Source organism: Bombina bombina, chromosome 5 (assembly GCF_027579735.1).
Source record: "Bombina bombina isolate aBomBom1 chromosome 5, aBomBom1.pri, whole genome shotgun sequence".
NCBI lineage: Eukaryota > Metazoa > Chordata > Amphibia > Anura > Bombinatoridae > Bombina > Bombina bombina.
Window position 1 is genome coordinate 15,765,925 of NC_069503.1, and position 144,179 is coordinate 15,910,103.

General features: G+C 39.1%; 1 protein-coding gene across 1 annotated transcript; it reads left to right on the plus strand.

The window, feature by feature from the left end:
* Positions 1 to 14,978: 14,978 nt before the first annotated feature.
* On the plus strand, positions 14,979 to 106,915 carry LOC128661236 (uncharacterized). The gene is made up of 3 exons (XM_053715515.1): positions 14,979 to 15,063; positions 73,213 to 73,318; positions 103,287 to 106,915. Exons 2-3 carry the CDS (start codon positions 73,216 to 73,218, stop codon positions 106,913 to 106,915), a joined length of 3,732 nt encoding a protein of 1,243 aa, XP_053571490.1. The 5' UTR covers positions 14,979 to 15,063; positions 73,213 to 73,215.
* Positions 106,916 to 144,179: the final 37,264 nt, after the last annotated feature.

Below are 144,179 nucleotides of genomic sequence, written 5' to 3' on the forward strand. Positions count from 1 at the left end.
TAAGTATTTAGATTTAAATAGGAATATTTTAGTTAATAAATGAATTAGATTAATTTAATATAAATTTAGTTAGGGGTGTTACGGTTAGATAGAGTTAATATAGTTAATATAAATACTATAGTAACTATATTAACTATATTAACCCTAATATAATTAGGGTTAATATAGTTAATATATATAATGTAATACCTATATTAACTATAATATACTTAGGGTTAATATAGATAATATAGCTGGCGGCGGGGTAGGTAGATTAAATTAGGGGTTAATCATTTTAATAGAGATGGCGGCGGTGTAAGGGGCTTACATTAGGGGTTAATAATATTAATATAGCTGGCGGCGGTATAGGGGGATTAGATTAGGGGTTAATAATTTTTATATAGGTGGCGGCGGTGTAAGGGGTCAGATTAGGGGATAGATAAGGTAGATGACAGCGGTGTAAGGGGTTCTAATTAGGGGATAGATAAGGTAGATGGCGGCGGTTTTAGGGGCTCACAGTAGGGGGTTAGTTTATGTAGATGGCGGCGGGGTCCGGGAGCGGCGGTTTAGGGGTTAATAACTTTATTAGGGATTTCGGGGGGGGGGGGGATCGCGGTTGACAGGTAGATAGACATTGCGCATGCGTTAGGTGTTAGGTTTATTTTAGCAGATCGCGGTTGACAGGGAGATAGACATTGCGCATGCGTTAGGTGTTAGGTTTATTTTAGAAGATCGCGGTTGACAGGGAGATAGACATTGCGCATGCGTTAGGTGTTAGGTTTATTTTAGCAGCCAGTTTAGGAAGTTACGGGGCTCCAATAGTCAGCGTAAGGCTTCTTACGGCTGCTTTTTGTGGCGAGGTGAAAATGGAGTAAGTTTTCTCCATTTTCGCCACGTAAGTCCTTACGCTGCATATTGGATACCAAACTGCGCGGGTTTGGTATACCTGCCTATAGCCCAAAAAACTACGGGCGACGGCAGAAATATACGCGCGTAACTTCTAGGTTACGCCGTATATGTGATACCAAACCCGCGCAAATATTGGCGTCGCCGGCTTTTGCGGGCGACGATTTTTATCGGATGGACCCCCAGATTCCTGCAGACAATGAGTTCTATCTGGTTCATATGGGTTTTTCTCTCTCTTTAGACACCCGGCAGTAATAAGATATAAACAAATACAACACTGCTATGAACAGCAAATACGAATTAGATATAGCACTTGCTCTTTACAATTCTGCTCCTTATATGTGTTTACTTATGTATTATTTAATTAGCATAAAAGTATTGCAACAGTTTGTACCTTTTCCCCTTTATAGTGACTTAGGGCCCAGTGATCTATAGGTCTCTGCTCAGGTGAGATGATCTATAGCTCTGTGCTCAGATGAGATTTTCATGAGATGCAGGACATATGCAGGACACAGCAATGATGGTACAACTCTATTTTATTGCAGAGCATAACAATACCCATCTAGTCAGGTTGATTGTACTAAACTAACTGCGACACAGACACCGGACCTAAGCCCCGCCCACAAGCTAGTGACATCACATCCTGCTCTCATCACATCTTCCCCTTTTTCAAAGGCGAAGCATACATTTGCATATAACAAATAACAAGGTACACCAACAGAGTATACAACAACATTTTTGTTATTGAACATTATATAAACAAATAGGTTAGAAAACATGAACAAATAAATTACATCCTGACTTGGACATCCGGGTAGACTACCATAGTCCACAGTGATCATGGGATTATTCTGCCCATACTTCCGGTCACTGTTCTAGCTAAAGTCAGTCCCTATATCGGGCCGGAAGTTTCACCACTCTTCCGCTTGATGTAACTTTGCATGAACTGTCCTCTGATACAGAAGATGGTGAACAAGAGTCCGCTGGAGGCAAAGATATATCCCCGTTGTGGTCTTGCTGAGGGGAAGGCACCTCTCTTAGAACAGGGGACCCCACCGGCGGTGGTACTGAGGCATCCAGTTCCAGACTCTCAGGTACAGACTGAAGATGTCTTTGGTTACGGCGTGTAACCGTCCCTCCCTCCGTAAGGACTGTATAAGACCTTGGTTCTGGAGAGCGGCCAACTACCGTAGCAGGCGTCTTCCATTTCTTCTCATCATCCAGTTTAATTCTGACACTTTGGCCCGCTTTCAGTTCCTGTAAGGGCCTGACAGAATGTCTCCTGTCGTAGAAGAAACGATAACCCTTTTTGGCCTCTTCATCCCTCCTAAGGACTTCGTCCCGAGGAACAGGGCCAGGCAGCTTGAAGACACCCACTGAGGGTAAAGTGGTGCAAATCTGGCGTCCTAGCATCAGCTGTGCCGGGCTAAACCCGGTGGCTTGAATGGGCGTCGCCCTGTATGACAAGAGGGCTAGGTACGGCTCAGATTGCTTTAGAATGAATTTTGTTGTTTGAACTGCCCTTTCAGCCATTCCGTTGGCCTGCGGATAATGTGGACTTGATGTGGAATGTACAAAATCATATTCCCTGCTGAAAGCACTGAACTCTGAAGAAGCGAACTGCATACCATTATCACTCACCAGCTCCATTGGAATGCCCCAGCGGGCGAACAAGCTCTTCAGGCGAATGATAACGGCCTGACTTGTGATATCATTCAGGGGTGCAATTTCCAAATACCTGGAATAGTAGTCGATCACAACAAGAAACTTTTTCCCGTGCAGTTCACACAAATCAGCAGCTATTTTCTGCCACGGCCCGCAGGCAGCGGAGTAGACATCAAGGGCTCCCTTCTCTGAGTAGGCCGGCGTTCCTGGCAAAAGGCACATTTAGACACGTGATTTGCAATGTTGGAGCTGATCCCAGGCCACCACACAGCTGTAGCTGCCCTTTCTCTGCACTTTGTAATGCCTAAGTGGCCATCGTGAATCCTGTTTAACATCTCTTTCCTCATGCTGACAGGAATTACAATGCGGTCTTGGAACAGCACCAACCCCTCCAGCTCCGTGAGCTGCGACCTCTCTGGCTGGTAAGCACTTAAAGACATCCAGGCTGCCCGGCTCTCGGGCCAGCCTTCTTTTATGTACCTTATAACTTCTTGCAGATCTGTGTCCAAATATGTCTCTTTCTTTATCTCTTCTAGTTTCCTTGAAGAAATGGACTTAGAGGCCAGAACTGAATCAACATACACTTTCACATCCGATTCTGTGGAGGATTCTTCAGCAGCAGCCAGCGGGAGCCTGGATAGTGTATCTGCCACAACCAGTTGTTTCCCCGGCACATGCACTGCCTGAACATTGAACCTGAGCAGTCTCATTAAAAGTCTCTGGCATCTCAAAGGTGTTTTGTCAATGTCATAAGAATTGATTAGAGGGACTAGCGGTTTGTGGTCAGTTTCCAGACTAAATTTCTCCAAACCCACTAGATAACGCTGAAAGCGCTCACAGGCCCAAACTGCAGCCAGGCACTCTTTCTCAATTTGAGCGTATTTTGACTCCGCAGCCGTCAGTGTGCGGGAACAGTAGGCGATGGGCTGTAGTTTATTCTCATTTAACTGCAGGAGTGCAGCCCCCAACCCATAACTGCTTGCATCGGCACTAACCACAGTCCTTTTTGAAGGGTCGTAGAACCCCAGCACAGGGGCAGACCCCAGCAGGGACTTGGCCTGCAGGAAAGCTTTTTCTTGTGAAGGTCCCCAGACCCAGGCAACGTCTTTCTTAAGCAAATCTGTGACAGGGTGTAAAACTGTTGATAAATCTGGAAGAAACTTGCCCACATAATTTACCAGGCCCAATATCTGTCTCAGCTCATGTACATCAGAAGGACTTTTCATCTGTTCAATGGCACAAATTTTCTCGGGGTCTGGCTTGATGCCATCCCCGTTGATGATATGCCCAAAGTAGCATAATTCAGTTTTCCTAAAATGACATTTTTCTTTATTCAGCTTCAGCCCAGACTCTTTGATAGCCTGTAGCACACAACTTAAACGCTGATCATGCTCCTCCACTGTAGACCCATACACTAGAATGTCGTCCATGACGACCGCTGTGCCCACGTGGTCACTCAGGAGAGAACTCATTTCCCTTTGAAAGATTTCAGGAGCGGAGGATATCCCAAAGGGGAGTCTGCAGAAGCAGAACCGACCTACCGGTGTGATGAAGGTAGTCAGTTTGCGGCACTTTGGATCCAGGGGGATCTGCCAAAAGCCGCTAGAAGCGTCTAATGTGGAAAAGAACTTCACCCCAGCCAACTTTGGAGCTATATCTTCTAATGTCAGCAGCACAAATCTCTCTCTCTTCACTGCCTCATTCAACCTTTTCAGGTCCACACAGATGCGCACCTTTCCGTTTTTCTTTGCAACCGGAACAATGGGGGCACACCAATCAGTCGCTTCAACAACCTCTTCAATAACCCCCATAGACTTCATGCGCATAAGCTCTTTCTCCACTTGAGGCATGAGCGGGAACGGAATTCTACGAGGAGTAGAAATACTGTAAGGGACTGCGTCACTTTTAAGTGCTATACGGACTGGTTTGCAATTCAGTAGGTCCAACTCGCCAAACATATCTTCAGAAATCTCATTCACTCTGGCCATGAGGCCCAAGTCACAGGCTGCTTTTCTGCTCAATAAATTGTTAACACACTGACCTCGAATCACATGCACCCACATGGTGAACTTTCTTTGCTTGTACTCACAGCTGGCAAGAAATTTCCCCGCACAATCAATGCGGCCACCAGGACTATGGACATTTATAGTAACCTTCGCCAGCTGGGGCTGTCGAGGCAGTTTCATAAATTCAGCAAAATACATTACAGTGATATCTGCTCCTGTGTCAATCTTAAAATCAACTTTGTCTCCCATTACAGTAAAAGTAACTTTCCAATCTTCCTCTGAGCTTGGCCGTTCCACAACGGACCCCACAAAAGATACTTCCTGACCCTCCTGGTCACCGTCCACCTGCATCTCCTTAATGTATTCAGTTTTACACACCACTTCAAAATGGCCCATTCTGTTACATTTTCTGCATCTTTTATCTCTGGCCGGGCATATAACACTCTGATCATGGGCCCGGTAGCACCGTGTGCATCGGGCATGTTGCGCCCATCCACTTCTAGGCCTTTCCAGTACTTTAGATCTACCGCTCACACTGTGCCTTTCACTAGCAGTTTTCCTAGACTGTTGTACTTCATCCACAATACTCTCAGACCTCAGATCAGCACTTTGCTTTTTCACCAGTTCACTCTGGCGGGCCATCCTAATAGCCCCATCTAACGTTAAATCAGGCTCTAACTGCAGCTTCAGTGAGACTTCAGCACCTGCAATTCCAATAACTATTCTGTCTCTGATTTGCTCTTCTTTAGCAACACCAAACTCACAGAATTCAGCTAGTTCATACAGGCTGCGCACAAATGACTCCACAGATTCTCCCACACGCTGATTACGTTTGTGAAAACAAGCTCTCTCATGAATCACATTTCTTTTGGGCACAAAGTGGGCACTGAGTTTATCCATAACTATATCAAAGTTAAATTCTTCCCCTTCTTGGAAAGTAAAAGCATTGAACACTGGCTCCACATCTTTCCCCATAGAGTATAAAAGAGAATTAACTTGTACATCACCACTCTCCTTGTTTATTTTGGAAGCAATCCTGAAGCGCTGAAACCGCTGACGCCATGTGGGCCAAGCTGCAGGCTAAGAGAAGTCAAAAGGCTCAGGTGGGGTAAACTGTGACATTGTCATCATCAGAAACAGAAGCGTAGTCCAGAACTTCTGACACCATGTCATGAGATGCAGGACATATGCAGGACACAGCAATGATGGTACAACTCTATTTTATTGCAGAGCATAACAATACTCATCTAGTCAGGTTGATTGTACTAAACTAACTGCGACACAGACACCGGACCTAAGCCCCGCCCACAAGCTAGTGACATCACATCCTGCTCTCATCACAGAGATAATCTATAGCTCTGTGCTAAAGTGAGATAATCTATAGCTCTGTGCTCAGGTGAGATGATCTATAGCTCTGTGCTCAGGTGAGATGATCTATAGCTCTGTGCTCAGGTGAGATGATCTATAGCTCTGTGCTCAGGTGAGATGATCTATAGCTCTGTGCTCAGGTGAGATGATCTATAGCTCTGTGCTAAAGTGAGATAATCTATAGCTCTGTGCTCAGGTGAGATGATCTATAGCTCTGTGCTCAGGTGAGATGATCTATAGCTCTGTGCTCAGGTGAGATGATCTATAGCTCTGTGCTCAGGTGAGATGATCTATAGCTCTGTGCTAAAGTGAGATAATCTATAGCTCTGTGCTCAGGTGAGATGATCTATAGCTCTGTGCTAAAGTGAGATAATCTATAGCTCTGTGCTCAGGTGAGATGATCTATAGCTCTGTGCTCAGGAGAGATGATTTATAGCTCTGTGCTCAGGTGAGATGATCTATAGCTCTGTGCTCAGGAGAGATGATTTATAGCTCTGTGCTCAGGTGAGATGATATATAGCTCTGTGTTTAGGTGAGTTGATCTATAGCTCTGTGCTCAGATGAGATAATCTATAGCTCTGTGCTAAAGTGAGATAATCTATAGCTCTGTGCTCAGGTGAGATGATCTAAAGCTCTGTGCTCAGGGGAGATGATCTATAGCTCTGTGCTCAGGTGAGATGATCTAAAGCTCTGTGCTCAGGTGAAATGATCTATAGCTCTGTGCTCAGGTGAGATGATCTATAGCTCTGTGCTCAGGTGAGATGATCTATAGCTCTGTGCTCAGGTGAGATGATCTAAAGCTCTGTGATCAGGTGAGATGATCTATAGCTCTGTGCTCAGGAGAGATGATCTAAACCTCTGTGCTCAGGTGAGATGATCTATAGCTCTGTGCTCAGGAGAGATGATCTATAGCTCTGTGCTCAGGTGAGATGATCTATATCTCTGTGCTCAGGTGAGATGATCTATAGCTCTGTGCTCAGGAGAGATGATCTATAGCTCTGTGCTCAGGTGAGATGATCTATAGCTCTGTGCTCAGGTGAGATGATCTATAGCTCTGTGCTCAGATGAGATGATCTATATCTCTGTGCTCAGGAGAGATGATCTAAAGCTCTGTGATCAGGTGAGATGATCTATAGCTCCGTGCTCAGGTGAGATGATCTATAGCTCTGTGCTCAGGAGAGATGATCTAAAGCTCTGTGCTCAGGTGAGATAATCTTAAGCTCTGTGCTCAGGTGAGATAATCTATAGCTCTGTGCTCAGGAGAGATGATCTATAGCTCTGTGCTCAGGTGAGATGATCTAATGCTCTGTGCTCAGGTGAGATGATCTATAGCTCTGTGCTAAAGTGAGATAATCTATAGCTCTGTGCTCAGGTGAGATGATCTATAGCTCTGTGCTAAAGTGAGATAATCTATAGCTCTGTGCTCAGGTGACATGATCTATAGCTCTGTGCTCAGGTGAGATGATCTATAGCTTTGTGCTCAGGTGAGATGATCTATAGCTCTGTGCTCAGGTGAGATGATCTATAGCTCTGTGCTCAGGTGAGATGATCTATAGCTCTGTGCTCAGGTGAGATGATCTATAGCTCTGTGCTCAGGTGAGTTGATCTATAGCTCTGTGCTCAGATGAGATAATCTATAGCTCTGTGCTAAAGTGAGATAATCTATAGCTCTGTGCTCAGGTGAGATGATCTATAGCTCAGTGCTCAGGTGAGATGATCTATAGCTCTGTGCTCAGGTGAGATGATCTATAGCTCTGTGCTAAAGTGAGATAATCTATAGCTCTGTGCTCAGGTGAGATGATCTATAGCTCTGTGCTCAGGTGAGATGATCTATAGCTCTGTGCTCAGGTGAGATGATCTATAGCTATGTGCTCAAGTGAGATGATCTATAGCTCTGTGCTCAGGTGAGATGATCTAAAGCTCTGCACTCCGGTGAGATGATCTATAGCTCTGTGCTCAGGTGAGATGATCTATAGCTCTGTGCTCAGGTGAGATGATCTATAGTTCTGTGATCAGGTGAGATGATCTATAGCTCTGTGCTCAGGTGAGATGATCTATATCTCTGTGCTCAGGAGAGATGATCTATAACTCTGTGCTCGGGTGAGATGATCTATAGCTCTGTGCTCAGGAGAGATAATCTATAGCCCTGTGCTCAGGAGAGATGATCTATAGCTCTGTGATCAGGTGAGATGATCTATAGCTCTGTGATCAGGTTAGATGATCTATAGCTCTGTGCTCAGGAGAGATGATCTAAAGCTCTGAACTCCGGTGATATGATCTATAGCTCTGTGCTCAGGTGAGATGATCTATAACTCTGTGCTCAGGTGAGATGATCTATAGCTCTGTGCTTAGGTGAGATGATCTATAGCTCTGTGCTCAGGTGAGACAATATAAAGCTCTCTGGTCAGGTGAGATAATCTAAAGCTTTGCACTCCGGTGAGATGATCTATAGCTCTGTGCTCAGGTGAGATGATCTAAAGATCTGTTCTCAGGTGAGATTATCTATAGGTCTCTTCTTAGGAGAGATAATCTATAGCTCTGTGCTCAGGTGAGATGATCTAAAGCTCTGTGCTCAGGTGAGATGATCTAAAGCTCTGTGCTCAGGTGAGATGATCTATAGCTCTCTGCTCAGGTGAGATGATCTATAGCTCTGTGCTCAGGAGAGATGATCTATAACTCTGTGCTCGGGTGAGTTGATCTATAGCTCTGTGCTCAGGAGAGATAATCTATAGCTCTGTGCTCAGGAAAGATGATCTATAGCTATGTGATCAGGTGAGATGATCTATCAGGAGAGATGATCTATATAGCTCTGTGCTCAGGTGAGATGATCTAAAGCTCTGTGCTCAGGAGAGATCATCTATATCTCTGTTCTCAGGTGAAATGATCTATAGCTCTGTGCTCAGGTGAGATGATCTAAAGCTCTGCACTCTGGTGAGATGATCTATAGCTCTGTGCTCAGGTGAGATGATCTATAGCTCTGTGCTCTGGTGAGATGATCTATAGCTCTGTGCTCAGGTGAGATGATCTATAGCTCTGTGCTCAGGTGAGATGATCTATAGCTCTGTGCTCAGATGAGATGATCTATAGCTCTGTGCTTAGGTGAGATGATCTATAGCTCTGTGCTCAGGTGAGATGATCTAAAGCTCTGCGCTCAGGTGAGATGATTTATAGCTCTGTGCTCAGGTGAGATGATCTATAGCTCTGTGCTCAGGTGAGATGATCTATAGCTCTGTGCTCAGGTGAGATGATCTATATCTCTGTTCTCAGGTGAAATGATCTATAGCTCTGTGCTCAGGTGAGATGATCTATAGCTCTGTGCTCAGGTGAGATGATCTATAGCTCTGTGCTCAGATGAGATGATCTATAGCTCTGTGCTTAGGTGAGATGATCTATAGCTCTGTGCTTAGGTGAGATGATCTATAGCTCTGTGCTTAGGTGAGATGATCTAAAGCTCTCTGGTCAGGTGAGATAATCTAAAGCTCTGCACTCTGGTGAGATGATCTATCATCTCATAATCTATAGCTCTGTGCTCAGGTGAGATGATCTAAAGCTCTGTGCTCAGGTGAGATGATCTATAGATGTGCTCGGGTGAGATGATCTAAAGCTCTGTGCTCAGGTGAGATGATCTATAGCTCTCTGCTCAGGATAGACGATCTATAGCTCTGTGCTCAGGAGAGATGATCTATAACTCTGTGCTCGGGTGAGATGATCTATAGCTCTGTGCTCAGGAGAGATGATCTATAGTTCTGTGCTCAGGTGAGATGATCTATAGCTCTGTGCTCAGGTGAGATAACCTATAGCTCTGTGCTCAGGAGAGATGATCTATAGCTCTGTGCTCAGGTGAGATGATCTATAACTCTGTGCTCAGGAGAGATGATCTATAGCTCTGTGATCAGGTGAGATGATCTATAGCTCTGTGCTCAGGAGAGATGATCTATAGCTCTGTGATCAGGTGAGATGATCTATAGTTCTGTGCTCAGGTGAGATGATCTATAGCTCTGTGCTCAGGTGAGATGATCTAAAGTTCTGTGCTCAGGAGAGATGATCTATAGCTCTGTGCTCGGGTGAGATGATCTATAGCTCTGTGCTCAGGAGAGATGATCTATAGTTCTGTGCTCAGGTGAGATGATCTATAGCTCTGTGCTCAGGTGAGATAACCTATAGCTCTGTGCTCAGGAGAGATGATCTATAGCTCTGTGCTCAGGTGAGATGATCTATAACTCTGTGCTCAGGAGAGATGATCTATAGCTCTGTGATCAGGTGAGATGATCTATAGCTCTGTGCTCAGGAGAGATGATCTATAGCTCTGTGATCAGGTGAGATGATCTATAGTTCTGTGCTCAGGTGAGATGATCTATAGCTCTGTGCTCAGGTGAGATGATCTAAAGTTCTGTGCTCAGGAGAGATGATCTATAGCTCTGTGCTCAGGTGAGATGATCTATAGCTCTGTGCTCAGGTGAGATGATCTAAAGTTCTGTGCTCAGGAGAGATGATCTATAGCTCTGTGCTCAGGAGAGATGATCTATAGCTCTGTGCTCAGGTGAGATGATCTATAACTCTGTGCTCAGGAGAGATGATCTATAGCTCTGTGATCAGGTGAGATGATCTATAGCTTTGTGCTCAGGTGAGATGATCTATAGCTCTGTGCTCAGGTGAGATGATCTATAGCTCTGTGCTCAGGTGAGATGATCTATAGCTCTGTGCTCAGGTGAGATGATCTATAGCTCTGTGCTCAGGTGAGTTGATCTATAGCTCTGTGCTCAGATGAGATAATCTATAGCTCTGTGCTAAAGTGAGATAATCTATAGCTCTGTGCTCAGGTGAGATGATCTATAGCTCAGTGCTCAGGTGAGATGATCTATAGCTCTGTGCTCAGGTGAGATGATCTATAGCTCTGTGCTAAAGTGAGATAATCTATAGCTCTGTGCTCAGGTGAGATGATCTATAGCTCTGTGCTCAGGTGAGATGATCTATAGCTCTGTGCTCAGGTGAGATGATCTATAGCTATGTGCTCATGTGAGATGATCTATAGCTCTGTGCTCAGGTGAGATGATCTAAAGCTCTGCACTCCGGTGAGATGATCTATAGCTCTGTGCTCAGGTGAGATGATCTATAGCTCTGTGCTCAGGTGAGATGATCTATAGTTCTGTGATCAGGTGAGATGATCTATAGCTCTGTGCTCAGGTGAGATGATCTATATCTCTGTGCTCAGGAGAGATGATCTATAACTCTGTGCTCGGGTGAGATGATCTATAGCTCTGTGCTCAGGAGAGATAATCTATAGCCCTGTGCTCAGGAGAGATGATCTATAGCTCTGTGATCAGGTGAGATGATCTATAGCTCTGTGATCAGGTTAGATGATCTATAGCTCTGTGCTCAGGAGAGATGATCTAAAGCTCTGAACTCCGGTGATATGATCTATAGCTCTGTGCTCAGGTGAGATGATCTATAACTCTGTGCTCAGGTGAGATGATCTATAGCTCTGTGCTTAGGTGAGATGATCTATAGCTCTGTGCTCAGGTGAGACAATATAAAGCTCTCTGGTCAGGTGAGATAATCTAAAGCTTTGCACTCCGGTGAGATGATCTATAGCTCTGTGCTCAGGTGAGATGATCTAAAGATCTGTTCTCAGGTGAGATTATCTATAGGTCTCTTCTTAGGAGAGATAATCTATAGCTCTGTGCTCAGGTGAGATGATCTATAGCTCTGTGCTCAGGTGAGATGATCTAAAGCTCTGTGCTCAGGTGAGATGATCTATAGCTCTCTGCTCAGGTGAGATGATCTATAGCTCTGTGCTCAGGAGAGATGATCTATAACTCTGTGCTCGGGTGAGTTGATCTATAGCTCTGTGCTCAGGAGAGATAATCTATAGCTCTGTGCTCAGGAAAGATGATCTATAGCTATGTGATCAGGTGAGATGATCTATCAGGAGAGATGATCTATATAGCTCTGTGCTCAGGTGAGATGATCTAAAGCTCTGTGCTCAGGAGAGATCATCTATATCTCTGTTCTCAGGTGAAATGATCTATAGCTCTGTGCTCAGGTGAGATGATCTAAAGCTCTGCACTCTGGTGAGATGATCTATAGCTCTGTGCTCAGGTGAGATGATCTATAGCTCTGTGCTCTGGTGAGATGATCTATAGCTCTGTGCTCAGGTGAGATGATCTATAGCTCTGTGCTCAGGTGAGATGATCTATAGCTCTGTGCTCAGATGAGATGATCTATAGCTCTGTGCTTAGGTGAGATGATCTATAGCTCTGTGCTCAGGTGAGATGATCTAAAGCTCTGCGCTCAGGTGAGATGATTTATAGCTCTGTGCTCAGGTGAGATGATCTATAGCTCTGTGCTCAGGTGAGATGATCTATAGCTCTGTGCTCAGGTGAGATGATCTATAGCTCTGTGCTCAGGTGAGATGATCTATATCTCTGTTCTCAGGTGAAATGATCTATAGCTCTGTGCTCAGGTGAGATGATCTATAGCTCTGTGCTCAGGTGAGATGATCTATAGCTCTGTGCTCAGATGAGATGATCTATAGCTCTGTGCTTAGGTGAGATGATCTATAGCTCTGTGCTTAGGTGAGATGATCTATAGCTCTGTGCTTAGGTGAGATGATCTAAAGCTCTCTGGTCAGGTGAGATAATCTAAAGCTCTGCACTCCGGTGAGATGATCTATCATCTCATAATCTATAGCTCTGTGCTCAGGTGAGATGATCTAAAGCTCTGTGCTCAGGTGAGATGATCTATAGATGTGCTCGGGTGAGATGATCTAAAGCTCTGTGCTCAGGTGAGATGATCTATAGCTCTCTGCTCAGGATAGACGATCTATAGCTCTGTGCTCAGGAGAGATGATCTATAACTCTGTGCTCGGGTGAGATGATCTATAGCTCTGTGCTCAGGAGAGATGATCTATAGTTTTGTGCTCAGGTGAGATGATCTATAGCTCTGTGCTCAGGTGAGATAACCTATAGCTCTGTGCTCAGGAGAGATGATCTATAGCTCTGTGCTCAGGTGAGATAATCTATAACTCTGTGCTCAGGAGAGATGATCTATAGCTCTGTGATCAGGTGAGATGATCTATAGCTCTGTGCTCAGGAGAGATGATCTATAGCTCTGTGATCAGGTGAGATGATCTATAGTTCTGTGCTCAGGTGAGATGATCTATAGCTCTGTGCTCAGGTGAGATGATCTAAAGTTCTGTGCTCAGGAGAGATGATCTATAGCTCTGTGCTCAGGTGAGATGATCTATAGCTCTGTGCTCAGGTGAGATGATCTAAAGTTCTGTGCTCAGGAGAGATGATCTATAGCTCTGTGCTCAGGAGAGATGATTTATAGCTCTGTGCTCAGGAGAGATGATCTATAGCTCTGTGCTCAGGAGAGATGATTTATAGCTCTGTGCTCAGGAGAGATGATCTATAGCTCTGTGCTCAGGAGAGATGTTCTATAGCTTTGTGCTCAGGTGAGATGTTCTATAGCTCTGTGCTCAGGAGAGATGTTCTATAGCTCTGTGCTCAGGTGAGATGTTCTATAGCTCTGTGCTCAGGAGAGATGTTCTATAGCTCTGTGCTCAGGAGAGATGTTCTATAGCTCTGTGCTCAGGTGAGATGTGCTATAGCTCTGTGCTCAGGTGAGATGTTCTATAGCTCTGTGCTCAGGTGAGATAATCTAAACTGCGATACTCACAGTAATGCTTCTTGAATACTCACAGTAACACCAGTGATACTCCTGCAATACTCACAATAACACTCTTGCAATACTCAAAGTAGTACTCCTGCAATATTCACAGTAGTACCCCTGCAATACTCACAGTAGTACTCCAGCAATACTCAAAGTGACACTACGGCAATACTCACAGTCAGACTCCAGCAATACTCACAATAATAGTCCTGTAATACTCACAATGATACTCCTACAATATTCACAGTGATACTTCTGCAATACTATCAGTAACACTCCTGCAATACTCACAGTAATACTCCTGCATTACTCACAATAAGACTCCAGCAATACTCATAGTAACACCAGTGATACTTCTGCAATACTCACAATAACACTCTTGCAATACTCACAATAGTACCCCTGCAATGCTCACAGTGACACTACTGCAATACTCACAGTAATACTCCTGCAATACTCAGTGATACTCCTCTAATACTCAGTGATACTCGTACAATACTCAGTGATACTCCTACAATATTCACTGATACTTTTGCAATACTCACAGTAATACTCCTGCAATACTCACAGTAACACTCCTGCAATACTCACAGTAACACTCTTGCAATACTCACAATAGTACCCCTGCAATGCTCACAGTAGCACTACTGCAATACCCACAGTACTGCAATACTCACAGTAATACTCCTGCAATACTCACAGTAATACTCCTGCAATACTCACAGTAATACTCCTGTATTACTCACAGTAATACTCCTGCAATACTCACAGTGATACTCCTGCAATACTCACAGTAATACTCCTGCAATACTCACAGTAATACTCCTATATTCACCAAAATCAAGGCAAGAACTTAATTTTACATTCATCAGCAATATCTGTCTATTTTATTTATATGTTTTTATTTCTAGTCCTAGAAAATAATGTTCAACAATTCTCTGCATAGGGGCTGCTATTTATTAAAATCACTGGCGGTAAAATAAAATAACAATGGTGTTGTTATAGCTATCTGCCTGTGTGTCTGTATGTCTGTCTGTCGGTGTTCCTGTCTGTGTCTGTCTGTCTGTGTCTGTCTGTGTCTGCCTGTCTGCCTGTGTGTGTATGTCTGTCTGTGTGTCTGTCTGTGTGTGTCTGTGTGTGTCTGTCTGCGTCTGCCTGTCTGCCTGTGTGTGTATGTCTGTCTGTAACATAATAAAAAATAATTCTTGCTACGCACTGCACTCACTGGTTAGGTGCCAGTTAAACTGCCTCTCACTTTTGGAACGCCCTACTCTAGTAATACTGAGAGCTCATTTGTGGGAACAGTTTGTTTTTTTACAGTTCCACAAATTTGCTGCATTTAATATTTCAGCATGTGACAAGAGGAAATTGAGGAGAAGTTTATGCTGTCAGTCTGGAGCTCTGGTCTCTGCTGGTCATCGTCACTCCCTGACTGTGTGCACAAAACCGGAAGCACATGTAACACGTATGTTTTTTTTGTGCAGAAATTCTCTGTTTATCTTCTTTACTGGTAAATTTACATTTATCTCAAAAACATTATGTTCGTTTCTGTATTTCTTCAAGGTAATTATAAATAGTGTCAGCTAAGTAACAGTAAACTACATGTTATCTGCAATCATAGATAGACAGGCAGAGAGACAGAGAGATAAACAGATAGATAGATAGATAGATAGATAGATAGATAGATAGATAGATAGATAGATAGACAGACAGATAGACGTAGCTACTGCATAACTTGCTGACTGTGCAGTAATCATGTTACCACCTATATACTTTACAGGATACATAAGGCTAAATATTCTGGAAAACAACCATTAATCATTAAAAAAATGTTAAGATGTAAACAATAAAAACTTATTTTTATTAAAGGGACATTCTAGTCAAAATGTAAAGTACATAGATGAATTACATCTTTGAATAGAAACATATTTGCAATATACTGTACATGTATTGGCAAAAATGCTTCTAGAAAAACTTATCACTGTTTTAGTAACAGTACTCTGCACATGCATGTGAAGTATAGCTAGATATTGTCAGTGCACCAGCATTTTAAACACTGCAGCTGCTCAGAGTGCCAGTGGGGCATGTATCATGTCAGCAATTAACAAACTGAGCAAGTGCTGTGTTTAAAATGCTTGTGCACAGAGCATACTTAAATACACTTTTGAAACAGCTATAACTTTTATTAGAAGCATTTTTGCTAGTACATGTATATTGCAAAAATGCTTCTATTCAAAACTGAAATGCATCCATGTGGAATTAAATTGTGGCTGGAATTTCCCTTTAACTAAACAATCTGAATGCTGCACTGTTGTGAAATTGCAATCATATTTAACACTAGATTTAAATCCTATTTGTTCTAATGAAGAAATAGTCCCTTTTGTCTTTGCGGTAAAACGTTGTTGTCCTGCAGTCAGATGCGCTCAGTATACGGTTAATGTTAGCATGAAGGGAGCTGTTAAACTGTCACATAGTAGTGCTGTAGTGCTAGCATGAAATCTGTGCCCTGGCATCATACAGGGCATGGTCTGTTTACTCTTTCCTGGCAAATCCCCAGAACATGTCAGTACAGCACCCACAGGGTTAACTTTAGATCACACTTCTTACCCCCCCCCTTCATCCCCCCCCCCCCCCCGCAAAACAACCAGGACAAGACCAGGGCAGACATTGCTCCTTCATTTTATACAGATTATATGTATCTTATACAGATCAAAAATACAATAATAGATAATAATAATAATAATAAAAGATTGTAATATACTGGGTCTAATTATGAGTGGAGCGCAAACGTTTGCGCAGGAGCGATATCAAGTTTTAGCTTATGTTTCTGCAAAGGTTTACTTGCGCTGGTATTACAAGTTAAAAGTAAATGCGAAAGCTTGAGCGCAATTTTAAGTTAATGCTTGTTGAGTAAGCGCATCCTAAGAGCCGTGGTTAACTGTTTTGCGGAACAAACAAGTGTCACAAAACACATACAAAATATATTACATAGTACAGTTATACTCATGATAATGCCATCTAATAATAATAAATAACAAATATTGCTCAAAACAATTATAAGGGCTCAAATATATGAGGTCTCAAATGTAAGAAAAAAGGCAAGCAAACGGCTTTAACCCTTTGGCTACTAAGCCATTTCCCACCTGTGTGCTAAGCTGGTTTTGAGCTTTTTGTTGCAGTTCACATTCACACACTTTTCGAAGTTGTGTTTGTGTAAATAACCTACACAAACTATCGGCTAGATTTAGAGTTCTGCGGCCAAAGGGGTGCGTTAGCTACGTGTGCTTTTTTTCTCCTGCACCCTTTAAATACCGCTGGTATTTAGGGTTCACAGAAGGGCTGCGTTAGGCTCCAAAAAGGGAGCGTATAGCATATTTACCGCCACTGCAACTCTCGATACCAGCGTTGCTTATGGACGCGGCCAGCTTCAAAAACGTGCTCGTGCATGATTCCCCCATAGGAAACAATGGGGCAGTTTGAGCTGAAAAAAAAACCTAACACCTGCAAAAAAGCAGCGTTCAGCTCCTAACGCAGCCCCATTGTTTCCTATGGGGAAACACTTCCTAAGTCTGCACCTTACACCCTAACATGTACCCCGAGTCTAAACACCCCTAACCTTACACTTATTAACCCCTAATCTGCTGCCCCCGCTATCGCTGACACCTGCATATTATTATTAACCCCTAATCTGCCACTCCGTACACCGCCGCAACCTACGTTATCCCTATGTACCCCTAATCTGCTGCCCCTAACACCGCAGACCCCTATATTATATTTATTAACCCCTAATCTGTCGCCTCCAATGTCGCCTCCACCTACCTACAATAATTAACCCCTAATCTGCCGACCGGACCGCACGGCTACTATAATAAATGTATTAACCCCTAAAGCTAAGTCTAACCCTAACACCCCCCTAAGTTAAATATAATTTTTATCTAACGAAATAAATTAACTCTTATTAAATAAATTATTCCTATTTAAAGCTAAATACTTACCTGTAAAATAAATCCTAATATAGCTACAATATAAATTATAATTATATTGTAGCTATTTTATGATTAATATTTATTTTACAGGCAACTTTGTATTTATTTTAACCAGGTACAATAGCTATTAAATAGTTAATAACTATTTAATAGCTACCTAGTTAAAATAATTACAAAATTACCTGTAAAATAAATCCTAACCTAAGTTGCAATTAAACCTAACACTACACTATCAATAAATTAATTAAATAAACTACCTACAATTATCTACAATTAAACCTAACACTACACTATCAATAAATTAATTAAATAAAATACCTACAAATAAATACAATGAAATAAACTAACTAAAGTACAAAAAATAAAAAAGAACTAAGTTACAAAAAATAAAAAAATATTTACAAACATTAGAAAAATATTACAACAATTTTAAACGAATTACACCTACTCTAAGCCCCCTAATAAAATAACAAAGCCCCCCAAAATAAAAAAATGCCCTACCCTATTCTAAAATTAAAATAGAAAAGCTCTTTTACCTTACCAGCCCTGAAAAGGGCCCTTTGCGGGGCATGCCCCAAAGAATTCAGCTCTTTTGCCTGTAAAAAAAAAACATACAATACCCCCCCAACATTACAACCCACCACCCACATAACCCTAATCTAACCCAAACCCCCCTTAAATAAACCTAACACTAAGCCCCTGAAGATCTCCCTACCTTGTCTTCACCACGCCGGGTTCACAGATCAATCCAGAAGAGTCTCCGATGTCTTGATCCAAGCCCAAGCGGGGGGCTGAAGATGTCCATGATCCGGCTGAAGTCTTCATCCAAGCGGGAGCTGAAGAGGTCCATGATCCGACTGAAGTCTTCTATCAAGCGGCATCTTCAATCTTCTTTCTTCCGGATCCATGTAGTTCATCCCGCCGACGCGGAACATCCATCTTCACCGACGACTTCCCGACGACATCATCCAAGATGGGACATCATCCAAGATGGCGTCCCTCGAATTCCGATTGGCTGATAGGATTCTATCAGCCAATCGGAATTAAGGTAGGAAAATTCTGATTGGCTGATGGAATCAGCCAATCAGATTCAAGTTCAATCCGATTGGCTGATCCGATCAGCCAATCAGATTGAGCTCGCATTCTATTGGCTTAATTCCGATTGGCTGATAGAATCCTATCAGCCAATCGGAATTCGAGGGATGCCATCTTGGATGACGTCCCTTAAAGGAACCGTCATTTGTCGGGAAGTCGTTGGTGAAGATGGATGTTCCGCGTTGGCGGGATGAACTACATGGATCCGGAAGAAAGAAGATTGAAGATGCCGCTTGATAGAAGACTTCAGTCGGATCATGGACCTCTTCAGCTCCCGCTTGGATGAAGACTTCAGCCGGATCATGGACATCTTCAGCCCCCCGCTTGGGCTTGGATCAAGACATCGGAGGCTCTTCTGGATCGATCGGTGAACCCGGCGTGGTGAAGACAAGGTAGGGAGATCTTCAGGGGCTTAGTGTTAGGCTTATTTAAGGGGGGTTTGGGTTAGATTAGGGGTATGTGGGTGGTGGGTTGTAATGTTGGGGGGGGGTATTGTATGTTTTTTTTACAGGCAAAAGAGCTGAATTCTTTGGGGCATGCCCCGCAAAGGGCCCTTTTCAGGGCTGGTAAGGTAAAAGAGCTTTTCTATTTTAATTTTAGAATAGGGTAGGGCATTTTTTTATTTTGGGGGTCTTTGTTATTTTATTAGGGGGCTTAGAGTAGGTGTAATTCGTTTAAAATTGTTGTAATATTTTTCTAATGTTTGTAAATATTTTTTTATTTTTTGTAACTTAGTTCTTTTTTATTTTTTGTACTTTAGTTAGTTTATTTCATTGTATTTATGTGTAGGTATTTTATTTAATTAATTTATTGATAGTGTAGTGTTAGGTTTAATTGTAGATAATTGTAAGTAGTTTATTTAATTTATTTATTGATAGTGTAGTGTTAGGTTTAATTGTAATTTAGGTTAGGATTTATTTTACAGGTAATTTTGTAATTATTTTAACTAGGTAACTATTAAATAGTTCTTAACTAGTTAATAGTTATTGTACCTAGTTAAAATAAATACAAAGTTGCCTGTAAAATAAATATTAATCCTAAAATAGCTACAATATAATTATAATTTATATTGTAGCTATATTAGGGTTTATTTTACAGGTAAGTATTTAGCTTTAAATAGGAATAATTTATTTAATAAGAGTTAATTTATTTCGTTAGATTTAAATTATATTTAAGTTAGGGGGTGTTAGTGTTAGGGTTAGACTTAGCTTTAGGGGTTAATATATTTATTATAGTAGCGGTGTGGTCCGGTCGGCAGATTAGGGGTTAATAATTGTAGGTAGGTGGAGGCGACGTTGGGGGCGGCAGATTAGGGGTTAATAAATATAATATAGGGGTCGGCTGTTTTAGGGGCAGCAGATTAGGGGTACATAGGTATAATGTAGGTTGCGGTGGTGTACGGAGCGGCAGATTAGGGGTTAAAAAAATATGCAGGTGTCAGCGATAGCGGGGGCGGCAGATTAGGGGTTAATAAATATTATGTAGGTGTCGGCGGTATTAGGGGCAGCAGATTAGGGGTACATAGGGATAACGTAGGTGGCGGCGGTGTGCGGTCGGCAGATTAGGGGTTAAAAAAAATTAATAGAGTGGCGGCGATGTGGGGGGGGCCTCGGTTTAGGGGTACATAGGTAGTTTATGGGTGTTAGTGTACTTTAGAGCACAGTAGTTAAGAGCTTTATGAACCGGCGTTAGCCCAGAAAGCTCTTAACTCCTGGTTTTTTTCTGCGGCTGGAGTTTTGTCGTTAGATTTCTAACGCTCACTTCAGCCACGACTCTAAATACTGGCGTTAGAAAGATCCCATTGAAAAGATAGGATACGCAATTGACGTAAGGGGATCTGCGGTATGGAAAAGTCGTGGCTGCAAAGTGAACGTTAGACCCTTTCCTGACTGACTCTAAATACCAGCGGTAGCCCAAAACCAGCGTTAGGAGCCTCTAACGCTGGTTTTGACGGCTAACGCCAAACTCTAAATCTAGCCGTATATATTGTTTGTTTTTTTTCAGCAGACTCTGAAGATTCAAAATCTATCATTATTATATGTGTATTTGTTAACATGTCTGAAATAATTAACTGTATGCAATTTTATTTTTGTAAACTCTATCATCAATACCTGTATGGATAAATACTTATAGTAGATAAATGTATAAAATAAGTACAAACTGAAAACATGTCACTGTGGTTTCTACTGTTTTATTGCTGGGATGTCAATTTAGTATATAGTCAAAAACAGCGTGTTTAGATATAATATTCTGTTACTGGCATTTAAACAGTTTTAGCCGCCAGGGAAGTTAAGATATGGGCCTCTAGTTATCAAGCCGTCAACCTCAAATACGCTGGAATTCCGCAGCGTATTTGTGGCGAGGCTGATTCGACCTAGTTATCATGCCCTACACACCGGCAAAAGTAGAATTTTGTGACGTAAGCTACGATCCGCCGGACTCAGTCCGACACAGATCGATTCTTACGTCACTCCAGATGTGCCAAACGCAAGTTCGGCATAATCTGACTACTTTTGGGAGTTATCAAAAAACTAGCAGGTACGCTCAGCACTTTTCCGGCCCAGCGTACCTGGTTTTCAATCCGCCGCCCTGGAGGTGGCGGATCCCATAGGAATCAATGGGAATCAGACCATAGCAAAAGTTCATGTTCGCTGCTGCCCGACATCCCATTGATTCCTATGGGAAGTGTGTACACCTAACACCCTAACATGTACCCCGAGTCTAAACACCCTTAATCTGCCCCCCCCTACACCGCCACCACCTATATTAAACATGTTAACCCCTAAACCACTGCTCCTGGATCCCGCCACAACTATAAGAAATATGTTAACCCCTAAACCGCCGCTCCCGGACACCGCCGCCACCTACATAATACCTATTAAACCCTATCCTTCCCCCCTACACTGCCGCCACCTATAATAAATTTATTAACCCCTAAACCTAAGTCTAACCCTAACCCTAACACCCCCCTAACTTAAATATTAATTAAATACATCTAAATAAATATTACTCTTATTAACTAAATTAATCCTATTTAAAACTAAATACTTACCTTTAAAATAAACCTTAATATAGCTACAATATAACTAATAATTATATTGTAGCTATTTTAGGATTTATTTTTATTTTACATGAAAATTTCAATTTATTTTAACTAGGTACAATAGCTATTAAATAGTTATTAACTATTTAATAGCTACCTAGTTAAAATAATTACAAAATTACCTGTAAAATAAAAACTAACCTAAGTTACAATTACACCTAACACTACACTATCATTAAAAGGACAGTCTAGTCCAAAAAAAACTTTCATGAATCAGATAGGGCATGTAATTTTAAACAATTTTCCAATTTACTTTTATCACCAATTTTTCTTTGTTCTCTTGGTATTCTTAGTTGAAAGCTTAACCTAGGAGGTTCATATGCTAATTTCATAGACCTTGAAGGCCGCCTCTTAAAAATGCATTTTAACAGGTTTTTCACCACTAGAGGGTGTTAGTTCTTGTTTTTCATATAGATAACACTGTGCGCATGCACGTGAAGTTACCTGTGAGCCATCACTGATTGGCTAAACTGCAAGTCTGTCAAAAGAACTGAAATAAAGGGGCAGATTGCGGAGGCTTAGATACAAGATAATCACAGAGGTAAAAAATATATAAATATAACTGTGTTGGTTATGCAAAACTAGGGAATGGGGAAACAAGGGATTATCTATCTTTTAAAACATTAACAATTCTGGTGTAGACTGTCCCTTTAACTAAATCATTCCTATTTAAAACTAAATACTTACCTGTAAAATAAACCCTAAGATAGCTACAATGTAATTAATAATTACATTGTAGCTATTTTAGGATTTATATTTATTTTACAGGTAACTTTGTATTTATTTTAACTAGGTACAATAGTTATTAAATAGTTATTAACTATTTAATAAATACCTAGCTAAAATAAATACAAAATTACCTGTAAAATAAATCCTAACCTAAGTTACAATTAAACCTAACACTACACTATCATTAAATAAATTAAATTAATTAACTACAAATACCTACAATTAAATACAATTAAATAAACTAACTAAAGTACAAAAAATGTAAAAAACTAAATTACAAAAAATAAAAAAATATTACAAGAATTTTAAGCTACTTACACATAATCTAAGCCCCCTAATAAAATAACAATGCCCCCCAAAATAAAAAAATGCCCTACCCTATTCTACATTAAAAAGTAATCAGCTCTTTTACCAGCCCTTAAAAGGGCTTTTTGCGGGGCATTGCCCCAAAGTAATCAGCTCTTTTACCTGTAAAAAAAACTACAACCCCCCCCAACATTACAACCTACCACCCACATACCCCTACTCTAACCCAACCAAACCCCCTTAAAAAAAAACTAACACTAACCCCCTGAAGATCTCCCTACCTTGAGTCGTGTTCACCCAGCCGGGCCAAAGTCATCATCCAAGGGGCGCTTAAGAGGTCTTCTATCCGATAAAAGTCTTCATCCAAGGGCCGCTGAAGAGGTCTTCCATCCGATAGAAGTCTTCATCCATGCAGCGTCTTCAATCTTCATCCATCCGGAGTGGAGTGGAGCCATCTTCAAACGAGCCGACGTGGAGCCATCCTCTTCAACCGACGACTTCCCGACAAATGGCTATTCCTTTATGTGATGTCATCCAAGATGGCGTCCCTCAAATTCCGATTGGCTGATAGGATTCTATCAGCCAATCGGAATTAAGGTAGGAAAAATCTGATTGGCTGATGCAATCAGCCAATCAGATTCAAGTTCAATCCGATTGGCTGATCCAATCAGCCAATCAGATTGAGCTTGCATTCTATTGGCTGTTCCGATCAGCCAATAGAATGCAAGCTCAATCTGATTGGCTGATTGGATTGAACTTGAATCTGATTGGCTGATTGAATCAGCCAATCAGATTTTTCCTACCTTAATTCCGATTGGCTGATAGAATCCTATCAGCCAATCGGAATTCGAGGGACGCCATCTTGGATGACGTCACTTAAAGGAATATCCATTCGTCGGGAGGTCGTCGGTTGAAGAGGATGGCTCCGCTTCAGCTCGTTTGAAGATGGCTCAGCTCCGCTCCGGATGGATGATGATTGAAGACGCTGCATGGATGAAGACTTCTATCAAATGGAAGACCTCTTCAGCGCCCCTTGGATGAAGACTTCTATCAGATGGAAGACCTCTTCAGCGCCCCTTGGATGATGACTTCGGCCCGGCTGGGTGAACACGACTCAAGGTAGGGAGATCTTCAGGGGGTTAGTGTTAGGTTTTTTTAAGGGGGGTTTGGGTGGGTTAGAGTAGGGGTATGTGGGTGGTGGGTTGTAAGGTTGGGGGGGTTTAGTTTTATTTACAGGTAAAAGAGCTGATTACTTTGGGGCAATGCCCCGCAAAAAGCCCTTTTAAGGGCTGGTAAAAGAGCTGATTACTTTTTAATGTAGAATAGGGTAGGGCATTTTTTTATTTTGGGGGGCTTTGTTATTTTATTTGGGGGCTTAGATTAGTTGTAAGTAGCTTAAAATTCTTGTAATCATTTTTTATTTTTTGTAACTTAGTTTTTTTTATTTTTTGTAACTTAGCTTTTTTATTTTTTGTACTTTAGTTAGTTTATTTAATTGTATTTAATTGTAGGTATTTGTAGATAATTTATTTAATTTATTTAATGATAGTGTAGTGTTAGGTTTAATTGTAACTTAGGTTAGGATTTATTTTACAGGTAATTTTGTATTTCTTTAAGCTAGGTAGTTATTAAATAGTTAATAACTATTTAATAACTATTCTACCTAGTTAAAATAAATACAAAGTTACCTGTACAATAAATATAAATCATAAAATAGCTACAATGTAATTATTAATTACATTGTAGCTATATTAGGGTTTATTTTACAGGTAAGTATTTCGTTTTAAATAGGAATAATTTAGCTAATAGTAATTTTATTTAGATTTATTTAATTAATATTTAAGTTAGGGGGGGTTAGGGTTAGTGTTAGACTTAGGTTTAGGGGTTAATAATTTTATTATAGGTTGTGGCGGTATAGGGGGGCAGGATAGGGTTTAATAACTTTAATATAGGTGGCGATGGTGTAGGGGGGGCAGATTAGGGGTTAATAAGTTTAATATAGGTGGCGGCGGGGTCCGGGAGCAGCGGTTTAGGGGTTAAACAATTTATTTAGTTGCGGCGGGATCCGCAGGATAAGGGTTAATAAATTTATTATGGGTGGCGGCGGTATACTATAGGGGGGCAGGATAGGGGTTAATAGGTATAATGTAGGTTGGCGGCGGGGTCCGGGAGCGGCGGTTTAGGGGTTAATACATTTATTTATAGTTGCGGCTGGGTCTAGGAGCAGCGGTTTAGGGGTTAATAACTTTATTTAGTTGCGGGGGGCTCCGGGGGCGCTGGTATAGAGGGTAGAACAGTATAGTATAGTGTGAGTGCTTAGTGACAGGGGTATTAATAAAGCTGTAGAAAAGCCGAAGAGCAGAGAGATCGATGTGTGATAACTATCACAGTCCGCTGCTCATCGCCCCGTACTTGGTGCGCGGATTTTTGACAGCTTTTTTAATAACTTTGGCGAGTGTATTCAGGTCCGCGGCAGCGAGGTTAGGCGAACTTAGGCGGGCGTATTGGGGCCGGCGAAGGCAGCAAAATACGGAGCTTCATAACTAGAGGCCATGGCAACTAAACTATACATTTTTAGAAACTACACTCCCAGGTCTATCAGATGAGGGTTTATTTGTATTTATATCTCAAAACTGGAGTATGTAACAAATAAGGAAATATTGCACTTGTTTAAAAAAAAAAAAAAATTCTGAGCAAAGTGCGCTGTTTAGTTATATATTGTGCGCTCCAATGTTGTTCTATATATACATGTAGCCCCTTCTTTGATGCACCAAGGGGTGTACTTTCCAAAAATGTTCACTTTATTTACTGTATCTTAACTTCCCAGATGGCTTCAGCTGTTTAATTGCAGACATCACCTATAAAAATGAAAAGACAATTCTTTTAGACTTTTTTTAGGCTGTCAAGTCTGCAATTAAACAGCTCTAGCCACATGGGACGTTAAAAAGGGTACATAAAGTACACATCTGTATAAAGTACACCCCTTTGGGCATCCAATGAGGGGCTACATGTATTTCTAGCACAAAAGTGGAGTGTGTAAAACTTAACGGAATATGGCGCTTTGGTTAGAAAATATTTTTAAGTAAAGTGACATGTTCAGCTATTTCTTAGGCACTGAAATGTTGCACTATATATACATGTAGCCCCTTATTTGATGCGCCAAGGGGTGCACCAGGGACAAAGCCGCTGTCAGAATCTTCTCTAGCAGATCTAGCGTCATCCAAGAAGGAAACAAAGTCGGATTTTATAAGGAACTCAGCTGCTTCCTCGTCGCTCATCAGATTCTCAGCCATAATTCTCTTTACAAAGTGAATAAATATTTTGAAAGAAATTATGCTGCTAGAAAATATATCATTTTTATTGCAAAAAAATAAAAATAAGCTTCTTTGCAGTAAAAATACACGGCTACATTTAGAGTTCTGCTGCCAAAGGGGTGCGATAGCTACGCGTGCTTTTTTTCCCCCGCACCTTTTAAATACCGCTGGTATTTAGAGTTCACAGAAGGGCTGCGTTAGGCTCCAAAAAGGGAGCGTAGAGCATATTTAACGCCACTGCAACTCTCGATACCAGCGGTGCTTACGGACGCGGCCAGCTTCAAAAACGTGCTTGTGCACGATTCCCCCATAGAAAACAATGGGGCTGTTTGAGCTGAAAAAAAACCTAACACCTGCAAAAAAGCAGCGTTCAGCTCCTAACGCAGCCCCATTGTTTCCTATGCGGAAACACTTCCTAAGTCTGCACCTAACACCCTAACATGTACCCCGAGTCTAAACACCCCTAACCTTACACTTATTAACCCCTAATCTGCCGCTCCCGCTATCGCTGACCCCTGCATATTATTATTAACCCCTAATCTGCCGCTCCGTACACTACCACAACCTATGTTATCCCTATGAACCCCTAATCTGCTGCCCCTAACACCGCCGACCCCTATATTATATTTATTAACCCCTAATCTGCCGCCCCCAACGTCGCCTCCACCTACCTACAATAATTAACCCCTAATCTGCCGACCGGATCTCACCGCTACTCTAATAAATGTATTAACCCCTAAAGCTAATTCTAACCCTAACACTAACACCCCCCTAACACTAACACCCCCCTAAGTATAAATAAATATAATTTAAATCTAACAAAATAAATTATTTCTTATTAAATAAATTAATCCTATTTAAAGCTAAATACTTACCTGTAAAATAAACCCTAATATAGCTACAATATAAATTATAATTATATTGTAGCTATTTTAGGATTAATATTTATTTTACAGGTAATTTGTATTTATTTTAACCAGGTACAATAGCTATTAAATAGTCAATAACTATTTAATAGCTACCTAGTTAAAATAATTACAAAATTACCTGTAAAATAAATCCTAACCTAAGTTACAATTAAACCTAACACTACACTATCAATAAATAAATTAAATAAAATACCTACAATTATCTACAATTAAACCTAACACTACACTATCAATAAATTAATTAAATAAAATACCTACAATTAAATACAATTAAATAAACTAACTAAAGTACTAAAAATAAAAAAGAACTAAGTTACAAAAAATAAAAAAATATTTACAAACATTAGAAAAATATTACAATTTTAAACTAATTACACCTACTCTAAGCCCCCTAATAAAATAACAAAGCCCCCCAAAATAAAAAAATGCCCTACCCTATTCTAAATTAAAAAAGTTCAAAGCTCTTTTACCTTACCAGCCCTTAAAAGGGCCCTTTGTGGGGCATGCCCCAAAGAATTCAGCTCTTTTGCCTGTAAAAGAAAAAAACAACCCCCCCAACATTAAAACCCACCACCCACATACCCCTAATCTAACCCAAACCCCCCTTAAATAAACCTAACACTAAGCCCCTGAAGATCTTCCTACCTTGTCTTCACCACACCGGGTATCACACCGATCCGTCCTGGCTCCGAAGTCTTGATCCAAGCCCAAGCGGGGGCTGAAGAGTGACGTCCATCCTCCGGCTGAAGTCTTGATCCAAGCGGGCAGAAGAGGACATCCAGACCGGCAAACATCTTCATCTAAGCCGCATCTTCTCTGTTCTTCCATCCGATGACGACCGGCTGATCTTCAAGACCTCCAGCACGGATCCATCCATCTTCACCGACGACTTCCCGACAAATGAAGGTTCCTTTAAGGGACGTCATCCAAGATGGCATCCCTCGAATTCCGATTGGCTTATAGGATTCTATCAGCCAATCGGAATTAAGGTAGGAAAATTCTGATTGGCTGATGGAATCAGCCAATCAAATTCAAGTTCAATCCGATTGGCTGATCCAATCAGCCAATCAGATTGAGCTCGCATTGTATTGGCTGTTCTGATCAGCCAATAGAATGCGAGCTCAATCTGATTGGCTGATCGGATCACCCAATCGGATTGAACTTGAATCTGATTGGCTGATTCCATCAGCCAATCAGAATTTTCCTACCTTAATTCCGATTGGCTGATAGAATCCTATCAGCCAATCGGAATTCAAGGGACGCCATCTTGGATGACGTCCCTTAAAGGAACCGTCATTCGTTGGGAAGTCGTCGGTGAAGATGGATGGATCCGTGCTGGAGGTCTTGAAGATCAGCCGGTCGTCATCGGATGGAAGAACAGAGAAGATGCGGCTTGGATGAAGATGTTTGCCGGTCCGGATGTCCTCTTTTGCCCGCTTGGATCAAGACTTCAGCCGGAGGATGGACGTCACTCTTCAGCCCCCGCTTGGGCTTGGATCAAGACTTCAGAGCCAGGACGGATCGGTGTGATACCCGGTGTGGTGAAGACAAGGTAGGAAGATCTTCAGAGGCTTAGTGTTAGGTTTATTTAAGGGGGTTTTGGGTTAGATTAGGGGTATGTGGGTGGTGGGTTTTAATGTGGGGGGGTGTTGTATTTTTCTTTTACAGGCAAAAGAGCTGAATTCTTTGGGGCATGCCCCACAAAGGGCCCTTTTAAGGGCTGGTAAGGTAAAAGAGCTTTGAACTTTTTTAATTTAGAATAGGGTAGGGCATTTTTTTATTTTGGGGGGCTTTGTTATTTTATTAGGAGGCTTAGAGTAGGTGTAATTAGTTTAAAATTGTTGTAATATTTTTCTAATGTTTGTAAATATTTTTTAATTTTTTTTAACTTAGTTCTTTTTTATTTTTAGTACTTTAGTTAGTTTATTTAATTGTATTTAATTGTAGGTATTTTATTTAATTAATTTATTGATAGTGTAGTGTTAGGTTTAATTGTAGATAATTGTAGGTATTTTATTTAATTTATTTATTGATAGTGTAGTGTTAGGTTTAATTGTAACTTAGGTTAGGATTTATTTTACAGGTAATTTTGTAATTATTTTAACTAGGTAACTATTAAATAGTTATTAACTATTTAATAGCTATTGTACCTAGATAAAATAAATACAAAGTTGCCTGTAAAATAAAAATAAATCCTAAAATAGCTACAATATAATTATAATTTATATTGTAGCTATATTAGGGTTTATTTTACAGGTAAGTATTTAGCTTTAAATAGGAATAATTTATTTAATAAGAGTTAATTTATTTCGTTAGATTTAAATTATATTTAACTTAGGGGGGTGTTAGTGTTAGGGTTAGACTTAGCTTTAGGGGTTAATACATTTATTATAGTAGCGGCGAGATCCGGTCGGCAGATTAGGGGTTAATACTTGAAGTTAGGTGTCGGTGATGTTAGGGAGGGCAGATTAGGGGTTAATACTATTTATTATAGGGTTATTGAGGCGGGAGTGAGGCGGATTAGGGGTTAATAACTTTATTATAATAGCGGCGCGGTCCGGTCGGCAGATTAGGGGTTAATAAGTGTAGGCAGGTGGAGGCGACGTTGAGGGGGGCAGATTAGGGGTTAATAAATATAATATAGGGGTCGGCGGTGTTAGGGGCAGCAGATTAGGGGTACATAAGTATATCGTAGCTTGCGGCGGCGGGCGGACGGCAGATTAGGGGTTTAAAAATTTAATTAGAGTGGCGGCGATGTGGGGGGACCTCGGTTTAGGGGTACATAGGTAGTTTATGGGTGTTAGTGTACTTTAGAGCACAGTAGTTAAGAGCTTTATAAACCGGCGTTAGCCCAGAAAGCTCTTAACTACTGACTTTTTTCTGCGGCTGGAGTTTTGTCGTTAGATTTCTAACGCTCACTTCAGCCAAGACTCTAAATACTGGCATTAGAAAGATCCCATTAAAAAGATAGGATACGCAAATGGCGTAGGGGGATCTGCGGTATGGAAAAGTCGCGGCTGCAAAGTGAGCGTTAGACCCTTTAATGACTGACTCTAAATACCAGAGGGCGGTAAAAACCAGCGTTAGGAGCCTCTAACGCTGGTTTTGACGGCTACCGCCAAACTCTAAATCTAGGCCACAGGGTTTTTGAAAGGTGAGAGCCGTGCAGAGAGGGTATTTTGAGCACCTTCCAAGGGCTCTAAAAGACTGATTATAATATATATATCATTTTTTTTTTTTTTTTTAAATAAAAGCATCTCTCTAACATTGATTAATTTGTTATCACATGATCCAGGTGTTCATGTGATTACAAATATTATATCAGTATTCGTATAGTAGGAGAATGTAATTTTTCTTAGCTAGGTGACTAGTCAGGTAACGCTTGTTACCATGGTGATCATTTAGCTAATATACTTAAATTGATCATTTTTTAAAAACAGGGACTAATTTTTTAGGGAAATCTATTTTGGGGGTCGCTAGGCAAATTTTTATCTTTATTTACATGCATTTAGAGATCCCCTTATCATTTTTAAAATAATGTTTAAATGCATGGAGCCGTCGTTAGCACCTAAGGGTAAAACTCAGCGACGGCTCCATGCCATTGTTAGCACTCAAAGAGTTAACATATAATTAAATAACATAATTTATGTAAGAACTTACCTGATACATTCATTTCTTTCATATTGGCAAGAGTCCATGAGCTAGTGACATATGGGATATACAATCCTACCAGGAGGGGCAAAGTTTCCCAAACCTTAAAATGCCTATAAATACACCCCTCACCACACCCACAATTCAGTTTAACGAATAGCCAAGTAGCGGGGGGATAGAAAAAGGAGTAAAAAGCATCTGAAGAAAATATAATTGTGCTTTATACGAAATAAATAACCACCAAATAAAAGGGTGGGTCTCATGGACTCTTGCCAATATGAAATAAATTAATTTATTAGGTAAATTCTGACATAAATTATATTTTGTTTCATGTAATTGGCAAGAGTCCATGAGCTAGTGACGTATGGGATAGAAATACCCAAGATGTGGAGCTCCAGGGAAGAGTCATTAGAGAGGGAGGGATAAAATAAAAACAGTCATTTTCCGCTGAAAAATTAAATCCACAACCAAAAAAATTCAGTTTTTCTCATAATCAGAAAAGAAAAAAACTTAAAACATAAGCAGAAGAATCAAAGTGAAATAGCTGCCTGAAGAACTTTTCTACCAAAAATTGCATCTGAAGATGTAAATACATCAAAACGGTAGAATTTAGTAAATGTATGCAGAGAAGACCAAGTTGCTGCTTTGTAAATCTGATCAACTGAAGCTTCATTCTTAAAAGCCCATGAAGTGGAGACTGATCTAGTAGAATGAGCTGTGATTCTCTGAGGCGGGACTTGACCCGACTCTAAATAAGCTTGAAGAATCAAATGCTTTAACCAAGACGCCAAGGAAACAGCAGAAGCTTTTTGACCTTTCCTGGGACCAGAAAAGATAACAAATAGACTAGAAATCTTTATAAAATCTTTAGTAGCTTCAACATAAAACCTTAAAGCTCTAACAACATCCAGAGAATGTAAGGATCTCTCCTTGGAATTCTTAGGATTAGGATACAAAGAGGGAACAACAATTTCCCTATTAATGTTGTCAGAATTCACAACCTTAGGAAGGAATTTAAATGAAGTCCATAAGACTGCCTTATCCTGATGAAAAATCAGAAAAGGGGACTCACAAGTGAGAGCTGACAATTCGGAAACTCTTATAGCAGAAGAGATGGTCAAAAGGAATAATACTTTCCAAGAAAGTAATTTAATATCCAAAGAATGCATAGGCTCAAAAGGAGGAGCCTGTAAAGCCGTTAAAACCAAATTAAGACTCCAAGGATGAGAAATTGATTTAATAACAGGCTTGATACGGACCAAAGCCTGTACAAAACAGAAAATATCAGGAAGCTTGGCAATCTTTCTATGAAATAAAACAGAAAGAGCAGAGATCTGTCCCTTCAAGGAACTTGCAGATAAACCTTTATCCAAGTCATCCTGCAGAAACTGTAAAATTCTAGGAATTCTAAAAGAATGCCAGGAAAATTTGTGAGAAGAACACCAGGCAATATAAGCCTTCCAAACTCGATAATAAATCTTTCTAGAAACTGATTTTGAGCTTGTAACATAGTATTAATGACTGAGTCAGAGAAACCTCCATGACTAAGCATTAAGCGTTCAATTTCCATGCCTTCAAATTTAATGATTAGAGATCCTGAAGGAAAAATGGTCCTTGAGACAGAAGAACTGGTCTTAAAGGAAGTGGCCAAGGTTGACAACTGGACATTCAGAATAGATCCGCATACCAAAACCTGTGAGGCCATGCTGGAGCTACCAGCAACACAAAAGATCATTCCATGATTATCTTGGAGATTACTCGTGGAAGAAGGACTAGAGGCGGGAAGATATAAGCAGGTTGGAAAGACCAAGGAACTGCTAAAGCATCCACTGACTTCGCCTGAGGATCCCTGGACCTGGATAGGTACCTGGGAAGTTTCATGTTCAGATGGGAAGCCATCAGATCTATTTCTGGAAGACCCCACATCTGAACAATCTGAAAAAACACATCCGGATGGAGAGACCACTCCCATGGCTGAGATAATCCGCTTCCCAATTGTCTACACCTGGGATATGAACTGCAGAAACAAGAGCTGGATTCCACCCAAGAAAGTATTCAAGATACTTCTTTCATAGCTAGGGGACTGTGTGTCCCACCCTGATGATTGACATATGCCACAGTAGTGATATTGTCTGTCTAAAAACAAAGAAACGGTTCTTTCTTCAACAGGGGCCAAAACTGAAGGGCCCTGAAGATAGCATGGAGTTCTAAAATATTGATTAGTAACCTCGCCTCTTGAGGATTCCAAACCCCTTGTGCTGTCAGAGACCCCCAGACAGCTCCCCAACCTGAAAGACTTGCACCTGTCGTGACTACAGTCCAGGTTGGATGAACAAAAGAGGCCCCCTGAACTAGACAATGGTGATCTAACCACCAAGTCAGAGAAAGTCGAACGTTGGGATTTAAGGATATTAACTGTGATATCCTTGTATAATCCCTGCACCACTGATTCAGCATACAAAGCTGAAGAAGTCTCATATGAAAATGAGCAAAGGGGATCGTGTCCGATGCTGCAGTCATGAAACCTAAAACTTCCATGCACATAGCCACTGAAGGGAATGATCGGGACTGAAGGTTTTGACAAGCTGAGACCAATTTTATTTGTCTCTTGTCTGTTAGAGACAGAGTCATGGACTCTGAATCTATCTGGAAACCTAAAAAGGTGACCCTTGTCTGAGGAAATCAAAATAAAAAAACTCTTTGGAAAATTGATCCTCCAACCATGTCTTTGAAGAAACAACACTAGTTGATTTGTGTGAGATTCGGCAAAATGTAAAGACTGAGCTAGTACCAAGATATCGTCCAAATAAGGAAACAGCGCAATACCCTGTTCTCTGATTACAGAGAGTAGGGCACAAAGAACCTTTGAAAAAATTCTTGGAGCTGACGCTAGGCCAAATGGAAGAGCAACAAATTGGTAATGCTTGTCTAGAAAAGAGAATCTCAGAAACCGATAGTGATCTGGATGAATCGGAATATGAAGATATGCATCCTGTAAATCTATCGTGGACATATAATGACTAGTGATGTCGCGAATAGTTCGCCGGCGAATAGTTCGCGTTCGCCGCGGCGGGCGAACAATGACATATGCGATGTTCGATCCGCCCCCTATTCTTTATCATTGAGTAAACTTTGACCCTCTACCTCACAGTCAGAAGACACATTACAGCCAATGAGCAGCAGACCCTCCCTCCCAGACCCTCCCACCTCCTGGACAGCATCCATTTTAGATTCATTTGGAAGCTGCATTCTTAGTGAGAGGAGGGACAGTGTAGCTGCTGCTGATTTAATAGGGAAATCGATAGCTAGGCTAGTGTATTCAGTGTCCACTACAATCCTGAAGGACTCATCTGATCTCTGCTGTAAGGACAGCACCCCATAAAGCCCTTTTTAGGGCTAGAACATCAGTCTGCTTTTTTTTTTTCCTGTTTAATCTAATTGCAGTTGCCTGCCTGCCAGCGTGTGTGTCAGGCTCACAGCCCAGTGCCACCACTCATATTTGGTGTAACAGTAGTGTACATTTAAAAAAAACAACACTTTTTTGACTGTGAAATAATAGCAGACAGCTGCCAGTACCCAAGATGGCCGTCAATAAGGCAGATGGGGAGAGTTAGAGAGCTGTTTTGGGGGGGATCAGGGAGGTTGGGGGCTAAGGGGGGATGCTACACCACAGCATATGTAAATATGCTTTAAAAAAATAATTTTTTAAAAAAAACCTTTTATTTTAGTACTGGCAGACTTTCTGCCAGTACTTAAGATGGTGGGGACAATTGTGGGGTGGGGGAGGGAAGTGAGCTATTTGGGAGGGATCAGGGGGTCTGATGTGTCAGGTGGGAGGCTGATCTCTACACTAAAGCTAAAATTAACCCTGCAAGCTCCCTACAAACTACCTAATTAACCCCTTCACTGCTAGCCATAATACACGTATGATGTGCAGCAGCATTTAGCGGCCTTCTAATTACCAGAAAGCAACGCCAAAGTCATATATGTCTGCTATTTCTGAACAAAGGGGATCCCAGAGAAGCATTTACAACCATTTGTGCCATAATTGCACACGCTGTTTGTAAATAATTTCAGTGAGAAACCTAAAATTGTGAAAAAATTTAAGTTTTTTTTAAATTTGATCGCATTTGGCGGTGAAATGGTGGCATGAAATATACCAAAATGGGCCTAGATCAATACTTTGGGTTGTCTACTACACTACACTTAAGCTAAAATTAACTCTACAAGCTTCCTACATGCTCCCTAATTAACCCCTTCACTGCTGGGCATAAAACACGTGTGGTGCGCAGTGGCATTTAGCAGCCTTCTAATTACCAAAAAGCAACGCCAAAGCCATATAAGTCTGCTATTTCTGAACAAAGGGGATCCCAGAGAAGCATTTACAACCATTTATGCCATAATTGCATAAGTTGTTTGTAAATAATTTCTGTGAGAAACTTAAAGTTTGTGAAAAAGTGAACAAATTTATTTTTTTTGATCGTATTTGGCGGTGAAATGGTGGCATGAAGTATACCAAAATGGGCCTAGATCAATACTTTGGGTTGTCTACTACACTACACTTAAGCTAAAATTAACTCTACAAGCTGCCTACATTCTCCCTAATTAACCCCTTCACTGCTGGGCATAAAACACGTGTGGTGCGCAGTGGCATTTAGCATCCTTCTAATTACCAAAAAGCAACACCAAAGCCATATAAGTCTGCTATTTCTGAACAAAGGGGATCCCAGAGAAGCATTTACAGCCATTTATGCCATAATTGCATAAGTTGTTTGTAAATAATTTCTGTGAGAATCCTAAAGTTTGTGAAAAAGTGAACAATTTTTTTTTATTTGATCGCATTTGGCGGTGAAATGGTGGCATGAAATATACCAAAATGGGCCTAGATCAATACTTTGGGTTGTCTACTACACTACACTTAAGCTAAAATTAACTCTACAAGCTGCCTACATGCTCCCTTATTAACCCCTTCACTGCTGGGCATAAAACATGTGTGGTGCGCAGTGGCATTTAGCAGCCTTCTAATTACCAAAAAGCAACGCCAAAGCTATATAAGTCTGCTATAATGGCATGTCTGGCACACAGTGTTGGGGCAAGGGTCCATCTGACCACTGATACCTGGTCTGCAAAGCATGGTCACAGGGCAGGTATATCACCTACACTGCGCACTGTGAAGCGGGCGTAACCCTTACACTACCTGATCGATACAACATCATACCTGATGTTTTAAAGCACGTTATTCCAAACAATTTAGGAATGTTAGGTGATTTATGCCCTTTATGGATTAAAACCAGACTCTGCATCAACTATGTAATTTTCCATGTGAGTTTTGCCATGGATCCCCCTCCGGCATGCCACAATCCAGGTGTTAGTCCCCTTGAAATAACTTTTCCATCACTATTGTGGCCAGAAAGAGTCCCTGTGGGTTTTAAAATTCGCCTGCCTATTGAAGTCTATGGCGGTTTGCCCCGGTTCGCAAACATTTGCGTAAGTTCACATTCGCTATTCGCGAACCCAAATTTTTAGGTTCGCGACATCACTAATAATGACCTTGCTGAACAAAAGGCAGAATAGTCCTTATAGGTACCATTTTGAAAGTTGGTACTCTTACAAAACGATACAATATTTTCAGATCCAGAACTGGCCTGAATGAATTTTCTTTCTTTGGGACAATAAATAGATTTGAATAAAACCCCAGACCCTGTTCCTGTAAGGAACTGGTATGATTACACCTGAAAGTTCCAGATCTGAAACACATTTCAGAAAAGCCTGAGCTTTTACTGGATTTACCGGGATGTGTGAAAGAAAAAATCTTCTCACAGGAGGTCTTACTCTGAATCCTATTTTATACCCTTGAGAGACAATACTCTGAATCCATTGATTTTGGATCGAATCTGCCTAAATTTTTTGAAAAAATTTAAATTTGCCCCCACCAGCTGAGCTGGAATGAGGACCACACCTTCATTCAGACTTGAGGGCTGGCTTTGGTTTCTTAAAGGGCTTGGATTTATTCCAGCTTGAAGAAGGCTTCCAAGTGGAACCAGATTCCTTGGGGGAAAGATTGGTTTTCTGTTCTCTATTCAGACGAAAGGAACGAAAACGATTAAAAGCTTTAGCTTTACCTTTAGATTTTTTATCTTGAGGCAAAAAAACTCCTTTTCCCCCAGTGACAGTTGAAATAATTAAATCCAACTGAGAATCAAATAAATTGTTACCTTGGAAAGAAAGAGATAGTAATCTAGACTTAGATACCATATCAGCATTTCAATATTTAAGCCATAAAGCTCTTCTAGCTAAAATAGCTAAAGACATAGATTTAACATCAATTTTGATGATATCAAAAATGGCATCACAGATAAAATCAGGATCTGTTTCCTGTTGCGCTAAGGTTTCCAACCAAAACGTTGAAGCAGCTGCAACATCAGCCATGGATATAGCAGGCCTAAGCATATAGCCAGAAAATAAATCATCTTTCCTTAGATAAGATTCAAGTTTCCTATCTAAAGGATTCTTAAAAGAGGTACTATCTTCCATAGGAATAGTAGTACGTCTGGCAAAAGTGGAAATAGCCCCATAACTCTAATCTAGCTGTTGGCAAAGGATACAACTTTTTAAACCTGGAAGAAGGAATAAAAGAAGCACCAGGCCTATTCCATTCCTTAGAGATCATATCAGAAATAGCATCAGGAACTGGAAAAACCTCTGGAGTAACTACAGGAGGCTTGTAAACTCGATTTAAACGTTTACTAGTTTTAGTATCTAGAGGACTAGATTCATCCATATCCAAAGTAATCAACACTTCTTTTAATAATTTACGAATATAATCTATTTTAAAGAGATAAGTAGATTTATCAGTGTCAATATCTGAGGTAGGATCTTCTGAAATAGATATATCCTCATCAGAGGAGGATAATTCAGTAGTCGGTCATTTGAAATTTCAACAATATTCTGAGAAGTTCCAAAAGACCTTTTACGTTTATTAGAAGGCGGGATAGCAGACAAAGCCTTCTGAATTGCATCAGCAACAAAAATTTTAGAGAATGACGCCACAAATAGCAGTATTTGGTGACCTCGCGAGCCTAAGTTAGCCCCCGAAAAAATTTAATGAAAAAATCAGTCAATTTTGAAAGAAAAACTATACCCCAGGTAAGAAAATATAACTTCCTAAATATGTTTTCCCAATTGAAACTGACAAGTCTGCAGAAAGGAAATTAAAGGGACAGTAAACCTTAAAAATAATGTTATGTAATTCTGCACATAGTGCAGAATTATATAACATTATAGTAGCCAAACATTAAAAAACATAATTGTACCCTATTAATTTAAAAAAACAAACGCTGTTTCACAGACCCGCTCTCTGCTCTCTGCTGAGCGGGTCTGTTATATTTAGTCAGCGCATCGGGCCAGCTGTATAGTCACAGCCCGGCCCGACCGCGCCATAAGACTAAGTGCAGCTCGCTCGCGGTCGGGCCGGAATGTGACTATACAGCTGGCCCGATGCGCTGACTAAATATAACAGACCCGCTCAGCAGAGAGCAGAGAGCGGGTCTGTGAAACAGCGTTTGTTTTTTTAAATTAATAGGGTACAATTATGTTTTATAATGTTTGGCTACTATAATGTTATATAATTCTGCACTATGTGCAGAATTATATAACATTATTTTTAAAGTTTACTGACACTTTAACATAATCCTGATTCCTGACTCATGGCAAATATAAGTACAATATATATATATTTAAAACTTTACAATAATATATAAAGTGCCAAACCATAGCTGAGAGTGTCTTAAGTAATGAAAACATACTTACCTGAAGACACCCATCCACATATAGCAGATAGCCAAACCAGTACTGAAACGGTTATCAGTAGAGGTAATGGTATATGAGAGTATATTGTCGATCTGAAAAGGGAGGTAGGAGATGAATCTCTACGACCGATAACAGAGAACCCATGAAAAGAATTCCCACGAGGGAAAACTTATAGAATCAAAAGGTAATTACATCTCTCCAACAACAGGCTGCACTCTGAGAGGAAACGGGCTTCAAAATGCTGAGAAGTGCATATCACAGAAGAAAATCAAGCACAAACTTACTTCACCACCTCCATAGGGAGGCAAAGTTTGTAAAACTGAATTGTGGGTGTGGTGAGGGGTGTATTTATAGGCATTTTGAGGTTTGGGAAACTTTGCCCCTCCTGGTAGGATTGTATATCCCATATGTCACTAGCTCATGGACTCATTACATGAAAGAAATATATATATATATATATATATATATATATATATAGATTCAGTATATTTTTATAGAAGAAAAATATATTTTTTCATAGCAGAGCTATATGAGAATACTATGTGTAAAGAAGGGGAATACAGCACTCAGTACGAAATACTCCTAATTGGTCTGATATGCAGATTAAAGGCTGAAACATTTGTATCCAGACACAAAGAACATCTGACACACCTCGGTTAACTCAAAAAGCCATGATATTTATTCCTTATAAAAACAAAGCTAGCATGCAATTATCATAGTACATGTGGGGCCCCACTAAAGTGGATAAATAGACCACAGTATGTATGTGTGTACAGATAACCGTAGAACATAACATGAGCCACAAAATAACAGAGATACATAGATATAAGGATAAGCGGATAATGTCAACAAATAGTGACTAGGACACTGAAAGATATCAATCTTATTATGCAAAGTCCTGATGAAAAGACTTGATGTATATTGCTTAGAGTCTCTAAGTCACTGAAAAGGCATTAAGCACTGCTGGTCGAAACTGACATTATCGAGGTAAGAACGTCCTCAAATATCATTTCGCCTGAAATCTCCAATCTCAGCAATTTTCAGCTCATTATCCTTGAGCGGCACATGTAATTATAACAAATGCATACGACCTTGTTTGTTGCAGCGTGATCCGGGTATGCTGGGCAAAAAGGCATTCAGGTAAGTGGACTTGGATTCCTCCTCTGACGTCCTTTCACTCCCAACAGGTAACGGTCTGTATCTTTGCTCCAGAGAACACAAGTCAGACTTGAAACCCTGTATGTCGGTAAGCTGATTTCTTACGCCTCTGCCACAGAAACTTTTCCGGCTCCTTTCGAGAGTGCACCCGCCAATCTTTACAGGTGCATCTACTGCTGCTTCAATATGATTAGGTCGACGCGCGTTTCGCCCCACAATGCTGTGCGGTCGGGGCCTCGTCAGGACTGTCAATCAGGAATGGAACTTGCTGCTTTTATTGATTGCTCACCTGCCAGTATAGAAAGGTGTGTTTATACCAGCCAATCATCTTTGTTAAAGGTATGACACCTAATTTTAAGAAAAGCTGTTCGTTTACCCTTCTACTTCACTTTAATATTTACCTATGAAAAACATCAACAGGCACAGGGTTGATATAGATAAAAGTACAGTGTGATATATTTTTGGCGGTCAAGCAAGGTTAGTAGCAAGTTAAGAAGGAAACAAAAAATCACGGCATTTAAAAGAAAACCGAAGTGTGCAGAGCTTGAAACAAACTATGTCAAAGTGACATTCAAAGTGAAACTTATTATTTTCTTGTGTATCTAGACAAAAGGTCTAGAGAAAATTAATGGTTAGACTATACAGAGTGTTAGAAAAATAATAGAGACTTATTTGCGTTATGCCTTCATTTAAGGTGGACCATTGTTTCCACTTGTAGTACTTAAATCCTATAGGTTGGCTGAGATGCAGCTTGTAAGCTAAGGAAATTCCTTTCACCTTGATTATTCGATAGATATTGTTTATATAAATGGTAAAGATTGTAAATACAATAGTGTGAAGAAGTAATTATGTATATAGCTATATAATACTGTCTGTATTCGCTGGGAAAACTATTTTAGTTTAAGAAAGATCCATATTCTATTCTCTCATTCAGGCCAAGAGGGGACACTGTCTGAAGCACATATGTCCACCTTGCTTCTTTTTTAAGAAGACATGCATTATTGTCCCCTCCTCTACCATTCATAATTCCCTGATCAATTGCTATGAACTTTAGGGAGGAAGTATTACTATTGTGGACATCTTTGAAATGTCGTGCTACACTAGTGTCTCTCTCATAAAGGATATCGTCCCGGTGCTCCTGTATCCTGTCCTTAAACATGCGTTTGGTTTTACCTACATAGAACAGGGGACAGGAGCAACACAGGAGATATACTACACCAACGGTGTTACAATTAGAGGAGCATCTAATGTCAAAATGTTTCCCAGTATTTGCTGAAAATGTTTTACATTTGCGCATATAGGGACAGTATACGCAATGTCCACAGGGGAAGTTACCTTTTACTTGCCTACAAGAATTTGTCAATTCACTCAACATTAATAACCGTAATATTTTACTGACATATGCATATAGTGAAAAGGAGCTTCCGTTGCTTGAAATTTGCATTAAAAAAGAAGGCTTGAGCATTTCTACTGAAAACCATCGTAAAAGTACGGCAACTAACAGCCTATTGGAGGCATCTAGTGGTCACCCTGAGTCCCTAAAGAAAGGAATCCCCTATGGCCAATTGCTAAGACTAAAGAGGAATTGTTCCTCAAAAAGGAAATTTGAATACCATGCAGAGATTATGTGTAAAAATTTTCTAGATAGAGGATATTCACATAATTTGATAAAATCAACTTTAAATAAAGTAAGAAAACTCAAGCGAAATGATCTGCTGTATTGCAGGAAAAATGTTAAGAATGAAAACTATATTAGATTCATAACCACTTATAATTGCCAATGGCAAAATATAAGAGAGATTTTGTCACACAACTGGCACCTACTTTCCCTTGATGACAAAATTGTAGAAAAAGTTGGAAGCAAACCTCTTTTGACTGCAAAGAAATCTCCTAACTTAAAGGATAAGTTAGTCAAAAGTAGATTTGTGAGGTCAGAACCAGATAAATGTTGGTTGAATAGACACCAACAAGTAAAAGGTAACTTCCCCTGTGGACATTGCGTATACTGTCCCTATATGCGCAAATGTAAAACATTTTCAGCAAATACTGGGAAACATTTTGACATTAGATGCTTCTCTAATTGTAACACCGTTGGTGTAGTATATCTCCTGAGTTGCTCCTGTCCCCTGTTCTATGTAGGTAAAACCAAACGCATGTTTAAGGACAGGATACAGGAACACCGGGACGATATCCTTTATGAGAGAGACACTAGTGTAGCACGACATTTCAAAGATGTCCACAATAGTAATACTTCCTCCCTAAAGTTCATAGCAATTGATCAGGGAATTATGAATGGTAGAGGAGGGGACAATAATGCATGTCTTCTTAAAAAAGAAGCAAGGTGGACATATGTGCTTCAGACAGTGTCCCCTCTTGGCCTGAATGAGAGAATAGAATATGGATCTTTCTTAAACTAAAATAGTTTTCCCAGCGAATACAGACAGTATTATATAGCTATATACATAATTACTTCTTCACACTATTGTATTTACAATCTTTACCATTTATATAAACAATATCTATCGAATAATCAAGGTGAAAGGAATTTCCTTAGCTTACAAGCTGCATCTCAGCCAACCTATAGGATTTAAGTACTACAAGTGGAAACAATGGTCCACCTTAAATGAAGGCATAAAGCAAATAAGTCTCTATTATTTTTCTAACACTCTGTATAGTCTAACCATTAATTTTCTCTAGACCTTTTGTCTAGATACACAAGAAAATAATAAGTTTCACTTTGAATGTCACTTTGACATAGTTTGTTTCAAGCTCTGCACACTTCGGTTTTCTTTTAAATGCCGTGATTTTTTGTTTCCTTCTTAACTTGCTACTAACCTTGCTTGACCGCCAAAAATATATCACACTGTACTTTTATCTATATCAACCCTGTGCCTGTTGATGTTTTTCATAGGTAAATATTAAAGTGAAGTAGAAGGGTAAACGAACAGCTTTTCTTAAAATTAGGTGTCATACCTTTAACAAAGATGATTGGCTGGTATAAACACACCTTTCTATACTGGCAGGTGAGCAATCAATAAAAGCAGCAAATTCCATTCCTGATTGACAGTCCTGACGAGGCCCCGACCGCACAGCATTGTGGGGCGAAACGCGCGTCGACCTAATCATATTGAAGCAGCAGTAGATGCACCTGTAAAGATTGGCGGGTGCACTCTCGAAAGGAGCCGGAAAAGTTTCTGTGGCAGAGGCGTAAGAAATCAGCTTACCAACATACAGGGTTTCAAGTCTGACCTGTGTTCTCTGGAGCAAAGATACAGACCGTTACCTGTTGGGAGTGAAAGGACGTCAGAGGAGGAATCCAAGTCCACTTACCTGAATGCCTTTTTGCCCAGCATACCCGGATCACGCTGCAACAAACAAGGTCGTATGCATTTGTTATAATTACATGTGCCGCTCAAGGATAATGAGCTGAAAATTGCTGAGATTGGAGATTTCAGGCGAAATGATATTTGAGGACGTTCTTACCTCGATAATGTCAGTTTCGACCAGCAGTGCTTAATGCCTTTTCAGTGACTTAGAGACTCTAAGCAATATACATCAAGTCTTTTCATCAGGACTTTGCATAATAAGATTGAATATCTTTCAGTGTCCTAGTCACTATTTGTTGACATTATCCGCTTATCCTTATATCTATGTATCTCTGTTATTTTGTGGCTCATGTTATGTTCTACGGTTATCTGTACACACATACATACTGTGGTCTATTTATCCACTTTAGTGGGGCCCCACATGTACTATGATAATTGCATGCTAGCTTTGTTTTTATAAGGAATAAATATCATGGCTTTTTGAGTTAACCGAGGTGTGTCAGATGTTCTTTGTGTCTGGATACAAATGTTTCAGCCTTCAATCTGCATATCAGACCAATTAGGAGTATTTCGTACTGAGTGCTGTATTCCCCTTCTTTACATATAGTATTCTCATATAGCTCTGCTATGAAAAAATATATTTTTCTTCTATAAAAATATACTGAATCTATATAATTATTTTGGGGTCTGCACCAGGCCTATGCTCAGCTAAACACTGGCTAGGTATCAAATTCTGCTAGTTTTTTCAAATTTATAAACACTATTCACAAGGTGTTTTTGAAAAGTATGGTTTCTCTCCCTACTGTTATTTTTAGTTCTAAATATATATATATATACATACACATACACGTCTAAAGATATATGTGTATGTATGTGTGTATATATATATATATATATATATATATAAAAATGTGTGTGTGTATATATGTGTGCATATATATATATATGTGTGTGCATATATATATATACAGTATATATAGATATAGATATATATATATGTGTGTGTGTATTTGTGTGTATATATATGTGTGTATATATATATATATATATATATGTGTGTGTGTATATGTGTGTGTATATATATGTGTGTATATATATATATATATATGTGTGTGTGTGTGTGTGTGTGTGTGCATTTGTGTGTATATATGTGTGTGTATTTGTGTGTATATATGTGTGTATATATATATGTGTGTGTATATGTGTATGTGTGTATATGTGTGTATATATATATATGTGTGTGTGTGTGTGTATTTGTGTGTATATATGTGTGTGTATATATGTGCGTATATATATGTGTGTGTATTTGTGTGTATATATGTGTGTATATATATATGTGTGTGTATTTACAGACATACAGTACTGTGCAAAAGTCTTAGGCCACCATTAGATTTGTTGTTTTAGCAAAGTTTACATGATCATTCAAATTAAGATACAAACAGAAAAATACAGGAAATATTAACACAGAATATAAAAACACAATTTTCAGAACAAAATGTCTTCTTCAGACTAAAGTCAGTATTTAGTGTGGCCTCCCTTGGCACTAAGCACATCTTGAGCTCTTTTGGGGAGACTGTCCTGAAGGTTTCTGAAGTAATCTTCTGGTATATTATACCAGGCTTCTTTCAGCATTTCCCAGAGTTCTTCTTTAGATTTAGGTTGTCTTATTTCTCTCTCTCTGTCCAGGTGATCCCATACTGCCTCTATAATATTCAGGTCTTTGTAGGCCACTCCATGACTGTCAATGTTTTATCAGCTGGTTTTCTCTCCAAATATGATTTCTCTGCATTAGCAATGTGCTTGGGATCGTTATCATACTGAAAAATACAACCGTTCCTAATCAGGCGCTTTCCAGAAGGAATGGCATGATGAATTAAAACCTGTCTGTGCTTTTCAGTATTCATGATCCCATCAATTCAGACAATATCACCAACACCACTGGCAGAAATGCAGCCCCAAACCAGGACAGACCCTCCACCATGTTTCACTAAAGGCCACAAGCACTCATTCTTCCATCTCTCTCCAACTCCTTTTCTCACATATTGTCGATGATTGGACCCAAACGTTTCAAACTTGGATTTGTCACTCCATAATACTCTTTTCCACTGATCTTCATTACAATCTTTGTGAGCTTTAGAATATCTTAGCCTTTTCACCCTGTTCCCTTTCCGAAAAAGTGGTTTCTTGGCTGCTACCCTTCCACAAAGGCCATTACTAATCAAGCTTCTTCGGATAGTAGATGGGTCAAATTGGCATCCCGATGAAGATGCCAGATGCTGAGCTAGATCATTGCTGGACTTCACCCGGTCTCTCAAAGAAGAAACTCTGAGAAACTTCTCATCAGATTTTGAAAGTTTTCTTAGCCCTCCAGTACTTTTTTTGTCCTTGACTTCTGATTCTTTAAATTTCTTTATAACAGCTTGAATACCACATCTTGAGTATCCAGTTTGTTTGCTGATTTCCCTTTGAGAGTGACCTTGCTGATGCAAAAGTATACATTCTACAGTCTGTCAAATTCTGTCATCTTTGGCATTTTGAATGGAATGATGTGATTGAAAGTTGGTCTTATTAGCAAGCTTCCCATTAATTAAATTCATACCACATGTGTATGTAATGCTCAAGCATGTCTGCACAAACCTGGTGTAATAGACCTTTTTCACAGCAGTCATTTTGACATGAAATAGTAGGATAAATACAGGTGTTAGCAATGACATTAATTAGGGTTCCATTCCATTTTAGGTTTACAAGAGCCAGGTTCCTGCTATTGCTCAAGTGTAAGGGAGGTCACACTAAATACTTGTCACTTTAGCCTATAGAAGCAGGTTTATCTGTTTTTTAAGACTGCATACAAATATCCTGTATTTTCTGGTTGTATTCTAATAAAGAGACTGATAAATAATTTTCTAAGGTCAAACTTTATGGTGGCCTAAGACTTTTGCACAGTACTGTATATACACATATAAAAACATAAATACACATATATAGAAATATATATAAGTGCATCGTAGCCCTTTGCAGTTAAAGGGACATAATACTCATATGCTAAATCACTTGAAACTGATGCAGTATAACTGTAAAAAGCTGACAGGAAAATATCACCTGAGCATCTCTATGTAAAAAAGGAAGATATTTTACCTCACAATTTCCTCAGCTCAGCAGAGTAAGTTCTGTGTAAAAAGTTATACTCAGCTGTGCCCAGCTGCAGGTAAAAAAAATATATATATATACATATATATATGTATTTATAACCCATCCGTCGCTGTCACCAGTTGTGCACGCATCCTCAAAGGAATGTTGGCCACGCGAGGCAGCCAAAAGAATCCACCTGGATGCAGCGTAGGCAAACCCAAAGCCTTAAAAAAAAAAACCCAACCGCACAAAATAACTAAAAAACACGTAACTGTCCGCAAGAAATAAAAATAAAAAAAAATAACCGCACGCACGAAATATAAAAAAAAAAAAAATAATCTTAACAAACACCTAAACCATCAACCCCCACACCGAAAAATAATAAATTAATTAACCCCTAATATGCATATAACATAATTAAAATATAAACCCCTTAACCGTCAACCATCCACATTGCAAAAAACCTAATTAACCTATTAACCCCTAAACCGCAAACCCCCACATCACAATAAACCTATTAACTCTTAAACCGCCAACCCCCCCACATAGCAATAAACCTAATTAACCTATTAACCCCTAAACCACCAAACACACACATCGCAATCAACCTAATTAACCTATTAACCTCTTAACCACCAAACCCCCCAAAATGCAAATAACTAATTTAATTACTAAGCACCCTTACCTAACACCCCCTAAATTAACCCCAATTACTACTAAATTACAATTAAAATTTAAAAAAAATAAAAAAGTCTAACATTACAGAAAAAAATAAACAAAATTATCAAAAATAAAAATAAAATTATGCCTAATCCCTATAAAAAATAAAAATAAAATTATGCCTAATCCTTATAAAAAATAAAAATAAAATTATGCCTAATCCCTATAAAAAATAAAAATAAAATTATGCCTAATCCCTATAAAAAATAAAAATAAAATTATGCCTAATCCTTATAAAAAAATAAAAATAAAATTATGCCTAATCCCTATAAAAAATAAAAATAAAATTATGCCTAATCCCTATAAAAAAATAAAAATAAAATTATGCCTAATCCCTATAAAAAATAAAAATAAAATTATGCCTAATCCCTATAAAAAATAAAAATAAAATTATGCCTAATCCCTATAAAAAATAAAACACCCCCTAATCTAAACTACTAATAGCCCTTAAAAGGGCCTTTTGAAGGACATTGCCCTAAGTTAAACAGCTCTTTTACCCAAAAAAATACTAAGTCCCCCCTAACAGTAACCCCCCCCCCCACCCATCAAACCCCCAAAATAAAAAAAACAAACACTAAAAAAAACTAAACTATCCATTGCTCGTAAAGGAGCATTTGTATGAGCATTGCCCTCAAATGGGCAATCAGCTATTTTTCAAGCCCAAAAAAGCTCTATCTAAAAAAAAACCCACAGAAAAAATTTAAATAAAAAAGCCTAAACTCCAAATAGGTACTCACTGTTTCTGAAGTCCGGCGGAGAAGGTCTTCTTCCAGGCGGTTTCATCATCTTCTATCTTCATCTGGAGCGAAGGAGGAGGGGAGGTGTGGAGCTGTCTTGCTGATGTGTGGATCCTCGGCAGTGGTCCTCGGTGGCGGCGGTCCTCAGCGGCGTTGAGGCTCCTCTTCATGCAATCGTCTGTCGCACACTGAAGATTGAATGCAATGTACCCCATATTTATTGGGGTACCTTGCATTCCTATTGGGTGAAAATTTGAAATCTACTGGATGAGAGCTACTGAAATCCTATTGGCTGATTTTAAAATTTCAACCAATAGGAATGCAAGGTACCCCAAATTGATTGCGGTACCTTGCATTCAATCTTTAGTATACGACGGACATCGGATGAAGAGGAGCCTCCATGCCACCAAGGACCGCCACCGTTGAGGACCGCTGCTGAGGATCCACGTGTCGGGGAAGACAGCTCCACTCCGCACCACTGGTGAGGACCGCTGCTGAGGATCCACAGCTCTGCACCTCCGCTTCGCGCCGCCTTCCCTCCGGATGAAGATAGAATATGATGGAGCCGCCTTTAAGAAAACCTTCTCCGCCGAACTTCAGGAACGGTGAGTACCTATTTGGGGCTTAGTGTTAGGATTTTTTTTTGGGGGGGTGGTTATTTTTAAGATTAGGGATTTAATGGGCTGGAAAAGAGCTGATTGCCCTTTTAAGGGCAGTAAAAGAGCTGAATGCCCTTTTAAGGGCAATGCCCATGGGTACTTTAGTTTTTTTTTGTGTTAGTTTTTTTTATTTTGGGGGGTTTGGTGCGTGGGAGGTTTTACTTTTAGGGGGATTTAGTCTTTTTTAAATGTAAAAGAGCTGTTTAACTTAGGGCAATGCCCTACAAAAGCCCTTTTAAGGGCTATTGGTAGTTTAGTATTAGATTAGGGGGTGTTTTTATTTTGGGGAGGATTTTTTATTTTTATAGGGGTATTGATTTATGTTTACATTTTTTATTTTGGATAGCTTTATTTTTTTCTGTAATTTTACATTTTTTATTTTTTGTAATTTTAGCTTTGGGGTTGTAGTTTTTTTTTTAAAATAGACTGACCTCTGGGCAGGCTTATCGCCTAGTGTATATATATATATCTTTGTATATCTTTAAATATATATAATCAAGTGTATAGATATATATTGTACCAAAATAACATCAGATATATATATAGAAATAGGTAAATAGAACATATTCTTGTATGTGAAGAACATTGCGAGAATATGCGATCGAGATTGTGCACGAGTTGGGTGTTTTCCACTTTGCTCCATTGACTTCTATGGGGAATACGTTATCATGTGTGCGATATTCTAAGTTCAGCTTTTTGCGTGCGTCAGGTTAGCTCAAGAGCGATAACTTTTTACTTTCAACTCGTAAAAGCAGCACAATCCGACGAGCGCAAAAAGTTTACTTCTAGCACAATTAGCGCTCTACTCATAATGTTTTAAGAACCACTCCATGCAGTAGAATTACATAATTAACAAATACATAATACAAACACGATGCAATTTGAATTTCAAATAAGCAGTAGATTTTTTTCTGACAAATTAATTTTTTCTCCCATTTTCCGGCCCCCTATATCATGTGACAGACATCAGCCAATCACAGACTAGTATACGTATACCATGTGCGCTTGTGCACATGCTCAGTAGGATTTAGTTCCAGTGTCTTAAAACTGATTTTGACTTGAGTGTCCCTTAAATTACTTGCAGTTAAACAACTTAAAATGACAGTGTACTCAGGAAATTAGAAGCTAAAATGGACTTGTCTCTCTCTCTCCCATCCCCCACTGGAAGGTTGATTTCGTCTGATGTCTCTGTTTCACATACATTTTCTAAAGCCATTACCACAGTATTAACATTTTTAGTATAGTTGACTGTTTCAGCAGGAAAGGCTGCTATTTCACCTGACAAAATAAAGGCAAATGAGTTATTTGAAAATCATTCTATACACTCAAGCAGGTAAAATGGATGACATCACAAACCTGTCCCTGCTACATATAGAGAAAATAAAAAAATGTACAGGCGTATACACTAGTTAAAAATAACAATATTGTAAAAATAATAAATGCTGTAATAAACTTTCCTTTTGACAGAAAAGGCAGCCAGTTCCGGTGTCTCTTAGACTGTTTCACACCAGCAGATTATATGAGCTTTTTAACCATTGAACTGATACTGTTGTTTTTATGAAGACTCCAGCGTCCGGAATAAAGTTTATCTTATTCGCATAACCCCGTGAGTATTTTCTGGCTGTACTGCACTATATTAGCTCTCCTTTCCTGAGCTTATAGGTTTTATACGTAGCAGAGGTGAGAGAAAATAAATGCATACAATAAAATACAACAGAAGTGCAAATCAGCAAGGATATATAAAAGAGTTCAAATCGGCAGAATGTTATGCCTCAAGCGCTTGATTGTAGAGGATCACAGGAGGTATGCGTAGCAGAAAAAGCCCAAATATGGTGAAGTATGTACGGCTCAACTAATCCAACCCCAAAGGGAACAATACTCACATTGGAAAGAGCTATAACTAAGCGCTAAGTGATGGTGCAGGTAGGTAGAAAGCTGTAAGTCTCACACGTATCCTTATGAGCTGTGAGTCTTTATACCTAACTGCACCATCACTAAGAGCCTGGCTCTATATATATATATATGAGGGAATACAGCGCCGCCATATCCTTAATAGGGGAGATCAGAAAGTGTAAACAATAACAGTTTTACTAATAAAATGACAGTGGCTAGCTGTTCTTACTGTAGTCTTCATTACAAATCCCACTACTGGTGGACGGAGGAGTATGGTAATTAAAAAACAACTGCAACTTATAATACATTTCACACTAAGGTGAGATATTCTAATTCTAATATGATCATCCAGCACTGCAAGATCTCTTGTGAAATATTTAAGGATTCTGCTTTACTTCTCCATGGAAAATTCCCTGCATTTCAGTATGTGACAAATAGACATGTGCATGGCGAAAAAATTCGGTTCAGTTCGGTTCGGATCGATTCGGAATTTTTCGAAGTTCGGTTTGGATCGATTAGAATTCGGAAAATTCTGAATCGATTCGTTTCGGATTCGTTTCGGATTCATTCGGATTCGAAGAAATTCGGCTGGATTCGGTTCGTTTCGGTTCGATTCGGTTCGTAAATTCGGCATTTCGGTAAGTGTTAGGTGGGATTAGACTAGTATTATACTGTATATTAGGTGTTAACCTAACATACTGTACAATACTAGTGTAATCCCAATGGCCATCCGAATTTACGAATCGATTCGGTTCGATTCGGAAAATTCGGCAAAATATTAATTCGGAAATTCGGTTCGATCCGAATCGCCGAATTTGCCGAATTTTCCAAATTTCCGAATCGAACCGAAACGAATCGCACATGTCTAGTGACAAACCCAGTGCAATATAGCATTGCATGTCATGACAGATGTGCTGTGTATTTGCTATCACTTTAAACTTCAAATTAACTTTTATTACATTTAAACTTTGCACTTTCTATTTTGTATTTTATTTAGTATACAGCAGTATATTTAGGATTGGGATGTTACAAATTCTGATTGTGCCTTCACAATTTATATGTAACTTTAACAAATTAGTCTCATACTTTGTATATTTATGTTTATCTTTTAAATTTACATTAGACTTTGTATTTCTTCTATTTAAATTGCAATCAAAAAGCTGCCAGGTAATCAAACATTATCTATCTAGAATGGAGAGAAATTATAGAGCAGATTCACAGGGGCTGAACTCACTGAATTTTCTACGAAAAAGGGGGGAACCTGGGAGTCCCAGAGAGATGAGAGATGCCTTCCATAGAAAATAATGAACCTCTCTGGGATACAAAATTTCACATAGGAGAATGAAGGTAACTGGTAGACATGAGCGTTTTGATTCGGACAAATTTAGTTTTCAGACGAATTTTGGCCGATTCGGAGATTCAAATGCATCCGAATTTCGAAATCGGCACCATAACTAAAATCCCGAAAAATTCCAAAAATGGACCAATCAGTTTCTGAATTTTCAAATCCATTATTCATATTCAGAATTTTTCATTGTTCTAATCTAAACCGCAGTTCCCCGACATGGCCAACACTAACTAAATCACTAAATAAAGCTATTAACCCCTAAACCGCCTTTCCCCGACATCGCCAACACCAACTAAATCACTAAATAAAGCTATTAACCCCTAAACCACTGTTCCCCGACATCGCCGACACTAACTAAACCTATTAACCCCTAAACTGCAGTTCCCCCGACATCGCCAACACTAACTGAAACACTAACTAAGCATATTAACCCCTAAACCTCCGTTCCCAAACATCGCCAACACTAAGCCTATTATCCCCCACATTGCAACAACCTAAATTAAACTATTAACCCCTAAACTAACACCCCCTAACTTTAACATAATTAAAATAGAAATTAAAGTTACAATTATTAACTAACTACCTATTTAAAAATAAATACAAACTTACTTGTGAAATAAAAATAAAACCTAAGCTAGCTACAATATAACTATTTGCTAACTACCTAGTTAAAATAAATACAAATTTACCTGTGAAATAAAAATAAAACCTAAGTTTACACTAATAAAACATAACATTACTAAAAATAAAAAAACCTGATTGCTAAAAAATTAAAACTACAATTACAAAAAATATTAAGTCCGGAAAACGATCTTCATCCCAGCGGCGAAGCGTCATCTTCCAGGTGGCTCCATCATGGGACTGGCATCTTCTTCATCCCTGCGGAGGCGGAGCGGTCGATGTGTTGAGGCGGAGGTCCACGTGGAGGTCCATCGGTCCGACGTGGAGGTCCTCTTCATGCAATCTTCCGCTGCACACTGAGGATTCAATGCAAGGCACCCTTTTTATATTGGGGTACCGTTGCATTCCTATTGGCTGAAAACATTAAATCAGCAAATAGGAATGAGAGTTGCTTGAATCCTATTGGCTGATTTAAACAGCCAATAGGATTTAAGTAGCTCTCATTCCTATTGGCTGATTTGGTAGTTTATTATAGATTAGGTTTTTTTTATTTTAGGGTGTTTTTTTTTTTTTTATATGGGGTATTAGAATAGGAATAATTTTTATTTTTTTGGATAATTTCGTTTATTATTTTAATGAGTACCATTAAATTGGATAATAATAACGACTATTACTATTCAGCTGCGGATTTGGTTAATTCCGAGAGCGAGCGCTGAAAAAGCGCTTTGAGTCCCACTGGTAGAAAGGCGCTATATAAATACTAGTTATTATTATTATATTATTATTATTATTATATTATTATTAGAATAGGAATAATTTTAATTATTTTGGATAATTTCGTTTGTTATTTTTTGTAATGGGATTTTTTTTTATTTTTGGGGTGTTTTTTTTTTTTTAGATTAGGCATTTTTTATTTTTAATGGGCCGAAAAAGAGCTGAATGCCCTTTTAAGGGCAATGCCCATACAAACACTCTTTTCGAGCAATGGGTAGATTAGGTTTATTTTTATTTTGTGGGTTTGGGGGGTGGAGGGTTGTAATGTTAGGGGGTATTTGTTTTTATTTTTTTGCGAAAGAGTTGTCAACTTTAGGGCAATGCCCTGCAAAAGACCCTTTTAGGGGGCCTTGGTAGTTTATTATAGATTAGGGTTTTTTTATTTTGGGGTATTAGAATAGGAATAATTTTTATTTTTTTGGATAATTTCATTTGTTATTTTTTGTAAAGTTAGGTTTTTTTTATTTTTAGTAATGTTAGGTTTTATTAGTAGAAGCTTAGGACTTATTTTTATTTCACAGGTAAGTTTATATTTATTTTAACTAGGTAGTTAGTAAATAGTTATATTGTAGCTAGCTTAGATTTCATTTTTATTACACAGGTAAGTTTGTGTTTATTTTTAAATAGGTAGTTAGTTAATAATTATGTTAAAGTTAGGGGGTATTAGGTTTAGGGGTTAATATAGTTTAATTTAGGATGTTGCGATGTGGGGGCTGGCGGTTTAGGGGTTAATAGGTTTAGTTAGTGTTGGCGACGTTTGGGAATGGCAGTTTAGAGGTTAATAGGTTTATTTAGTGTTTTAGTTAGTGTCAGCGTTGTTTGGAACTGCAGTTTAGGGGTTAATAGGTTTAGTTAGTGTTGGCGATGTTTGGGAATGGCAGTTTAGGAGTTAATATGTTTATTTAGTGTTTCAGTTAGTGTCAGCGATGTCGGGGACCTGCGAGTGAGGGGTTAATAGGTTTAGTTAGTGTTGGCGATGTCGGGGAACTGCAGTTTAGGGGTTAATAGATTTAATTAGTGTTGACTATGAGGGGGGACGGCGGTTTAGGGGTTAATAGCTTTATTTAGTGTTGGCGATGTGGGTGGTGGCAACGGTTTTAGATCATTTTGTTTCGGCAATCACCAGCATACTAGTTATGTTTAGTTAAATTGTTTTTTCGGATCCTTTTGTTTTTTTGGATCCATTCTTTATTCATATGCAATATTCTATTCTAAACTTTAGAATAGAATAATACATATGAATAAAGAATGGATCAGAAAAAACAAATGGATCCGAAGAAAAGATTTAACTTAACATAACTAATTTGCCAAAACAAAATTATTTATTTAACAAATGAAAAAAAACACATTTTTTAGCATCGCACATGTTTAGTAACTGGAGATCACATGGGGCTGATATTATGGCCCCTACTTATCAAGCCGTCAACTTACTTGCATTCGCCGGCACCAATACGCTTGCCTAAGATCGCCTAACATCGCTGCCACGAACCTGAATACGTTCTCCAAAGTTACCAAAAAAGCTGTCAAAAAGCCGCACACCAAGTACGGGGCGATGAGCAGCAGACTGTTAACTAACAGTCATCGATCTCGCTGCTATTCGGCTTTTTCACAGCTTTATTGGTACCCTGTCACTAAACACCGCCACTATACTAAACTGTTTTAACCCTATACCGCCGCCCCCGGACCCCGCCGCAACTAAATAAATGTATTAACCCCTAAACCGCCAGTCCTGGAGCCCATCACCACCTACATTGTACTTATTAACCCCTAATCTGCTGCCCCCTACACCGCCGCCACCTACATTATGTTATTAACCCCTAATCTGCACCCCCTACACCACCGCCACTTACATTATGTTATTAACCCCTAATCTGCTCCCCCTACACCGCTGCCACCTACATTATGTTATTAACCCTAATTTGCCCCCCCACACCGTTGCCACCTACATAACACTTATTAACCCCTAATCTGCCGTCCCCAACGTCGCCACCACTATATTAAATGTATTAACCCCTAAACCTAAGTCTAACCCTAACAACCCCTAACTTAAATATAATTTAAATAAATCTAAATAAAATTCATATCATTAACTAAATAATTTCTATTTAAAACTAAATACTTACCTAGAAAATAAAGCCTAAGCTTGCTACAATATAACTAATAGTTACATTGTAGCTAGCTTAGGTTTTATTTTTATTTTACAGGCAAGTTTGTATTTATTTTAACTAGGTACAATAGTTATTAAATAGTTATTAACTATTTACTAACTACCTAGCTAAAATAAATACAAAAGTACTTGTAAAATAAAACCTAACCTAACCCTACAATTAAATACAATTAAATAAATTACATACAATTAACTAAATTATATACAATTATCTAAAGTACAAAAAACCCCCCCACTAAATTACAGAAAATAATAAACAAATTACAAAAATGTAAACTAATTACAACTAATCTAATAGCCCTATCAAAATAAAAAAGCCCCCCCAAAATAAAAAAAACCCTAGCCTAAACTAAACTACCAATAGCCCTTAAAAGGGCCTTTTGCGGGGCATTACCCCAAAGTAATCAGCTCTTTTACCTTGAAAAACAAATACAAACAACCCCCCCAACAGTAAAACCCACCACCCACACAACCAACCCCCCCAAAAAAATACTAACTAAAAAAAACTAAGCTCCCCATTGCCCTAAAAAGGTCATTTGGATGGGCATTGCCCTTAAAAGGGCAGTTAGCTCTTTTGCAGGTCCAAAGCCCTAACCTAAAAATAAAACCCACCCAATACACCCTTAAAAAAAACCTAACACTAACCCCCTGAAGATCGACTTACCGGGAGACGTCTTCATACAAGCCGGGCAGAAGTGGTCCTCCAGATGGCAGAAGTCTTCATCCAAGCCGGGCAGAAGTGGTCCTCCAGACGGCATAAGTCTTCATCCAAGCCGGGCAGAAGAGGTCCTCCAGACGGCAGAAGTCTTCATCCAGACGGCATCTTCTATCTTCATCTATCCGACGGGGAGCGGGTCCATCTTCAAGACATCAGATGCGGAGCATCCTCTTCTGCCGATGACTACCCGACGAATGAAGGTACCTTTAAATTACGTCATCCAAGATGGCGTCCCTTAGATTCCGATTGGCTGATAGAATTCTGTCAGCCAATCGGAATTAAGGTAGAAAAAATCCTGATCCTGATTGGAACAGTGTAGCAGAGAGGCAGTAGGATCTGTAATATCTTTTGGGTAGGCAGAGACAAGCAAGTAACTACTCTTGGTAATTGTAGCAGAGAGGCAGTAGGATCTGTAATATCTTTTGGGTAGGCAGAGACAAGCAAGTAACTACTCTTGGTAATTGTAGCAGAGAGGCAGTAGGATCTGTAATATCTTTTTGGTAAGCAGAGACAAGCAAATAACTACTCTTGGTAATTGTAATAATAACCCCTTTCCACCAAGAACTAGACGACACATAGCTTGGGAGTCAACAACAACTTTTTCTTCAACCGGAAAAACAAACACTTTTTAAAAACAGTCTCCCCTTTGCCAACTGAAACAGCAGGGAGTTTAAACAGTAACATACAGTTTAACATACATTTTAACCATTAGCCTAAACAATTCCTGCATAGTTCATAAGTGGCAAGGTTTGCCACAATGCTCCCCCAGAGCCAAGCCGGCATACCCAGTCTGATCCCAAAGGATTGGCTTGTGGAGGTCCGGAGGAGTGTTCACAGATCAAGGTTCAAGTTCAGTTTGTCTGGACAACCCGTCGGAGTTGCCATTTTGCTTCCCAGGTCGGTAATGGATTGTTAAGTCAAATGGCTGCAGCGCCAAACTCCAGCGCAACAGCTGGGCATTGTCTCTGGATACCCTGTTCAGCCACACCAACGGGTTGTGATCTGTGAGCAGGGAAAATTCTTATCCATATAGATATGGCTGAAGTTTCTTGAGGGCCCACACCACGGCCAGGCATTCCTTTTCGATGTCGACGTAGCTAACTTCTCGGGGTAACAGTTTCCTGCTTAGGTAGGCCACAGGATGCTCGCCGCCATCAGCCCCGACTTGGCTCAGCATGGCTCCCAATACAAACATAGAAGCGTCTGTATGGACGAGAAAGCGTTTAGTTGGATCCGGGGCAGCAAGGATAGGGGCATTTACGAGAGCGTTTTTCAGTTCTTGGAATGCTTGTTCACACTCTGGGCTCCAGGTAACAATCTTAGGAAGGTTTTTACAGGTGAGGTCGTTGAGGGGTTTGGCTAGGGTACTATAATTAGGTACGAACTTCCTATAATAGCCTGCGGTACCTAGAAAGGCTAGCACTTGGGTCTTGGTACGGGGAGTGGGCCACTTGGCTACAGCCTCTACCTTGGCCGGTTCAGGCTTCTGCTGCCCACTACCTACTCGGTGCCCTAGGTACTGGACCTCTGCCATCCCTATATGACATTTGCTAGGCTTAAGGGTTAATCCTTCCTCCCTAATGCGATCTAGGATCGCCCCTATATGGTTCAAATGCTCGTCCCAGGAGCTGCTAAATATAGCTATGTCGTCTAAATAGGCGCATGCGTACTCTTGGGGCCCATCCAGTAGCCGATCTACCATTCGCTGGAAAGTAGCCGGAGCGTTCTTCATCCCGAATGGCATGACCTTAAATTGGCACAGGCCAAACGGTGTGATGAACGCTGATTTGGGGATGGCATCCTTGGTTAGTGGGATCTGCCAGTACCCCTTACACATAGATCTATGGTTGTGAGGTACTGGCCTCGAGCCATTTTATCCAGGAGCTCATCTATCCGGGGCATAGGGTAGGCGTCAGAGACGGTTTTATCATTAAGTTTCCAGTAGTCTACGCAGAAGCGGGTCGTGCCGTCCCGCTTCGGCACTAGAACTACTGGCGAGGCCCAGGGGCTGTCCGAGTGCTCAATCACTCCTAACTGTAGCATCTCGTCAATCTCCTTCCGCATATGTTCTCTCACCGATTCTGGTATGCGGTAAGGAGGTTGACGCATGGGGAGGTGACCTGGGGTTTCTACCCTATGGGTGGCCAGTCGGGTATATCCAGGCACGTTGGAGAACGTGTCTCTCTTTTCCTGCAGTAGCTCTGCTATTTGAGCTCGTTCCTGAGGACTTAACCACTCACCCAATTGTACCTCTCCCAGACCTTCGTTCTTGTTCTTCATTCCTAGGAGATCGGGAAGAGGTAAACTGTCTGCGTTGTCCGCGGCAGGGGCGCAAGTAGCATTCACCTCCTATGCGCGTTCATGGTACGGCTTCAACATATTTACATGGAGCATGCGTCTACCGCCTGCTCCAGTACATGGGCCGATCACATAGGTGGTGTCACAGATTTGTTCCACCACCTTGTATGGGCCCTGCCAGGAGGCCTGCAGTTTATCATTTTTGACCGGTTTTAAGATTAGCACCTTCTGCCCAGTCTGAAAACTGCGGTCCCTGGCGCCCCTATCATACAACGGCGCTGACGGGTTTGGGCCGCCTGAAGGTTGGAGCGGATGGTCCGAGTCAGGGCCTCCAGGCGCTCCCTAAACTCCAGCATGTATGGTACGATAGGAGTACCATCACTAGTGACTTCCCCCTCCCAATACTCTCGGATTAAGTCTAGGGGACCCCGTACCCTCCTTCCGAATAATAATTCAAAGGGAGAGAACCCCGTGGACTCCTGAGGTACCTCCTGGTTGGCGAAAAGCAAATGGGGTAGAAACCGCTCCCCGTTCTTCTGGGTATCTATGAACGTGCGGAGCATCTGTTTCAGTGTTCCATTAAACCGTTCACAGAGCCCATTAGACTGGGGGTGATAAGTGGAATTTACAATGGGTTTCACCCCACATGCTCTCCACAACTGGTGGGTAATCTCGGCCGTAAACTGGGTGCCCCGGTCTGAAATAATCTCCCAGGGAAGAGAGGCAGTAGGATCTGTAATATCTTTTGGGTAGGCAGAGACAAGCAAGTAACTACTCTTGGTAATTGTAGCAGAGAGGCAGTAGGATCTGTAATATCTTTTGGGTAGGCAGAGACAAGCAAGTAACTACTCTTGGTAATTGTAGCAGAGAGGCAGTAGGATCTGTAATATCTTTTTGGTAAGCAGAGACAAGCAAATAACTACTTTTGGTAATTGTAATAATAACCCCTTTCCACCAAGATATAGACGACACATAGCTTGGGAGTCAACAACAACTTTTTCTTCAACCGGAAAAACAAACACTTTTTAAAAACAGTCTCCCCTACAAGGGGTTTCCCAACTGAAACAGCAGGGAGTTTAAACAGTAACATACAGTTTAACATACATTTTAACCATTAGCCTAAATATCCTATTGGCTGATTGGAACAGCCAATAGAATGAAAGCTCAATCCTATTGGCTGATTCAATCAGCCAATAGGATTGAACTTCAATCCTATTGGCTGATCCAAACAGCCAATAGGATTTTTTCTACCTTAATTCCGATTGGCTGATAGAATTCTATCAGCCAATTGGAATCTAAGGGACGCCATCTTGGATGACGTCACTTAAAGGAACCTTCATTCGTCGGGTAGTCGTCGGCCGAAGAGGATGCTCCACGTCAGATGTCTTGAAGATGGACTCCGCGTCAGATGGATGAAGATAGAAGATGCCGTCTGAATGAAGACTTCTGCCGTCTGGAGAACCTCTTCTGCCCGGCTTGGATGAAGACTTCTGCCGTCTGGAGGACCACTTCTGCCCGGCTTGGATGAAGACGTCTCCCGGTAAGTCGATGTTCAGGGAGTTAGTGTTAGGTTTTTTTAAGGGTGTATTGGGTGGGTTTTATTTTTAGGTTAGGGCTTTGGGCCTGCAAAAGAGCTAACTGCCCTTTTAAGGGCAATGCCCATCCAAATGTCCTTTTCAGGGCAATGGGGAGCTTAGTTTTTTTTAGTTAGTATTTTTTTTGGGGGGGTTGGTTGTATGGGTGGTGGGTTTTACTGTTGGGGTGGGGTTGTTTGTATTTGTTTTTCAAGGTAAAAGAGCTGATTACTTTGGGGCAATGCCCCGCAAAAGGCCCTTTTAAGGGCTATTGGTAGATTAGTTTAGGCTAGGGTTTTTTTTATTTGGGGGGGGGCTTTTTTTATTTTGATAGGGCTATTAGATTAGGTGTAATTAGTTTAAATTTCTGTAATTTGTTTATTATTTTCTGTAATTTAGTGTTTTTGTTTTTTTTGTACTTTAGATAATTGTATATAATTTAGTTAATTGTATGTAATTTATTTAATTGCATTTGATTGTAGGGTTAGGTTAGGTGTTATTGTAACTTAGGTTAGGTTTTATTTTACAGGTAATTTTGTATTTATTTTAGCTAGGTAGTTATTAAATAGTTAATAACTATTTAGTAAATATTCTACTTAGTTAAAATAAATACAAACTTGCCTGTAAAATAAAAATAAAACGTAAGATAGCTACAATGTAACTATTAGTTATAATGTTGCTACCTTAGGGTTTATTTTATAGGTAAGTATTTAGTTTTAAATAGGAATTATTTAGTTAATGATAGGAATTTTATTTAGATTTATTTAAATTATATTTAAGTTAGGGGGTGTTAGGGTTAGACTTAGGTTTAGGGGTTAATACATTTAATATAGTGGTGGCGACGTTGGGGACGGCAGATTAGGGGTTAATAAGTGTTATGTAGGTGGCAGCGGTGTGGGGGGGCAGATTAGGGGTTAATAACATAATGTAGGTGGTGCCGGTGTAGGGGCGGCAGATTAGGGGTTAATAAGTATAATGTAGGTGGTGTTGGGCTCCGGGAGCGGCGGTTTAGGGGTTAATAATTATAATGTAGGTGTTGGCGGTGTCGGAGCGGCAGATTAGGGGTTAATAAGTATAATGTAGGTGGCGGCGGTGTCGGGGGCGGCAGATTAGGGGTGTTTAGACTCGGGGTACATGTTAGAGAGTGTTAGGTGTAAACATAACTTTTATTCTCCTATAGGAATCAATGGGATATCGGGCAGCAACAAACATGAGCTTTGCTGCTTTCAGATTCCCATTGATTCCTATGGCACACTGGGCCGGAATAGTGCCGAGCGTACCTGGCAGAAATTTGTTAACTAGCAAAAGTAGTCAGATAGTGCTGAATTTGCATTCGGAACATCTGTAATGACATAAGCATCGATCTGTGTCGGACTGAGACCGGCGGATCGTATGTTACGTCACAAAATTCTACTTTTGCCGGTCTTTAGGCTTTGATAACTAAGGAGAATCAAGCTCTCCACAAATACGCTGCAGAATTCCAGCGTATTTGCGGTTGGCGGCTTGATAAATAGAGGCCAAAGGATCAGTTTGCATCAATTACAAATTAAACTGAAATATTTTCACTACAATTTAAATTGCTTTTGTCTATATTTTAGTATATATTCCTTCTCTGTTAGTTAAAATAAGTGTATTGTGATTTTTTTCTAACAAACTTTACCTGCATACAGCTGTCAAGACAAATCAGTGAGACCACCGTATTTAAAATGCTTAGAAAATTTCACAAGACTTGTTAGAGAGCCCAGAAACTCCCATATTCAGCCCAGGGAACTGCCCTGTCCCTCCCATTTTTTGAAACTGTCAGTTTTAGTTTACAATGCAGCAAATACAAGGTGCAACATAATTTCTAAAAGCTACACAGAAATATACAAAATATGATCCTAAGTTATTAAAGTAACACAGAAACTTTCAAAACATAATTTGAATTTGGGAAATCACTGCTAGATCTAAATTTAAATGTTGGTTTGTTTAATCTTTTTGGGCAGAACATTGTTTTAAAGGATATCCGCTGACTGTTTGATTAGATGTTATAAAGATTTTGGTTTCTTTAGTTTTCTCTAGATTAGAGCTTTGTGAGTAGATATTAACCAGGATATTTAACAAAATACTGTATTAGTATAACAGGTAATTGTTTAACAGTAACTGACACAGGTTTTCATATTCCCTGGTCTGTTAATCGCATCAAGATAATATTTATCATTTAGAAGTGCTAACAGGCTGTATACATTATCTGCTCAATGTATATATTGGCCTCTCTCCAAACATCAGGGCTTATGGCCAGAGTCAGCATGAATATCACTATCATTAAGGCAATTAAGGATAAATTAGCATATTTAATTGTGTGCTATTGTAATAATAGTATAAGTTTTGGTTATACCACCGGCTGATTAGTAGTTAACTGCAATCAATACCGAGTATATGAGTCATTACGACTATGTTGTATATTAGAGCATTTATTAAATACATTATTCTCCATATGAAATATTTATAATGCACCTGTTTGTACAAATGACTAATTTAGCCTTTTTATATTCAGGAATAATTCAGGATATCTTTCACTATACAGTTGGATATGTTTATGCTTTTGTTGTTTCCCTTATGCTCAGTAGTTATATGTAGATGTGAAGGCAGCCCTTTATGGGTCTAAAGAAAGCTCTTACTTTATAATTTTTTCCTACTGGTTATTGTTTTCATGTTAAGGGCCGGATTACAAGTGGAGCGGTATTTAACTCACCGCCTTGCTAACTCTGCTAGAAGTAAGGTTTCTGCGTGCGTCGGGTAGCACACGTATTACAAGTTAAACAGATGTGCGCAAAAAGCGTTAACGCATTCCCCCATAGATTTCAATGGAGCAAAAAAAGTGAGGGGAAAACCTAACAGCCTACTCGCGTGCAAATACAATCTCATATTCTCATGTGCGCTAACCCAACATGAAAATATTAATATTTCACATTCCAGTGTTCTTTATAACAGAATATGTTCTATTTATTCATAACTAAATATTTCTACATATAGCTGATGTTTATTTGGTTCAATATATATTTATAGCTTTATATATACATGATTATAAATAGGTATAGATATATACAGATATATATAGGAATATCTATTTAAAGATACATAGAACATTGGGATGGGAAATATTTACAGCAAATACACAGTATGACACTTTATTAAATATGAATAGTGCATAGATATACTTTTACATGTTTAATCTACTTGACTGTAAATGGCTCCAATATTTTTTTCAATAATTTTTAATAGATGGTGTTATTATGAGTGTAACTGTACTGTGTAATGTATATTTATTAGATAGTGTTATTATAAGTGTAACTGTACTGTGTAAGGTACATTTATTAGATAGTGTTATTATGAGTGTAACTGTACTGTGTAATGTATATTTATTAGATAGTGTTATTATAAGTGTAACTGTACTGTGTAAGGTATATTTATTAGATAGTGTTATTATAAGTGTAACTGTACTGTGTAATGTATATTTATTAGATAGTGTTATTATAAGTGTAACTGTACTGTGTAATGTATATTTATTAGATAGTGTTATTATAAGTGTAATTGTACTGTGTAAGGTATATTTATTAGATAGTGTTATTATAAGTGTAACTGTACTGTGTAATGTATATTTATTAGATAGTGTTATTATAAGTGTAACTGTACTGTGTAAGGTATATTTATTAGTGTTATTATAAGTGTAACTGTACTGTGTAAGGTATATTTATTAGATAGTGTTATTATATGTGTAACTGTACTGTGTAAGGTATATTTATTAGATAGTGTTATTATGTGTGTAACTGTACTATGTAATGTATATTTATTAGATAGTGTTATTATAAGTGTAACTGTACTGTGTAAGGTATATTTATTAGATAGTGTTATTATAAGTGTAACTGTACTGTGTAATGTATATTTATTAGATAGTGTTATTATGAGTGTAACTGTACTGTGTAATGTATATTTATTAGATAGTGTTATTATGTGTGTAACTGTACTGTGTAATGTATATTTATTAGATAGTGTTATTATAAGTGTAACTGTACTATGTAATGTATATTTATTAGATAGTGTTATTATAAGTGTAACTGTACTGTGTAAGGTATATTTATTAGATAGTGTTATTATAAGTGTAACTGTACTGTGTAATGTATATTTATTAGATAGTGTTATTATGAGTGTAACTGTACTGTGTAATGTATATTTATTAGATAGTGTTATTATAAGTGTAACTGTACTGTGTAAGGTATATTTATTAGATAGTGTTATTAGGAGTGTAACTGCGCTTTGTGATGTATATTTATAGTGTTATTATGAGTGTAACTGTACTGTGTAATGTATATTTATTAGATAGTGTTATTATAAGTGTAACTGTACTGTGTAAGGTATATTTATTAGATAGTGTTATTATAAGTGTAACTGTACTGTGTAAGGTATATTTATTAGATAGTGTTATTATAAGTGTAACTGTACTGTGTAATGTATATTTATTAGATAGTGTTATTATAAGTGTAACTGTACTGTGTAATGCATATTTATTAGATAGTGTTATTATAAGTGTAACTGTACTGTGTAATGTATATTTATTAGATAGTGTTATTATAAGTGTAACTGTACTGTGTAATGTATATTTATTAGATAGTGTTATAAGTGTAACTGCAATGTGTAAGGTATATTTATTAGATAGTGTTATTATGAGTGTAACTGCGCTTTGTGATGTATATTTATTAGATAGTGTTATTATGAGTGTAACCGTACTGTGTAATGTATATTTATTACATAGTGTTATTATAAGTGTAACTGTACTGTGTAAGGTATATTTATTAGAGAGTATTATTATAAGTGTAACTGTACTGTGTAATGTATATTTATTAGATTGTGTTATTATAAGTGTAACTGTACTGTGTAAGGTATATTTATTAGATAGTGTTATTATAAGTGTAACTGTACTGTGTAAGGTATATTTATTAAATAGTGTTATTATAAGTGTAACTGTACTGTGTAAGGTATATTTATTAGATAGTGTTATTATAAGTGTAACTGTACTGTGTAATGTATATTTATTAGATAGTGTTATTATAAGTGTAACTGTAATGTGTAATGTATATTTATTAGATAGTGTTATTATAAGTGTAACTGTACTGTGTAAGGTATATTTATTAGATAGTGTTATTATGTGTGTAACTCTACTGTCTAAGATATATTTACTAGATAGTGTTATTATAAGTGTAACTGTACTGTGTAAGGTATATTTATTAGATAGTGTCATTTTAAGTGTAACTGTAATGTGTAATGTATATTTATTAGATAGTGTTATTATAAGTATAACTGTACTGTGTAATGTATATTTATTAGATAGTGTTATTATAAGTGTAACTGTACTGTGTAATGTATATTTATTAGATAGTGTTATTATAAGTGTAACTGTACTGTGTAAGGTATATTTATTAGATAGTGTTATTATAAGTTTAACTGTACTGTGTAAGGTATATTTATTAGATAGTGTTATTATAAGTGTAACTGTACTGTGTAAGGTATATTTATTAGAGAGTGTTATTATAAGTGTAACTGTACTGTGTAATGTATATTTATTAGATAGTGTTATTATAAGTGTAACTGTACTGTGTAAGGTATATTTATTAGATAGTGTTATTATAAGTGTAACTGTAGTGTGTAATGTATATTTATTAGATAGTGTTATTATAATTGTAACTGTACTGTGTAAGGTATGTTTATTAGATAGTGTTATTATGTGTGTAACTCTACTGTGTAAGATATATTTACTAGATAGTGTTATTATAAGTGTAACTGTACTGTGTAAGGTATATTTATTAGATAGTGTTATTATAAGTATAACTGTACTGTGTAATGTATATTTATTAGATAGTGTTATTATAAGTGTAACTGTACTGTGTTATGTATATTTATTAGATAGTGTTATTATAAGTGTAACTGTGCTGTGTAATGTATGTTTAATAGATAGTGTTATTATAAGTGTAATTGTACTGTGTAAGATATATTTATTAGATAGTTTTATTATAAGTGTAACTGTACTGTGTAATGTATATTTATTAGATAGTGTTATTATAAGTGTAACTGTACTGTGTAAGGTATATTTATTAGATAGTGTTATTATGTGTGTAACTCTACTGTGTAAGATATATTTACTAGATAGTGTTATTATAAGTGTAACTGTACTGTGTAATGTATATTTATTAGATAGTGTTATTATAAGTGTAACTGTACTGTGTAATGTATATTTATTAGATAGTGTTATTATAAGTGTAACTGTACTGTGTTATGTATATTTATTAGACAGTGTTATTATAAGTGTAACTGTACTGTGTAAGGTATATTTATTAGATAGTGTTATTATAAGTGTAACTGTACTGTGTAATATATATTTATTAGATAGTGTTATTATAAGTGTAACTGTGCTGTGTAATGTATGTTTAATAGATAGTGTTATTATAAGTGTAACTGTACAGTGTAATGTATATTTATTATATAGTGTTATTATAAGTGTAACTGTACTGTGTAAGATATATTTATTAGATAGTTTTATTATAAGTGTAACTGTACTGTGTAATGTATATTTATTAGATAGTGTTATTATAAGTGTAACTGTAATGTGTAATGTATATTTATTAGATAGTGTTATTATAAGTGTAACTGTACTGTGTAATGTATATTTATTAGATAGTGTTATTATAAGTGTAACTGTACTATGTAATGTATATTTATTAGATAGTGTTATTATAAGTGTAACTGTACTGTGTAATGTATATTTATTAGATAGTGTTATTATAAGTGTAACTGTACTGTGTAAGGTATATTTATTAGATAGTGTTATTTTAAGTGTAACTGTAATGTGTAATGTATATTTATTAGATAGTGTTATTATAAGTGTAACTGTACTGTGTAATGTATATTTATTAGATAGTGTTATTATAAGTGTAACTATACTGTGTAAGGTATATTTATTAGATAGTGTTATTATAAGTGTAACTGTAGTGTGTAATGTATATTTATTAGATAGTGTTATTATAATTGTAACTGTACTGTGTAAGGTATATTTATTAGATAGTGTTATTATGTGTGTAACTCTACTGTGTAAGATATATTTACTAGATAGTGTTATTATAAGTGTAACTGTACTGTGTAAGGTATATTTATTAGATAGTGTTATTATAAGTGTAACTGTAATGTGTAATGTATATTTATTAGATAGTGTTATTATAAGTGTAACTGTACTGTGTAATGTATATTTATTAGATAGTGTTATTATAAGTGTAACTGTACTGTGTTATGTATATTTATTAGATAGTGTTATTATAAGTGTAACTGTGCTGTGTAATGTATGTTTAATAGATAGTGTTATTATAAGTGTAACTGTACTGTGTAAGATATATTTATTAGATAGTGTTATTATAAGTGTAACGGTACTGTGTAATGTATATTTATTAGATGGTGTTATTATAAGTGTAACTGTAGTGTGTAATGTATATTTATTATATAGTGTTATTATAATTGTAACTGTACTGTGTAATGTATATTTAGTAGATAGTGTTATTATAAGTGTAACTGTACTATGTAATGTATATTTATTAGATAGTGTTATTATAAGTGTAACTGTACTGTGTAATGTATATTTAGTAGATAGTGTTATTATAAGTGTAACTGTACGGTGTAAGGTATATTTATTAGATAGTGTTATTATAAGTTTAACTGTACTGTGTAAGGTATATTTATTAGATAGTGTTATTATTAGTGTAACTGTACTGTGTAATGTATATTTATTAGATAGTGTTATTATTAGTGTAACTGTACTGTGTAATGTATATTTATTAGATAGTGTTATTATAAGTGTAACTGTACTGTGTAAGGTATATTTATTAGATAGTGTTATTATAAGTGTAACTGTACTGTGTAAGGTATGATTATTAGATAGTGTTATTATAAGTGTAACTGTACTGTGTATGGTATATTTATTAGATAGTGATATTATAAGTGTAACTGTACTGTGTAAGGTATATTTATTAGATGGTATTATTATAAGTGTAACTGTACTGTGTAATGTATATTTATTAGATAGTGTTATTATAAGTCTAACTGTACTGTGTAAGGTATATTTATTAGATAGGGTTATTATAAGTGTAACTGTACTGTGTAATGTATTGTTATTAGATGGTGTTACTATGAGTGTAGATGTAATGTATTTTTGATGAGTTTTGTGACACTTTTTTGTTTTGCGAAACAGTTAAGAAGAGTATGCGGTAATCGTTCTAGTGTAAATCGTGATTGCACTCAAGTGTTCACATTTACTTTCAACTTGTAACATGTGCGCTAAACCCAAAGCGCACAAACAACCACAATAAACACCTTTTCACTTGTGCGGGTCTGTAACTGTACTGTGTAAGGTATATTTATTAGATAGTGTTATTATAAGTGTAACTGTACTGTGTAATGTATATTTATTAGATGGTGTTATTATAAGTGTAACTGTACTGTGTAAGGTATATTTATTAGATAGTGTTAATATAAGTGTAACTGTACTGTGTAATGTATATTTATTAGATGGTGTTATTATAAGTGTAACTGTAGTGTGTAATGTATATCTATTAGATAGTGTTATTATAAGTGTAACTGTACTGTGTAATGTATATTTATTAGATAGTGTTATTATAAGTGTAACTGTACTGTGTAAGGTATATTTATTAGATGGTGTTATAAGTGTAACTGTAGTGTGTAATGTATATTTATTAGATAGTGTTATTATAAGTGTAACTGTACTGTGTAATGTATATTTATTAGTTAGTGTTGTTATAAGTGTAACTGTACTGTGTAAGGTATATTTATTAGATAGTGTTAATATAAGTGTAACTGTACTGTGTAAGGTATATTAATTAGATAGTGTTATTATAAGTGTAACTGTACTGTGTAAGGTATATTTATTAGATAGTTTTATTATAAGTGTAACTGTACTGTGTAATGTATATTTATTAGATAGTGTTATTATAAGTGTAACGGTACTGTGTAATGTATATTTATTAGATGGTGTTATTATAAGAGTAACTGTAGTGTGTAATGTATATTTATTAGATAGTGTCATTATAAGTGTAACTGTACTGTGTAAGGTATATTTATTAGATAGTTTTATTATAAGTGTAACTGTACTGTGTAATGTATATTTATTAGATAGTGTTATTATAAGTGTAACGGTACTGTGTAATGTATATTTATTAGATGGTGTTATTATAAGTGTAACTGTAGTGTGTAATGTATATTTATTAGACAATGTTATTATAAGTGTAACTGTACTGTGTAAGGCATATTTATCAGATAGTGTTATTATGTGTGTAACTCTACTGTGTAAGATATATTTACTAGATAGTGCTATTATAAGTGTAACTGTACTGTGTACGGTATATTTATTAGATAGTGTTATTATAAGTGTAACTGTAATGTGTAATGTATATTTATTAGGTAGTGTTATTATAAGTGTAACTGTACTGTGTAATGTATATTTATTAGATAGTGTTATTATAAGTGTAACTGTACTGTGTAAGGTATATTTATTAGATAGTGTTATTATAAGTGTAACTGTACTGTGTAATGTATATTTATTAGATAGTGTTATTATAAGTGTAACTGTACTGTGTAATGTATGTTTAATAGATAGTGTTATTATAAGTGTAACTGTACTGTGTAAGGTATATTTATTAGATAGTGTTATTATAAGTGTAACTGTACTGTGTAAGGTATATTTATTAGATAGTGTTATTATAAGTGTAACTGTACTGTGTAAGGTATATTTATTAGATAGTGTTATTATAAGTGTAACTGTAGTGTGTAATGTATATTTATTAGACAGTGTTATTATAAGTGTAACTGTACTGTGTAAGGTATATTTATTAGATAGTGTTATTATAAGTGTAACTGTATGGTGTAAGGTATATTTATTAGATAGTGTTATTATAAGTATAACTGTACTGTGTAATGTATATTGTTTAGACAGTGTTATTATAAGTGTAACTGTACTGTGTAAGGTATATTTATTAGACAGTGTTATTATAAGTGTAACTGTACTGTGTAAGGTATATTTATTAGATAGTGTTATTATAAGTGTAACTGTACTGTGCAATGTATATTTATTAGACAGTGTTATTATAAATGTAACTGTACTGTGTAAGGTATATTTATTAGATTGTATTATTATAAGTGTAACTGTACTGTGTAAGGTATATTTATTAGATAGTGTTATTATAAGTTTAACTGTACTGTGTAAGGTATATTTATTAGATAGTGTTATTATAAGTTTAACTGTACTGTGTAAGGTATATTTATTAGATAGTGTTATTATAAGTTTTTCTGTACTGTGTAAGGTATATTTATTAGATAGTGTTATTATAAGTTTAACTGTACTGTGTAAGGTATATTTATTAGATAGTGTTATTCTAAGTTTAACTGTACTGTGTAATGTATATTTATTAAATGGTGTTATTATAAGTTTAACTGTACTGTGCAGTGTATATTTATTAGATAGTGTTATTATAAGTGTAACTGTACTGTGTAATGTATATTTATTAGATAGTGTTATTATAAATGTAACTGTACTGTGCAGTGTATATTTATTAGATAGTGTTATTATAAGTGTAACTGTACTGTGTAAGGTATATTTATTAGATGGTGTTATTATAAGTGTAACTGTACTGTGTAAGGTATATTTATTAGATAGTGTTATTATTAGTGTAACTGTACTGTGTAATGTATATTTATTAGATAGTGTTATTATAAGTGTAACTGTACTGTGTAATGTATATTTATTAGATAGTGTTATTATAAGTGTAACTGTACTGTGTAATGTATATTTATTAGATAGTGTTATTATAAGTGTAACTGTACTGTGTAAGGTATATTTATTAGTGTTATTATAAGTGTAACTGTACTGTGTAAGGTATATTTATTAGACAGTGTTATTATAAGTGTAACTGTACTGTGTAAGGTATATTTAATAGATAGTGTTATTATGAGTGTAACTGTACTGTGTAAGGTATATTTATTAGACAGTGTTATTATAAGTGTAACTGTACTGTGTAAGGTATATTTATTAGATAGTGTTATTATTAGTGTAACTGTACTGTGTAATGTATATTTATTAGATAGTGTTATTATAAGTGTAACTGTACTGTGTAAGGTATATTTATTAGATAGTGTTATTATAAGTGTAACTGTACTGTGTAATGTATATTTATTAGATAGTGTTATTATAAATGTAACTGTACTGTGCAGTGTATATTTATTAGATAGTGTTATTATAAGTGTAACTGTACTGTGTAAGGTATATTTATTAGATGGTGTTATTATAAGTGTAACTGTACTGTGTAAGGTATATTTATTAGATAGTGTTATTATTAGTGTATTTGTACTGTGTAATGTATATTTATTAGATAGTGTTATTATAAGTGTAACTGTACTGTGTAATGTATATTTATTAGATAGTGTTATTATAAGTGTAACTGTACTGTGTAATGTATATTTATTAGATAGTGTTATTATAAGTGTAACTGTACTGTGTAAGGTATATTTATTAGTGTTATTATAAGTGTAACTGTACTGTGTAAGGTATATTTATTAGACAGTGTTATTATAAGTGTAACTGTACTGTGTAAGGTATATTTATTAGATAGTGTTATTATGAGTGTAACTGTACTGTGTAAGGTATATTTATTAGACAGTGTTATTACAAGTGTAACTGTACAGTGTAAGGTATAATTATTAGATAGTGTTATTATAATTGTAAGTGTACTGTGTAATGTATATTTATTAGATAGTGTTATTATAAGTGTAACTGTAAAGTGTAAGGTATATTTATTAGATAGTGTTATTATGAGTGTAACTGTACTGTGTAATGTATATTTATTAGATGGTGTTATTATAAGTGTAACTGTAGTGTGTAAGGTATATTTATTAGATAGTGTTATTATAAGTCTAACTGTACTGTGTAAGGTATATTTATTAGATAGGGTTATTATAAGTGTAACTGTACTGTGTAATGTATATTTATTAGATAGGGTTATTATAAGTGTAACTGTACAGTGTAAGGTATAATTATTAGATAGTGTTATTATAAGTGTATGTGTACTGTGTAATGTATATTTATTAGACAGTGTTATTATAAGTGTAACTGTACAGTGTAAGGTATAATTATTAGATAGTGTTATTATAAGTGTAAGTGTACTGTGTAATGTATATTTATTAGATAGTGTTATTATAAGTGTAACTGTACTGTATAATGTATATTTATTAGATAGTGTTATTATAAGTGTAACTGTACTGTGTAAGGTATAATTATTAGATAGTGTTATTATAAGTGTAACTGTACTGTGTAAGGTATATTTATTAGATAGTGTTATTATGAGTGTAACTGTACTGTGTAATGTATATTTATTAGATGGTGTTATTATAAGTGTAACTGTAGTGTGTAATGTATATTTATTAGATAGTGTTATTATAAGTCTAACTGTACTGTGTAAGGTATATTTATTAGATAGGGTTATTATAAGTGTAACTGTACTGTATAATGTATATTTATTAGATAGTGTTATTATAAGTGTAACTGTACTGTGTAAGGTATAATTATTAGATAGTGTTATTATAAGTGTAACTGTACTGTGTAAGGTATATTTATTAGATAGTGTTATTATGAGTGTAACTGTACTGTGTAATGTATATTTATTAGATGGTGTTATTATAAGTGTAACTGTAGTGTGTAATGTATATTTATTAGATAGTATTATTATAAGTCTAACTGTACTGTGTAAGGTATATTTATTAGATAGGGTTATTATAAGTGTAACTGTACTGTGTAATGTATTGTTATTAGATGGTGTTATTATGAGTGTAGATGTAATGTATTTTTGATGAGTTTTGTGACACTTTTTTGTTTTGCGAAACAGTTAAAAAGAGTATGCGGTAATCGTTCTAGTGTAAATCGTGATTGCACTCAAGTGTTCACATTTACTTTCAACTTGTAACACGTGCGCTAAACCCAAAGCGTACAAACAACAACAATAAACACCTTTTCACTTGTGCGGGTCTGTTAGCGCTTCATTCGTAATCTGGCCCTAAGTTTGTTTTTATTATAACAATGACTCAAATTGTTATTTTCTTCCCCTCATAAGTCTCAGAGTTACTTATTAGGAGAGGATCTACTTCCGTCTTTACTTATTGCTTCTTCTCAAACACAAATTGGTTAAGCTACTACCAGTTTCAAATTGAACAGAACTATAGTTAAGGCTCCACATATGAAACAAATTCTGTTATTGTACCCAGTGTAAGGGATCTGTACATCTCTATTACTCTTGTTTTTTATTTTAGTGATCTGCAAATTACTTGTGTAATATGGATGTTTATGAGGGAATGCATTGAAAATCTTATTTCTTTGATAACTCTTAATAAAAAGATTTTTTTTGAAAAAATTATATTGCTTGCTCATCACTGAAAAATGTAAAAAGTTACTCTGGACTGTGACTTTTATTATTTATAACTATTGTTGCAGACCATGAATCGCTCAGCAGCCAAGACGACCATAGAAATGCCGGCACTAGGGCGCCCATTCTCGCTGGGGATGCTGTACGACTGCCGGAATGATGAACTTATCCCAGGTAATTTGTGGATAAGAAATAAAGCAAATGTACAATGAATTTATTCACAGAATGCGCAGACCTGTAGCAACATTTAATTTTGTAAGCACCAGGCAGCTTGTGCACAACACATTGTGATACTGATGTGTGCGAGAACATGACATACTGATACTGATGGTGGTGAGAACATGACATTCTAATACTGATGGTGGTAAGAACATGACATACTGATACTGATGGTGGTGAGAACATGACACACTGATACTGATGGTGGTAAGAACATGACATACTTATACTGATGGTGGTAAGAACATGACATACTGATACTGATGGTGGTGAGAACATGACATTCTAATACTGATGGTGGTAAGAACATGACATACTGATACTGATGGTGGTGAGAAAATGACATACTGATACTGATGGTGGTGAGAACATGACATTACTGATACTGATGGTGGTGAGAACATGACACACTGATACTGATGGTGGTGAGAACATGACATACTGATACTGATGGTGGTGAGAACATGACATACTGATACTGATGGTGGTGAGAACATGACATACTGATACTGATGGTGGTGAGAACATGACATACTGATACTGATGGTGGTGAGAACATGACACACTGATACTGATGGTGGTGAGAACATGACATACTGATACTGATGGTGGTGAGAACATGACATACTGATACTGATGGTGGTGAGAACATGACATTACTGATACTGATGGTGGTGAGAACATGACATTACTGATACTGATGGTGGTGAGAACATGACATACTGATACTGATGGTGGTGAGAACATGACATACTGATACTGATGGTGGTGAGAACATGACATACTGATACTGATGGTGGTAAGAACATGACATACTTATACTGATAGTGGTGAGAACATGACATACTGATACTGATGGTGGTAAGAACATGACATACTTATACTGATAGTGGTGAGAACATGACATACTGATAATGATGGTGGTGAGAACATGACATACTGATAATGATGGTGGTGAGAACATGACATACTTATACTGATGGTGGTGAGAACATGACATACTGATACTGATGGTGGTGAGAACATGACATACTGATACTGATGGTGGTGAGAACATGACATACTGATACTGATGGTGGTGAGAACATGACATACTGATACTGATGGTGGTGAGAACATGACATACTGATACTGATGGTGGTGAGAACATGACATAGTGATACTGATGGTGGTGAGAACATGACATACTGATACTGATGGTGGTGAGAACATGACATACTGATACTGATGGTGGTGAGAACATGACATACTGATACTGATGGTGGTGAGAACATGACATACTGATACTGATGGTGGTGAGAACATGACATACTGATACTGATGGTGGTGAGAACATGACATACTGATACTGATGGTGGTGAGAACATGACATACTGATACTGATGGAGGTGAGAACATGACATACTGATACTGATGGTGGTGAGAACATGACATACTGATACTGATGGTTGTGAGAACATGACATACTGATACTGATGGTGGTGAGAACATGACATACTGATACTGATGGTGGTGAGAACATGACATTACTGATACTGATGGTGGTGAGAACATGACATACTGACACTGATGGTGGTGAGAACATGACATACTGATACTGATGGTGGAGAGAACATGACATACTGATACTGATGGTGGTGAGAACATGACATACTGATACTGATGGTGGTGAGAACATGACATACTGATACTGATGGTGGTGAGAACATGACATACTGATACTGATGGTGGTAAGAACTTGACATACTGATGGTGGTGAGAACATGACAATCTGATACTAATGGTGGTAAGAACATGACATACTGATACTGATGGTGGTGAGAACATGACATACTGATACTGATGGTGGTGAGAACATGACATACTGATACTGATTGTGGTGAGAACATGACATTACTGATACTGATGGTGGTGAGAACATGACATACTGACACTGATGGTGGTGAAAACATGACATACTGATACTGATGGTGGTGAGAACATGACATACTGATACTGATGGTGGTGAGAACATGACATACTTATACTGATGGTGGTGAGAACATGACATACTGATACTGATGGTGGTGAGAACATGACATACTGATACTGATGGCGGTGAGAACATGACATACTGATACTGATGGCGTTGAGAACATGACATACTGATACTGATGGTGGTGAGAACATGACATACTGTTACTGATGGTGGTGAGAACATGACATACTGATACTGATGGCGGTGAGAACATGACATACTGATACTGATGGCGGTGAGAACATGACATACTGATACTGATGGTGGTGAGACCATGACATACTGATACTGATGGTGGTGAGAACATGACATACTGATACTGATGGTGGTGAGAACATGACATACTGATACTGATGGTGGTGAGAACATGACATGCTGATACTGATGATGGTGAGAACATGACATGCTGATACTGATGGTGGTGAGAACATGACATACTGATACTGATGGTGGTGAGAACATGACATACTGATACTGATGGTGGTGAGAACATGACATACTGATACTGATGGTGGTGAGAACATGACATACTGATACTGATGGCGGTGAGAACATGACATACTGATACTGATGGTGGTGAGAACATGACATACTGATACTGATGGTGGTGAGACCATGACATACTCATACTGATGGTGGTGAGAACATGACATACTGATACTGATGGTGGTGAGAACATGACATACTGATACTGATGGTGTTGAGAACATGACATACTTATACTGATGGTGGTGAGAACATGACATGCTGATACTAATGGTGGTGAGAACATGACATGCTGATACTGGTGGTGGTGAGAACATGACATACTGATACTGATGGTGGTGAGAACATGACATAATGATACTGATGGTGGTGAGAACATGACATACTGATACTGATGGTGGTGAGAACATGACACACTGATACTGATGGTGGTGAGAACATGACATACTGATACTGATGGTGGTGAGAACATAACATACTGATGGTGGTGAGAACAAGACACACTGATAATGATGGTGGTGAGAACATGACATACTGATACTGATGGTGGTGAGAACATGACATACTGATACTGATGGTGGTGAGAACATGACATACTGATACTGATGGTGGTGAGAACATGACATACTGATATTGATGGTGGTGAGAACATGACATACTGATACTGATGGTGGTGAGAACATGACATACTGATACTGATGGTGGTGAGAACATGACATTACTGATGGTGGTGAGAACATGACATACTGATACTGATGGTGGTGAGAACATGACATACTGATACTGATGGTGGTGAGAACATGACATACTGATACTGATGGTGGTGAGACCATGACATACTGATACTGATGGCGGTGAGAAAATGACATACTGATACTGATGGTGGTGAGAACATGACACACTGATACTGATGGTGGTGAGAACATGACATACTGATACTGATGGTGGTGAGAACATGACATACTGATACTGATGGTGGTGAGAACATGACATACTGATACTGATGGTGGTGAGAACATGACATACTGATACTGATGGTGGTGAGAACATGACACGCTGATACTGATGGTGGTGAGAACATGACATACTGATGGTGGTGAGAACATGACATACTGATACTGATGGTGGTGAGAACATGACATACTGATGGTGGTGAGAACATGACATACTTATACTGATGGCGGTGAGAACATGACACACTGATACTGATGATGCTGAGAACATGACATACTGATACTGATGGTGGTGAGAACATGACATACTGATACTGATGGTGGTGAGAACATGACACACTGATACTGATGGTGGTGAGAACATGACATACTGATACTGATGGTGGTGAGAACATGACATACTTATACTGATGGTGGTGAGAACATGACATACTGATACTGATGGTGGTGAGAACATGACATACTGATGGTGGTGAGAAGATGACATACTGATGGTGGTGAGAAGATGACATACTGATACTGATGGTGGTGAGAACATGACACACTGTTACTGATGGTGGTGAGAAGATGACATACTGATACTGATGGTGGTGAGAACATGACATACTGATACTGATGGTGGTGAGAACATGATATACTGATACTGATGGTGGTGAGAACATGACATACTGATACTGATGGTGATGAGAACATGACATACTGATACTGATGGTGGTGAGAACATGACATACTGATACTGATGGTGGTGAGAACATGACACACTGTTACTGATGGTGCTGAGAACATGACATACTGATACTGATGGTGGTGAGAACATGACATACTGATACTGATGGTGGTGAGAACATGACATACTGATACTGATGGTGGTGAGAACATGACACACTGATACTGATGGTGGTGAGAACATGACATACTGATACTGATGGTGGTGAGAACATGACATACTTATACTGATGGTGGTGAGAACATGACATACTGATACTGATGGTGGTGAGAACATGACATACTGATGGTGGTGAGAAGATGACATACTGATACTGATGGTGGTGAGAACATGACACACTCTTACTGATGGTGCTGAGAACATGACATACTGATACTGATGGTGGTGAGAACATGACATACTGATACTGATGGTGGTGAGAACATGACATACTGATGGTGGTGAGAACATGACATACTTATACTGATGGCGGTGAGAACATGACACACTGATACTGATGGTGCTGAGAACATGACATACTGATACTGATGGTGGTGAGAACATGACATACTGATACTGATGGTGGTGAGAACATGACACACTGATACTGATGGTGGTGAGAACATGACATACTGATACTGATGGTGGTGAGAACATGACATACTTATACTGATGGTGGTGAGAACATGACATACTGATACTGATGGTGGTGAGAACATGACATACTGATGGTGGTGAGAAGATGACATACTGATACTGATGGTGGTGAGAACATGACACACTGTTACTGATGGTGCTGAGAACATGACATACTGATACTGATGGTGGTGAGAACATGACATACTGATACTGATGGTGGTGAGAACATGATATACTGATACTGATGGTGGTGAGAACATGACATACTGATACTGATGGTGGTGAGAACATGACATACTGATACTGATGGTGGTGAGAACATGACATAATGATACTGATGGTGGTGAGAACATGACATACTGATACTGATGGTGCTGAGAACATGACATACTTATACTGATGGTGGTGAGAACATGACATACTGATACTGATGGTGGTGAGAACATGACATACTGATGGTGGTGAGAACATGACATACTGATACTAATGGCGGTGAGAACATGACATACTGATACTGATGGTGGTGAGAACATGACATACTGATACTGATGGCGCTGAGAACATGACATTACTGATACTGATGGTGGTGAGAACATAACATACTGATACTGATGGTGGTGAGAACATGACATACTGATGGTGGTGAGAACATGACATACTGATACTGATGGTGGTGAGAACATGACATACTGATACTGATGGCGGTGAGAACATGACATACTGATAGTGATGGCGGTGAGAACATGACATACTTATACTGATGGTGGTGAGAACATGACATACTGATACTGATGGTGCTGAGAACATGACATACTGATACTGATTGTGGTGAGAACATGAAATACTGATACTGATGGTGGTGAGAACATGACATACTGATACTGATGGTGGTGAGAACATGACATACTGATGGTGGTGAGAACATGACATACTGATACTGATGGTGGTGAGAACATGAAATACTGATACTGATGGTGGTGAGAACATGACATACTGATACTGATGGTGGTGAGAACATGACATACTGATACTGATGGTGGTGAGAACATGACATACTGATACTGATGGTGGTGAGAACATGACATACTGATACTGATGGTGGTGAGAATATGACATACTGATAATGATGGTGGTGAGAACATGACATACTGATACTGATGGTGGTGAGAACATGACATACTGATACTGATGGTGGTGAGAACATGACATACTTATACTGATGGTGGTGAGAACATGACATACTTATACTGATGGTGGTGAGAACATGACATACTGATACTGATGGTGGTGAGAACATGACATACTGATACTGATGGTGGTGAGAACATGACATACTGATACTGATGGTGGTGAGAACATGACATACTGATACTGATGGTGGTAAGAACATGACATACTGATGGTGGTGAGAAGATGACATACTGATACTGATGGTGGTGAGAACATGACATACTGATACTGATGGTGGTGAGAACATGACATGCTGGTACTGATGGTGGTGAGAACATGACATACTGATACTGATGGTGGTGAGAACATGACATACTGATACTGATGGTGGTGAGAACATGACATACTGATACTGATGGCAGAACATGACATACTGATACTGATGGCGGTGAGAACATGACATGCTGATACTGATGGTGGTGAGAACATGACACACTGATACTGATGGTGGTGAGAACATGACATACTGATACTGATGGTGATAAGAACATGACATACTGATGGTGGTGAGAAGATGACATACTGATACTGATGGTGGTGAGAACATGACATACTGATACTGATGGTGGTGAGAACATGACATGCTGGTACTGATGGTGGTGAGAACATGACATACTGATACTGATGGCGGTGAGAACATGACATACTGATACTGATGGCGGTGAGAACATGACATGCTGATACTGATGGTGGTGAGAACATGACACACTGATACTGATGGTGGTGAGAACATGACATACTGATACTGATGGTGGTAAGAACATGACATACTGATGGTGGTGAGAAGATGACATACTGATACTGATGGGGGTGAGAACATGACATACTGATACTGATGGTGGTGAGAACATGACATGCTGGTACTGATGGTGGTGAGAACATGACATACTGATACTGATGGCGGTGAGAACATGACATACTGATATTGATGGCGGTGAGAACATGACATACTGATACTGATGGTGGTGAGAACATGACATACTGATACTGACGGTAGTGAGAACATGACATACTGATACTGACAGTGGTGAGAACATGACACACTGATACTGACGGTGGTGAGAACATGACATACTGATACTGACAGTGGTGAGAACATGACACACTGATACTGATGGTGGTGAGAACATGACACACTGATACTGATGGTGGTGAGAACATGACATACTGAAAATGATGGTGGTGAGAACATGACATACTGATACTGATGGTGATAAGAACATGACATACTGATACTGATGGTGGTGAGAACATGACATGCTGATACTGATGGTGGTGAGAACATGACATTCTGATACTGATGGTAGTGAGAACATGACATACTGATACTGATGGTGGTGAGAACATGATATTCTGATACTGATGGTGGTGAGAACATGACATACTGATACTGATGGTGGTGAGAACATGACATACTGATACTGATGGTGGTGAGAACATGACATACTGATACTGATGGTGGTGAGAACATGACATACTGATACTGATGGTGGTGAGAACATGACATACTGATACTGATGGCGGTGAGAACATGACATACTGATACTGATGGTGGTGAGAACATGACATACTGATACTGATGGCGGTGAGAACATGACATACTGATACTGATGGTGGCGAGAACATGACATACTGATACTGATGGTGGCGAGAACATGACATACTGATACTGATGGTGGTGAGAACATGACATACTGATATTGATGGTGGTGAGAACATGACATACTGATACTGATGGTGGTGAGAACATGACATACTGATACTGATGGTGGTGAGAACATGACATACTGATACTGATGGTGGTGAGAACATGACATACTGATGGTTGTGAGAACATGACAATCTGATACTAATGGTGGTAAGAACATGACATACTGATACTGATGGTGGTGAGAACATGATATACTGATACTGATGGTGGTGAGAACATGACATACTGATATTGATGGTGGTGAGAACATGACATACTGATACTGATGGTGGTGAGAACAGGACTTACTGATACTGACGGTGGTGACACAATGACATACTTATACTGATGGTGGTGAGAACATGACATACTGATACTGATGGTGGTGAGAACATGACATACTGATACTGATGGTGGTGAGAACATGACATACTGATACTGATGGTGGTGAGAACATGACATACTGATACTGATGGTGGTGAGAACATGACATACTGATACTGATGGTGGTGAGAACATGACATACTGATACTGATGGTGGTAAGAACTTGACATACTGATGGTGGTGAGAACATGACAATCTGATACTAATGGTGGTAAGAACATGACATACTGATACTGATGGTGGTGAGAACATGATATACTGATACTGATGGTGGTGAGAACATGACATACTGATACTGATGGTGGTGAGAACATGACATACTGATACTGATGGTGGTGAGAACATGAAATACTGATACTGATGGTGGTGAGAACATGACATACTGATACTGATGGTGGTGAGAACATGACATACTTATACTGATTTTGGTGAGAACATGACATACTGATACTGATGGTGGTGAGAACATGACATACTGATGGTGGTGAGAACATGACATAATGATACTGATGGTGGTGAGAACATGACATACTGATACTGATGGTGGTGAGAACATGACATACTGATACTGATGGTGGTGAGAACATGTCATACTGATACTGATGGTGGTGAGAACATGACACGCTGATACTGATGGTGGTGAGAACATGACACGCTGATACTGGTGGTGGTGAGAACATGACATGCTGATAATGATGGTGGTGAGAACATGACATACTGATACTGATGGTGGTGAGAACATGACATACTGATATTGATGGTGCTGAGAACATGACATACTGATACTGATGGTGGTGAGAACATGACATTACTGATACTGATGGTGCTGAGAACATGACATACTGATACTGATGGTGGTGAGAACATGACATACTGATACTGATGGTGGTGAGAACATGACATACTGATACTGATGGTGGTGAGAACATGACATACTGATACTGATAGTGGTTAGAACATGACATACTGATATTGATGGTGCTGAGAACATGACATACTGATACTGATGGTGGTGAGAACATGACATTACTGATACTGATGGTGCTGAGAACATGACATACTGATACTGATGGTGGTGAGAACATGACATACTGATACTGATGGTGGTGAGAACATGACATACTGATACTGATGGTGGTGAGAACATGACATACTGATACTGATGGTGGTGAGAACATGACATACTGATACTGATAGTGGTTAGAACATGACATACTGATACTGATGGTGGTGAGAACATGACATACTGATGGTGGCGAGAACATGACATACTTATACTGATGGTGGTGAGAACATGACATACTTATACTGATGGTGGTGAGAACATGACATACTGATACTGATGGTGGTGAGAACATGACATACAGATACTGATGGTGGTGAGAACATGACATACTGATACTGATGTTGGTGAGAACATGACATACTGATACTGATGGTGGTGAGAACATGACATACTGATACTGATGGTAGTGAGAACATGACATACTGATACTGATGGTGGTGAGAACATGACATACTGATGGTGGTGAGAACATGACATACTGATACTGATGGTGGTGAGAACATGGCATACTGATACTGATGGTGGTGGAAACATGACATTACTGATACTGATGGTGGTGAGAACATGACATACTGATACTGATGGTGGCGAGAACATGACATACTGATACTGATGGTGGTGAGAACATGACATACTGATACTGATGGCGGTGAGAACATGACATACTGATACTGATGGTGGTGAGAACATGACATACTGATACTGATGGTGGTGAGAACATGACATACTGATACTGATGGTGGCGAGAACATGACATACTGATACTGATGGTGGTGAGAACATGACATACTGATACTGATGGCGGTGAGAACATGACATACTGATACTGATGGCGGTGAGAACATGACATACAAATACTGATGTTGGTGAGAACATGACATGCTGATACTGATGGTGGTGAGAACATGTCATGCTGATACTGATGGCGGTGAGAACATGACATACTGATACTGATGGTGGTGAGAACATGACATACTTATACGGATGGTGGTGAGAACATGACATACTGATACTGATGGTGGTGAGAACATGAAATACTGATACTGATGGTGGTGAGAACATGACTTACTGATACTGATGATGGTGAGACCATGACATACTGATACTGATGGTTCTGAGAACATGATATACTGATACTGATGGTGGTGAGAACATGACACACTTATACTGATGGTGGTGAGAACATGACATACTGATACTGATGGTGGCGAGAACATGACATACTGATACTGATGGCGGTGAGAACATGACATACTGATACTGATGGTGGTGAGAACATGACATACTGATACTGATGGTGGTGAGAACATGACATACTGATATTGATGGTGGTGAGAACATGACATTCTGATACTGATGGTGGTGAGAACATGACATACTGATACTGATGGTGGTGAGAACATGACACACTGATACTGATGGTGGAGAGAACATGACATACTGATACTGATGGTGGTGAGAACATGACATACTGATACTGATGGTAGTGAGAACATGACATACTGATGCTGATGTGTATGATAACATGACATACTGATACTGATGGTGGTGAGAACATGACATTCTAATAATGATGGTGGTGAGAACATGACATTCTAATACTAATGGTGATAAGAACATGACATACTGATGGTGGTGAGAACATGACATACTGATGGTGAGAACATGACATACTGATACTGATGGTGGTGAGAACATGACATACTGATACTGATGGTGGTGAGAACATGACATTATTGATACTGATGGTGGTGAGAACATGACATACTGATACTGATGGTGGTGAGAACATGACACACTGATGGTGGTGAGAACATGACATACTGTGGTTTCGAGAACATGACATACTGATACGGATGATGGTATTAGGGTATGTATGGTACTGAGGATTTTGGGGGTGGAACACAACTGCAGTACCAAGATTGTAATATAGAAATGTCTCACCCAGCAATTGGAAACCTTATGGGAGAAAGGAATTCCCTTAGCTAGGTGATTTTACTCAGATTAGGTAAAGGAGAGGAAAACTCTCAATACATATATGAAGTTAAGCTTTGAATGAATGATGACTGGAGGAATTAAGCACAGAGCAAAATTTGGCAACAAGTAGTTTGATTCTTATAATGACTTGTATTTAGTAAGGTAAGTTGCAGGCACTTGGGAGAGAGTTCATGTAATATAGAATTAGTAACCCTTATAGAGTATAGAAGAGGCTTATGACAACAGTGAGCGATAAGCACGTAAGTATTACAAGTACCTTACTGAGACTTGAGGCGGTTGAGAGCGTTAGTAGAGCTCCGGTCGTGCTGAGCTGGAGGAGCGTCTGTGAGGAGAGTGGAGGATGTGACGTCACGCTTGAGCGGAGTCACTGAATCTTACTGACAGGCAGCTGTGTGTAGAATCGTGGAACATAGGAGCTGCGGAATTGCAGCGGCAGGTAGAATCTTGACTTGTAAGCAAATACAGGCTGTATTAAGAGAGAAGTAATAGGTAAACAGTTCGTATCATAGAATTTAGCTAGGATTACCCCACAGATGCTTGGCTTTAATGTGAGAGCGGAGACTCCGTGAAAAGGTGATACTGATTAGAGTTGTCCAGAATTTGAAGCAATTCCTAGGTATGAAACAAATAGAAAGTTAGTAAGCCTTAACAAGGCAGGGAGCTGGCTTTGTAATCCAAAGGTTTGGTAACCAATCTTCAATACTAAGCACTGATGATTTGTGAACAGGTGTTTTAACAGAGTCTCAACCAATAGGGAGGAGTGGGTGTAACTGTCAGAGACAGGTAGAGACAGAACCTAACAGTACCCCCTCCTCAAGGACACTGTTCCACAGTGACAGGTCCAGGGCGATCAGGATGGTGCCTGTGGAAGAGGGATACGAGACGAGGAGAATTAAGGTTAGAGAACGGCTCCCAAGTATCTTCATCACTTGAATAATTCTTCCACCTAACAAGATATTGTAAAACCCCCTTGGCAAATCTGGAGTCAAGGATTGAGTCAACTTCGTATTCATTATCTGATAAAGGTGTAGCCACTGGAGGCAATAATACTTGATCGTTGCGTGTTCGGACATAGGGTTTCAGCAAGGAAACATGGAAGGTAGGGTGTATACGAAGAGTATTCGGGAGTAGAAGTTTCACAGCATTTTCATTCACAATTTTCAGAATAGGGAAAGGACCAATGTAAAGGCTAGCCATCTTTTGAGAGGGGATCTGCAATTTAAGATTCTTGGTGGATAACCATACTAAGTCACCAACAGTATATGTAGGTGCTTTCCTTCTTCTTAGATCATAGTAATGTTTCTGTTTAGCCTGTGCATCGAGGATGTTTCGTCGTAATAATTCAAAGTTGTTTTGGAGAGATGCGTGCAATTCATCCAGTGTTGGACAGTCTGGAGAACCAAGAGATGAGAAGGTGAAATCTGGGTGATAAGCATAGTTTGCAAAAAATGGTGTCATCTTGATGGAAGAGTTGATAGAATTATTGTAAGCAAACTCAGCCATGGAGAGAAACTTGACCCAATCATTCTGGTGATAGGAACAATAACATCTCAAATAATGCTCAAGCCACTGATTTAACCTTTCAGCTTGACCATTAGTTTGAGGGTGGAAGGCAGTAGTATATCGATGGTCAATCTGAGTTAATTCACAAAGTTTAGTCCAAAATTTTGAGGTGAATTGGGTGCCTCTGTCGGTTGTCAGGATAGGTGGAATACCATGTAACTTGATGATGTGGTCAATAAAAAGAGATGCTGTTTCTGAAGAGGTAGGTAGTTTGTGGAAAGGCACAAAGTGGGCCATTTTTGTAAACAGATCTATGACTACGAGAATAGTATTCTGATTATTAGAAGGAGGAAGGTCAACTATGAAATCCATCGAAATGTGATGCCAGGGTTTAGAGGGGACTGGTAATGGCATTAGTAGACCAAATGGTGGTTTTCGTTCAGGTTTACAGGTGACACAAGTCCTACAAGTTTTAATGTAGTTAAGTACAGAAGATTTCATGTCTGGCCACCAGAAGGTACGAGCTAAAAGATCCAAAGTGCGATGGAGTCCGGAATGACCAGCAAGAGGTGAGTCATGAGAAGTCTTTATGAGGCGAGATCTCAACTCTGGGGGTACAAAGATCTTTGTGCCATGATAATACATTCCAGAAGTCTTATCTAGGTTTGGTAAGGGTGGTCTTGGTTGTTCCTTACAGTAATTTTTTAAATCTGTAAGTAAGGTGGAGGTAAGTCCAATGAAGCAACGAGGGGGTACAATCTCCTTCCTGATAGGGAGGTCATTTGGTTTTTCTGGAAGGCGAGATAAGGCATCAGCCTTGGCATTCTTATGGGCAGGTCTGTAGATAATGTTAAAGTTGAACCGATCAAAATAAAGACTCCAGCGTACTTGTCTGGCGGACAGAGTCTTGTTGGAATGTAGATATTGTAGGTTTTTGTGATCAGTGAAGATGTTAATAGGTAATGCTGTTCCTTCCAGAAGGTGTCTCCAATGTTCTAGCGAGCGTCGAATGGCTAGCAGCTCCTTGTCGCCAATAGCATAGTTTCTCTCAGCTGGACTCATAGCCTTGGAAAAGAAGGAAATAGGATGCAATGGATCAGATAAGGTTTTTTGTTGAGAGAGAACAGCTCCGATGGCGAAGTCTGAAGAATCTACCTCAAGAGTGTATTGAAGGTCAGGATTAGGGAATTGTAGTATTGGAGCTGAAGTGAACTTGGACTTGAGGTACAAGAAGGCCGAATTTGCATCAGTTCCCCAGGTGAAGGGAGTTGAAGTACCAGTAAGGACTGTCAGAGGTTTTACGATCTTAGAGAAATTCTTGATAAATTTTCGGTAATAATTAGAAAAACCAAGGAAACGTTGTAATTCTTTTCGGGTCTTGGGTTGAGGCCAATCAACAACAGCTACTACCTTTTCATTCTGCATCTTGATACCAGATGGAGAGATGTCATATCCAAGGAAGGATACTTGATTTGTATGGAATTGGCATTTTTCTAATTTAGCATAGAGCTTATGAGCTCTGAGTCTTGATAAAACTTGACGGACGTGTTTTACATGATCCTGAGGAGTTCGTGAGTAAATTAGTATATCATCAAGATAAATTACTAAGCATACATCGAGTAAGTCTCTGAACACATCATTGATGAAAAATTGGAAGGTAGCGGGGGCGTTGCATAGGCCGAACGGCATGACCAGGTATTCATAGAGACCATACCTGGTCCTAAATGCCGTAAGCCACTCATGGCCCTCTTTTATCCTGACTAAATTGTACGCCCCTCTTAAATCAAGCTTGGTGAAAATGGTTGCTTCTGAAAGCCTCTCAATCATCTCAGGGATAAGAGGTAAGGGGTACCGGTTTTTGATTGTACATTTATTTAGTTCACGATAGTCAATAATTGGTCTGAGAGATGAATCTTTATTACGTACGAAGAAGAAACCTGCCCCTGCAGGGGAGGTGGAGGGTCGGATAAACCCCTTTTGAAGGTTTTCTTCTAAGTAATCCTTAAGGAAGGCTAATTCAGGATTGCTTAGAGGATAGAGGTGACCAACAGGAATCCGAGCACCTGGCAGTAGATCTATTGGGCAATCATAAGCCCTGTGAGGTGGTAGATTTTCGGCCTCAGTCTTACTGAATACATCACTAAAATCAGTATAATGTTCAGGTAGATTTTCAATGTGACAGGAAGAATGTAGAAGGAAGGAGGCTGGGAAACAAGTTTTTGTGCAATAACCAGAGTTAAATTTTATTTGAAAAGGAACCCAATTAATAGTAGGGTTATGTAATTGTAACCATTTCAACCCTAAAATTAAAGAAAAATGAGGTGAGGGTAATACATCAAAGCAGATGAATTCGATGTGCCCTGAAATATTAACGAGTAAAGGAACAGTCTCATGTGTGATTGGACCAGAAAACATAAATGAACCATCTACAACTTTGATGGGAATAGGAGACTTCTTTAGGACCAGAGGAATCTTGTTCTTTTCACAAAAAACACGGTCCAAGTAATTTCCTGAGGCACCCGAGTCAATAATGGCATCATCAATCATCACTTGGTTTTGCTCCAGCTGTAGGGAGAGAGATAGAGTGCAATAAGTAGATTGTACTTGATGTTGGATAGAAGTGAATAAGTAATAGGACTTACTTTTCTTATTTTTTGACAGAAGTGAGCAATCCTGAACGTTGTGTGAGGGACTGGCACAGTACATACAGAGGTTGCCAAGCCTTCTGCGTGTTTTTTCTTGAAGTGTGAGAGGACCTCTGAGGAACCCGATATCCATAGGTTCTACCTGAGGTTTTGAAGGAGGAGTATTATTAACATATGTGAGCTTTGGTTTGGAGTCAGTGGCGTATTTCTCTGCCTTCCTCTCCCTTAGTCGTCGATCGATCTGTATTGCCATTTTCATGAAGAGTTCCAGGGTCTGTGGTAATTCAATACGTGCAAACTCATCTTTCAGTTGCTCGGATAGACCCAACCGGAATTGGTTCCGGAGAGCCACAGGAGTCCAGAGGGAATCCGTAGCGTACTGTTTAAAGTCAGTCACATATTCCTCTACGGGCCTTTTCCCTTGTCTGAGATTCCTCAGGGAGGTTTCAGCTGTGAGCTGCACATCAGTATCCTGGAACATCTCATCCATGGCAGTGAAAAAATCTTCCAGTGAGGCTAATATGGGATCTTGTGTCTCAAGAAACTTGTCAGCCCAACTACGGGGGTCACCCCGGAGGAATGAGATGGTAGTCATAACTTTCACTCTTGCTGTGGGGTAAGTCCTAGGTTTCATAGTAAAGAGGAGGCAACAAGCATTTTTGAATTGCCTATACGTTTTGCGATTGCCAGAAAAAAGATCTGGTAGTGATATTTGGGGTTCTATTACAGATTCAGGCGGATTTGCTTTCACAGCTATTGAGTCACTTATTATATTTTTTAAGGCAGCATTTTCAATTTGAAGATCATGTAAGCCCTGAGCTAACTGTTCTACCTTCTGAGTTAAATTATAGACAATCTGGCGGAGGTCTGCTGGTTCCATAGTAAAAATGGCTTAGTATTATATTAGGGTATGTATGGTACTGAGGATTTTGGGGGTGGAACACAACTGCAGTACCAAGATTGTAATATAGAAATGTCTCACCCAGCAATTGGAAACCTTATGGGAGAAAGGAATTCCCTTAGCTAGGTGATTTTACTCAGATTAGGTAAAGGAGAGGAAAACTCTCAATACATATATGAAGTTAAGCTTTGAATGAATGATGACTGGAGGAATTAAGCACAGAGCAAAATTTGGCAACAAGTAGTTTGATTCTTATAATGACTTGTATTTAGTAAGGTAAGTTGCAGGCACTTGGGAGAGAGTTCATGTAATATAGAATTAGTAACCCTTATAGAGTATAGAAGAGGCTTATGACAACAGTGAGCGATAAGCACGTAAGTATTACAAGTGCCTTACTGAGACTTGAGGCGGTTGAGAGCGTTAGTAGAGCTCCGGTCGTGCTGAGCTGGAGGAGCGTCTGTGAGGAGAGTGGAGGATGTGACGTCACGCTTGAGCGGAGTCACTGAATCTTACTGACAGGCAGCTGTGTGTAGAATCGTGGAACATAGGAGCTGCGGAATTGCAGCGGCAGGTAGAATCTTGACTTGTAAGCAAATACAGGCTGTATTAAGAGAGAAGTAATAGGTAAACAGTTCGTATCATAGAATTTAGCTAGGATTACCCCACAGATGCTTGGCTTTAATGTGAGAGCGGAGACTCCGTGAAAAGGTGATACTGATTAGAGTTGTCCAGAATTTGAAGCAATTCCTAGGTATGAAACAAATAGAAAGTTAGTAAGCCTTAACAAGGCAGGGAGCTGGCTTTGTAATCCAAAGGTTTGGTAACCAATCTTCAATACTAAGCACTGATGATTTGTGAACAGGTGTTTTAACAGAGTCTCAACCAATAGGGAGGAGTGGGTGTAACTGTCAGAGACAGGTAGAGACAGAACCTAACAGATGGTGAGAACATGACATACTGATACTGATGGTGGTGAGAACATGACATACTGATACTGATGGTGGTGAGAACATGACATACTTATACTGATGGTGCTGAGAACATGACATACTGATACTGATGGTGGTAAGACCATTACATACTGATACGGATGGTGGTGAGAACATGAAATACTGACACTGATGGTGGTGAGAACATGACATACTGATACTGATGGTGGTGAGAACATGAAATACTGACACTGATGGTGGTGAGAACATGACATACTGATACTGATGGTGGTGAGAACATGACATACTGATACTGATGGTGGTGAGAACATGACATACTGATATGGATGGTGGTGAGAACATGACATACTGATATGGATGGTGGTTAGAACATGACATACTGATACTGATGGTGGTGAGAACATGACATATTGATACTGATGGTGGTGAGAACATGACATACTGATATGGATGGTGGTGAGAACATGACATACTGATATGGATGGTGGTGAGAACATGACATACTGATATGGATGGTGGTGAGAACATGACATACTTATCCTGATGGCGGTGAGAACATGATATTATTATTATGATGGTGGTGAGAACATGAAATACTTAAACTGATGGTGGTGAGAACTGATTGTCCGACTGGAACCTGATAAACTCTACCGAGGCTAACTGAGGCCAGGCCAGAAGAGCATTGAAGATCGCTCTCAGTTCCAGGATGTTTATAGGAAGAGCCGACTCTGACTGATTCCAAACTCCCTGAGCTTTTAGGGAGCCCCAGACTGCTCCCCACCCTAGAAGGCTGGTGTCTGCAAAAGCAGGTTCCCTGGGAAAGGTGATTGAAGAGAATCCCTTGTCTCCTGCTCCAGAAGTATTCGAGAAGACAAGTCCGCATAATCTCAGTTCCATTGCCTGAGCATGCTTAACTGCAGAGGTCTGAGGTGGAACCGAGCAAACGGGATGATGTCCATTGCTGCCACCATCAGCCTGATTACATCCATGCAATGAGCCACTGACGGCCGAGGACTGGACTGAAGGACTAGACAAGAATCGATAATCTTTGATTTAATGACATCTGTCAGAAAAATCTTCATAGACAGGGAATCTATTATGGTTCCTAAGAAAGTTACCCTTGTATTTGGGACTAAGGAACTCTTTTCCAAATTTACCTTCCACCCGTGAGATCGCAGGAAGGATAAGACCATGTCGATGTGGGATCTTGCTTGTCGACAGGATGGAGCCTGGACTAGGATGTTGTCCAGATAGGGTGCCACTGCAATGCCCCGTGAGCGAAGCACCGCCAACAGGGATCCCAGAACTTTTGTAAAAATTCTGAGAGCTGTGGCAAGACCGAAAGGAAGAGCCACGAACTGGAGGTGTTTGTCCAGGAAGGCAAAACTTAGGAACTTGTGATGATCCCTGTGAATAGGAACATGTAGGTACGTGTCCTTTAAATCCACTGTTGTCATAATCTGACCCTCCTGGATCAAGGGAAGAATGGAACGAATAGTTTCCATCTTGAAGAACGGTAACCTGAGAAATATGTTTAGACTCTTGAGGTCTAAAATTGGTCTGAAGGTTCTTTTTGAGAACCACGAACAGATTGGAATAAAAACCCCGACCCTGTTCCTGTACTGGAATGGGAACAATCCCTCCCAGGGCGGAGAGGTCTCCTACGCAGTGTAAGAACGCCTCTCTCTTTGTCTGGTCTGCAGATAATCTTGAAAGTAGAAACCTGCCTCTGGGAGGAAAACTTTTTAAATCTAGTTTGTATCCCTGGGACACTATTTCTATTGCCCAGGGATCCTGAACATCCCAAACCCAAGCCTGAGTGAAGAAGGAAAGTCTGCCCCTTAACAGATCCGGTCCCGGATTGGGGGCATGCCCTTCATGCTGTCTTGGATTCAATAGCACGCTTCTTGGATTGTTCTCCCTTATTCCAAGACTGGTTGGGTCTCCATGCAGGTTTAGATTGTTTCTGCTTGGAGCAGGAAAAGGAAGAATTTCCCTGGAAATTTTGAAAGGAATGAAAATTACTCTTTCGTCCTTTTTGTTTGTTTCTCTTATCTTGTGGGAGAAGATGACCCTTACCTTACCTGATATCAGAGATAATTTCCATTAGGCCAGGTCTAAACAAGGTCTTCCCCTTGTAAGGAATAGCCAGAAGCTTAGACTTAGAAGAAACATCCGCAGACCAAGGCTTTAACCATAAGGCTCTGTGGGCTAGAATAGAGAAACCCGAAATCTTAGTTCCCAGTTTAATAATTTGAAGGGAAGCGTCCGTAATAAAGGCATTAGCTAGCTTCAGAGCCATTATCCTTTCCTGGATCTCCTCCAAGGAAGTCTCAGTCCTGAGAGTCTCAGACAGTGCATCAAACCAATATGCCACCGCAGCTGGCTGCCATTGCAGACCCTGGTGAACATAAATCTTTTTAAGTAGACCCTCTAACTTCTTGTCCATAGGATCTTTAAAAGCACAACTATCCTCTATGGGAATAGTAGTTCTCTTGGCTAAGGTGGAAAAGGCCCCTTCCACCTTAGGAACCGTTTGCCAAGCCTCCTTGAAAGAGTCAGCTATGGGAAACATCTTCTTAAAAATAGGAGAGGGAGAAAAGGGTAGGCCTGGTCTCTACCACTCCATAGTAATGATCTTCGAAGCTCGCTTTGGGACTGGAAATACGTCTGAGTAAGAAGGAACCTCAAAATATCTGTCCAATTTACTAGACTTCTTAGGGACAACCACTACCGTGGAGTCACAGTGGGAGGTCATCTACGAAATTGCAACAATTGCATCAGAAACCTCGCTTACTGAATGTCTGGTTTTCCTCTTACGTTTGCCCTATAACAATGAGAAAGCAGACAATGGGGCCTATTTATCAAATGTGTAGGGAGGGTGTGTATCAAAGGTCTTGTGGACCTGATCCGACAGAGCGGATCAGGTCCGCAAGACCTCGCTGAATGCGGAGAGCAATATGCTCTCCGAATTTAACATTGCACCAGCAGCTCACAAGAGCTGCTGGTGCAACGCTGTCCCCTGCTGACTCGCGGCCAATCGGCCGCCAGCAGGGAGGTGTCTATAAACCCGATTGTACTCGATTGGGTTGATTTCTAGCGATTCCTGTCCGCCTCATCAGAGATAACATTGTGCTCATTCCCAAGGAGTCAGCACTGATTGGCTAAAATACAAGTCTGACAAAAAATTTAAATAAAGGGGCAGTCTGCAGATACAGGGGTAAAAAGTATATTAATATAACTGAGATAAGGAGCAGTCTGCAGAGGCTTAGATACAAGGTAATCACAGGTGTAAAAAGTTTATTAATATAACTGAGATAAGGGGCAGTCTGCAGAGGCTTAGATACAAGGTAATCACAGAGGTAAAAAGTATATTAATATAACTGAGATAAGGGGCAGTCTGCAGAGGCTTAGATACAGGGTAATCACAGAGGTACAAAGTGTATTAATATAACTGAGATAAGGAGCAGTCTGCAGAGGCTTAGATACAGGGAAATCACAGAGGTAAAAAGTGTATTATTATAACGGAGATAAGGGGCAGTCTGCAGAGGGTTAGATACAGGGTAATCACAGAGGTAAAAAGTATATTAATATAACTGAGATAAGGGGCAGTCGGCAGAGGTTTAGATACAAGGTAATCACAGAGGTAAAACGTATATTAATATAACTGAGATAAGGAGCAGTCTGCAGAGGCTTAGATACAGGGTAATCACAGGGGTAAAACGTATAATAATATAACTGAGATAAGGAGCAGTCTGCAGAGGCTTAGATACAGGGTAATCACAGAGGTAAAAAGTATATTAATATAACTGAGATAAGGGGCAGTCTGCAGAGGCTTAGATACAAGGTAATCACAGAGGTAAAAAGTATATTAATATAACTGAGATAAGGGGCAGTCTGCAGAGGCTTAGATACAAGGTAATCACAGAGGTAAAAAGTATATTAATATAAATGAGATAAGGAGCAGTCTGCAGAGGCTTAGATACAGGGTAATCACAGAGGTAAAAAGTGTATTAATAGAACTGAGATAAGGAGCAGTCTGCAGAGGCTTAGATACAGGGTAATCACAGAGGTAAAAAGTGTATTATTATAACTGAAATAAGGGGCAGTCTGCAGAGCTTAGATACAGGGTAATCACAGAGGTAAAAAGTATATTAATATAACTGAGATAAGGGGACAATCTGCAGAGGATTAGATACAAGGTAATCACAGAGGTAAAAAGTATATTAATATAACTGAGATAAGGAGCAGTCTGCAGAGGCTTAGATACAGGGTAATCACAGAGGTAAAAAGTATATTAATATAACTGAGATAAGGAGCAGTCTGCAGAGGCTTAGATACAGGGTAATCACAGAGGTAAAAAGTATATTAATATAACTGAGATAAGGGGCAGTCTGCAGAGGTTTAGATACAAGGTAATCACAGAGGTAAAAAGTATATTAATATAACTGTGTTGGTTATGCAAAACTGATGAATGGCTAATAAAGGGATTATGTATCTTTTTAAACTAAAATAATATGGAATAGACTGTCCCTTTAAATGGACATTGTACACTAGATTTTTATTTGCATAAATGTTTTGTAGATGATTCATTTATACAGCCCATACAGTTTTTTTTTTGTAAAAATATAAAGATTTGCTTATTGTTAAATCACATAGATTACGAGTTTTGCGGTACAGCTATACCACTGATACATTGGCCATTTTGAGTGGAATGGCCAGTAACGCATATTAGGTGTTTCGGCGATATAGCTATACCGCAAGCATTTTAGCCACAATGTCCATTCTGCACTTATTGCATTAGCACAATCACTATTTTGCTAAAATTGTAATATTAGTGGAATTAAAATGGCTTGCGAAAACACGATATCGCTTGCGTAAAATCGTTTGCACCTTACTTGTTATCTAGCCCTATGTGTTTTGATTAGTCGAAAAAAAAAAAATGACGTTTGAGTGCAGTATTTTCCATAGCGCCATATTACAGGTTGTGCTTTCAGGCTAAAAAACTTGCGTTACAGCCTATACCGACATGATCCATACCACGATCTGAGAGCAATAGTTATGGATTCTGTGTAACAAAAATGTTTCACAAAACTCGCAACTAAACTGTTACAAAGTCCACTAACACCCATAAACTACCTATTAACCCCTAAACCGCCACCCTCCCACATCGCAAACACTATATTTAACCTATTAACCCCTAATCTGCTGCCCACCCACATCGCAACTATTAAATAAAGTTATTAACCCCTAATCTGCCGCACACCAACACTATTTAAATATATTAATCCCTAAACCGTCGCTCCCCGACATTGCCGACACTAAATAAACCTATTAACCCCTAACCCTCTGGCCCCCCACATCGCCGCCACTAAATAAACCTATTAACCCCTAAACCCCCAGCCCCCCACATCGTAACTACTAAACCAAACCTATTAACCCCTAAACCACTGACCCCCCACATCGCAAAACACTAAATTAAACTATTAACCCCTAAATCTAACACCCCCTAACTTTAAATTAAAATTACAATATCCACACCGCCGGGATGAAGATAGAAGATGCCCACGTGATGGATGAAGACGTCGCCGCCTGGATGGAGATGGATGCCCAGACTTCAGGAACCGTGAGTAGATATTCTGGGGTTAGTGTTAGGTATTTTTTTTATTTTTTGGGGGGGTGTTTTTTTTTTTTTTTACAGATTAGGGCTTTGGGCAAAGTGTAAAAGAGTTGAAGGCCCTTTTAAGGGCAGTGAAAAAGAGCTGAATGACCTTTTAAGGGCAATGCCCATACAAATGCCCCTTTAGGGGCAATGGGTAGCTTAGGTTTTTTTAGAGTTAGGTTTTTCATTTTAGGGGGTTGGTTGGGTGGTGGGTTTTACTGTTGGGGGAACTTTGTATTTTCTTTTTCACGTAAAAGAGCTGTTTAAATTAGGGTAGTGCCCTACAAAAGGCTCTTTTAAGGGCTATTGGTAGTTTATTGTAGGCTAGGGGGTGTTTGCAGAGGGTTAGATACAGGGTAATCACAGAGGTAAAAAGTATATTAATATAACTGAGATAAGGGGCAGTCGGCAGAGGTTTAGATACAAGGTAATCACAGAGGTAAAACGTATATTAATATAACTGAGATAAGGAGCAGTCTGCAGAGGCTTAGATACAGGGTAATCACAGGGGTAAAACGTATAATAATATAACTGAGATAAGGAGCAGTCTGCAGAGGCTTAGATACAGGGTAATCACAGAGGTAAAAAGTATATTAATATAACTGAGATAAGGGGCAGTCTGCAGAGGCTTAGATACAAGGTAATCACAGAGGTAAAAAGTATATTAATATAACTGAGATAAGGGGCAGTCTGCAGAGGCTTAGATACAAGGTAATCACAGAGGTAAAAAGTATATTAATATAAATGAGATAAGGAGCAGTCTGCAGAGGCTTAGATACAGGGTAATCACAGAGGTAAAAAGTGTATTAATAGAACTGAGATAAGGAGCAGTCTGCAGAGGCTTAGATACAGGGTAATCACAGAGGTAAAAAGTGTATTATTATAACTGAAATAAGGGGCAGTCTGCAGAGCTTAGATACAGGGTAATCACAGAGGTAAAAAGTATATTAATATAACTGAGATAAGGGGACAATCTGCAGAGGATTAGATACAAGGTAATCACAGAGGTAAAAAGTATATTAATATAACTGAGATAAGGAGCAGTCTGCAGAGGCTTAGATACAGGGTAATCACAGAGGTAAAAAGAATATTAATATAACTGAGATAAGGAGCAGTCTGCAGAGGCTTAGATACAGGGTAATCACAGAGGTAAAAAGTATATTAATATAACTGAGATAAGGGGCAGTCTGCAGAGGTTTAGATACAAGGTAATCACAGAGGTAAAAAGTATATTAATATAACTGTGTTGGTTATGCAAAACTGATGAATGACTAATAAAGGGATTATGTATCTTTTTAAACTAAAATAATATGGAATAGACTGTCCCTTTAAATGGACATTGTACACTAGATTTTTATTTGCATAAATGTTTTGTAGATGATTCATTTATACAGCCCATACAGGTTTTTTTTGTAAAAATATAAAGATTTGCTTATTGTTAAATCACATAGATTACGAGTTTTGCGGTACAGCTATACCACTGATACATTGGCCATTTTGAGTGGAATGGCCAGTAACGCATATTAGGTGTTTCGGCGATATAGCTATACCGCAAGCATTTTAGCCACAATGTCCATTCCGCACTTATTGCATTAGCACAATCACTATTTTGCTAAAATTGTAATATTAGTGGAATTAAAATGGCTTGCGAAAACACGATATTGCTTGCGTAAAATCGTTTGCACCTTACTTGTTATCTAGCCCTATGTGTTTTGATTAGTCGAAAAAAAAAAAATGACGTTTGAGTGCAGTATTTTCCATAGCGCCATATTACAGGTTGTGCTTTCAGGCTAAAAAACTTGCGTTACAGCCTATACCGACATGTTCCATACCACGATCTGAGAGCAATAGTTATGGATTCTGTGTAACAAAAATGTTTCACAAAACTCGCAACTAAACTGTTACAAAGTCCACTAACACCCATAAACTACCTATTAACCCCTAAACCGCCACCCTCCCACATCGCAAACACTATATTTAACCTATTAACCCCTAATCTGCTGCCCACCCACATCGCAACTATTAAATAAAGTTATTAACCCCTAATCTGCTGCACACCAACACTATTTAAATATATTAATCCCTAAACCGTCGCTCCCCGACATTGCCGACACTAAATAAACCTATTAACCCCTAACCCTCTGGCCCCCCACATCGCCGCCACTAAATAAACCTATTAACCCCTAAACCCCCAGCCCCCCACATCGTAACTACTAAACCAAACCTATTAACCCCTAAACCACTGACCCCCCACATCGCAAAACACTAAATTAAACTATTAACCCCTAAATCTAACACCCCCTAACTTTAAATTAAAATTACAATATCCACACCGCCGGGATGAAGATAGAAGATGCCCACGTGATGGATGAAGACGTCGCCGCCTGGATGGAGATGGATGCCCAGACTTCAGGAACCGTGAGTAGATATTCTGGGGTTAGTGTTAGGTATTTTTTTATTTTTTTGGGGGGTGTTTTTTTTTTTTTTTACAGATTAGGGCTTTGGGCAAAGTGTAAAAGAGTTGAAGGCCCTTTTAAGGGCAGTGAAAAAGAGCTGAATGACCTTTTAAGGGCAATGCCCATACAAATGCCCCTTATGGGGCAATGGGTAGCTTAGGTTTTTTTAGAGTTAGGTTTTTCATTTTAGGGGGTTGGTTGGGTGGTGGGTTTTACTGTTGGGGGAACTTTGTATTTTCTTTTTCACGTAAAAGAGCTGTTTAAATTAGGGTAGTGCCCTACAAAAGGCTCTTTTAAGGGCTATTGGTAGTTTATTGTAGGCTAGGGGGTGTTTTTATTTTGTTTGTTTTTTATTTTTATAGGGCTATTAGATTAGGTATAATTGTTTTTATTTTTGATAATTTTGTTTATTATTTTTGTAATCTTAGTGTTTTTTTATTTTTGTAATTTAGTGTTTATTATTTTTAATCATTTTAGATTTTTTAATTTTTTTGTAATGTTAGTTTTTTTTTAAATTTATAGTTTAGATTTTTTAATTGGTAGTTTTTTTTTATTTCATTATAATAGTTATGTGAGGTTAATTTATAGTTTAAACTTAGTTTAATTTTATTTTACAGGTAAGTTTTTATTTATTTTAAGATAGTTATATTGTAATTTTAATTTAAAGTTAGGGGGTGTGAGGTTTAGAGGTTAATAGTTTATTTGGGTGTCTGCAATATCGGCGGTGGCGGATTAGGGGCCAATAACTTTTATTAGTGTTGGCGATGTCGGGGAGTGGCGGAATAGTGTTTAATAATTATATTTAGTGTCAGCGATATTGGGGGCGGCAGATTATGGGTTAATAACTTTTAGTAGTGTTGGGGAGCTGCGGAATAGGGGTTAATAATTATATTTAGTGTCAGAGATATCGAGGGCGGCAGATTATGGGTTAATAACTTTTAGTAGTGTTGGGGAGCTGCGGAATAGGGGTTAATAATTATATTTAGTGTCAGCGAGCAGCGGATAAGGGGTTAATAACTTTTATTAGTGTCAGGGGCGGCGGATTAGGGGTGTTTAGACTAGGGGTTTATGTTAGGGTGTTAGGTTTAAATGTAACTTTCTTTTTCCCATAAACATTTATGGGTTTGCATTACGTCTATGGGGGAAAGCGTGCACGAGCACGTAAACTCAGCCCTTGGCTTTTGTGCAGAATGGAGCTTAACGCCACCATATCGCACGCACAAGGAGGCTTTTGAGTAACTCGTAATGGCAGCGCTATGGAGATTGAAATAACACAATTTTTTGGTGTTTTTTTTACACCCTGTTTAGCGCAAAACTCGTCATCTAGGCGATTGTGTTGACTCCTATCCAAGCCCCACATTTTTAGTAGAATCCTGGTGTCGACCTCCTCCAGCTTGCTCCTGTTTGTGTAAAGAGTCTTTTCATGTGCAGGGGAGGGGGGGTCCTCTTTTTGCTTTCCAGCCTATCTCAGTGGGTGTCCCAGCCTGACCTTTTCAAAACTGCTAAACTGGGAGCTTCTAAATAAGTTTTTAAAAGATTTTATACTGGATTTTTAGATCAGTATCTGTGCATATTCTTCTTTACAGTAGTGTCTACTACATGCAGTTATATGACACTTGGTGTATACTGTCCCTTTAAGTAAAATGCAGAAAAAAAAGGGTTGAATACATTTTGTCTAATAAGCTCCCCACCTATGTTAGTAGAAAGGGCACACAGAATAGTAGAGGGAAAAAGAAACACCTAGACCAGTGATGGCTATCCTTAACACTGCAAATGTTTTAAAACTACTTTTCCCATGAAAGTTCAGTCAACCATCCTCATCCAGGCGGAGAGAAGTCTTCATCCAGGCGGCGATATCTTCATCCATCGCAGGGGCATCTTCTTTATTCATTCCGGGGGCATGGAGCTGTGGAGGTGACCAGGACTGGCGATAACATCCAGTGCGTACTCTGAAGCTTGAATGCAAGGTACCCATTTAAAAATGGGGTACCTTGCATTCCAATTGGCTGACATTTTCAAATCAGCCAATAGGATGAAAGCTACAGAAATCCTATTGCAGTGGCGTCACTAGGGTTGGTGTCACCCGGTGCGGTAAGTTATGGTGTCACCCCCCCCATTCCCTAGAAAGCAGACACACACAAACACAGGCACACACACATACAAACACTCATACACACACACACTTAAAAACACACTCAGATGCACACACAAACACTTGGAAACACATTTAGACACATACACAAAAACACTCACACACAAACACACAAAAACACTCAGACACACACACAGAAACACTCAGACACACACACAAAAACACTCAGGCACACAAAAACACTCAGGCACACACACAGAAACACTCAGGCATACACACAGAAACACTCAGGCACACATACAAAAACTCAGACACACACACACACACAGATACAAAATATGTAAACTGCACTGCATTAATTATAAAGCTCATGCGTAGACCTGCTCCCTGGCTCAGCAGAGCATCAAATGAAAGATAAACAGTGCACTCTAAATTAAATCACTGTAATCAGGCTTACCTTAAATAAATCAGACACTGTCAGCATTTTCTAGCTTATCATCTCTCTAGAAAAATTTAAAACTGCACATACCTCAGAGCAGGTAATCCTGCACGCTATTCCCCCAGCTGAAGTTACCCATCTCTTCAGTTATGTGTGAGAACAGCAGTGGATTTTAGTTACAAACCGCTAAGATCATCAAAAACCTCAGGCAGACTCTTCTTCAACTTTCTGCCTGAGGCTAAAATAGTACAACTCCGGTACCATTTGAAAATAATAAACTTTTGATTGAAGATAAACTACATTAATGCACCACATCTCTCTAGCTACTTCCCTTGTCGAGAGCTGCAAGAGAATGACTGGGGGTGGCAGTTAGGGGAGGAGCTATATAGACAGCTCTGCTGTGGGTGATCCTCTTGCAGCTTCCTGTTGGGAAGGAGAATATCCCACAAGTAATGGATGAATCCGTGGACTGGGTACACCTTACAAGAGAAATAAATCACTAAAGAAAAGGTTTAGGTGTGCAAACTATGAAAATTCTGCTCTCTGACACGTGCCTGCCGCTTCTTATGGCCAATCACCTCTGCACTCTGCCCACCCCCAGACCCCCGCCCGCCCTCCCCACCTACCTCTTCAGTGTGCACTTAGTGTACCATAACTGTACCGGCCTGGTGGGCGTCATACGTGGCTCCTTCACTTTAGAGACAGTGTCAGACAGTCATGCGGTCAGGTGCCAGGCATCCCCTCACGATTTCCCGGTTCCCATTTAGAGAGACAGCACAGCAGTGAGTGACTCCACTGTTCCACACGTCACTGAGCAGTGAGCACAGATAGGCAGGTTTAGGCTAGCAGCGCAACTTCGCAAGCCCCACGGCACGCCCACAACATTCATAGTGAAATTGGGCAGGGGAGGAGCAAAGTACAAACAAGCAAAAGCAGCCAGGAAAACTATTTGTGGAAATTGCAGCACTGGCTCAAGGGGCAAAAAAATGTGTTCACAAATGTTGGCCCCTCTAATAAAAAAAAAATCTATGCATCTCTACATTGTATTTCTTTGAATTTCAATAAAAATGTAAAAAAAAAAAAAAAATTTTTTGGTGGTGTCACCCCCTGGAGGGTGTCACCCGGGTGCGGCCCACACCCCCCTAGTGACGCCACTGTCCTATTGGATGATTTGAACAGTCAATAGGATTTCTACCGCAAGCAATCTTGTGTAGGTTTTGATGCTAGCATCCGTGCTTGTTGAATCAAAGCAGCTCTTTTGTTTAAATTGAATGTTCTTCCCTTTGTTAGTTCCAAAATGTTTTCTTAATCACAAATTTCTTTAAAATTTTTGAAAATCCAAAAATGTATCAAATGGTTTTAGTAAATGAAGTGGGAATGGATTAGAGGCCTTTGTTAAGTACCTTTGTTTCCAATGGAGTCAGCATATGTGTACATATGTGTCTTCCCCATATATACTGTATATATATATATATATATATATCTGTATACATATATACCTACATATATATAAAATCTTTCACAATAAATCACATCATGGATTTAAGCACAGGGGTGTACAGCCCGAAACATCATGGAATAAGCCTGTTTGCAGTGCTTAAATCCAGAGAGTGTGATTCATTGTAAGATTATACCATTGTTTCTGCACCCTGGTACTGTGTGGATGACAGCGCACTATAAGGTACTTTGTTATATATATATAAATATATATACATATATATATATATATATATAAACACACAGGGGTGGAAAAATATCACTATGGTTTACTAGTCAGGGGTTAAAAGCTACTAGTCCACTCAATGTTAAAGATAGGAAAAACTCAAATTTCTAATTCGTTCGCTGCAATTTCTATGTCATCAGAGACAAGTGGACCGCTGGAAATTTTAAGATATATACACACACACACCTTGTGTGTATATATGCATGTAACTGTGTGTATATGAGTGTAACTGTACTGCATTGCATTTTCAATGTGTTTTGTACAACTTTTTAGTCAAACATAACAGTTAACCAGAGCTCTAAAGTTACGCTAACCAGACGTGTGTTAAATCTAATTGCACATAAGCAAAGACATTCATGTACAACTTTCATGTTTCTTTCAGGTATCACTTTATGGAACAGTGAAGCCTTGAGAGAGAATGTTGCTTTAAAATCCCAAGAACAAACATCATTTGAAATCATAACATCTGACACTGTTTCTGACAAATCCTCTGCTATGAATATTAATGCATCACTGGAGGCCAGTTTCCTTTGTGGTCTGGTAAGCGTTTCTGGATCAGCTACTTACATGAACGATACTAAGAGATCTAAAAACCAGGCCAGAGTCACTCTAAAATACTCAAGAACCACAAGGTTTGAGCAGCTAACTATGAATCATTTAGGTACCAAGAACATGGCTTACCCTGATGTGTTTGACAAAGGGACAGCCACTCATGTAGTCACTGGTATATTATATGGTGCACAGGCTTTCTTTATATTTGATCGTGATGTGTCCACATCAGAAAACACTCAGGATATACAAGGAACTCTCCATATCATGATAAAAAAAATACCGTCTATTTCAGTTGAAGGGCAGGGATCTCTGACCATGAATGACAAAGAGAAAGAACAAGTTAGCGAATTTTCCTGTAAGTTTTATGGTGACTTTGCTCTTGACAGGAACCCAGTAACATATGAAGATGCCATTGCAATCTATTCCAGCCTCCCAAAATTACTGGGAGAGAAAGGGGACAAGGCCGTACCAGTGAGAGTCTGGTTGTATCCTCTAAATAAACTAGACAGTAAAGCCGCCCAGTTAGTTAGAGATATCAGTAAGAATCTTGTCTTAAAAGCTGAAAGTGTTGTCCAGCAAATGGCGGAAGTGAACATGCAATGTAATGATCTGATGAGACATCCGATTGCAGAAACCTTCCCAGATATCAAGAAGAAAATCACTAAATTAAGCGAGCTGTGTGAGCAGTTTAAGCTCATCTTTCAGAAGCAACTTGTACAAACCTTACCCTCAATCCGTGGTGGTGGATTAGAGGAACATGCACTAGCAGACATTTTAACCAGTGTAGAACAATCTCCATTTGGAAAGGTCCATATAGAAGAGTTTTTTAGCCAGAAACAACAGGAACTAAATGTTGTGAAAACCTACATGGAAGCATTGCCAAATGTCAGAGTTTCAGCAACAGAATGTGCCATAAATGAAGTTGTACTAGATCACAGGATTCAGTATGTAGTGTGCTATAATCTGTCTTCATTAAATGAAAAGGATCCATATCTATGTGACATGAACCACTGGCTCTTAAATAATAAAGATAAATCAGAAAATAATGGTTATGAAAAAAATAAAGTCATACCATGGTTCAAAGTCACAGACATCTCCAAAAAGACAAGAACGTTTATAAAAGTCTATAAAAAATTTGCAATGGTCAATACATCTAATGATAAGCTTAAATTTATTATCTCATCAGTCCCAGACCAAAGCAACCCTGGAGTCTCCATTTACCTGTATGATAGTGGTGAGTTAGTGAGTTCTCAGTTTGAACCTCCAGCTAAACCTGACCTCCCTGTTATCAGAAGTAAGACCCATGATAGTATGGAACTCACTCTCAAGCCTTTAGATTTTGGAAAGATGTTTATAGAAAGCTACAAAATAGAATATAGATGTGCTGAAGATGAGAGCTGGATGACTGCAAGAACAGAAAACAGTAATGAGGAGGTGACAATAAAAGGGCTTAAGCCTAACTCAATATACGAAATCAGATACTCTGCTGTGTGCATTCCAGGATGTAGTGACACTAGTGATGTTCTAAAACATGTGAGAACCCATCCAACAAGCCCACCTGAAGCAGTAAAAGTAACGGCTACATCATCCACACTAATTTTACATTGGAATGAACCTGCAGTCATTGGAAATGGAGTCACAATAACAGAATATATAGTTGAATATAAACATGATGTTGAAAATGGACAGCAAATTTGGATTGAACAAAAGACAGAAAAGAAAAAAGAGAAATATATTATTAAGGAGCTTGAACCAATGACACCCTACATAATCCGTGTGTCAGCTGCATGTGGGGATGATGGACTCAGCGCTCCAAGTCATGAGATTAAAGTTTTGACACATAAAGAGACGGAATCTAACATTAAACATGAACTTCTTAAGAAAAGCATTTTGCTGAAAGAGGGAAAACCATCAGTATATCAGCTAGCAACTGATCTCTGTGAATCTCAGTATCGACAATACAGCTTAGGAAAAGTAAATCATCTTAAGGCAAATAAAGTGATATTGTTAGTAGGAAGCAAAGCAACAGGAAAGACAATGCTGATCAATGGAATAGTCAACTACATCTTGGGAGTGGATTGGGAAGATGACTTTCGATTCAGAATTGAGGTTACAACTCAATCAAAAGTTAAGATTCACACTTCTGTGGTCACAGTATACCAGATCAATTATGAGGAAGGGTACAAACTTCCTTACAGCCTCACCTTGATAGACATCCCAGGATTTAGGGGTCCTCAAGCAGAGTATGTCAAAATGGTCAGGAACTTCATCTATGAGTTCTTTACAACTGACCAGGTTGATATTGTGGGCTTTGTAGTTCAAGCACCATTGGATAATTTAACATACAACCAAAAATTCATTTTTAATTCTGTATTTTCTATTTTTGGGACTGAGACCAATATATGGATCCTTACAAACTTCTCAGATGTAGAGAGACCACCTGTATTGGAGTCTATAAAAGTGGCTGACATTCCCTGCTCAAAGGACAGCAATGGGGACCCAATTTACTCCAAGTTTAATAATTCAGCTCTGTTTGCTAATAATCAAACAAGTGATATGATTTTTAATAAGATGTTCTGGGACATGGGAAAACACTGCATGGAAACATTCTTTACGGCATTAACTCAAATAAATAATAATAGTCCTAAAATGTGCATGGAAGTTCTTAAGGAAAGGAAGGTGCTTGAGGTCACCCTACAGGCTTTACAACTACAGATTAAGGCTGGGCTGATAAAACTGGATGAAATTAGGAAAACAAAGGAGGCTTTGCAGCAGAACAGAGAGCAAATGAAAGCCAATAAAGATTTTGAGTTTGAGATAACAGTAACTGAACCAAGGCGGGAAGACATAACCGAGGATTGTGTAACTAACTGTCAGCAATGTAATTTCACATGTCACTATCCCTGTGGAATTGCAGAAGACTGCAAGAAAGATAGTTGTGTGGCTATGACCAAAGGGTATTGTACAATATGCCCTAATAAATGTGTCTGGACTGTTCATTATGATCTAAGGTACAGGTGGGTATATGAGGAGAACAAAGAGAAGAGAACTTATGAAGACATAAAAAAGATTTATGCAAAAACTTCTGGAGAGAACTTGACCACAGAAAAAATATACCAAGAACTACAGAATGAATATTATGCAGCCAATCAAGAGGTGCTACATCTGATAAACAAATCATTGAACATCCTGAAACATCTAGATGAAATTTCCTTGAGACCTAACACAATGACAACCACAGAATATATTGATCTGATGAAAAAGTCTGAGAAGCAGGAAGCTAAACCTGGACACCAGAAGAGGATCCAGTCACTAAGTGAGGTCCTGGAGAATGCCATGATAATGGAGAAGATTACAATGGGTAAACCTTTACTACCAAAGGAAAAGGAATATCATGTTAAATTTCAATGTGATGGAGGTCGCAAAAATGTGGTTCAAACCTTTTTCAAAACAATATGAAATTAATTAATAAATGGTCATAATGCCCTTGGAGCACACACCCACATCTGGAACTTATTATTCTGTGCAGCATACCTAGGTAGCTATTTCTACTTTACTTCATAGTGTTTGTCTCGCATCTCTCTTTATATTACTGTATCATATTAGTGCAGGCTTCAGTGTCAGCTCATCTGCCATGTTTCAGCATACCAGCCAATCACTGATTCTGAGACGCTTCAAATGCTCATCTTATCAGCCAAGTTCCATTGAGTCAGCTCATCTGCCAAGCTTCAGAGTGTCAACTCATCTGCCTAACTAAAGAGTATTAGGTTATCTGCCAAACTTCTGATTGTCAGCTAATCTGCCAAGTTTTTTCAGTGTCAGCTTATCTGTTAAGCTCCTGAGCATTAACTCTTCTGAGAAGCTTGAGATTGATAGTTCAACAGCCATGTTCCATAGTGTCAGTTCATCTACCAAACTTTAGAGTGTAAGCTCATCTGTCATGCGTCTGAGCATCAACTCATCTGTCAAACCTCAGAATGTAAGCTCCTCTGTCAAACCTCAGAATGTAAGCTTATCTTCCAAACCTCAGAAAATAAGTTTACCTGACAAACCTCAGAATGTAAGGTTAACTTCCAAACCTCAAAATGTAAGCTTATATGCCGAACCTCAGAATGTAAGCTTATCTTCCAAACCTCAGAATGTTAGCTTATCTTCGAAACCTCATCATGTTAGTTTATCTGTCAAACCTCAGAATGTAAACTTATCTTCCAAACTTTAGAATGTTAGCTTATCTTCCAAACCTCAGAATCTAAGGTTATCTGTCAAACCTCAGAATGTTAGCTTATCTTCCACACCTCAGAATGTTAGTTTATCTGTCAAACCTCAGAATGTAAACTTATCTTCCAAACTTTAGAATGTTAGCTTATCTTCCAAACCTCAGAATCTAAGGTTATCTGTCAAACCTCAGAATGTTAGCTTATCTTCCACACCTCAGAATGTTAGTTTATCTGTCAAACCTCAGAATGTAAGCTTATCTTTCAAACTTTAAAATGTTAGCTGCTTATCTTCCAAACCGTAGAATGTAACGTTATCTGCTAAACCTCAGAATGTACGTTTATCTGCCAAACATCAGAACGTAAGCTTATCTTCGAAACCTCAGAATATAAGGTTATTTGCCAAATCTCAGAATGTTAACTTACCTGCCAAACTCCGAATGATAGATTATCTTACAAAGCTCAGAATGTAAGCTTATCTCCAAAATGTAAGCTCCTCTGAAGCTTGGCAGATGAGTTGATGCGCTGTAATTTGAGAGAGGAGCCTACTTTCTGAGGTTTGGCAGGTAAGCTAACATTCTGAGGTTTGGCAGATGAGTTAATGCTCAGAAGCTCTGAGGTTTGGCAGACAAGCCTATATTCAGAGGTTTGGAAGATAAGCTAACATTCTGAGGTTTGGAATATAAACTTACATTCTGAGGTGTGGAAGATAAGAATACATTCTGAGGTGTGGAAGATACGATTACATTTTGAGGTTTTGGAAGACAAGTTAACATTCTGAGGTGTGGAAGATAAGCTTACAACCTGAGGTTTGGAAGATAATGCCACATTCTGAGGTGTGGAAGATAAGCTTACAACCTGAGGTTTGGAAGATAGAGGTGAAGGGTGCACAGAAAGTGAGATGCTGGATGTGCGCTGGATACACGGTTAAGACGAGCCAGGTGGAACCAATGGACAGATCTCCCGAGGAGGGGGTTTGTGTGAGGATCAGACCTGTGACTCCGCAGACCGGAAAGGACACAGCACAAGGTAAATACCTGCCAACGTTTATGTCACAGCACCCATTCACTTTTTTGCAGACACATGTATCTTTCTGCTTTGAACTCTCCGTGTACTTGACTCCCTAAACAGACCCCTACACGTCAGTATATTTACATAGGGGGACTCAGTTCACTTTGTTTTCAACACACTGTGTGAGTCGGATTTTGGGTACCACTGGTCCGCTGTCCCCCAAGACAACCGCCTCAACTACAGGACACTTATATATACAGATATTTGCTATGTATGCACACCAAAGAGTTCTTTTACCCACTTTTTTGAGCATTAGGTTAGTTTGAACAATACCTACAACCTTTAAATATGTGATTGGGGCAGTACAATCAGTTCATCCTATACCATTTGAACAGTGGGGTTTTTCATTCACTACTGGTTAAAAACAGTTGTTTGATTCATCACAAGTACAGTATCTCCGAAGCAGGATTACATATATGACTATATAAGTTATATCTCACTCACCTAATATATTGCACCCATAATGGAGCACATACAGCAGAACTTTTATTCACTGACAAATGTTAAAGAATTAGATGAACAGACTCAGGACTTTGAAAGCATATTCTCGCATATTCTCAGAAGTGAATCCAATTAACTCTTTAGGTGACAAGTTTCAATCAACGAAGGACTTAATGACCAAGGAAACCAAATTAAAGTGGGACATATGGACTCTTGAACGTTATATACGACTGGGCATGGTGCCCAGAGGTCTAAGAGTTAGAAAGTTTCCTACTTTTGTAATTGAGGATGTGGAATTTATTGAGAGATGGAATAATGCTTTGCCTGAATGTTCTGTGAAACTGATGCATATGATAATAGAGTTTAAAGATAAACAACTAAGCATGATTAGGGAAAAAAAATTTAATCTACAAATGGAATTAGACAAAGATCAATTGGAGAATAATTATTCTAAGTATGATAAAATGCTAAAAGAAACAATCACTAAAATGAAACAGGATCTAATAGAGATCAAACATTCCAAATTTATAAGGGATCAGTCAGATTATACCACAGGTCAGGTGTATAGGTGGACTCGTAAGAGTAGAAGTAGATCTAGAAATAGAAATAACAAGAATAAGCAGTCTTCCAGTAAAACAAATCTAAAAACAGGGAATACCAAGACCAGTAACAAGAAAGTAGTATTTTCTGATACTAATGTAGATTCTGGGGAGGATTCAACAGGTTCAGTAGAAGTACCCACAATAGGTTTGGGTGGAAATAAGAATGTACCAGCCAAATCTATTTTAAAAATAAAGGGTTCTGAGAAAGTAAGGTCGTAGGCAAGTACCATCAGCCAGACACGCCCCCAGTGGTAGAACATGGTGAAGAGACTGAGTTTGAACAGGTTTTTCAATTAAACCGAAACGAACCAGGAGAGGGAGGAAAAAAGAATCCCAATCACACTATCAATTAAGGAGGGGGGGGCAGGAGGAGCAAATACCAGAACTAAGTGTTATAAATCAACTCAGTGACATTGAGACCAGAGTTCTAAGTTATGGACTCAATTATGTACCCACGAATAGATTCAATGCATTCCAAACATTGGTTGACGTGATTCGCCTTATAAGGCAGCTCACTTTGAAAAAATTATTTTATACTGAAATTGATACCAACACAAACACCAACTACACAAACCAGGCAAACATAGGCCCAGACCCAGATTGCAATTTTGATTTCACAGACCAGTTAACTGAACAGACTTTAGAAGATTTATTAAGGGAGCAGACTCAGCTAAATGAGTCAGGTGCTAGAAGGGAACACAGTGGCTTTAGGCCTAAGTCAGTGTTTTATCCAACTAAAGCTAGGGGAGAGATTCTTGAGACTTTTCAAAAGAGAGTAGAGAGGGATTTGATTGATCTGTCAAGAAAGACCAGAAGGACACCCCCTGAATAGATGGCTCTGTACAAATTAAAGGGTAACAAAGATCTGGTCATTAAAATGGACGATAAGGGGGGTAGTCATATGGAGTAGACAATACTACATCAAGAAAGCATACAGACAACTCAATGACTCTACTAATTACCAGAAGTTAACCTTCAACCCACTAATTAGATTTCAGTCAGAACTCAAATCAATATTAGATGATGGTAGCAATGGGGGTTTTATTGACCAAAAGACATCAGATTTTTTATATGTTGATAAACCAGTTTTATCGATATTTCATATGTTACCCAAGGTACATAAATCCATAACTGATGCAAGAGGCAGGCCCATAGTGTCAGGCATAGGCTTACTTTGTAAGTCTATGTCTCAGTGGTTGGATAGTATTTTACAACCACTGATGCTATCACTAAAGAGTTACCTGCGTGATATTCAACATTTACTATCGCTTCTGAATTACTTCATTTGGCTTGAGGGTTATTCATGGCTCACTATAGATGTCACGGCACTATATTCCAGTATACAACACACTAAGGGGCTTGAAGCACTATCTTATTTTCTAAGACACAATACAGATTTTGACAGTGATTTCCAAATCTACATTCTCAGGGTGATAGAAATTCTTCTCGGCCACAATTTCTTTAGTTTTGAGGGAGAGTTCTATCTCCAGAGATGTGGAACAGTTATGGGGGCTAAGTTTGCCCCCACTTACGCCAACCTATTTTTGGGTTGGTGGGAAACAACCCACATCTTTGGAGATGGGAACCCTTATAGAGAGAGTATCGCCTTTTACAGGCGTTATATTGATGATCTGATACTAATTTGGAGGGGGAGCCCTCCTTAGTGGATGATTTTTTGAAATACATCAATAGTAATGATATTGCCATTTCTTTTACAATGGAATATCAACTGAGGGAAATCAATTTCCTGGATGTCACCTTTAGAGCGCCATGTGAACATGGCACCAAGGTGGAGACTACTTTATATCGCAAACCCATATCGGGGAATACGATATTGCATATTAAGAGTTGCCATCCCCGACATGTCCCGTATGGTATATCCAAAGGACAATTCATTAGATCGAAGCGCAATTGCTCAAGTGATATAGAATACACGAAACAGAGTGAGATCCTGACAGAACGCCTAAAAGCAAGGGGTTACTACAAAACAAATTGTGACCAAGGCCAAGAATGAAGTTGATTCCATGGATAGAAAATCTCTCCTTGATTCTCTGAATAGGGAGAGTTAAAAGGGGTAATTCTGTTAGACAGGAAGGGGTAACTTTTGTTACACGATATTCATTGGAATATGACAAAATTTGCAGTATCATTAGAAAGCATTTTTCGATGCTTTCAGCGGATGAGAAATTGGAGAATGTCATACAAAAGGGATGTAGATTTACCTACAAACGGGGCCCTACTTTGGGCAACATATTGTCACCAAGCAAATAAAGGGACAACACAACCAAGACCAGTTCTTGGCTAATTTGTAAAGGTATGTTTAGGTACCATTTTGGGGCATGCATAGCTTGCACACATGTGGATACAGGTCCAGACTTTGAGTCTTTTGCAAGTGGCAAGTTATACAAATTGAAGTCCTGTGTGAACTGTTGTTCTAAATACGTTGTGTACTTGATTTGGTGCACTCAATGTAGATCCCAGTATGTGGGTTGTACTACTCGAGAGAGCCATGACAGAATTAGAGAGCATCTCTTGGACATTAAGAACCTCATAGTCTCATCTCTCTTGGTTAGACATTTTTTGGAGGTGCATCATGGAGATGTCAGCTCCTTCAGATGGAAAATCATAGAGAAGATGAGGAGCTCTGAGAGAGGTGGTGATCATAATAGGCCACTCCTTAAGAGAGAGACGTATTGGATATTCACCTTAGATACCAGGTCACCAAATGGTTTTAATTCCCAGTTTGATTTGGTTAACTTTTGGGAATAGCGGTGGCTAGAACAAGCATAAACCAATGGTATGAGTGAATATCATCATGCTTAGGTTTCTTTAGGGCGTTTTGAATCAACTAAATTAGAGTATATATCCAGGTCTGTCCCTATCTGTACACATTGGGGGGTAGTTATCAACGTGTCAACTTTCCTGCCTTCGCCGGCCCAATACGCCCGCCTAAGCTCGCCTCACATCGCCGCCGCGGACCTGAAAAAATTTGCCTAAGTTATCAAGTAAAGCTGTCAAAAAGCCGCGGGGCGATGAGCAGCGGACTGTGAGAGTTATCACCCATCCGATCTCGCTGCTCTTCGGCTGTTTGACAGCTTTCTTGCTAGCCTGTCACTAAGCACTCACACTAAACTACACTGTTCTACCCCCTATACCGGCGCCCCGGAGCCCCCCGAAACTAAATAAAGTTACTAACCCCTAAACCGCCGCTCCTAGACCCCGCCGCAAGTCTTATAAATGTATTAACACCTAAACCGCTGCTCCCGGACACCGCTGCCACCTACATTATACCTAGTAACCCCTATCCTGCCCCCCCATACCGTCGCCCTCTATAATAAAGTTATTAACCCCTATCCTGCTGATCCCGCACCTCGCCGCAAATAAATAAATAGTTTAACCCCTAAACCGCCGCTCCCTGAACCCGCCGCAACCTATATTTAATTTATTAACCCCTATCCTGCCCCCCTACACCGTCGCCACCTATAATAAATTTATTAACCCCTATCCTGCCCCCCACTACACCGCCGCCACTGTAATAAAATTATTAACCCCTAAACCTAAGTCTAACACTAACCCTAACACCCCCTAACTTAAATATTAATTAAATAAATCTAAATAATATTTCTCTTATTAACTAAGTTAATCCTATTTAAAACTAAATACTTACCTTTAAAATAAACCCTAATATAGCTACAATATAAATAATAATTATATTCTAGCTATCTTAGGATTTATTTTTACTTTACAGGTACCTTTCAATTTATTTTAACTAGGTACAATAGCTATTAAATAGTTATTAACTATTTAATAGCTTACCGAGCTAAAATAAAGAGAAATGTACCTGTAAACTAAAAACTAACCTAAGTTACAATTACACCTAACACTACACTATACTTTAATAAATTATTCCTATTTAAAACTAAATACTTACCTGTAAAATAAACCCTAAGATAGCTACAATATAATTAATAATTACATTGTAGCTATCTTAGGATTTATATTTATTTTACAGGTAACTTTGTATTTATTTTAGCTAGTTAGAATAGTTATTAAATAGCTATTAACTATTTAATAACTACCTAGCTAAAAGAAATACAAAATTCCCTGTAAAATAAATCCTAACCTAAGTTACAATTAAACCTAACACTACACTATCATTAAATTAATTAAATAAATTACCTACAAATAACTACAATTAAATACAATTACATAAACTAACTAAAGTACAAAAAATAAAAAAGCTAAGTTACAAAAAATAAAAAAAATAAGTTACAAACATTTAAAAAAATATTACAACAATTTTAAGCTACTTACACCTAATCTAAGCCCCCTAATAAAATAACAAACCCCCCCAAAATAAAAAAAATGCCCTACCCTATTCTACATTAAAAAAGTTCAAAGCTCTTTTACCTTACCAGCCCTTAAAAGGGCCTTTTGTGGGGGCATGCCCCAAAGAATTCAGCTCTTTTGCCTGTAAAATAAAAATACAACCCCCCGCCAACATTAAAACCCACCACCCACATACCCCTAATCTAACCCAAACCCCCCTTAAAATAACCTAACACTAATCCCCTGAAGATCATCCTACCTTTAGTCGTCTTCACTCAGCCGAGCCACCGATGGAACTGAAGAGGAGACCCGGACCGGCAGAAGTGATCCTCCAAGCGGCGCTGAAAAAGTCTTCCATCCGGGCGATGTCATCTTCCAAGAAGCGCTGAAGAAGTCTTCTATCCGGGCGATGTCATCTTCCAAGCCGGGTCTTGAATCTTCATCCCGCCGACGCGGAACATCCTTCTTTACCGACGGACTACCGACGAATGAAGGCTCCTTTAAGGGACGTCATCCAAGATGACGTCCCTTCAATTCCGATTGGCTGATAGGATTCTATTAGCCAATCGGAATTAAGGTAGGAAAAATCTGATTGGCTGATTGAATCAGCCAATCAGATTCAGGTTCAATCCGATTGGCTGATCCAATCAGCCAATCAGATTGAGCTTGCATTCTATTGGCTGTTTCGATCAGCCAATAGAATGCGAGCTCAATCTGATTGGCTGATTGGATCAGCCAATCGGATTGAACTTGAATCTGATTGGCTGATTCAATCAGCCAATCAGATTTTTCCTACCTTAATTCCGATTGGCTGATAGAATCCTATCAGCCAATTGGAATTGAAGGGACGCCATCTTGGATGACGTCCCTTAAAGGAGCCTTCATTCATCGGTAGTCCGTCGGTAAAGAAGGATGTTCCACGTCGGCGGGATGAAGATTCAAGACCCGGCTTGGAAGATGACATCGCCCGGATAGAAGACTTCTTCAGCGCTTCTTGGAAGATGACATCGCCCGGATGGAAGACTTTTTCAGCGCCGCTTGGAGGATCACTTCTGCCGGTCCGGGTCTCCTCTTCAGTTCCATCGGTGGCTCGGCTGAGTGAAGACGACTAAAGGTAGGATAATCTTCAGGGGATTAGTGTTAGGTTATTTTAAGGGGGGTTTGGGTTAGATTAGGGGTATGTGGGTGGTGGGTTTTAATGTTGGGGGGGGTTGTATTTTTATTTTACAGGCAAAAGAGCTGAATTCTTTGGGGCATGCCCCCACAAAAGGCCCTTTTAAGGGCTGGTAAGGTAAAAGAGCTTTGAACTTTTTTTAATGTAGAATAGGGTAGGGCATTTTTTTATTTTGGGGGGGGTTTGTTATTTTATTAGGGGGCTTAGATTAGGTGTAAGTAGCTTAAAATTGTTGTAATATTTTTTAAATGTTTGTAACTTATTTTTTTTATTTTTTGTAACAGCTTTTTTTATTTTTTGTACTTTAGTTAGTTTATGTAATTGTATTTAATTGTAGTTATTTGTAGGTAATTTATTTAATGATAGTGTAGTGTTAGGTTTAATTGTAACTTAGGTTAGGATTTATTTTACAGGTGATTTTGTATTTCTTTTAGCTAGGTAGTTATTAAATAGTTAATAACTATTTAATAACTATTCTAACTAGCTAAAATAAATATAAAGTTACCTGTAAAATAAATATAAATCCTAAGATAGCTACAATGTAATTATTAATTACATTGTAGCTATCTTAGGGTTTATTTTACAGGTAAGTATTTAGTTTTAAATAGGAATAATTTATTAAAGTATAGTGTAGTGTTAGGTGTAATTGTAACTTAGGTTAGTTTTTATTTTACAGGTAAATTTCTCTTTATTTTAGCTAGGTAAGCTATTATATAGTTAATAACTATTTAATAGCTATTGTACCTAGTTAAAATAAATAGAAATTTGCCTGTAAAATAAAAATAAATCCTAACATAGCTACAATATAATTATTATTTATATTGTAGCTATATTAGGGTTTATTTTAAAGGTAAGTATTTAGTTTTAAATAGGATTAATTTAGTTCATAATAGAAATATTATTTAGATTTATTTAATTAATATTTAAGTTAGGGGGTGTTAGGGTTAGTGTTAGACTTAGGTTTAGGGGTTAATAATTTTATTACAGTGGCGGCGGTGTAGTGGGGGGCAGGATAGGGGTTAATAAATTTATTATAGGTGGCGACGGTGTAGGGGGGGCAGATTAGGGGTTAATAAATGTAATATAGGTTGTGGTGGGCTCCGGGAGTGGCGGTTTAGGGGTTAAACTATTTATTTAGTTGCGGCGAGGTGCGGGATCGGCAGGATAGGGGTTAATAAATTTATTATAGAGGGCGGCGGTATAGGGGGGGCAGGATAGGGGTTACTAGGTATAATGTAGGTGGCGGTGGGCTCCGGGAGCGGCGGTTTAGGGGTTAATATGTATAGAGTAGCTTGCGGTGGGCTCCGGGAGCGGCGGTTTAGGGGTTAACATATTTATTATAGTGTCGGTGGGCTCCGGGAGCGGCGATTTAGGGGGTAATAACTTTATTTAGTTGCGGCGGTGTAGGGGGGACAGATTAGTGGTGTTTAGACTCGGGGTACATGTTAGGGTGTTAGGTGTAGACAGCTCCCATAGGAATGAATGGGATGTCTGGCAGCAGCGAACTTGTACTTTCGCTATGGTCAGACTCCCATTGATTCCTATGGGATCCGCCACCTCCAGGGTGGCGGTTTGAAAACCAGGTACGCTGGGCCGGAAAAGTGCCGAGCGTACCTGCTAGTTTTTTGATGACTAGCAAAAGTAGTCAGATTGTGCCGCACTTGTGTGCGGAACATCTGGAGTGACGTAAGAATCGATCTGTGTCGGACTGAGTCCGGCGGATCGAAGTTTACGTCACAAAATTCTACTTTTGCCGGTCTGTAGCCTTTGATAACTAAGGCGAATCAGCCTCGCCACAAATACGCTGCGGAATTCCAGCGTATTTGAGGTTGACGGCTTGATAACTACCCCCCATTAAGTGCATACTAATATCATTAGCATGATTAGTGATTTTTATAGTTTCAAGAAGCAGAGAATTAAAAAAAAAAAGAATTTAAGGCTTTTTTACATCATACACATTTTCCAGAAAATAGCTTAGTCTTTAGCTTTCTATCAAATTCTTCTGAGTTTTTACCAAACGAATATTACATTTCTAGTTCTTATATTAGTTAGTATTAAGTGGATGTTAGGCGCATTGCCTTTAAGTTCTCTTAAGTACTCTTACTTGTGAGTTAAGTAAATTCACAAGGAGGGAAGTTTGAGATAGGTCCCTTTATCATTAGAATATATGTAAAGAACTATAAAACAGTAAATCATTGAGAAAAGGGAAAGGTTTAGAATATTAGTGGAATAACGTTTAAATAATTTGACCTAAGGGACTCAGGAGCTGTAACTCTTTGAAAGGCATGCTAATCATAAGGGCAATAAAAATATCAGCCATTTTTATGTTTATAGCACTGATATTACTCCTCCTCCCCCTTAGGAAAGAATCAACAGTATTATCATTGTTGATATTATGTGTTGATGACAAGGGGTTAATGAGGTATATATTTGAGTGATTAAGGTACTCTGAGGTTCAACCTATGGGTTACTGATTGTGTTCTTAAATACACCTGTGTTTGCATACTGAATGAATCATCTATGACTAAGGCACCAGCCGAAACGCGTGAGATGCACATTTGTTTAAGCTTAGCACCATTGTAATGGACTTATCATCAAGTATGAGCAAATAAACAAGATTTTGATGTTTACTGGAGTGCCATGATTCTTTTTTCATTTCAAGTTTTTTTCATTTCAAGTTTGAAAAATAATATCACATTCGGAGGTGTGGAAGATAAGATTACATTCTGAGGTGTGGAAGTTAAGATTACATTCTGAGGTGTGGAAGATAAGATTACATTCTGAGGTGTGGAAGTTAAGATTACATTCTGAAGTTTGGAAGATAAGATTACATTCTGAGGTGTGGAAGATAATATCACATTCTGAGGTGTGGAAGTTAAGATTACATTCTGAGGTGTGGAAGTTAAGATTACATTCTGAGGTGTGGAAGATAAGATTACATTCTGAGGTGTGGAAGATAAGATTACATTCTGAGGTTTGGAAGATAATATCACATTCTGAGGTGTGGAAGTTAAGATTACATTCTGAGGTTTGGAAGATAATTATGTGTGTGTATTACTGGCTGTTTAGCTAAGTAATGTCAGCATTTATCTGATGTGCTCTGCTTATTGACCAGATCTTGCAGAGCATGCTGATATTACTTAGCTAAAGGGACTCAGGAGCTGTAACTCTTTGAAAGGCATGCTAATCATAAGGGCAATAAAAATATCAGCCATTTTTATGTTTATAGCACTGATATTACTCCTCCTCCCCCTTAGGAAAGAATCAACAGTATTATCATTGTTGATATTATGTGTTGATGACAAGGGGTTAATGAGGTATATATTTGAGTGATTAAGGTACTCTGAGGTTCAACCTATGGGTTACTGATTGTGTTCTTAAATACACCTGTGTTTGCATACTGAATGAAGCATCTATGACTAAGGCACCAGCCGAAACGCGTGAGATGCACATTTGTTTCAGCTTAGCACCATTGTAATGGACTTATCATCAAGTATGAGCAAATAAACAAGATTTTGATGTTTACTGGAGTGCCATGATTCTTTTTTCATTTCAAGTTTTTTTCATTTCAAGTTTGGAAAATAATATCACATTCGGAGGTGTGGAAGATAAGATTACATTCTGAGGTGTGGAAGTTAAGATTACATTCTGAGGTGTGGAAGATAAGATTACATTCTGAGGTGTGGAAGATAAGATTACATTCTGAGGTGTGGAAGATAAGATTACATTCTGAGGTTTGGAAGATAATATCACATTCTGAGGTGTGGAAGTTAAGATAACATTCTGAGGTGTGGAAGTTAAGATTACATTCTGAGGTGTGGAAGATAAGATTACATTCTGAGGTGTGGAAGATAAGATTACATTCTGAGGTTTGGAAGATAATATCACATTCTGAGGTGTGGAAGATAATATCACATTCTGAGGTGTGGAAGTTAAGATTACATTCTGAGGTTTGGAAGATAAGATTACATTCTGAGGTGTGGAAGATAATATCACATTCTGAGGTGTGGAAGTTAAGATTACATTCTGAGGTGTGGAAGTTAAGATTACATTCTGAGGTGTGGAAGATAAGATTACATTCTGAGGTGTGGAAGATAAGATTACATTCTGAGGTTTGGAAGATAATATCACATTCTGAGGTGTGGAAGTTAAGATTACATTCTGAGGTTTGGAAGATAATTATGTGTGTGTATTACTGGCTGTTTAGCTAAGTAATGTCAGCATTTATCTGATGTGCTCTGCTTATTGACCAGATCTTGCAGAGCATGCTGATATTACTTAGCTAAACAGTCCATTATACACACACACCGGCCATATATAACACATGCTCTGCAAGATCTGGTTAATAAGCTGAGAAAATCAGCTGGCCAGTGTGTGTATTACTGGCTGTTTAGCTAAGTAATGTCAGTTTTTATCTGATGTGCTCAGCTTATTAACCAGATCTTGCAGAGCATGTGTTATATATGGCCGGTGTGTTTATTACTGGCTGTTTATCTAAGTAATGTCAGCATTTATCTGATGTGCTTGGCTTAATAACCAGATCTTGCAGAGCATGTGTTATAAATGGCCGGTGTGTGTGTATTACTGGCTGTTTAGCTAAGTAATGTCAGTATTTATCCTATGTGCTCAGCTTATTAACCAGATCTTGCAGAGCATGTGTTATATATGGACGGTGTGTGTGTGTATTACTGGCTGTTTAGCTAAGTGATGTCAGCATTTATCTGATGTGCTCGGCTTATTAACCAGATCTTGCAGAGCATGTGTTATATATGGACGGTGTGTGTGTGTATTACTGGCTGTTTAGCTAAGTAATGTCAGCATTTATCTGATGTGCTCGGCTTATTAACCAGATCTTGCAGAGCATGTGTTATATATGGCCAGTGTGTGTATTACGATTCTATCAGCCAATCGGAATTAAGGTAGAAAAAATCCTATTGGCTGATGCAAGGATTGAAGATCAATCCTATTAGCTGATTGGAACAGTCAATGGATGAAGATAGAAGATGCCGCCTGGATGGTGCGGTTGGGGGGGATTGTATTGCTACATATAGCCTGGATATAGAGTGTTTGGGCCTATGTGGGCTAATGCTGGAAGTTTCTCACATCGTGGTCACCCTACCTGGCGTATTTTTGAGGAATTCTCGGAGAGGACTGCAGCTGTAAATATATAAACCAGTGTAGCTTAAGGGGTGCAATCTTCTCTTGTAGGCGAGAAAAGGGCAGCAACGTTCCCCTCTCTAGAATGTCTGCTACTCTATAGAGGCCTTTATTTTCCCATTTCTTTAGGTGTTTATGTGTTTCTCCCTGTAGGAGGTATCTAATTGGTATCAGCAAGGAGTTTTTAGGAAAGATGTCCTCCCTCTTCCTTATTTTTGCCCATAAATTAACTGTAAGATCTCTTGTGTGCGCTCCTGAGTGACAGTCAGCAGTCCCAGTCCGTGGTGTGTTCCACAAAATGGAATCTGGGTATGCCCTCCCCTCTAATTCTACCTCTAAGGTGATCCAAGTAGCTTTTCCCTCTCTCTTCAGTATCATCGCATCTTGTGCTGTTCTGGCTGCTCTGTAATAATCCATCAAATCGGGACCCCCGACCCCCCCTAGTGATCTATGTCTATGCACTAAGTGTTTAGAGATCCTTGCTAATTTTGCCCCTCTAATGAAAGCAGAGAGATCTTTTTGTAGCCTTTCTATGTCCGCAATGACAATCTTTATTGGCAGTGCTCTAAATAAATAAAGTATTCGGGGTAGGATAGTCATTTTCACTGCCGCCAGTCTTCCCATCCAAGAGAAGTTGTGTTTACGCCATTTTGTGATGTCTTGTCTGATTTTTTGGAACAGAGGTGGGTAGTTGTATTTGTATAGGTGTTGGATCTGTTGTGGAAGGTTAACCCCCAAGTACTTAAGTGTATGCTTTACCCATCTAAAGTCGAAGTTCAACTCCAATAATTTCTGAATTTGGTGGGGGATGGCAATAGGGAGAACCTCACATTTGTCTGAGTTAATTTTGTAGCCTGAGATGCTCGAGAAAGATATTAACACCGCATATAAATTGGGTAGGGATATGAGGGGTTTTATAATTGTTAATAAAATATCATCTGCAAATAGGGCCAATTTGTATTCTGAGTGTGCTGTCTTAACTCCCTCTATGTCTGGATGTGTTCTTATTCTAGCTGCCAGTGACTCGATGCAGAGCGCGAATAGTAAGGGCGACAGGGGGCACCCCTGCCTCGTGCCGTTAAGTATGGGTGAAGGTGGCCGACCTATAGCCTCCCGCAGTCACCTGAGCTTGGGGCCGCGAGTAGATTGCTCGAATGGCTGTCATGAAGGTGCCCTCGAAGCCCATCCTCTGTAAAACATTGGTCATGTACTTCCAGTCAATTCTGTTGAACGCCTTCTCCGCGTCTAGCGACAACAGCAGAGAAGGTGTCCTCTGTTTTTCTAAATGGTAAATAATGTTAGTGATTCTACATATGTTGTCTGGGGCTTCCCTATCCTTGATAAATCCCACCTGGTCTGGGTGAATTAAAGTAGGGAGAATCTCCTTAAGTCGATTTGCTAATACCTTAGTAAAAAGTTTCAATTCCTGGTTTATTAATGAGATTGGACGGTAATTTTTACATCTTTTATGGTCTCTTTCGGGTTTGGGGATCACCACTATTTTTGCTAATAGCAGCTCACTCGGGATAAGGTTCCCTTCTAGGATATGGTTACAAAATTTGGTCAGATGGGGGATTAGAGTGCCACGGAACAATTTATACGATTCTCCCGAAAAGCCATTGGGGCCTGCTGCTTTGCCAGGTTTAAGGTCCTTTACTGCTTTCACCACCTCAAGGGTAGTAATTGGGGCGTTAAGACTATCAATTTGATCTCTAGTAAGTACTTTTAATGGGCAATTTGCAAGGAAATCTTTGGTAAGTTTGTCTGTCTCTGTATTGTGGAAGACTTTTCGTCTGTCATATAATTTGCTATAGAAAGCAGTGAATGTGTCCTCTATGGTTTGTGGGTCAGATGTCAGTGTCCCCTGCTCTGTTTCTATCAGGGGGATAAATGAGGCCCTACGCCTCTCTCTAATTTTGTGCGCCATATATTTATCAGGCTTGTTGGCGTAGATGAAATAGTGTGCCTTTAATCTTTGGATTGCTCTTACAGCTTGAGAATTTAAAATTTTTGCTAGCATGGTTTTCTTAGCCTGAAGGGCCTGTAATATCGTCTCCCTTCTAGTTAACTTGTGTTGTCTCTCTAGTTTTTCTATCTCTTCATGCATCTGTTTTAATACATGTCTATTTTGTCGGTTTAATTTGGCTTTCTCTTGTATAAGCTGTCCCCTAATTACCACTTTATGTGCTGCCCATGTGTTTATAGGGTTGGCTGCAGTGTCCACGTTTATCTCCCAGTACTCCATCAGCGACTGCAGAATCCTATCTTGCCTTTGTGGGTTATTCATAAGGGTCGGATCGAAAGTCCATGACCTTTGTCTTTTGATATCTTGCATTCCACTCAGCTCTAATGATAGAATAGAGTGGTCTGACCACACACATGTCTGTATAGTTGAACTCTACAGCAACGGGTGGAGAGCCTGACTGACATAAATATAATCCAGCCGTGTGTAGGATTTGTGTGCCGTGGAGTAAAACGTTGTGTCTGTCGTCATACCATATAGTGTGTGCCAAGAGTCCATCATGGAGTGAGGCGCTAGAGAATCTTGTATCGCTTTAACTAACCTATTATGCCTGTGTTGTTTGTTGGATAAGGGAGCATTCTGAACCGCTGTATGTGGGACCATAGTTATATTAAAATCTCCTGCTAGTATAATTTTAGTTTGGGACCATTGGGTTAAGAGAAGGGAAATGTGTCTAAAGAAATCATGTTGATTTTCATTCGGGGCATAAATATTACATAGGGTAACCTCCGTATCTAACATCCGTCCTCTGACTATTAGATACCGGCCTTCCGGGTCCGCTAATGTGTTTTCAAGTGTAAAGTTAATGGAGGAATGTATAAGGATTGAAACTCCTCTTTTTTTTGTATCCACAGTGGCATGATAATGTGTGCAGAAATGTTTAGCCCAGTATTTTGGGACGTTAGTTCTAAGAAAGTGTGTCTCCTGAAGGAACAAGACATTGGCGTTTAGACGTGTGTATTGGGACATAGCTACTCTCCGTTTGGTGTCGGTGTTGAGTCCTCTGACATTATGTGACACTACCTGTATGTTAGTGTGCATAATCAATTTCTTTAACTCCTATCTGTGCTCTGAGTGTGTAATACGTGTCCATTCTTACCTTCACAAGCAAAGCCCTACTCCGTGTATCGCTAGCCTTCGGAGCCTGGGTTCCACAGGGGTGTGCCGCGGAGATGTCACTGGGAAGAAAAAAAACAATTGGGGGGGAGAACATGTCCCTCTAGTGGGGACTATAACCAAAACATTATCCCCAACTTCAGGATTAAACTTTTGAAAAAAATAACTTATTAAGTGCTGCATATTCCCTATTTATCCCTTTATTAAAGGGAGGGCTGGGAGGGCCCGTCTAGACATATCAACCTTATCCCATTAAAAGAGAAGGAGAGTATTAGAAAACATTGAACATATAACAATAATGTTAGCATAGACCTTGCCTATACAATTCAGGTTACATATCTGTATAATAATGTGTCTATAGCTTTAAAATGTCAGTTATGAGTTATACATAGCCTGGGTCACGCTTTTCAGCTTCTTCTTCCACTTAGGTATCTTGGCATTAGAGTTCAGTAGAGAAAATCATTTGCTCCTCTGCTTTCCAGAGGCTGAAGGAGAGAGTTATTCTCTGTCTCTGGGTTCCTTTGTCTTCAGCTTCTTGCGTTTTGATTTGTGCCACTTTGATTGGTCTACTATACGTGTATGTGTCGGCCCAGATGCTGAATCTGTTTGTTTCTCAGGTAACGGGGGGGTCTCTAAGCTTAACGCCTCACACACTTCGGGGATATCTTCTGGTTCCTTGATAGTTATGACTTTAGTGTCCTTTGTTATAAAGGACACCCCATCTGTATTGTATCTGCTGTTTCCTCAGCAAAGAGGTAAGGGGGCGTAGGGCACTGCGCCTCTGTAGAGTCCGGAGGCTCAAGTCGTGATAAAATTGGATCACATTGCCTTGAAATTTGAAAGTGGGTTGTTTTCTAGCGGCCTGGAGGATCTTCTCTTTATCTGGGAAGAAAGTCATTTTAATCACTATATCTCTCGGTGGAAGGCCCGCTTTTGGTTTAGCTTTTAGTGCTCTATGAGCCCTCTCTACATGAAAGATATAATCTGAGGGTGAGCTTGTGATCTGGGTGAAAGGCTGTGTTAGATAAGCTGGTAGCTCCACACTGGTTATTTCCTCTGGGACTCCCTTCAACCTGAGGTTGTTCCTTCTGCTCCTGTTCTCCAGGTCATCTAATTTATCTTGGAATTCCAGTAGTTGTTGTTGTTGTGTTGAGACTGACTGCGATATTTCATCCACATTCTCCACCATGGCATCTTTCTGGTCCTCCAGTGTTTCTATCCTGTTCCCCAAATCAGTCAGATCAGATTTAATCTCAGATAGGCTGCTGGTAACCGATGAGTGAATGGAATCAATTTTCTCCCAAAGCTTCTCAAAGTTGTCGGCAATGTCTTTTTTTGAGACCAGGGTCTGCAGGTCAGCCTTTGTTAGTGGGGTGTTATTCTCTGTTTGTTGTGTGGGGTCGAGATCCGAGTCCTTCTCTACCTCCATGTCTTTATTGGGTTTGGTAGGTTGCGAAGACTTAAAGAAGGAGGATACTGTGGAAGGCTTAGTAAGTGGTTTGTCTCCCTTCACTACTCTCCTAGAAGACATTTTACTATCAAGGGATGTGTACAATTCTTTTGTAGAGTGTGGATAGGCCCCACCTGTGAGAAATCTTAGTTAGTATCTCGATCTGTTGATCCGTCTCATGTGACGTTGCTGTAATATTATGAAAGGCTAGTGGATATAATTATCCCATAGATTCAATGGGCTCAGCCTCTGTGTATTATTTTGTTAGACGGGCTCCTCCCTGTGGCTCTGCCATGCAGACTACATGTCAGTACCTATAGATCAGAGGCGTGATTGGAGTGTTGCTTTGTAGTTGCTTTTATGTGTGTGGCTGAGATGTCAGATGAGCAAAGACTTTAAACAGTGTTACTCCTGGTGTTCCCCTTTCTCCCGCTGGAGGGCTTAGTTGGTTTAGGATACCCAGAATACCCCTCTCCCCGGGGCAAGTGTCCTCACAGGACCATCACGGGAAAGGGTGTAGAGGGTATGACCTGCCGCCCCTAGGGACTGGCAGGAAAAGGAAGTGGAGAGGGTATTATTAGTGTTCCCTTCTGTGGAGTTAGGGTAGTGTGGAACTGTATAGCTGTTCTCGGCTGTATGCTTGTTCCCCTGGAAATTGTTTTACTGCTGTAAGAAGGAGGGATCAAATATGATGTCTGGTCAATTCTCTTTTCTCAGACTGCTGGTACACTCTATAATTATTCACAATCCCCCTCTCTCAGTGGTGGTCTGCAGCAGAAAACGTGTGTGTCTCTTTGGGGGTAGCAAGTTATATTGGGCGTCTTTCAAACAACAATTCCCTAGTGCAGTGTCAACCTGCAAGCTTCTGTACATGTGAAATTCCGTTATTGTCACAACAATTCAGCACTCCCCTCTGTCCTATGGTTTATTATCTTTTCTCCCCCACAGAAAGAAAAAGCACACAGTTCAGTGTCCACAATAAATCATTAGCGGTTTTGCAATTGTACAGAGGGGGTCCTGTCTCTTAGTGTACCGTACAGATCAGAAGCAAAAGTGCAGACCAGGGCTTCAATGTCAGAACCTTAGCACCTCAAGCTGTGTGACTTCTAGATTACTCAGGGCCTCTCAGCTGCACACTCCCTCTTGTTATTAATATATAGGGATCTGCAGTTTCTACCCCTAGTAAGTGTGTCAACAGTTCCAGATGGTGAGGGGGGCCAGATAGTGTCCATATATGTGAGTGACGACGCACTCCTGCTTGTCAAGAGGGCCTGTTAGTTGATGCACTTAGGGCAGAAGTAAATGTGGGAATTGTGTGTATTAAAGTGCCATCCAGCTTCAGCTCGCCCTGACAGCTATGTATTTTGGGCTATTTTGTTTGGAACCCCGCTGTGAGCTCTCTGTGTGTATGTTAGGTGTCTGCTTTACACTTACGGCCCAAATATGGTGGTTCACGCCAAAACTCTGTCCCCACGATGTGTCCTCCTCTAATTCTTAGCCATCCACAGGGACCCCACTTACTGTGTTCCGGAGAGGTAGCGCTGGCTGCTAGATGTCAAAGCAGCCCTTCAAAGTAGTCTTCACCTTTCTCCTCACCGGAGGGTGGTCTGTAGAGCTGTGCAGCCCGGAGAGGGCCTGAGCGTGGTGCGTCCGTGTTCCGGTAGCCGTTTTGTGAAGTCGGCTGTTTGCCCCAACACCCTCAGCAGCACACCACTCGATCGCTTCACAAGCGGGATATGGGTGGGTGGGAGCGTTTTGGTATTTCCCGGTAGCTCCTGTGGCGGATGGCGGGCAGGGCCGACCCAGATCTTCCCAGCTCACAGCGGTCTTTTCAAAAGCTCCCAAAAAGCCTCTAGGTAACATTTTACCTAATTTTCGCCTAGATTTAGAGTTTGGCGTTAGCCGTCAAAAGCAGCGTTAAGGGGTCCTAACGCTGCTTTTTACCGCCCGCTGGTATTTAGAGTCAGGCAGGAAAGGGTCTAACGCTCACTTCCCTACCGCGACTCCAGGCTACAGCAGATCCCCTTACGTCAATTGCGTATCCTATCTTTTCAATGGGATTTGCCTAACGCCAGTATTTGGAGTCTTGGGAGAAGTGAGCGGTAGACCCTCTACCGACAAGACTCCTACCACCAAAAAAAGTCAGTAGTTAAGAGCTTTATGGGCTAACGCCGGAATATAAAGCTCTTAACTACTGTGCTATAAAGTACACTAACACCCATAAACTACCTATGTACCCCTAAACCGAGGCCCCCCCACATCGCCGCCACTATAATAAAAATTTTTAACCCCTAATCTGCCGACCGGACACCACCTACATTATACCTATGAACCCATAATCTGCTGCCCCTAACATCGCCGACCCCAATATTATATTTATTAACCCCTAATCTGCCCCCCCAACATCGCCGCTACCTAACTACACTTATTAACCCCTAATCTGCGGACAGGACCTCGCCGCCACTATAATAAATGTATTAACCCCTAAACCGATGCACTCCCGCCTCGCAAGCACTAGAATAAATTTTATTAACCCCTAATCTGCCCTTCCTAACATCGCCGCCACCTACCTACAATTAACCCCTAATCTCCCGCCCGCAACGTCGCCGCTACTATAATAAAGTTATTAACCCCTAAACCTAAGTCTAACGTTAACCCTAACACCCCCCTAACTTAAATATTATTTAAAATAAACAAAATAATATTCCTAAAATTAACTAAATTATTCCTATTTAAAACTAAATACCTATAAAATAAACCCTAATATGGCTACAATATAACTAATAATTACATTGTAGCTATTTTAGGATTTATTAAAAAAACTGTGAGAAAAAGAGAACTGTAGATATCGAATAAATAACTACACAAAGGACAGGGATATCAGCATTTTCATTTTAATAGGTTAAATAACCTTTACAAATAACCCAAAAGTAGGGAAAAAATGCAAAGCGGTGCAGCACAGCTCCTGCAAGCCTCCACCAGACACGGACCCTGATACTGGCTTTCACAGGAACCACATATTAAATTGCACAGAGAACTACAGGTCACACAGTCCTAGGACATAAAGCCGCAACATGCATTCATACATTCAGTAACCGACTAGGAATAGCAAACAACACCTCTAACAGAGGATGGCAGTGCAATCCCTGCACTAAACGGCCAACATGTAAATCAATGAGGATCTATGTTTGCTAAGTCAGGTGTTAGTCACAATTATACAAACAGATGAGTGTATATGTCTGTTGTGAACATGTATGCATGAAGTGTTAAATACATAAATAAATATTGACTGAAAAGAGGTCAATTGAAACCTAGTGGGAAGCCAAGCAACACCTATTTCAGAGGGCACCCCTAACATATAGGAAGGATATGGTGTCATGAAAGTGTTAATCAGGATCTATGCTTGGTCTTCCTAATATCAAGGTGACAATACCGCTAGATGAAATGACAAGTATAATCAAATGTCAAAATTATTTACGAGGAAACAAAAAGGCAAGTAATATATCCATATAACATATTAAATCACATGGCAAGTAGTTGAATGTAAGTCCTCCGAATGTATGGTATAATTTTCACACACTGTCCAGAGTTCAAACGCCATGTATTTACTCTCTCAGAGGGGTGAAAATCCTTCCCTCTATCAAAGTACAGGCATAATAAATCTTGAAGCCTTCCTTCCGAGCAAAAGAGAAAGCAGCAATCATGTATCCATACTGCTCATGTTAGTTACCAATTGTTTCCATTAAGTTGCAGACTTTGTTTGTTCCAGGGCTGAGCGGCCCGCTCCGTGCACGTCACTGCCGACGCGCGTTTCACCCCCACGTGACCACTGCGTTAAGGGGTTTCCTCGTTTGCCCTATATGTTAGGGGTGCCCTCTGAAATAGGTGTTGCTTGGCTTCCCACTAGGTTTCAATTTACCTCTTCTCAGTCAATATTTATTTATGTATTTAACACTTCATGCATACATGTTCACAACAGACATATACACTCATCTGTTTGTATAATTGTGACTAACACCTGACTTAGCAAACATACGGCTAGATTTAGAGTTTGGCGGTAGCCGTGAAAACCAGCGTTAGAGGCTCCTAACGCTGGTTTTAGGCTACCGCCGGTATTTGGAGTCAGTGATTAAAGGGTCTAACGCTCACTTTTCAGCCGCGACTTTTCCATACCGCAGATCCCCTTACGTCAATTGCGTATCCTATCTTTTCAATGGGATCTTTCTAACGCTGGTATTTAGAGTCGTTTCTGAAGTGAGCGTTAGAGCTCTAACGACAAAACTCCAGCCGCCTGAAAAAAGCAGGAGTTAAGAGCTTTCTGGGCTAACGCCAGTTCATAAAGCTCTTAACTACTGTACCCTAAAGTACACTAACACCCATAAACTACCTATGTACCCCTAAACCGAGGTCCCCCCACATCGCCGCCACTCGATTAAAATTTTTTAATCCCTAATCTGCCGACCGCCACCTACGTTATACTTATTAACCCCTAACCTGCCCCCCACAACGTCGCCGCCAGCTACTTACAATAATTAACCCCTAATCTGCCGACCGCAAAGCGCCGCCACCTACGTTATCCTTATGTACCCCTAATCTGCTGCCCCTAACACCGCCGACCCCTATATTATATTTATTAACCCCTAATCTGCCCCCCTCAACGTCGCCGACACCTGCCTACACTTATTAACCCCTAATCTGCCGACCGGACCTCACCGCTATTCTAATAAATGTATTAACCCCTAAAGCTAAGTCTAACACTAACACTAACACCCCCCTAACTTAAATATAATTTACATCTAACGAAATAAATTAACTCTTATTAAATAACTTATTCCTATTTAAAGCTAAATACTTACCTGTAAAATAAATCCTAATATAGCTACAATATAAATTATAATTATATTATAGCTATTTTAGGATTAATATTTATTTTACAGGCAACTTTGTAATTATTTTAACCAGGTACAATAGCTATTAAATAGTTAAGAACTATTTAATAGTTACCTAGTTAAAATAATAACAAATTTACCTGTAAAATAAATCCTAACCTAAGTTATAATTAAACCTAACACTACCCTATCAATAAATTAATTAAATAAACTACCTACAATTACCTACAATTAACCTAACACTACACTATCAATAAATAAATTAAATACAATTGCTACAAATAACTACAATTACATAAACTAACTAAAGTACAAAAAATAAAAAAGAACTAAGTTACAAAAAATAAAAAAATATTTACAAACATAAGAAAAATATTACAACAATTTTAAACTAATTACACCTACTCTAAGCCCCCTAATAAAATAACAAAGACCCCCAAAATAAAAAATTCCCTACCCTATTCTAAATTAATAAATGTAAAAGCTCTTTTACCTTACCAGCCCTGAACAGGGCCCTTTGCGGGGCATGCCCCAAGAAAATCAGCTCTTTTGCCTGTAAAAAAAAACATACAATACCCCCCCCCCCAACATTACAACCCACCACCCACATACCCCTAATCTAACCCAAACCCCCCTTAAATAAACCTAACACTAAGCCCCTGAAGATCTTCCTACCTTGTCTTCACCATCCAGGTATCACCGATCCGTCCTGGCTCCAAAATCTTCATCCAACCCAAGCGGGGGTTGGCGATCCATCATCCGGTGGCTGAAGAGGTCCAGAAGAGGCTCCAAAGTCTTCATCCTATCCGGGAAGAAGAGGCGATCCGGACCGGCAACCATCTTGATCCAAGCGGCATCTTCGATCTTCTTGCATCCGGTGCGGAGCGGGTCCATGTTGAAGCAGCCAACGCGGATCCATCCTCTTCTTCCGTTGTCTCCCGACGAATGACTGTTCCTTTAAGGGACGTCATCCAAGATGGCGTCCCTTGAATTCCGATTGGCTGATAGGATTCTATCAGCCAATCGGAATTAAGGTAGGAATATTCTGATTGGCTGATGGAATCAGCCAATCAGAATCAAGTTCAATCCGATTGGCTGATCCAATCAGCCAATCAGATTGAGCTCGCATTCTATTGGCTGTTCCGATCAGCCAATAGAATGCGAGCTCAATCTGATTGGCTGATTGGATCAGCCAATCGGATTGAACTTGATTCTGATTGGCTGATTCCATCAGCCAATCAGAATATTCCTACCTTAATTCCGATTGGCTGATAGAATCCTATCAGCCAATCGGAATTCAAGGGACGCCATCTTGGATGACGTCCCTTAAAGGAACCGTCATTCGTCGGGAGACAACGGAAGAAGAGGATGGATCCGCGTCGGCTGCTTCAACATGGACCCGCTCCGCACCGGATGCAAGAAGATCGAAGATGCCGCTTGGAGAAGATGTTTGCCGGTCCGGATGTCCTCTTCTTGCCGGATAGGATGAAGACTTTGGAGCCTCTTCTGGACCTCTTCAGCCACCGGATGATGGATCGCCAACCCCCGCTTGTGTTGGATGAAGATTTTGGAGCCAGGACGGATCGGTGATACCTGGATGGTGAAGACAAGGTAGGAAGATCTTCAGGGGCTTAGTGTTAGGTTTATTTAAGGGGGGTTTGGGTTAGATTAGGGGTATGTGGGTGGTGGGTTGTAATGTTGGGGGGGGGGTATTGTATGTTTTTTTTTACAGGCAAAAGAGCTGATTTTCTTGGGGCATGCCCCGCAAAGGGCCCTGTTCAGGGCTGGTAAGGTAAAAGAGCTTTTACATTTATTAATTAAGAATAGGGTAGGGAATTTTTTATTTTGGGGGTCTTTGTTATTTTATTAGGGGGCTTAGAGTAGGTGTAATTAGTTTAAAATTGTTGTAATATTTTTCTTATGTTTGTAAATATTTTTTTATTTTTTGTAACTTAGTTCTTTTTTATTTTTTGTACTTTAGTTAGTTTATGTAATTGTAGTTATTTGTAGCAATTGTATTTAATTTATTTATTGATAGTGTAGTGTTAGGTTAATTGTAGGTAATTGTAGGTAGTTTATTTAATTAATTTATTGATAGGGTAGTGTTAGGTTTAATTATAACTTAGGTTAGGATTTATTTTACAGGTAATTTTGTAATTTTTTTAACTAGGTAACTATTAAATAGTTCTTAACTATTTAATAGCTATTGTACCTGGTTAAAATAATTACAAAGTTGCCTGTAAAATAAATATTAATCCTAAAATAGCTATAATATAATAATAATTTATATTGTAGCTATATTAGGATTTATTTTACAGGTAAGTATTTATCTTTAAATAGGAATAATTTATTTAATAAGAGTTAATTAATTTCGTTAGATTTAAATTATATTTAACTTAGGGGGGTGTTAGTGTTAGTGTTAGACTTAGCTTTAGGGGTTAATACATTTATTAGAATAGCGGTGAGGTCCGGTCGGCAGATAAGGGGTTAATAATTGAAGTTAGGTGTCGGCAATGTTAGGGAGGGCAGATTAGGGGTTAATACTATTTATGATAGGGTTAGTGAGGCGGATTAGGGGTTAATTACTTTATTATAGTAGCGCTCAGGTCCGCTCGGCAGATTAGGGGTTAATAAGTGTAGGTAGGTGTCGGCGACGTTGTGGGGGGCAGGTTAGGGGTTAATAAATATAATATAGGGGTCGGCGGTGTTAGGGGCAGCAGATTAGGGGTACATAGGGATAACGTAGGTTGCGGCGGAGTACGGAGCGGCAGATTAGGGGTTAATAATAATATGCAGGGGTCAACGATAGCGGGGGCGGCAGATTAGGGGTTAATAAGTGTAAGGTTAGGGGTGTTTAGACTCGGGGTACATGTTAGAGTGTTAGGTGCAGACTTAGGAAGTGTTTCCCCATAGGAAACAATGGGGCTGCGTTAGGAGCTGAACGCTGCTTTTTTGCAGGTGTTAGGTTTTTTTTCAGCTCAAACAGCCCCATTGTTTCCTATGGGAGAATCGTGCACGAGCACGTTTTTGAGGCTGGCCGCGTCCGTAAGCAACTCTGGTATCGAGAGTTGCATTTGCGGTAAAAATGCTCTACGCTCCTTTTTTGGAGCCTAACGCAGCATTTTATTGAACTCTCGATACCAGAGTTAATTTTATGGTGCGGCCAGAAAAAAGCCAGCGGAGCGTTAACAGCCCATCTACCGCCAAACTCCAAATCTAGGCCATAGATCCTCATTGATTTACATGTTGGCCGTTTAGTGCAGGGATTGCACTGCCATCCTCTGTTAGAAGTGTTGTTTGCTATCTCTAGTCGGTTACTGAATGTATGAATGCATGTTGCGGCTTTATGTCCTAGGACTGTGTGACCTGTAGTTCTCTGTGCAATTTAATATGTGGTTCCTGTGAAAGCCAGTATCAGGGTCCCTGTCTGGTGGAGGCTTGCAGGAGCTGTGCTGCACCGCTTTGCATTTTTTCCCTACTTTTGGGTTATTTGTAAAGGTTATTTAACCTATTAAAATGAAAATGCTGATATCCCTGTCCTTTGTGTAGTTATTTATTCGATATCTACAGTTCTCTTTTTCTCACAGTTTTTTTAATATATACATTTTAAGGGTCTGCATTTTCAATCCTTTAAACAGGTTCAGCTGTGTCCAGTTTAAGGGCCCAGCCTAGTTTCAAAAAACAGCCTACTCCCCTTATTTTTTCTAAGTAATATTTTAGGATTTATATTTATTTTACAGGCAACTTTGTATTTATTTTAACTAGGTACAATAGCTATTAAATAGTTAATAACTATTTAATAGCTACCTAGTTAAAATAATTACAAAATTACCTGTAAAATAAATCCTAACCTAAGTTACAAATACACCTAACACTACACTATCAATAAATTAATTAAATAAATTACCTACAATTAGCTAAATTAAAATACAATAAAATAAACTATTCTATAATACAAAAAACCCCCACTAAATTACAAAAAATAAGAAAGAATTACAAGAAGTTTAGACTAATTGCACCTAATCTAAGCCCCCTAATAAAATAAAAAATCCCCCCAAAATAAAAAAATGCCCTACCGTATTCTAAACTACCAAAGTAATCAGCTCTTTTACCAGCCTTTAAAAGGGCTTTATGCGGGGCATTGCCCCAAAGTAATTAGCTCTTTTGCCTGAAAATAAAAATACAATACCCCCCCAACATTACAACCCACCACCCACATACCCCTATTCTAACCAACCCAAGCCCCCCTTAAAAAAAACTAATCGATAACCCCCTGAAGATCATCCTACCTTGAGTCGTCTTCACCCAGCCGAGCCGAATTCTTCATCCAAGGTGCGCAGAGGAGGTCCTTCATTCGGTAGAAGTCTTCATCCAAGCGGGGCAAGAAGAGGCCCTTCATCCGGTAGAAGTCTTCATCCAGGCGGTGTCTTCAATCTTCATCCATCCGGAGCGGAGCGGAGCCATCTTCAAAGAAGCCGACGCGGAGCCATCCTCTTCAACCGACGACTTCCCGACGAATGAAGGTTCCTTTAAGGGACGTCATCCAAGATGGCGTCCCTTCAATTCCGATTGGCTGATAGAATTCTATCAGCCAATCGGAATTAAGGTAGAAAAAATCTGATTTGGCTGATGCAATCAGCCAATCAGATTGAAGTTCAATCCGATTGGCTGATACAATCAGCCAATTGTATTGAACTTGCATTCTATTGGCTGATCGGAACAGCCAATAGAATGCGAGTTCAATATGATTGGCTGATTGGATCAGCCAATCGTATTGAACTTCAATCTGATTGGCTGATTGCATCAGCCAATCAGATTTTTTCTACCTTAATTCCGATTGGCTGATAGAATTCTATCAGCCAATTGGAATTGAAGGGATGCCATCTTTGATGATGTCCCTTAAAGGAACCTTCATTCGTCTGGAAGTAGTCGGTTGAAGAGGATGGCTCCGCATCGGCTCCTTTGAAGATGGCTCCGCTCCACTCTGGATGAAGATTGAAGACACCGCCTGGATGAAGACTTCTACCGGATGGAGGACCTCTTCTTGCCCCGCTTGGATGAAGACTTCTACCGGATGAAGGACCTCCTCTGTGCACCTTGGATGAAGAATTCGGCTCGACTGAGTGAAGACGACTCAAGGTAGGGAGATCTTCAGGGGGTTAGCAATAGGTTTTTTTTAAGGGGGGTTTGGGTGGGTTAGAGTAGGGGTATGTGGGTGGTGGGTTGTAATGTTGGGGGGGTATTGTATTTTTATTTTCAGGCAAAAGAGCTGATTACTTTGGGGCAATGCTCCGCAAAAAGCCCTTTTAAGGGCTGGTAAAAGAGCTGATTACTTTGGTAGTTTAGAATAGGGTAGGGCATTTTTTTATTTTTGGGGTATTCTTTATTTTATTAGGGGGCTTAAATTAGGTGTAATTCGTTTAAACTTCTTGTAATTCTTTTTTATTTTTTGTAATTTAGTGTTTGTTTGTTTTTTGTATTATAGAATAGTTTATTTTATTGTATTTTAATTTAGCTAATTGTAGGTAATTTATTTAATTAATTTATTGATAGTGTAGTGTTAGGTGTATTTGTAACTTAGGTTAGGATTTATTTTACAGGTAATTTTGTAATTATTTTAACTAGGTAGCTATTAAATAGTTATTAACTATTAAATAGCTATTTTACCTAGTTAAAATAAATACAAAGTTGCCTGTAAAATAAATATAAATCCTAAAATAGCTGCAATGTAATTATTAGTTATATTGTAGCTATATTAGGGTTTATTTTATAGGTAAGTATTTAGTTTTAAATAGGAATAATTTAGTTAATTTTAGGAATATTATTTAGTTTATTTTAAATAATATTTAAGTTAGGGGGGTGTTAGGGTTAGACTTAGGTTTAGGGGTTAATAACTTTATTATAGTAGCGGCGACGGTGCGGGCGGGAGATTAGGGGTTAATAATTGTAGGTAGGTGGCGGCGATGTTAGGGAGGGCAGATTAGGGGTTAATAAAATGTATTCTAGTGTTCGCAAGGCGGGAGTGCGGCGGTTTAGGGGTTAATACATTTATTATAGTGGCGGCGAGGTCCAGTCGGCAGATTAGCAATTAATAAGTGTTGTTAGGTAGCGGCGACATTGGGGGGCAGATTAGGGGTTAATAAATATAATATAGGGGTTGAGGGTGTTAGGGGCAGCAGATTATGGGTTCATAGCTATAATGTAGGTTGCGGCAGTGTCCGGAGCAGCAGATTATGGATTAATAATATAATGTAGGTGTCAGTGATGTCGGGGGAGGCAGATTAGGGGTTAATAAGTTTAAGGTTAGGGGTGTTTAGACTCGGGGTTCATGTTAGGGTGTTAGGTTCAGACTTAGAGAGTGTTTCCCCATAGGAAACAATGGGGCTGCGTTAGGAGCTGAACGCTGCTTTTTTGCAGGTTTTTTTTCAGCCCAAACTGCCCCATTGTTTCCTATGGGGATATCGTGCACAAGCACGTTTTTCCAGCTTACCGCTACCGTAAACAACGCTGGTATTTAGGGTTGAAGTGGAGCTAAATTAGGCTCAACGCACCCTTTTTTGAGCCTAACGCAGCCCCTCAGACAACTCTAAATACCAGCGTTGTCTTAAGGGTGCGTTGGGAAAAAAAGCAGCGTTATCTACGCGGGTCTTTACCGACAAAACTCTAAATCTAGCTGTTTGTTATTAATGCAATAGGAACATTCCCTTTTAGACTGTTGTCGCCTCCCGTGTGGTGCCCCCGGCCCTCCGAAAATTCGGAGTTTGCCAAGATTGGTGTCAAAGGGGAATGAGCACTGGAGATGCCCCTATCGTTGTCGCGTATGAACTTCCAGTCTTAGATAGTATTCATTATTGTGGAAGTAGAATTAATCTGAGTTTTGGATAAAAATTTGGGTAACCAACATGCCCCACCTAGTTGTGGTATGCCTGATATATTGTGTTCTAATTGTATCCAGTGTTTTGGTTCAGTCGAGTCATTCTTGATCCATTCTAGGATTCTTTGTAATGAAATAGCCTGTTTATATAATGATATATTAGGTACTCCTAGTCCCCCCATATCTTTGTGGGCATACATGGATAATTTATTCACCCTTGACGGTATTTTCTTCCAAATAAAATTATATATAACTTTTTGTAATTTCTGTATATATATGTGGGTATTTGGGAGGGGTAACGTCTGTAGGATATACAAGATTTTTGGCAATAGTACCATCTTGACCGTGTTTACTCTCCCTATCCAGGATACATTTTTCGACAGCCAAGACAAAGCCTGATTACAGATAGCATTCAATAGCTTTGAGTAATTAATTGTGCGAATTGAGTCTAAGTTGCTCGATAAATATATACCTAAATATTTGATGGATTTCTGTTGAACCGCAAATGAGCATTTATTCTGGATGTTAGTTATGCCAATTGCAGATATGTGTAGTGGTAACAGTTCTGATTTGTTGGTGTTTACCAAGAAATTTGAAACCCCTCCATTGTCTTGTAATTCTGATTGTACCACAGAGAGAGATCCTAAGGGGCTTGACAAGGACAGCAAAACATCATCCGCGAACATGGATAGTTTATATTCTCTATGGTTAATAGTTATACCCTTTATAGTGTCATTTAACCGAATTTTGCTTGCTAGTACTTCTAGTGATAAGATAAACAGGAGTGGGGAAAGCTGACAGCCCTGCCGCGTGCCATTTCGAATTGTTCGGAGAGTGTGCCATTTATTCTAATTTGGGCTGTGGGAAAGGAATATAGGGCCATGATTTTGTTTTTAAAGGGGAGAGGGAGATTAAATTTGGTGAGTGTGAGTGTCTCGAGAAAGGTCCAGTCTAGTCTATCGAATGCTTTCTCAGCATCCGTAGATAATAATACCGAAGAGACGTTATTCTTATTTATATATTCCAAAATGTTTAAAAGTTTGACGGTGTTTGCCTCTCTCCGCGGTACAAATCCCACCTGGTCTGGGGAGATCAATGTCGGCAACAGTCTATTAAGCCTGGACGCCAAGACCTTAGCAAACACTTTCAAGTCTATATTTAACAAGAATATTGGACGAAAGTTAGCTGGTGTGTCGGGTTTCTTACCCGGTTTAGGGATAACTGTTATGTACACTTGTAGCATGGAATCCGGCAGTAGGCTTCCACAGTCAACCTGGTGAAAAGTTTTTAATAAATGTGGTACTAAAAGCTGGGAGTATAATTTGTAGTATGACCCAGAAAATCCATCTGGTCCTGGTGCTTTTTTAGGTTTTAATGACCTAATTGCCTCACTAACTTCTTTGCTATTTATCGGGGTTTGTAACATCTCACTGTTTTTCTCAGAGATTGTCGGGACCTGGACACTATCTAGATATTTCATACACTTGATTTTGTGATCTGTTAGTGACCTGTTGGGGAAAAGATTATATAATGCATGGTAATAATTTTTAAAAGTATCTGCTATTTGCTTTGTGTCTTCAACTTTCTCCCCCCCTAGAATTATTGATTGATTGTATGTATGTTTTTGCCTGCTTGGTTTTTAGTGATCTGGCCAATAGGTGTCCTAGTTTATTAGCCTCGCAATAGAATTTCTGCTTAAGTTTATATGCTGTTGTTTGGGCTTTTATATGTAGATGTGATGTCAATTTGGTTCTGTAAAATTTCAGTTGATGCAGGATATTTTCATCTTGTGGATGGAGCTTATGTAGGTAATCTAAATGTGCAATTTCCTTGGCTATGTGCTGATACTCTTCTCTCTGTTGTTTATTTTTATTAGCTCTAATTTTAATCAGTATTTCCCTTATATAACTCTTATGTGCTTCCCAAACTGTGGATGGGGTCATATCTTCCTGAACATTTCGGTTAAAAAATTCCCGTATTTCCGATTCCATGATCTCGTGCACCAATGGGTCTAGTAATAAAGACTCATCGAGTCTCCACATAAACTCCCTTAACGGGGCTGAAGGCCAGTTAATGGAGCACTTGACGTAATGGCATGTGACAAAGTTAAATGGTCTAGTAGAATAAAATCAATTCTCGAATATGATTTATTCGGGTTGGAGAAAAATGTATAGTCTCTCCGTTCAGGGTTCGAGACTCTCCAGGGGTCGTGTAGGCCAAATATCCTAACAAAGTTCCACATAGATTTAACTGTAGTTTTTGCTACTTGTATGTTTGGATTTGAGCTATCAAGTTTGGGATTGATGGGTAGATTAAAGTCTCCCAGGACTATCAATTGGCCCTTTTGTATGTCTTGAATTTGAGGTATTAGAGATTTAAAAAAGGCTGCTTGTCTGTGCTTGGGTGCATATATATTCACCAATATTACCGGTTTGTTATAAAGAATACCACTAACAGCTAGGAATCTGCCTTCTGCATCCTTTTTCTGGTCTATTAGTTTAAATGGTAGTGATTTGTTTAGGATGCTTACGCCGTTAATGTTTTTTTTGTTGTGTGCACTATGATAATGTTGAGAAAAGCTGCTGTGTATATATTTAGGGATGGACCCCCTTTTAAAATGGGTCTCCTGAAGCCCAATTATTCCCCCCCCCTTTTTGCAATATGTCTCTTAAAGCTAGCGACCTCTTATAGGGAACATTAAAACCCTTCACATTTTGTGATAGAAACTGAATACAAGTGTCTGTCATCTCATTACCTTTGTCACTCCTGCTCCGTGCCTGTGGATTACATTACCCTTTTGCTTGATGTAGTGTCTCTGCAATAAAACTCCTAAATATAATCTAACAATATTAACAATATTAACATATGTAACTTTTAACCTGTAAAAATAACAGAGGGAAATGGCTGAGAAATCCCAATTGGAAATCATTCAGCCCACTAAGTACATAGCATACCTATAACAAATTATTTGACCTGTTGTTTTGTCAACAATGTCTTTTTTCAACAGTTAACTGAACTTACTCACTCTGGTTACCAAGTTCCTGAAAAGGATATCTTATATTGTCCATTTTCAGCCCATTTGGGCCCTAGAGTCCGAGGGGTTTTTCATTCTTTTACTGCTGACAGTCTGCCATTCTTTACGCTGTAGCAAAGGGGATGCTCGGGGGTTGAGTGTAGAATTAGAGTCTTGTCTTTTATCCAAGTCCAATGTTGGGGGAGGGATCTCCAATTTCCTGCAGCAATCTTCAATCACCATAACTGAGGAACAACTCGCCCTCCTGTTCTTCCAAATGACTATCAGCTGAAACGGGTGACCCCATCTATAATTTATGTTTCTAGCTTGTAGGTGTTTTGTGAGTGGAGAGAGTTCTTTTCTTCTGGCTAGGGTTCTAGCTGATAAGTCAGCAAAAAATTGAAGAGTGATGCCATCTTTTTGTATAGGGCGTTTTTCTCTTGCCGCCGCCATGAGTTGCTCCTTCATCTGGTAGTTAGTAATTTTTACTATCACATCTCTGAGGGGCGCTGTTTCAGGAGGTTTTGGCCTCAGGGCTCGATGAGCTCTATCTATTCCCACTGTGGTAGTATCTGTTGGATCTCTAAGCTGTGAGAATAAAGATTGAAGGTATTCATGCAAAACTGAAGCGTCTATTTCTTCTGGGATACCTCGTATCCTAATATTATGCCTTCTGGACCTATTCTCTAAGTCCTCTAATTTGTCTTCCAGCTGTCGAATAGCTTGGTCTTGATGTTCCATCTGGTCATTCACTTTTGTTATGCATTTATCATGCTCCTGAATACTTTCTTCTAGGGTGTTCACCCTGTTGCCAATTTCTGTGATATCTCTCTTCAAATCAGAGATCTCGTCTTTAATGCACTGTTTCACCTGTATAATAAGTGAAGAAAAGTCTTGTTTTGAGGGAATGGAAGATATCACTGACTGTGGTACAGAGACCAAATTATCTTCTCCATCTGATCCTGAGTCTGAGGAACTGGATGAGTGTTGTGATCCTTGCGGTATTATAGAAGCTTCTTTTGGTGTCAGTAAAGCAGCTGCTTTAAAATAATTATCCATTGATGGATTCCCTTGTCCTCCACTTTTGTTTTGTTTTCCTTTCTGCATGTTTTTTCTAGGTGACATCTTGTATTCAGTTAACTATCTCCAGCGATAGGCTTTTGTAATGATATGCTTAAGTGACCTGTTATATCCTTCTAGTATAACTGATAACCCACCCAGTCTCACACCAAACCACGAACTCTTAGTTCTTAAAAGAGTTCTGTTATGCTCACAGACTGGGGGATGACGATATAGTCATTTTAACAGAAATATTGAGGATAAAATAGACTTATAATGGAAAGATAAGAATACTGGTATTAGTACTATATGACAATCTTATGTCAGAGAATTGCAGAGACTTAATGTAAGAGGGAGAAACAAAGTCTTTGAAACAGTTAGCTTTTCCAGTGAAATATGATCAAAGGTGCTTGTATAACATATAAGAAAATAAAAGTCTTTTAGTGCATCACATTCCACTTGTATTTTTAGAAGGCAAGCTTAATCCAATTTAACAAAGCATCATATTTGTTTGAAGTATATTAACAGATTGAATCCAGTGAATCATGCAACATATACTTATGTGGTGATAAACAGATTGTATCCAATGTAACAAGCAACATATACCTTTGTAATGAATTAAACAGATTGAATGCGTCTTAGATATGTTAGTAGCAATGAGGTAATTCAGAACCCACTGACGAGGCCCAAAGGAGGCCGAAACGATCGTCTGGGGTTGTCATGTTCCTTGTTCAGAGGAGAATTGCCTGGTATTTCGGGGCTGGACTGACCATGTCGGCGGGATCAGACTGATATACTACAGGAAAGTTTTCCTCAGTGAAAAGCACAATTGGGCAGAAAGAAGCTACTACCAGGTGGCAACCGGGCCATAGAACAAGCTATTGAGCTGCTGTTCGTTCCTGGCAGACTGCTTCTCTTTCTGTTTTGCATATGTAATTCAGAACCCAGGTAGAGGTAGCCGTCCCAAAGCAAACTTGTAGCAAGCAGAAGCGTAATTAATTAGGGCACAATCTTGCAAATAGTAACAGCAGGCTTAGACTGATTTAGGAAAAGAGAGAGTTAATGTAGCTTTGTGTGGAGAGCTGAGAACAGATGGCAAGTTGAGGCAAACACGGTAAGTATTGGTAGTTGACAGGAAATCACTGTGCAAGTATAGGAAACAGTCTTTGAACACAGATAACAGGTTTTTACATTACCGGAGCTTCTGAGCTGCAAAGCGGATCCAAAGCGTAGCAAGATTGATGTAAGTGCTGAGAGAGGTCACGGCTGTTGTTAATCAACTCAGCGTGAGGGAGATTTTCACTTCCTGTGTACCGGAGCCTTGCTGAAGCAGGGGGAAACAATTCCTGAAAGAATCAACAGTGATGAGTTAAAGTTCACATAAGCTGTACAAAGAGCCCTAATCCTTAAGAATGCAATAATTAAGGCTAGATGAGGATACTAAGAGAGTCCATAGACAAACTGAGACAAGATACCTAGCAAGGAGGTAAGAGAGGAGGGGCCTTAAATAGCGCATGTCAGTCTGTGCTTAAAGGGATATACCCAAATATGTGACAGTACACCCCCTCCAAGGATCCGCTCTGTGGATCATGGCTTAGGCCGGTCAGGAAACCGCCTATGGAATTGGGAAACCAGACGAGGAGCAGCCAAATTAACCGATGGTTCCCAGGAGTCTTCCTCCGGTCCATAATTCTTCCATCTGACCAAATATTGAAGAACTCTTCTGTGAATACGAGAGTCTAGAATGGATTCAACCTCATATTGAGGATCATCAGGAGGAACAGTAAAATCCGGAGAATCTTGTGGAGTAGCTCTAACTGGATAATAGGGCTTTAATAAGGAGACATGAAATGTTGGATGACACTTGTATGAAGGAGGGAGTTGAAGAGTAACTGTGTTCTGATTGATAACGGCTGAGATAGAAAAAGGTCAGATGAATAGGCTGCTTAATTTTTTACTGGGTACTTGAAGTCTTAAGAATTTCGTAGACAGCCATACTTCGTCTCCAACCTTGTAATGTGGAGCAGGGGTCCTCCTAAGATCGTAATAACACTTTTGTTTAGCTTGGGCTTGGAGTAGAATATCCTTGAGGACAGAAAAGCCCTCTGCAATGGTATTCACCGTGTCATTAAGTGGAGAAGAACTTTCAGTTCTTTGGTTCAGATTATAAAATGGATGGAAACCATAATTTACATAGAAAGGTGTGAGATTCGTAGAGTTATGTACTGTGTTGTTAAATGCGAACTCCGCTGTAGATAAGAGGGAGCTCCAATTATCTTGTTTGAAGGTACAGAAACATCATAAGTACTGTTCCAGAGTCTGGTTCGTTCTCTCTGTCTGTCCATTTGTTTGTGGATGGTATGCACTGGAGATCCTCTTCTCTATTTTCAACGTCTGACAAAGTTCTGACCAGACTTTGGAGGTGAACTGTGATCCCCTGTCGGTAGTGATAGAGTTAGGCAAGCCGTGGAGTCTGACGATATGTTCGAGAAAGAAGTGGGCAGTCTCCTTGGCAGTGGGTAATCCCGATATGGGAATAAAATGCGCCATTTTTGAGAATAAATCATTAACAACAAGAATTGTGTTATGATTAGAAGAAGAAGGAAGGCCAACGATAAAATCCATAGCAATGGCTTGCCAGGGTCTTTCAGGTATAGGTAAGGACATGAGGAGACCATATGGACGTCCTTTTCTGTGCTTACATGTGGAGCAAATGGTACAAGTCTGGATGTAATCTGTGACACTGTCTATCATCTTTGGCCACCAGTAATCTCTTTGTAAGAGATTTAAAGTTTTCCGGATACCTGGATGTCCAGTCCACAAGGAATCGTGTGATGTTTTAAGTACCTCTACTCTGAGTGTTTTAGGAACATACAGCCGATTTTGATGGTATAGTAAACTATTTGATGAAGTAGCAATCTGGCCTGAAGGTCTTTCTCCTGATGTGACTTAAAGTCATCGACGCTTTGAGCTGTAAGAGCAATGAATCGATCTGATGGTATAATGGACCGGGGAGTAATATCATATGATGGTTTAGGGTCCTTTCTGGACAATGCGTCTGCCTTCATGTTCTTGCTGCCAGGTCTATAGGTAATAACGTAGTTGAACCTGGAAAAAAATAAGCTCCATCGAACCTGTCTGGAACTAAGGGTTTTATTGGAATTTAAATACTGTAGGTTTCGGTGGTCAGTATATATTATGATGGGTTGAGTGGTACCTTCGAGGAGATGCCTCCAGAATTCAAATGAAGCCTTTATGGCCAATTATTCTTTTTCTCCGATTGCGTAGTTGTATTCAGCATCATTCATTAA

What these genes read in the sequence shown, in the direction of transcription:
- LOC128661236 (XM_053715515.1), top strand. Translation starts at nt 73,216, where the DNA reads ATGAATCGCTCAGCAGCCAAGACGACCATAGAAATGCCGGCACTAGGG. An exon ending in GAATGATGAACTTATCCCAG is followed by an intron (nt 73,319 to 103,286) that starts GTAATTTGTGGA and finishes TGTTTCTTTCAG; the next exon opens with GTATCACTTTATGGAACAGT.